At 42.2% G+C, this 107489-nt stretch overlaps 7 protein-coding genes across 10 annotated transcripts; 5 read left to right on the top strand and 2 right to left on the bottom strand.

The window, feature by feature from the left end:
* The first annotated feature begins 2051 nt into the window (after positions 1–2051).
* On the top strand, positions 2052–7155 carry cdk2 (cyclin dependent kinase 2). The gene is made up of 7 exons (XM_080846619.1): positions 2052–2193; positions 2858–2935; positions 3135–3255; positions 4700–4870; positions 5746–5847; positions 6184–6387; positions 6825–7155. Exons 1-7 carry the CDS (start codon positions 2078–2080, stop codon positions 6927–6929), a joined length of 897 nt encoding a protein of 298 aa, XP_080702745.1. The 5' UTR covers positions 2052–2077; the 3' UTR covers positions 6930–7155.
* A 1626-nt stretch (positions 7156–8781) lies between these two features.
* On the top strand, positions 8782–35865 carry sarnp (SAP domain containing ribonucleoprotein). Its single transcript, XM_080846504.1, has 11 exons — positions 8782–8841; positions 9510–9609; positions 9923–9966; positions 10092–10159; positions 11325–11376; positions 11580–11650; positions 12215–12252; positions 12368–12393; positions 13670–13738; positions 34368–34454; positions 35458–35865. Exons 1-11 carry the CDS (start codon positions 8809–8811, stop codon positions 35497–35499), a joined length of 630 nt encoding a protein of 209 aa, XP_080702630.1. The 5' UTR covers positions 8782–8808; the 3' UTR covers positions 35500–35865.
* Positions 35866–41578: 5713 nt separating this feature from the next.
* LOC308371642 (growth/differentiation factor 11-like) lies at positions 41579–60209 on the bottom strand (the record flags this gene model as incomplete). Its single annotated transcript, XM_080846620.1, has 3 exons — positions 41579–41959; positions 45370–45743; positions 59792–60209. The coding sequence occupies 3 exons, from the start codon at positions 60207–60209 to the stop codon at positions 41579–41581; spliced, it is 1173 nt and encodes a 390-aa protein (XP_080702746.1).
* Positions 60210–62387: 2178 nt separating this feature from the next.
* LOC308371517 (uncharacterized protein) lies at positions 62388–73935 on the top strand. The gene is made up of 6 exons (XM_080846457.1): positions 62388–62535; positions 63425–63505; positions 64226–64261; positions 64669–64830; positions 69278–69361; positions 72797–73935. The coding sequence occupies exons 1-6, from the start codon at positions 62437–62439 to the stop codon at positions 73502–73504; spliced, it is 1170 nt and encodes a 389-aa protein (XP_080702583.1). The 5' UTR covers positions 62388–62436; the 3' UTR covers positions 73505–73935.
* A 1738-nt stretch (positions 73936–75673) lies between these two features.
* On the bottom strand, positions 75674–82491 carry LOC308371807 (ras-related protein Rab-5B-like). Of its 3 annotated transcripts, none has more exons than XM_080846800.1 (6): positions 82409–82491; positions 81144–81501; positions 80292–80443; positions 79707–79829; positions 78924–79017; positions 75674–77953 (listed from the first exon to the last, which is right to left on the bottom strand). In XM_080846800.1, exons 2-6 carry the CDS (start codon positions 81301–81303, stop codon positions 77826–77828), a joined length of 657 nt encoding a protein of 218 aa, XP_080702926.1. In that variant the 5' UTR covers positions 81304–81501; positions 82409–82491; the 3' UTR covers positions 75674–77825. The 3 variants fall into 3 exon arrangements, with proteins under 3 accessions (XP_080702926.1, XP_080702925.1, XP_080702927.1); XM_080846799.1 differs by lacking the exon at positions 82409–82491 and adding an exon at positions 82050–82218; XM_080846801.1 differs by lacking the exons at positions 78924–79017; positions 82409–82491 and adding an exon at positions 82050–82218.
* Positions 82492–85675: 3184 nt separating this feature from the next.
* Positions 85676–92793, top strand: rae1 (ribonucleic acid export 1). 2 transcript variants are annotated; one of them, XM_080845496.1, is made up of 14 exons: positions 85676–85736; positions 86208–86316; positions 86412–86516; positions 86840–86932; positions 87491–87577; positions 87729–87815; positions 88489–88560; positions 89949–90056; positions 90597–90703; positions 90818–90893; positions 91184–91378; positions 91733–91818; positions 92190–92235; positions 92500–92793. In XM_080845496.1, the coding sequence occupies exons 2-13, from the start codon at positions 86227–86229 to the stop codon at positions 92218–92220; spliced, it is 1137 nt and encodes a 378-aa protein (XP_080701622.1). In that variant the 5' UTR covers positions 85676–85736; positions 86208–86226; the 3' UTR covers positions 92221–92235; positions 92500–92793. The 2 variants fall into 2 exon arrangements, with proteins under 2 accessions (XP_080701622.1, XP_080701623.1); XM_080845497.1 differs by lacking the exon at positions 92190–92235.
* Positions 92794–95267: 2474 nt separating this feature from the next.
* On the top strand, positions 95268–104287 carry LOC308371060 (RNA-binding protein 38-like). Its single transcript, XM_080845847.1, has 4 exons — positions 95268–95681; positions 97849–97972; positions 98676–98730; positions 103690–104287. Exons 1-4 carry the CDS (start codon positions 95469–95471, stop codon positions 104024–104026), a joined length of 729 nt encoding a protein of 242 aa, XP_080701973.1. The 5' UTR covers positions 95268–95468; the 3' UTR covers positions 104027–104287.
* The last annotated feature ends 3202 nt before the right edge of the window (positions 104288–107489 follow it).

Below are 107489 nucleotides of genomic sequence, written 5' to 3'. Positions count from 1 at the left end.
AGCACAATACCCATGTCATATTATGTCCATATTATATTTAACTTATAAAACAGTTGTATTATGTCATTATTTTGATTCAAATGAAAAGATCATTACGTTTTTTATGCAACATACAGTATGTACTTTGAACAATAGCTTCTTTGCCACACAACAATAAACAGATTATTTGATGTGCATCTGCTGCCTATGCTGATTGCTTGTTTAGGATCACGTTCACTTAAAATGTTTACCTAAAACCAAAGGTTTCCAAATACTGATTTGCAGAGGGAAATGGCATTCTGAACACACAGAAATCCAAAGAATGTGAAACTAATCAGGATCAACAGGAATTACTCTTGTGGCTCTCACTGGCAATGTTAAATTTGGCCTGCATGAATGATCAGACGCCATTCACCCCTTTTTAATCCATAAAAGTTGTCTTTATTCCTGAAGATGTTATTGGCATGTTTATTATTACCTTCCTACCAAAATATTATCGATCAATCCTGAAATTCCATTATGACTATATATAGGAAACATCTCCCTAATATAGGTAAGCGCTTTCCTGTGGATGTAATTCATGTAGATGTAATAATGACAGAAGGACTTAGGCCCAATCTCAATACTTCCCCTTACCCCTTATCTTCCACCTTACCCTTGAAATTGCGCATTCATATGAGAGCTAGTGGTGTCTCAATACCCAATTTGATCAAGATTAAGGGATAAGATTTATACCCCTTAAAATTAAGATGATCGGAGAGCTTACTTGCTCCTCCAAGGGCTATCCCAGAGCACACAGCGAAACCAGCTCGGGAATTTTCAAAAAAACATGCATGGCTGCTTGAAGCGAGGATATTATGCGAGGATTATATGTTTATAATGACTCGGTTTGATCTGAAATGTGCTACACGAACGATGCATAGTATTATAGGTCTTAACTGAAGCTTTCAAACGGTAGTTTTAGGTTACAATTAGCGCGTATACCACCACTCCATTGGCTTATATGGTAGCTTGCCAGCTAGATGCTACATACACTACATGTAAGTATTTTTGAAATACTAAAAATGACGACAGTCTTGTTTCGTGCTCTACACAGTTGTATACATATATATTTGCAACCATGGTCTTCATTGAAACTTTTTTTAAATCGCTAGTTTCATAGCTCATACAGTCACGCATGACGACGTACCCGAAACCGAGTGGCGTCTCATTTCATAGGGTAAGTTTTCAGCCCTGGGCCCTTACACTTGCAAGTGCTAGGGTTAAGACAAAGACAAAGCAAAAGGGGCAAGGGGAAGAATCGAGATTCGGCCTTAGTCTTTACACTGGTGAAGTAAATTATCTGATAATGATTAGGGGAACATGAGCTTCTTTTTCAAGAGTCACGTGACATCCACATTTTTGTTTGGTATGGCCACAAAACTGATTCCCCCCCCCCCCCCCCACACACACACACACAGACTGGCCTTTCAAGTTATTTTATTCTCTGCTACAGAACAACCAGGCACAAGAACAGCGTCTTCCCACGGGCCAACTCGACTTCAGAAACTGAAGAAATGGTCCCTTACCACGGGATTTGAATTTGTATTTGAAGGCGGGCAGTCTGGCTCCTACACTCACAGTTTGGGTAAAATAAATCTGAATGCCTGACTTTTTGGCGTTTCTGTCGTGTTGTGGCGGGACGGGACGGGGGAGGGGGTGGGAGTTCTCACACTGCCGTCCAATAAGACAACAGAGATCCACTTTGAGGGCGGTTGGGGCTGAGCTTTTATTTAAGGGGCGTGGTTAGTGAAACGCGGGAATTGGCGGGTTCGGACTTTTGTGTAGAGGAGCATAGCCTAGTAGGAGTGAATACATTAGCCATCTGGCTAGTATTCGTTTGTTGTGGCGTAACGTTAGTCCTCATGTGTTCCCGCTTCAGCTCGCTTCTGGCGGGACATTGTGCTGGTAGTATAGCGCAACAACGGGAGACTCTGGCATAATTTAGTTTCAACTGCTGTTGCAGTTAGCTTTAGCCTGGCAAGTTTTGCGTTGCTGATCAAACAGCGGGCGGAAGGGTGCTGGCCCGGAAAATAGCACAGTCTAATTTAAGTGTGACATGGAATCGTTTCAGAAAGTGGAAAAAATTGGAGAGGGCACGTACGGTGTGGTGTACAAGGCAAAAAACAAAATCACGGGAGAGACTGTTGCCCTCAAGAAAATCAGACTAGACACGTAAGTGATGGAGTCCTGTCAAAATATTGTTACGGTTGATGATACCTGTTGGTTGACTAAGTTGCAGCTAACTAGCAAAGTGCTCGAACAACAACAGATGTTCACGTAGCTGTCCTCGCTGGCTAGCATTTGGTCGGATTAGGCACAAAGCTAGAAGATAGCCAGCTAGCCAACTGTCAAGTGACTTGCTCTGTTGACCTACATGTTCACCAGGGCATCTACTTTCGATTTCTTCACCCACGTGCATTCCTTCTCCGAACAGACACCTAAACATTAGCCTTTGTTGTATACCGCCACTGAGATGAACGTTAACCAACCAACGTTGTATGGGAAGCACAGGCTCTATTAGCTTGCAAGCCTACGTGTCCACGTTAGCTATTAAGTTAGCTGCTTGGGCTGGCTGAAAAGCAGCAAACATCCTATTGTCTTCTGCAGACGTCGTGCTGGCATTACAGATTTGATTTAAATTAGATTGTATTTGATAAAAGCGTGACATAATGTACATCAAAACCTCAATTTTCTTTACTGATATACTGGTAACGTTATATTAGATAGGCACTGCCTGATCGTATTGACGTTGGTGTGAAGAGGAAACTTGTCCAGTCCTGTGGTTGTACTGGAGAAAATATGCTGATAAGTGCTGACGTTTTGCCCGTTGTTACAGAGAAACCGAGGGAGTCCCCAGCACAGCCATCCGTGAGATATCCCTTCTAAAAGAACTAAACCACACAAACATTGTCAAGTATGTACTCGTTATGGTTGTAGACTTTGATTAGATTTTGATCACTGATCAATATGTTGTGTTAAATCCCTCAGTAGTTCCTTTATAATTATCAACACATTTGATTACTTGACATTTATCTATAACTTAAACTTGATGTATTTCACTTCTCTGCCATGGATTTATAGTTTACCTAGTTTTACCCTTTCCCCCCCCCCAGGCTGCGAGATGTCATTCACACAGAAAATAAACTCTACCTGGTTTTTGAGTTCCTTCACCAGGACCTCAAGAAATTCATGGATTCCTCCTCAGTTACGGGAATATCTCTCCCTCTTGTCAAGGTGCAGGCACTTAAGGAATGTACCCTACACCAGTGGCTTCCAATCTAGGTTTTGGAATGCTTCCACAATATTTTGTTTCCATTTTTTTCGCCCTCCTCTACCTCCTTAATTGTGAATACACTTCATCAACAAAATATCTTATTTTTTCTATGTTCTTTTATCTGTTAATTTATAAAGCACTTTGAATCACCAATATCACTACATTGTGCTATATAAATGAGCTTGCCCGCCCTTACTACAAATAACTGATTCACTGAACTGTTATGCCGATAAATCTGAGTGAACATTGTCAGAGCTTTCAGTTGGCAGAGCTGCTTTAATTTTAAGTTGACACATACAGTCAAATAGGAAAGTTTTTGTTAATATGATGCCCACAACAGTAAGATGTTTGTTTGTTTTTGTCACCTTTCTCGCACAACTGTTAACTGTGTATGCAGTTTGCCTTTTCCTGTCCAGCTGTCAGTACTTTATGAAACTGACCACTTGGCATCAGGGCTCTATTTTAGCTGCTCAGTGGCATCATCTTGGGGTCCACTTGCCTACCAGTGGGGACTGCTTTCACAGTTCTGGATGAGGCAGGGCAACAAATTGATGTCTACAAACAGAAACCTTTCCTGTCTATACATTGGTTTTGTTTGTATCAGCAGGGGCTCTGGGTGTTCAGAAGCAACTCTCAGACAGTTTTTAGCAGTTTCTGTTATTTAAAATGTGAAATTCTCTACATCTAACCCAGATTTCAGTCCGATTTAAATAGGATATTGGACACATGTGTCTCCCCAGAACTAGATTCATTGTGTCCGACTTGAGTCCCACTGGACTCCGATGTAAACCCCTGGACACACGATTCGATTCCGCTAGTAATTGGACTGGGCGCGCATGTGTCTCTCGTATCTGATTCAAATTGGACAACAACAACTTTTGCACGTGCTTGAGATCGTGCCCACAGACATATAAATGCATCATATATAATGTATATGATATGATAAACACTGCTAGACGCTCAGTTCTTGTGCTCCCTCTCATTCACGTTGAAATACTGAAAGCGAAACTGAAACTTTGAAACTGGAACGCAACTGTTTGGGACAGAACGCTAATTCAGTGAACAAATATTTTCATATTACTTTCCACCAGTTGTTAGTCATGTAATCCATTCATATCGATGTGAATCAATCAATACTAATACAACTTTAACTGTGGTGTGTTTTTGTTTCATTTCACAACGTATTTACTGTATAATCAACGGTAGCAGATGTAAACATTCCGCATTTGATTTGAACTGACGCGGCCAAGATCTAGATTGGTCACTGCCATGTGCTTTGAGATAGAGCAGTTAACCCCCCATGGAGACCCCATGGAGAGAATTGGATGGGATCGGAGTGCTGCCATCATGTGCCCGCACTGAGTGATCTCTGACTCTTTATGTCTGTCTGTCATTTATTTGCAGAGCTACCTGTTCCAGCTTCTTCAGGGTCTGGCGTTCTGCCACTCCCATCGCGTGCTCCACAGAGACCTGAAACCTCAAAACCTGCTCATCAACGCCCAGGGAGAGATCAAACTGGCTGACTTCGGGCTGGCGAGGGCTTTTGGTGTGCCTGTCCGTACCTACACACATGAGGTGAGGTCATATAGATGATGGCACCAAAACGACTATAATGCAGCCTTTAAGGTACAGTGTGTAGTTTAAGTGGCATCTTTTGAATTGCAACCAGCCGGATAACCTTCCCTTCACAACAGCATGCTAGTATCTGCGGTGTCAGTCAGATGCCATACTGACGTGAAAAGCCAGTGTTTTGGATTGTTCTGAGCTACTGTGGAAACTTGCTGGTGCAATGTGGCGGACTCTGGAAGAGGGTCCGCTCCCTTTGTAGAAAAGAAAGGCTCACTCTAAGCTAATGAAAACATAACGATTCATAGTAACAGGTATGTTACACTAATGAGGACATAATTATGAATACTATATTCCATTCCTACTAATAGATGCCACTGAAAACTTCACATCCTTTAGTTCACTTGTGGGCTTTGACAACTTCAATAAACTGCCTTTACTGTTATGACAGTATGATGCACAATTCTTTTTACACAGACATGCAAAATACATACTTTTCTAAAGATGCATAAGAGACATTACATCTATCCAGTCTTGAGCATAATGCTTGGGAATAATGCTATTGCATGAAACTGTTCCCATTTTAAAGCAGTTCCAAAAGTTTTTAAAGTTATTTTCAAGTTGTTTTCTTGAAAAAAAATCTAGTGTGGGTAATTAGGTCTGTGGGAAAATGATGGTGGCAAAACATGCATCCTTTGCCCGGCGGCTGCTATGTTGTTTGAGGATCAGGGTAGGTGGCTAATTTAATGTGAAGTCAAAAGCACATTTCTGAGAATGCAGTTAAATAGAACAAAGTATTTTGAGGGATGTTGACGATTAGTATTTCTCAGACCGTATTTCTATTCTGAATGCCTTGTGTTTTTAAATATTTTGTATTACCTCAGGTGGTGACCCTGTGGTACAGAGCCCCTGAGATTCTCCTTGGCTGCAAATACTATTCTACAGCGGTGGACATCTGGAGTTTGGGCTGTATTTTTGCTGAAATGGTATGCTGTGGTGTTGATTTCTTGCACAGAACAGTTGAGCTATTGCTATTGTCATGCTATATCCTACTTTGTTCAAGTGCCCATTATTTGAGTAATTGTCAAATAATTTAATACTTTTCCAATGATGTTTTGAAAGAGGGAAAAATGAATTGATTGTCATCTCATCTTACATTTAAGTAGAAACTGTGCTTCATCATAAAATAGGCACATGCTAGCTTGCCAATTTGTTCTAAACTTTAAGTTACAGCCTAGCTGGTGTGCCCTGAACATTCGGGTCAAAAACTTGAGTGAAGTGTCTAATACATGACTGAAATGTGAATGTAACCCATTTCCCAGATTACCCGGAGAGCGCTGTTTCCAGGAGACTCTGAGATTGATCAGCTGTTCCGGATCTTCCGCACACTGGGCACCCCTGATGAGAATGTGTGGCCAGGGGTGACCTCCATGCCTGACTACAAGCCGTCCTTCCCAAAGTGGGCCAGGCAGGACCTCTCTAAAGTGGTCCCCCCCTTGGATGAAGATGGGAGGGACCTGTTGGGGGTGAGGGAATGCTCTTGACCATTTTTTGTATGTGTGTAGTTTTATGAAGGGCTTTTGTAAAAGGTCCCAGAAGCAGCGGGATGTATACTGCTTTATTTTTCAGTTTTTTACTGGATGAAACATCACTAAACAAGTGTTTAACTGTATCTTGGCTTCCAAGTAGATTACAAAATTCCTGGCATTATCATCTGCTAAACAATGTTGAGGCTAGTGACTGTTCACTGTACTTTCATTGAATACTATGGTGTCCATGAAAAGTTTAATAATGCCACAATTTATACTATAGTCACAAAACATAGTCATGTCTGATAGGCTGGCATGGGTACATTATAACAGGACACCCTACAAATGGATCCAGTCTGAACCTCATTCTCCTTTCTGTGTCTCTGTAGGTTAGCTTTGCTTAGCTTGTATTGATATTTCTTTCTTTTTTTCAGCAAATGTTAATCTATGATCCAAACAAAAGAGTTTCAGCCAAAAACGCACTCCTTCATCGATTCTTCCGTGATGTCTCCAAACCTATCCCTCCCTTGAGGATGTGAAGAAGAATAGGACCGAAAAAGGAGACGTGGACCAACTCAAACGCACAGGAATCCTTGGTGTTCCTCTGGGAGACCCTGTTGTTACTGCATCACTTTATGCACAGTGTGGGGTCATCTTTGCTTTTTAAGGGTTGAACAGGACCGTATGGGTGCCTTTCTCTTCTGTTAAGTGCAGGTGCCTTAAAATAAGATTGTTATTTCATCTTTTTTACACCGTGATGCCAGCGTTGCCATCTAATGTTAGGAAGGGGACACTCTTTGTGAACATACATTTATTGTTTTCTGGAAGGGGTTACGTGGATGTTGTGAAAATTGCATTCCATAATTGTGTGGCCTGATTTAGACAACACTATTTGTGGATTTGTATCATCTTGATTAGTGTTCAACTGTCCATTATTTATTTATTTTAGATGGGGTCTTGAAAAATGGGAAGTCTTTTGTTTCTCATTCTAGTTCACAAGATTTTGTAATTGTAGATTTTAATGTCAGTTTGACCAATTTTACCCATTTGATAATTATACATAAAATTGATACAGAGGGTTTTTTGTGTCTGATTTATTTTTTACACTGTCAACAATAGACTAGTCCTATTTGGGGCTGTACAAGAAGAGCCCAGCAAATCATTCTGATTGTGAGTCGTATCCAACTACCTCATGCCTCACTCAGAATTACAAAAACACAAATAAACTACATCACCACATTTGTAAAATGTACCATTCAAAGCCAATATAGGCTAACAGACGATATATACCCTCAAATCACACTTACAACTACAATCACACCTGTGAACATACAAATAGATTTTAAACAAGGTAACTTGTGTGTAACAGTGTACTCTAGTGTTAGCGTTTGGCTTATACTAAGCTACATAGTTCAGAAAAATAACAAATTCTCCCAAAAACAAACCAGAACTGTTCAACAGAAATACAGCAACAGTTGAAAAGGTTATGGCTGGTCATGCTAGCTGTCAGTCAAACAACTGGCTTCTTCTTGTGCCTGTGGTGGGTGCGTTTACTGAACTGTCAAGCTTGGCTTCTGGATCCTTTTGTCCTTATTTCTTTTGCTGCCCACAGACTTCTGTTGATGGTCGACTTTCAGACAGACTGAGAGGTGGAGGCGTGTTGGGTGTCTCCCTTAACCCATGTATTGGACTGTGCTTCTAAATTTGTGTTTACTAAATATGAAGGCCTTTTTTTACACAGCTCTTGTACTTATGTTTTTCTTTTCTTGCTTTGTTTAGCAGTACAAGCTGTAGGTATAGGTGGAACTGGACATTTCGGCTGCACTATCTCCGCCAGAATATAATGTATAGAATATGTTTAACTGAGATTTCCGTGGTTGTCCAAATTGGTAATCTTGCCTAAATTGTTTCTCAAAATAGTTTCTTGAATTGGTTTGATTAAGTTCTGCAGGCTTATATCTGTACAGTGGTGTTGTTATCAGTTCCCTGCCATCTTTGACATTCTTATATATTGAGACAAGTCATGACATAAAAATGTTACATTATAAGTTCGCATTACTAAAACAATGACATTAATGGTAAAGTGCTTACGTTGTGACGGTTGTGCAACGCACCAGAGCCTGTACTTATCTCTAATACAATATTGCTCCTGTATTTATACTTGTACTTTTCACATACAAGTTTACAAAAAATCAGGGGTGGTATTTTTTTGCGCAAACTACACAAAAAGTTTCACACAGGTTAACCCATATATGGTTTAACCGATCGTTGCATAGAATTACACTCCATGACATTAGGGGGCAACGGAACCAACACGGATCTTCTAAATAGTCTTGTATCTTTGAATCGATAGTAGAATCTTCTTAGTAAGGCCCTACGGTATTGGTCGAAAATTGTTCTTTCCTGCTACTATACAAAATGGCTGAAGTTGTTGAGCTCCAGAAACTGAAGGTGAGCAAATTATTCTAAATTGGAAACCAAGCATTTCAAACGGTTTGACGTGCGTTCTTGTATTGGTGTTAATAAGGGATTCAATTAGAAAAATGAATAGGAATTGTACTAATATCTTCTCTTTCATGCTGTTTTTTGTCAGTTTGCTATTCATCCAAGCTAGCTACAGCTAACAAGTCAACGTTAGCAAGGCAACTAGCTAAATCAGGCCACACTAACATATTTTGAATGGGCAGTTTAACACAGACTTTGTTGGTGTGTGCATACTATATGTCCTAGTTTTATATTAATAATTAGCAGTGTATTATTTAATCACAAAGGCCCCAGAGTCTGACTATATGCCTAGCTAGCCGCTATGCTAACCAACGTTGGCATGAAATGGTCAACGTTTGCCTTGGGCAGTTTAGTGGCCAAAATCCTGCTCTGCGTCAGTTCGCAAATCGTTTAACTCTAACCAAATGTGGTCCGTTGAGCTTTAGATTCTAAAATAATGGTTATATTCCACCCTGTTATCACACTACGTTCGCTCAGTCGCATTAAAGGGGACTTCGGCGACACTTCTGGTCATAACCGCGCATAGCTTTTTAAAGTGTTTGGAATTATAATAAATAAACGAGTCAATAATTCACGCTGTTGTATATTTACAGTTGTTGACCATTCTTTTGTAGTTGGCTGAACTCAAGCAGGAATGCTCTGCCCGAGGACTGGACACGAAGGGTAACAAAGGTGACCTGATAACCCGGTTACAGGCGTACCTTGAAGAGCATGGTATGGATGGAGTTGATTCTCTCGCATGTTCCTAAATCTGTGAATGCAATGCGAAGATATGACATTTCCAGTTAACTGGTTTGGTGACTGCATGGAACTTGACTAACATCTCTTTTGCCATGCATTTCAATGTTTATAGAAGTAGCTGTAGAATTAGTTCGTGTTCACGCATTTGTAGTGTTTGTTGGAATTGTTTGATCCGGTCCTGTTGGTTTTTGGATTTGTACTCCAAATTTCACAGATTAGTATTGTTCAATCAATCTAATGAGAATAACCTGTAACAAAACAAGTGTATGGAATATTTTCATTGCAGATGAGGAGGTTAATGAAGAGGAGGTTTTGGGTGATTTTGCAGAGGTAAGTTGTTTCTATCTGATGACCTAGTATAGACTATGCATATATGCCATGCCATAACCTGCCTTTGGTAGGCAATGGCTCCCTGTAAGAGTGTTGTGCTTTTACTTACCTGTTGATCACATTAGGAGAGCTTCTCCAAAGACGAGGCGTCCTCTCCCAAAGCAGATAAAACATCTGAAGAACCAGAGTCAGTGTAAGTATTGATCTCTCATCCTCACCCTGTTCTTTACTTTGGTCTTCATATATTGCTAATATAGGTGTATACTTCAGAACTTTAAACCTTATACTGTTGATATTTAGCAAACAGATCACACTACACAAAATGGAGTGTGTGGGGGGTATTTTCTTTTAATCCAGATCCATTGTTTGATCAAAGGCCTTGTTCACATTGGCAGCCCAAATCAGTTTTTTGGCTCATCCAGATTGATTTTTGAATGTGTGGACCTAAAGGAAATCCTACTGTTGGAGCTGGTTTGAAATGTGATTCCAATCGGATTTCTACAGATCCTTCTGACTTTGGCTGGTCAAATTAGATTTCAAAATGTCTTTTGCATCACTTGCAACATGACGCACAACAACATCGTCAAATCTAGAGTGACAGGAGTGCTGGAATTCACGCTGCTATTAGCTCAACACCAAATAGCGTAAACTGATTAGTTCATTACTTTGAGGAGTGTCAACATGACAACATGGAGATCAGACTGTGAACAGATGCCAGAATACATTCTCTGATGGCACTTTTGTGGATGCTTCTGTACAGGCAAATCTGGAACCTAGCGTTGTTGCTGACCCTTATGTCATCACCACAGCAACCCATGCGGATAGGTTTGCAATGTATGGACACAGAAATCCAATCTGATCACTTGCAAATAACGCTGTGGACAGTTGTCTCAAAAGATCTGATATGAGAAACAAATCCGGTTGCCTGCAGTGTGAACGTAACCTAAATGTATCCTCCATCAGTCACCATCAATGGTGCACTTCAAGTGACCTGACACTAGGGGGCAGGCCATGTGTGTCCAAAAATATGCTTGTGCCTCTCTTAGGGCTCAGATACACATACGCGTTTTTGTAAAAACGGGACGCGAGCAAATGCATTGATTCCTATGGTACGGCGCGTTTAAAGCGTGCGCTCCTTCTCCACCACGCGTTGCGTCTTTGAAGCGTTTTTTAGGTGCGCTTAAAAGTTGAAGTATTCTCAACTTTCCAGCGCAAGGCAGGGAAGCGCACCGCTTCTGTTTTGGCCGCCGCACTTTGCCAAGGCGTTACTGAAGCGTTTCTGCCTGAAAAAAGACGCGTATGTGTTTCTGAGCCCTTAGTGTGGTAGCTGAGATCTCTCTTCTTTTCCCCTCCTTTAGTACTGCAGAAAAGAAGGTGGTCAAAATCACTGCAGCTGAGTCTGGTGATGAGGTATGATTTGATTCTTGCTGCTTTGATCATCAAGTGCTTAAAAAGTTCAAAAAATGATCATGCAAAAAGTGTCTCCGACTGTAGAAAGTGTTTAAAACAATTCCAATTCCGGCTTATGTTTTAAGTTCACCAATTATTCTCAAATTTCAACTTTTTAACTTTATTAATGTTTATTTCTGCTCAAACTTATTTTCTTTACACAGAAGATGCAGAAGAGGGCAGAGCGATTCAACATCACAGCAGCAGCAGACAAGAAGGCTGCCCGTGCTGCCAGGTGAGTCCTATCCCTTAAAGTGGAGCTACACACAGTGACTTTAACTCAATCAGTGCCGTAGTTGTGTATTTGTTTAATCACACGATATCCACTCTGATGCATTATGTACATTTTACATTAGTTATCATTTAATTCATTATTAGAATCAGATTTTTCTTTGTCAAGTAAGTTTGCACGAACAAGGAATTTGACTTAAGTGGCTCTCAGTGTGCAGTGTACAACATAAACAGTGCAACGGTCTAAAAAGTGTAAAGTATATAAGGAGGAATGGCTATATACAGGAGCTGTGAATTGCAACACAACAATAGTGCAAAGAAGTGGAGAGTGCAAGAAGTGCAGGGATAAATATTAGGTGGTATGAGTATGAAGTTTATATAGTAAGGGTGGGATGTGTATTGTATTTGAGGATAATATAAATAAATATGTTTGCAGCAGTAATTGTACAGTGGTTTATTATATTGATCCAGGGTAATTGCACAGTATTGGATTATTAGTCTGTATCTCACTGATTTGCTTGACTTCATTGTCTGACATTTGATTTAATCATTTGATGGTTTGTGCTAGGTTTGGGGTGCCTGTCACAGCATCATCCGCTGCTGAAGGTGGGTAATAATCATGATTTGATTGGTGTTGGTCAATTATGTTTGCTCTGATATAGATCACCATAGTCGTTATAACTGCATTATCAATGTTTGTTTGTCTTTTTTGCTCTTAAAGGTGCCTCCATCAGTGCCAAAACCCCTGTAAGTACTTGTCTGTCTGTGTTTGCTAATTTGACACTTTTTCTTTTTAAAACAACTTTTCATCTATTTAAAAGAGGTCACTGGGATGAGTCATACACTTCAGGGGCAGATGTGTATCACAGAAGGGGTAAAGCAAAGCTTGTAAAACGAAGTGTAGGAGCAAGAATTTGCTTAACAAGAGGGAACTTGGTTGGTTAGCTGTCAGGAGTTGCTATGTCTTTAGAACAGCAAAGTTCTGCCAACAGCATCCCTTTTTCAGAAGTGGACAAAGTTTTATTGTACCCCCGAACCTTAGCTGACTGTTTGGACACCCCAGGTTTTTAAAGGGGTGGGTTAAATTTTGTTTAAAGATGTCTTTCAGAGCCACGTAGTCTGGGTTAGAATTGGTCAAGTGTCAGCCTTGTTGGTGGAACAGGCTGTATTTTTCTTTTGTTGCTCTCCTCTGGGAGGTATTACGTGTGGGTTCTCTCATATCGGCTCTCCCTGGTATCAATCCTTTCAAAATGGTATCAAAACCTAGAAGGGCCTTCAGAGGAAGTCTCCAACCACTCCCAGAACAATACACAGGCCCTGTGGAATAACCCCCCAACCTCAGTAACACTAACAGAGGAAGACTATGTCCTTGAAAATATTCTTTGTATCACTCCCTCTGCTTGTGTAACCTTCTTCAACTTCCGCTGGAAACTTGTCGCTGATGCTAATGCTTTCAGACACGTTTCCAGCGGAAAGACCTGCAGAGGGGGCTTGAAAAGGGATGCTTTAACCGTTTTACAGCTTCTCTGCCGCTTTGTGTCGTGCATATGCAAATTAGCTTAACTCTAGCTCTGTCAGAATTAATCCAGTGTCAATTATACAGACATAATCATATAAGCACACTAGACACTTTAAGTATTGTGTACAAGGCACAGTTTGCGAATAAATGAACTTTCCAATTAAGTCAAATTTCAGGACATTTAGTCCTGGGTAAACTAACCATGTTTCACATACATGGTAAACAAAACCCTTGTTTTGTTTTGTCAGAATAGTGCCTGGACCTTCTGTCATTTATTGCTGACTGCATTATTGACATGTCTTCCCAACAGCACAGTTGAGTGTAGAAAATGCGGGGCATTGGCACTGCAAACAAGCAAGCTAATGACCTTAAATTTCATGGTGTCACTTACTTTATAGTCTCTTTATGATTGCTGCCAAGTGGTGAGCAGTGAAAGATTGTGTTTATGTGGGTGTGGGTGGGGTTTGGCTGAATATAAATTCCCTTTCTCCTTTGACCCCCCAGGTCAGCGTGGAGGTCCTGAAAAAGAGAGCTGAACGCTTTGGGATGAACGTGTCCTCCATCTCCAAGAAGGTATTTATTTCTTTCATCAGTCAGTAAAAACAAACACCTGTCCTCCTTTTCTGTTGGATGACTGGAAACAAAATGACAACCAGGCTTTTAGCTAGGCATGCGTCTGTGCGTCTTTTGGACGCACTGTTCTAAAATAATAAGAAATTGGACGCAGTACTTTTAGGCAGACGCCCTACAGACGCCTTAAGTTTTTTTGTCCCTTTTTTCACTCAGTCAAACTTTTTTTAAACGTGTTCACAATAACTCTCAACATTGTTCAAACGTTAATGAGCGTAATCACGTTGTAACTCGTAAAACAACAGTTTACCGCTATTAGGGGTGGTGAGCCGCATGCAGCTCTTTGCCGGCTGACGTGTGGCTCGGCTCCAGCGCAAGTGCTCACTGACTTTTCTCTTGGTGTACAGAATTTTCATATAGTAAAATAAACATCTAAAATGCATATTTTGCACGAAATACAGACAAAAAGCTGTCCGATTTGAATGGGTTATTTATTCATGTATATTTTGTCATCACGCGATCTTGAGAGATGTCTTCAAGTAACGTTAATGTTCCAAACATGAAACATTCTAATGTGTGCACCCAGTCGCAGATAGTTACTAGCCAGACTTACTAGCAGTAGCTACTGAAAGAATGCCATGGATCCAGCAAAGCGTAAAGCTAAACGAAAATATGAAGATGAACACCGCATGTTCTTGCCTGAATGGAAGGAATTATTTGCGGAGCGAAATGGAAAACCCCTCTGCTTAATATGCCAACGTCACTGTCGCATTTTAAAGCCTCAAATTTGGAGCGCCTTCTCTCCACACACAATGCTAACATAGCCCAGGAGTTCCTAAAGACACAGAGCTGTGCAAGCACAAGGTACATACTTTGAATTGAAACGTCAGTCAGAGAAACAGACTCTGCTTTTTTTTTTTAAATGTACGAAGTACTCTGAAACGGTCACGTTGGCATCGTATCATTTGTCATGGAATATTAATCGAGCAAAAAGTCATAGTGAGGGAGTTTGAAAATTGAACAGAGGATGTCTGACATTAACTATAATAAGCACCTATCTCAGCAGATGTCTTCAATATGTTTATGTTTGTGCCATATTTTAAATCTACATTTGTTAATTTCTCTTCCTAAAACCCACTAGAGGACACTATTTAAGGTTATTTAAAAAAAAAAAGGAGGCAACTGCTGTGATTAGGCTCTTCTCCAGGCACAGTCTGTTTCTCTGCTTTGTTTTGATCACAGTCATTGCAGAGAAGGAGTCCTCACATAAATATGTGGAGGCAAAGGGTATAGCTGCTCCTTAGCTTTCTCTCCCAGGTCAGGGTGCTCCTGCTTCACACATATCCAAAACAAAATCTTAGCGGATGTCTTCAATATGTTTATGCCATACAATACATCTAAATTTGTTAATTTATCTTCCTTAAACCCACTAGAGGACACTATTTAAAAGGTTCTTTTCAAAAAATCTTATGGGGGACCATGCCCCCAGACCCCCCCTAGTTTTGCTGGGTCACTGGGGCTTCGCCCGTTAGGTTCAATTACAAAATGGACCCCCCCTTAAAAATTCCTAGCTAAAAGCCTGATGACAACCGTTATGGCCTATAGTTTTTTTGTGACAAGGTGTGGTGTTTAATTAAAATTGCAATGTGCTCATTTACAACGATTTGTTGGTTGGCTCAGACTGGCTTTAGGTTAGGCAAAGTATCTTAACCTTCAGAGTCACCGCAGAGAGGTTCAGGCACTTTTGTGGTTCTACCAAATAATCCTACTGTTAAAAGTGCTGAATGTAGTGGCAAACTGTTTTGGTCACTTGAGGTGATTCTCTAAGATCTTCGGTATGCTAGAAGCATGCAAGCCCTTATTCACTCCATTCATATGAAAAACTAAATGGCCATCTAACATTTATGACCCTGCCATTGTATCAAAAGGTATGGGAGGGTTAATGGCCTTGAACCATCCATATGCAGAGGGGGGCTATTACCCCCATCATAAAGGCTGAGATATTCTTCTACGACTGCGTTACCGTGTGGCCACACAGTCCGTTTCGACGGACTCGTGAACTTTATATTTTTTTGTCGGTTGGTGGGTGTCACAAAGCAATAATAATTTAAAAAAAAACTATGGCAGACGTATTTGTACAAACCCCGTTATTGTACCTGAAAAATACATCTGAGGCGATTTGCGAGGTGTCTGAGCCAGCCCTTTAATACTACCCAGAAGGAAAACAGCGACGGATGGATGGATGGATAGTTGCTCAATTTGGGAGGTGCACGTCAGGGCACGGAGAGGTGCTCGGAGAGGGTTTGCAACGACGTAAGGGGGTCTTGTGTGTCTATGTAAAAGGCCGATCATAAACTAGGCTTAACACAAAGCCTTTCACAAGGGTCTTTTTGGGAAAAACACAATTATTTTACAGAGATCTCCACACTATTTGCTGTATACACTATATCCGTACACATTAGGGCTGTCAAAATTGCTCAAAAATTACATTTGAATGTTCGTTTGGAAAAAAATCACGAATCGAACTATTCGAATATCTGGTTGGCTATTTTACCCAGTTGCCGTCAATACGTCAATAATGTGACAAAACCATGGTTCAAATTAGTGGAATATATATATATATATATATATATATATCAGGGATGGGCATTCGATTAAATTGTCTTAATCGATCGTCGGGAGAATTAACGCTCGATTTTTGATTCATCATTAAAAAAAATTATATCAAAAATGAACTATTTATAGGCTATAATAAAATGCAGTGAAAAAAGATAGAACACAGCGTGTTCCTCACTGAGATCTTTATTATAAGATTGACAACTCTTGTGGCAGTTAAACCGGATCCGTTTAATGGTTACACTTGAAGAATATGCGCTGCTGTACTCTTAAGCAGCGGCGCCGACAGCTAGAAGCCGGTGACGGTGCTCATAAACACAACTTACTCGGTTAGCCTACCTAACAATGAATTAGGCTAATTAACAAAGCTCCATTAAAACAACCAGTAACAGTATTATCGACAAGCAATTCAATTCACCGCTAAAGAGAATATTAATAGTTAAGCCCTAAACCTACAAGTCCAGGGGCCGTATTCACAAAGCTTTTTATCTTACCACTAAGAGTGCTCCTAACTCGCGCTAAAACATTTTACGTAGGAGTCATTTCTTAAAAGTGATTCACAACGCCTCTGAGACCTACTCATACTAAGGATAATACAAACTCCTAAGCTTAAGATAAAAGCACTGTTGCTATGGATGACGTCGATTCTCATGCACGAGTTTAGAAGGGGTGAGGACGGTGATTGGTTGTTGACAGGCTCTCTCATTAAAAACTCATTCCTGATGTCCCTCTAACAATCCCACTATATCAACTGAAAATAAGAGAATAACCTAGGCTTCAAATTAAGTCATATTAAATAGTTATGGACAGTGCAGTTAGCAGAATGCACACGCATGATGACAAGTTTGTGCATCCAACGGGAATGACACTTTGCACGTTAAGAGAAATAGAGCGATCAATATAAATATGGCAATTGCATGTAATCAAGGCAGTAATAATTAAAGCACCCAGCAAACTGTTAGGCTATTATATTTCCAGCCCTTGACCACTTCAAATATCAGCACACACGGCCCTTCAAGCCCTCCAATCTTAATTGATCAAAGCGAAACGAACGTAAAACGTAGCCTAAGCGAAAGCTTACTGGTCCCAGGACCAATAGCCACTGTCACCCCAGCGGCATCCAGCTGGTCAGTTCTCAAAAACCTGCTGCAGACCGCTCTCCGTTGAAATGCACGAGTCATCGGTACATCCAGGCCACGGTGGACGAAAACGTCCTCATCTTTTGATGGGGCAATTATTGTAATGTGTGTCCCGTCACTGGACATTCCTGCGATCGCCATGGAATTTACTTTGATCTTGTGTATAGGCGATTGTCCAAAGGCAACTGGATAAACTGTTGGATGATGTGGGGTCTACAGTGCGTTGATAGTTTGATGAATTAAACGGCTGACTGATGATTCCCAGTGTCGTCATTTGCGTTTTCCGCGAAGCCAAATAGGCTATCTTTATGTTTCCAAACATTTCACTTCGGAACACATCGTTGTTTAAAGGAGTCATTGCATCCCGCGCTAGTTCTACGACAATATTAATACCTTCACGGTTAAAGCAATGTCTTATCAATTCCAAGTCGGCTGCAGCCATCTTATTATTTTTTGTGAATAAGTCTTAGTGACTTAGGAGTCCTCATGAGAAGTTTTAAGCTGTCTTAGACTTAGGTGCTACTTTTAGGGATAAAATACTTTGTGAATTGCTCTTAGTGAAGAAAAAATAGGAGTCCTAAATTTAAGACTGACACGCCCATTATTTTTTGGAGTTTCTCCTAAATTCGCCACTTATGAGCTACTTTTAGCCCTAAGATTCTTTGTGATAACGGCCCCAGGTGCTTAGAATAACAGCTGATAGTAAACGTCAACTTTTAAGATGATTCTTGACCAGTGCCAATTTCAAGCTGTCATTCCCCGGTTTTCTAACCAGAAACAATAACCCTGGAACGTATTGAAAACTAGTAACTAACTGTTAAAGCACACGTTTTTAAAACAACCATTAAGCTAGCTTGGCTACCTTTTTGGAATCCTTCAAGCCAAGTTCGCCAGTAATCCTAGGTTAGGTAGGGATGCTAACTTAGCCACGGTAAGCTAAGTGATGGAGGCTGTAGCTATTTCCAACAGTGCTGATAAATATGGTGGGTTCCAAATGTTTAATACTTACTTAGTTGTGTACTGTCACTAACCATGGTCGGATATGCGTTGTTCAAGTGGTACATCATTTGAGTTGTGGCCGAGTTGTACTTATACACAGCTTCGCAGTGTTGTCAATGAACGAAGTCATTTTTTTTTTATCAAAATGGTCCCACGCTACACGCCGTGACCTTCATGTTTACTTTTGAAAGACACGGAAACTTGAAGGTAACTGAGTAGTTTTTTCAAACATTGCCCTTGTTTGGTAACATTTTAATTGCTGCCACATAGCGAAATCCATTGCATTCCTTCAAGACTCACACTACGCAACAGAACGTGCATTAGTTTTATCGATGAAAAAATAATGTCATCAACGAAATTCTTAATGATCAATTATGATTATGATTATGATGCACCGATATGGAAATTCTTGGCCGATACCGATGTTCAAAACAACAATCTAGCCGATACCGATATTTGTTTATTTTGTTTTTGTTGTTATTCATTCACCCTTTTGTGCCAGAAAAATTATGAAATCATTATCTTAAAAGCAATATGTTAAATTATGTCAGCCCTTTATCACTCTTATCTTTTAATGAGCACAAATTCAATCAGATTTATGAAACAATCTTTAGTTTAGTTTAACTAAACTTTATTTAATATAATATCACCAGGCATCAAGACATCATTTGAACTATAAACAGATGCTTGCAATGCAGCCTTACAAAACACAAGCATAAACCCTTAGGGAATGCCATATAAATTCAAGATTAAACGGAATATAATACAAATTTGTTAAATTAAATTACAGCCCAATACAAATATTTTGTTAAATAAATTAGGCTAACGTGCTAATGTTAGAAAGCTGGCTGGCTGACACCTCGCAAATCACATCAACCATTATTGCTGGTAACAATAACGGTGTTATTGGAAAGTACAGTGTCTGTAACTTTTGAAAAACCTAAGCAAGAAAACGCAGAAAAATGTACATTTACATACAAAAACACAGCCGTCAGCAGAGTTTGTTCCGCCATATTTGTTTACAATTTGCAGTGGCCGGAGGGAGCTGGCACATAGTCCTGCTCACCATTATTGGCACCCCTAGTGAATATGAGCAAACAGGGTATGAAAAAATATGTCTGTGCTGTTTACCCTCTTGGTGTTTCACTCAAAATATTGACAAAAATCTTACCTTTTCATTGAAGTTAAATTATTGTAAGAAAAATCCACGGTTGAGATTAATAAATATTTTTTCCCAAAAACATGTGTGCCACTATTATTGGCACCCCTAGAAAAATCTTATAATTGAAATCTAACTGAAGTATATTTCCAGTCATGTTTTACATTTTTAAGTTCACCTGTTTAATTATGAACTCTTAAGAGGTTAACCATGATTTCCTGTTCCACTGACGTACAAATATGAGGTGACACAGGCCAAATTCCATTAGTCATTCATCACAATGGGAAAGATCCAAGAACACAGTGACGATCTGCGATGAGTTGTTGAGCTGCACAAATCAAGAAATGGACACAAGAAAATATCGTACCAGTTGAAAATACCCATTTCCACTATCATGGAAATAATAAAGAAGTTTAAAGCGTCAGGTGATGTTAAGAATCAGCCTGAAAGACGACGTGTGTGTACATTGACCCCACACACCATGAGGAGGATGGTTCGACTTGCAAAATAATCTCCAAGGATCACAGCTGGAGAATTGCAGACATTAGTTGAGTCTTAGGCTCAGAAAGTCTCCAAAATTACCATCAGACGCCACCTACATCACCACAGGTTGTTTTGGAGGGTTGCCAGAAAAAAGCCTCTGCTGTCAATCAACAACAAACTAAAGTGCCTACAGTTTGCCAAATGGAAGTCAGACTTTCAATGGGACTGAGTTAAATGGTCAGATGAGACCAAAACAAAGCTTTTTGGCAAAACAACAAAGGTGGGTTTGGCCTAGACAGAAAGAAAGCCATACAGAAAAGCACCCCATACCCACTGTGAAGTATGGTGGCGGATCTTGATGTTGTGGGGCTGTTTTTCTTCCAAAGGCCCTGGACATCTTGTTAGGATACATGGTATCATGGACTCCATCTAATACCAGCAGATATTAAATGAAAACCTAACAGCCCCCTCTAGTAAGCTTAAAATGGGCCATGGTTGGACCTTCCAGCAGGACAATGATCCGAAGCATACCTCAAAATCAACACAAAAATGGTTCACCGACCGCAGAATAAAGGTTTTGCCATGGCCATCACAGTCCCCGACCTAAACCCCATAGAAAAGCTGTGGGATGAGCTGAAGCCGAGTCTACAAGCGTTGACCTCAGAATCTGAAGGATCTGGAGAATTACTGTGTGTAAGAATGGTGTCAGATCCCGTGCCATGTGTTCACCAACCTTATCACGCATTATAGGAGAAGACTCAGCTGTTATCTTGGCAAAGGGAGGCTGCACAAAAACATTTAATTAAGGGGTGCCAATAACTGTGGCACACATGTTTTGAAGAATAATATTTATTTAATGTAAAAAAATCTTTTTCTCTCAATTATTTTACCTCAATGAAAAGGTAAGATTTGTATTAATATTTTGAGTGGAAGACCAAGAGAATAAATAGCAGACATATTTTTTCATAGCTTGTTTGCTCATATTCACTAGGGCTGCCAATAATGGTGAGCAGGACTGTACATGAATGAATGCATTGATGACCTCACCTTGAAAAATGTTTTAAAATATTTGAAGGTGTCTTATAAACACGGAAGAGACAGAATAACGGATTTTGAACAGTCCTTAGTAATACAGCATTTTAAGAGTTTTTGAGCACACTCTGTATGTAAACATGAAGCACATGTAGTACCTGTTGCGCGAACATCGGCCAGTACCATCGGTGAAAGTCAAGTTTATTACCGATAGGCCGATAACATTAAAAGAGGCGAACATCGACCGATACCGATGTACGGCCGATGCATCGGTGCATCCCTAATATATATATATATATATATAACCTATTAACAGCCCAGTAACGTGTAGGCCTAATCATGAAAAGCCACAACTTTGTATCGCTTTCATTTCACCACCACACCTGCAAGCGCGAAAACTATAGTAATCTGAAGAAGACGCCAGCTTCTGAATGTTACAAGGTATGCTACTGGTAACCTTCCTTGCTTTGCTTACCATTTATCGAGTAGGCCTATTAAAATCGATAAAGAAAAAAATGCATGTCGCCTACGTCTTCCACCATGCCAGCGAAAGGGCCAGCACAACTACGCACCGTTCGGATTCATGAAAAAAAAGCTGTCTCGGACTTTGCCGAGAACATTGCGTTACAGCAGCTTTCACCAACCAGACTACTAGCTCCCCTGAGCTCTACTTCGGATGCTTATTGAATGGCATAGCCTGTGTAAGTCCAGCTCAGAACAGTTGTGAATAAGAAAGAATCAATGATGAACGTAGGCTATATGATTTTGTAATGTAGTGCAACCGTGGCTAAACTACTGTTATTCTCAATGAAAAAAAATATATTAGGCTATAAGAACGATCATCGCAAGCAGCACTGCTTCCCGGACATCTGCGGAGTGGGAAAGGGCTTTTCGAATGGGAGACAATTTAACTAAGATGGACAACTGCGCCTCACTGCCTTATTGTTTGCTAAGTGTGTCGCAGGATTTATTTTTTTCCCCCGCAGAAACCAAATAAATCGGTTTGGGGAATTCCAGATATAGCCTACTTGCACCTAACCCACCCTATGCAGTAATGAAATTGGCTTGCATGCTCAGTCCACAATGTGCCCTACACAGCTGGAGGAGAGCGGCTTGCTTGGTGTTATAAGTTATAGCCTAAAAAGATAGAGGCGCTTGTACCGCGGGAGTGTTTTTTCACATTCGAATATTCATTTTCACGTTCGAATTCGCGTTTTTGGATACTATTCGAATTCGAACTTCGAATATTCTTTGACAGCCCTAGTACACATGCAAGCATAAAGCTTGACACAAATTGCACTCCATAACTGTCCGAACGCATTCTACTATACGAGTAAGAATACAGTTAATAGAGCTCACATAGTTATTGTGTTGGTCTGCTTATGTGCTGCGAAAATTGGATTTGGGAGTTGAGACATAATTGATTGCCTTTTTCCTGGCATCACTGACTATGCCACAGACTTCAAAGGGTTAAGCCAGTGGTCCTTTGCATGTATTAGTGTTCAAGCTTTTCACAAACAAAAAATAGGGGCACGAAGTGTATTTCCCTAAATTGCATAAATTCTGACACGGTCACTTCAGCTCTCCAAAATTGCTTGCTTGTGCGTAATAAATCTCGCAGGTCGTGACGAGAGCTTGGGCACAGTCCAATATTGTGACTAATAAACCATAGCCTGACCACCCCCATACATTCCACCCTGAACACTATACCCCTCACCTGCCTTTCTCTGTTTTTATGATTATTTTGTCCTCCCTCTCTTCTGTCTCTCTTTTTTTTTTTTTTCTTCCCCCCCCTCTCCTCAACGGAAGCTGTGGTCAGTGGGGGGCAGATATAATAGCCCCTGGTTGGGGGCAAATGGCATTACGAGAGTGCAGCAAGAGAGGGGCAGCCCCTTTCACTGGAGGAGCCTTTGTGAGCTGTCGGAAGTGGCCTGCGCTCCGCTCTGAGGGGGGCAGGCAACAATGCCTGTTGTGTAATGTCAGCAGCCCGCTTTCCCTCCCAGCACCCTCAGCCCTCCCTCCTGTTCCCATCCCTCTCTCCCTCTCCCTCTCTCTTCATGTATCTATCTATCTATCTATCTATCTATCTATCTATCCACCCCTGCCCTCTTCTCCTTTACTTGTAGCTGCTCCTTAAAGGAAGTTGAGACAGAGCTTTTAAGGACATGCAAGTCCTCTACATCATACCGAGAACCCTCACGGGTTCACCGGAAAGCCTTGCACTTCTCCACCCAACACCCCTCCCCTTTCTACCGGTCACTGCCAGTGTACCTCTAAGTGCTGTAAAGCTCCCATCGGATTTCCTTTCACAGTTCTACTGTGAGGAAATAGCAGTCAACCTCCAGGCCCTCTTGTCCTTTTACGTCAAGGGATGTCACTTTTCGGTTACACATCGACACTGGTGTGGTGTCAATGAGTGCTCAGACGTAATGCAGATAGACATTTTGCAAGGAGAAAAGTCCATTCCCCTGGCAAGGTCTTATGTCCTATACACTACGTCAACGTTTGCATCACAGACAGTTCATTCAACTTTCCAAACTGTTTTCCACCAAAGGCTGTGAGATTTGTTTTGTATAAACCTTTAATTATATCTCATCTGCCAGACCAAATGCGTGTTTGTGTTGGTCTGTAGCAGCACTAGTTGACTGCTACACTCGTTACCAGATCTCAAAGATGAGCTTATCAATACAAATGTTTAGTCATTCATCCCTCGACACCACTTAAACCACCACTGCTTATATTCAAACCCTTGTTTCTACTGTAAAACGACAGGAAGATGAGCTCATTTTACATTATGCCTCCTTGTTGGTTTTCACACCAAAAATATGCACACACAAATACACACACACACTCTTGTACCCCTCCTCCGGGCCTATTTACCCTGGTGGATTATCGTGGTCAAAGCTAATAGGTGATGACAACAGGGAGAATGGCTCTGTCAACCACGGTAATTGTAGCAGAAGAAGAAACTGTCACTCTGGCCACCCACTCAAGGGGGACCCGGGGAGAGGGCACAGGCCAGAGAGATGAGCTCATACGCCTCGGCCACGAAAAGAAAAGATTTTGTCAAAGAAAGTCCTGCATCATTGTGGTGGGAGTTTACTGACGTAATTAGGATAATTAGCATCAAGGCAGATATGGGGCAATGATATATGGTGTGCATTACATTGCATACATTACATGTATTTGCAAACTTTTCCACAAAGTGATTTTTAACTTTGTTATTAATAGGGCCAGCAACATTTCATTTTGCGAGCACTTGAATAATAATAGTAGCTTTATACCTCTACCGTGTTACATGGTAGCCTAACCAGTGACGGGTTGTCATGTCTCTAGTCTAATTGTTAGCAGGCAGTTATAGGCCAGATACATCTCAGTACATTGATAATTATTTGTTCCTTGAAGTGAAAAAATAAATAAATGTAGTGTCAATTTAAGAACAACGTTATTATCGCACAAATGATGTTTTATCCGAGGTATTCTTTCAAAACTTAGGGCCAATCTCAATACTTCCCTTTACCCCTTATCTTCCCCCTTACCCTTGAAATTGCGCGTTCATGTGAGAGCTAGTGGTGTCTTAATACCCAATTTGATCAAGATTAAGGGATAAGATTGAGGGCTTTATATATACGTATACCACCACTCCATTGGCTTATATGGTAGCTTGCCAGCTAGATGCTACATACACTACATGTAAGTATTTTTGGCTTATAATAATTCATTTAAAAATGACCACAGTCTTGTTTCGTGCTCTACACAGTTGTATACATATATATTTGCAACCATGGTCTTCATTGAAACTTTTTTTTTTTAAATCGCTAGTTTCATAGCTCATACAGTCACGCACGACGTACCCGAAACCGAGTGCCGTCTCATTTCATAGGGGAAAGTTTTCAGCCCTTGGCCCTTACACTTGCCAGTGCTAGGGTTAAGACAAAGACAAAGCAAAAGGGGCAAGGGGAAGAATCGAGATTCGGCCTTAATCTAGAAGTAATTTTCTTAAACATGAAAGGTGGAGTTGGCAATACTGGAGAAAGATTATTGGTATTTGAACACCACTTGCTTCAGTGCTCCTTCAGATGCCTCAACAAGCAAACATGCTGCTATGAATTTCTGACTTGTGTAACTTTGCTAGCAAGCTGTCTACCTTTTGGGTAGTTACCTTGCTAACGTTAGAAAGCTGGCCCGAACACCTCACAAATCACTTTTTTTGGGGGGGTACAATAACAGGGTTTTTAGATTGTGTTGTGTTCATTTCTCAAACTTATAGAAATAATTGTGTGCTTTAAAAAGCCAAACAAATTACAATGTTCAAACAACCATCTACAAAGTTTGGTCCGCCATCTTTGTTTTCCTTTCTTTTATTTAATTTTTCATCTAGCACTCTTTGAATGTTTGCATTAACGTGATTTGATTAGCTAGCGTCTGCACTGGAATGTTTGCTGCTGGAAAAGTTTAACTTTTATCAATTTTCTACTGCAAGCAACACAAGTGAAGCAAAGGATTGACATGCAAGGACACAAACAGAGCTTTCAAAGTGCAATGGAGTAAAAACTACTGATTGGTTGTTAAGATTGTTTTTGCAAAACTACATTGACTGAATAGAGGATGAGGCTCTTTACCCTTGCCTGGTCATAGCGCTACTATGACAATTTGTGTTGTTGCGACCTCCTTTAGCTGTTTCTTGGCCATCCCATCATCTTGACAATGCGATTGTGTTGTGTAGTTCAGCGTGTTAGCATGTGCCAGATTTACCGTCTCTCTCTCTCTCTCTCTCTCTCTCTCTCTCTCTCTGTCCCCTCTTCCCTGTCCTGTGCACAAGCACGAACGCCTCCCGTTGCTAATTGGCTGCAATAGTGTTGTGTAGCTTGGTCAGTGTGACTGTTTGTTTCCCATTTACAGAGCCTGGGCTGTGTATGAACACCGGATCTTTTTTCAGTGCACACACAGCAGATGCACACTAGTGGACAGTGTGGAGAGAGTGACTGAATTTGACACACACAGTATTGTTTTAGAATGGCTTACTGTACCTTTTTAAGTCAATCAGATAAGATATATTAAGGGTGTTCCATGTTGCCACCCACATATTTCATATAATTTATGTATGTCTTGCTGCAGCCGTCTTACATTTTTACGTATGTCCTTTCCACCAACCTTTCTGTTCCGTTCTCTTGTCTCATTTGGCCAGCTGAGCTGCATTAAATGTGTAGGCCCCTCAAAGGCCTATCATTAATGGGTGAAAATGCACTCTTGCATTTGCCTGGCAAGAAGGGCAAATACTGAGAGTTTGAAAGGGAGAGGGGTAGTGCGTGAGTGAGGGAGAGAAAGAGGACCCCTGTGTTAAGATTTCCATGGAGCCCTCTGTTAAATGGTGAACCTCGTAAAGCACTTCAGCAGTCGATGATTTCTTCTCTCCTTTGACACAGGTTTTATTTGAGTACGGGAGGAGTTTGGCGTGGCTTTAACATGTGTGTGTGTGTGTGTGTGTGTGCACATACACACACACCAAAACTCTTCCTCACACACACACAAACTCTTGCTCACACACATTTGCCCCTCACTTGTCCAGCGTAGGCCTTAAGAATGGCAGTCTATTGTTTGAGAGTGAAAGGCTCTTGTTTCAGCTGTGTAACTAACTCAAGAGCTTCCTCCATACAAAGAGAGCTGCCAAGGATCCAACCGCCCCCACCCCCCAAATTGTTCTCGTTCGAGTGACCGGGGCCGATTAACTGTTCTAACCCCCCCACCTCATCTGCTTTCTGCCGTTACCTTGACTTTTTCGAAATTGTCATGGCAAATGTCTTTACACACAGCACAATAATGTGTTTATTTACCATGTAATGATCTGCCGCATTTGTAAATTCATGTAAGCTACAGGTGGTCGTCCCTAGCAACATATTTATTAGAGCTTTGTCAATTCAAAGATAGCGCTTTTGTCAATTCAAAGATTAAGTTTATGGACATTAGTTTAAGTATTTTACTTGTCATTTTGAGTTTTTAGTCTTATGAGATCAGTTGAAACCTGGCTATTTCTCATGGATCTTTGGAGCAGTAGTTATGTTAATAGCACAGTCCTTTAGGGAACCCTCAATAGACAGTTAACCTTTTGGTATATGCATTTTGCAGTTACAACATGGTCAACATAACCTGACCCTTCCTATTTCTTAGTTTTAGCGCTTAAGATGCTGCTGGTGCTGATAAAGTAGCGGAAGGAAATCTGTAGATTGAGTTCATGGAGTGCTGGTCGGTCACCAGGTTCAGTTTGAGACTTGCGCTTTGCTCATGACGCGGAATGAAAGCCACTTACCACCACTTAATTGCACCCCTGCTCTTTGCCCTGTGTCATTCGCTACCATAGATGCACTCTTCTTCTCTCCCTCTCATGCCTTCTCTGTTCTCTTATGCTTTCTTCGTTGCATGAGGTCATCGTTTCAGCTTTCTGCCAACTAACCTACTTTGGAGAACCCAGTGAAATGCAGCTTGCCTTACAAGACTTAGCACTGTATTTAGTCTTCTGTTGTGTGTTATTTTTTCTGTCTTTTTTTCCCATCCAATTTATTACGTAAGCTTTTAAATGTTATTAAAGTTGGTAAGGACCCTGCTCATTATTGGATTACAATAACCAGTTGTTGACCTGTTTCTACCAGTGCATCCCTCTTTCTCCTGTATGTTTCCATTTGCTGGAAGGGCGCAGGCTTTTGGAAGAAAATGAACCACCCTTTAATTATTATTCATTCATAGTTTATGTGGCGCTTTAAGGAAGTGAAAATGTTGTTTTGTATATTTTGTCTCTTTATGAACTTAAGCAGAAAGGGTAAATTACTCAAAGCAGTGTCTGGCAGGAAAGATGCACTTTTGTGCAGATTGAAACCCATTTTTGGACTGACATGATATTTTAGTAAATTGTAAGGTCATCCTGCTCATGAATATTCTGAAATGATTACTCATTTCATGCCAGAGTTATGTATTAAGACCTTGGACATATTCAAGCATTTTGAGGTATTGGCTTGAGAATTTTTTTCATTCCAAATGTCATTGGATCAGAGGGGGGGCCCTGGTGCACTTGTTTGTTTTTTTTTAGGCTATAAGACTAAGGAGAGTATGGCCTTTCAGTCTTAATCTTGCAAGGTCTGCTTCTGCTGTGAAATATTTTCTGGAAATCAGTTGCCTTCCTTGGTAACTTCTACCAAGCAGGTCAGAAGTATATTGGGAGTGGATTATGTGATGTCTTGATAGACACAGATATCTTGCCTGACTTTATCATCTCTTCTCTTCACCTTTTTCCCTTCTTGGCAAGTTCAGGTTGGAGTAGAAAAGGTTATATACACTGCACCCAACCCCCCCCCCACACACACACACACACACACACAAAATAAAGGGCTCAAGATATTATGTAATTATAGTTGCGAAAGCCAAGTCAGAGGTATGTGGTTTTTGCCGATTCAGGGTTGTGGGATAGATTTGCAACCAGTGAGTGCACAGAACCCCACCACCCTTTACCTCCCCAAACCTCATTTCCTCGTTCAGGGGGAAACCCTGGGGGGCAGGGGCGTATTTAGGGGGGGGGGGGGGGGGGGTCAGATGCCTAATGAGGGGGCCCCAAGGATGGAACGGAGAGTTGGACCAATCTGACCCTCCTGTGGACCTGACAGCATCTGGGGAGCCTGGCCGGCCTGATGTGATTGTTCAAATGACTCATTAAGAGAGTGGCAGTGGACAGAACCCTTCTGGCAGCTGCTGCAGCAAAGGAGAAAGGAGGTGAGGGATTGTGGCTTGGAGGAGGCGATGGGAGAGCGAGAGAGACAATGAGGTGAAGGTGGAGGGAGGCGGGGGTAGGGCTAGGACAGGAAGAACTGATAGGACTGACCTGGAGAAATTGATTGTGATTGGTGGACAAAACTATTTAGAATGGATGTCATGTACAGTTCAAGGAATCTGAGAGTTATAAGGAGTATTTTTTTTTAGGTGATGGGGGAGAGAAAATTAGGCTTGATTTACTGAGTATGATGAACTGTCCTAACCTACTCCGGCCAAAAAACTTCTGCCCCCAAACTTGGACCCGTATTCACAAAGCATTTTATCTTGCCACTAAGTACTCCTACATCCCACTAATAATGACTAGAGGTACTAGAAGGTTTTTTTCTAAATCTATTCACAAAACTACTATTGGCGACTTTATATCATCCCCTATAATCACAATATTCCTGAGGCAGTATCTTTTCAGTTATTCGGCATTTACATTCAAAAACACACTAATGTGGGACGATATAAACTGCTGTTTTCAGTTTGTTTGGGATTTGGTCTGGGTGAGTAAATTGGTGCTTCAGAAAGAAAGGTTAACACGAGCATGTGTATGATCACTTGAGAGCTGCTAGCTCTTCTCGCTCTCAGTTTTGACACTATAGTGCAGGCATCTTGGAACTTTTAGTTCAGCGATCACTTTGTTTACTTATATCGAGAATGGTAATCTGCACTGTGTCTAAAAATAAGGTTTCTATGCCATCTAGAAAAACTGGGCACAGATTTAGGCAGTGTTTTGAGTACATGTATTCTATAGTATAATGTCCTCTAGCTCCAATACTGGTTGATTACTTGGCAGCATTTGCATAAGGCAATCTGCAAAAGCAAAAGAAAGCACTGTCTAATTATAAATGAACACTGCCCTTTTAATCTGGCAATTCATACACACATAATGTATCTGACTTAAATTCTGTGCTTTGGCTGAAAAGGATTTGAGGTAGTTTTTTTTTTATGTTTCATTTTGTATTATCTACATTAGTGAACAAACGCAAGAATTGTTAAACTGCACGAGATGCACATCCTATAATCCTGCATTGTTCTTTGGTAACATTTTAGTCTGTGAATATCTGTCAAGGCATGTGGGAGGAGAGGTCTCCATTGGGAAATGTGAACTCTGTCCTGTATGTCCGCTAGGTAAGAGAACTAGAAGGAGAACTGGGCTGGTTTAACAGGCAGCACAGAATGAGCGTCCAGGCAGTTGATTTTCCTGACAGTTTACCCTTTGGCCTCTTGGGTAGACTAGTTGGAAGGAGGTGACGAGTGATCGCGGCCTAAGAGTTTGTGCTGATGGCCTTCCTGCAAAGCTGTGGAAGAGAAATGGGGGTTGGACGCCTGGCATGTTTGTGTTTGTCTTTGGACTTGGGAATTGATGAAGGTAAAGATGCCGGCGATTTGATGGGGGCAATTTCATGGTGACAGGCCCCTGACCAGCCCATGAATCAGAAGGCTTTGGCCATAGGGTGGCCAGAGGAAGAGGTGAAAGAAGGCGGGTGCTGGGCCCAGCGTAGATCCTGACACCCCACGTGAGCGGCCAGGGCTGCAGGGGGTCAAGTGTGACACATCATTATAACAATGTTGATTTAGTGGGGGCCGCAGCGCAACAGACCCCTTCCCCAGGGGCCCAAGGGGGGTGTGGATGTGCGGGGCAGTGGACAAGAGAAGGGGGCCCACCACTCATCGTGGCTGATGCAATCCGTCGACAGCTTGCAAATCAGCCCCTCACCCTTCTTAAATCTGGAGACCTTCCCCCTCTCTCCTCGCACCCACCAGAGAAAAGAACTATCGGATGTCTTCTTTTTTTTATTATTATAATTTCTTTAATATAAGCATGTCTCAACATTTGGGCCTAGTATTGTAGGTGTGTTGGTTTTCATTGGTCATCTCAGCTGTGTCTTGGGTAGACAACCGAAGCGGAACGCTGCTTCTTTTGTACGTTTGAACGTTTGTTTTCTTTCCCCTCCCTTCCCTCCGCACTCCCTCTCCTTCCATCCTTTTTAGAATGTCCATGACCCCTCACCTTTGAACCCAGGGGTTGGATTTGTTCTCTGTAATGTCGAGATTAGTTTTGACAATCTGCAGTTGTATTTGGAGGTCAGGTGAGCACTTCTCAGTTTGACAGGGGCCTGGCTGTGTCAGAGCTTTGGGCAACAAGAGATGTCAAATGAAATGTATTATAATCCATGTATTAAATATATATTTTTTTAAGATTAGTTCCTGAGGGGTAAAAACAAATGGGTAAAAACACATTTTTAATTATATATTTTTTGGTTATTGTTTTTTCGTTGAAGACGAGCCCCTCTTTTCTGTGGCCAAGATCGGTGGGATTTCAGCCCAAACTTGAGGCTCGTCCTCCTGCAGTGACCTTGCCACTTGAGTGTGGGGGATGGGGGTAGCTAGAGTGTGGATGGAGATGAATAGATGAGTAAGACTGACATGCATGCAGCAGGGAACTGAGATGTATGATTCAGTGCTGAAATGACCTCGGAAACCACTGCCACCCTCGCTTCAGCAGTCCCACTGTGATTGCGTTCGCCTTGTTATGAATCATCTGAGATTTTAGTCAAACATTCAGGTGATGCATAATGCAGGTTTTGAATATTGGCCTGATTACATTGAAAGTCAGATTTGATCTAAATCGCCCCATAGCTACTTGGAGTTGGTCAATATGTGTGATGCAACTTGTCTTTCATTTCTATCCCCTGTATCATTCATTCTTTGTCTCCTTATCCCCCCCCCCCCCCCTTTACTGAGCCCAGCCCCTCTGTCCCCCACTCCACCCCTCTCAGCAGCTCATTCACCAGAGTAGCCCTGAGCCACCTGGACCCGGTCGCCAGTCGGCCACCCCACTGATCTCCATATTAAGCCACCACTCAATTTACCTTGCAGCTCCTACCCAGGGCCAGCGACTGCACTCTCTCCCCTAGCATGGCATTGGCCTTCACCTTCTCCTCCACCACATCTCCCTCCACCCCTCCTTGCCCATCTCCTTCCTGATTTAAATTTGAACGGGGGTGTCACTGATGGGGCTTGCCCTGATGTCATGATTCTGATTGTTGTCCTCATCCCCCTTTTCCCCTGCCCCACCGCTACACAGCCTGCACCCAACAAAAGACAATCAAATACCCCCCCCCCCCCCGAATTGAAGGCAAGTAGTGAACTAATTTAATCTCTCTGAATGCCAGTGTCCAGAGCTGGTCATTTGTCAATTTCAATACATGGTTTAAAGAACATTCTCTTCAGTCATCTTGCTCATTACTGAGAAGAATTTTATTGTTTTTCACTTACGGTTCCTCTTCACTTTCTGTCTCTCTCTCTCATATATGCATACACACACACTTTCGCACTCTCTCTCTCTCTCTCTCATATATGCATACACACACACTTTCTCAGTCATTCAGAGTGAGGTATGGTGGCCATCTGTCCTCCTTCTTTACACAATAAAGGTCTCTTCATGACATGTCACATAATTACAGATCCCTGAGCAAATCTGATGGCAGCTCTGCTGTTAGTGGGGAGCATTCATCAACTATGTCTGCCACCGGACAAACAGAAGTAAACACATGTTTACACGAATGTACAACATTTGTCATTAACGTTGACATGGTTAAGAACAGAGGATGAACTTGATTTCAATTCAAATGGCTTTATTGGCATGAATGTACGATACACTGTTGCCAAAGCACTAATAATAATAACAATAGTAAAAATAAGAATTGGTAATAAGATTTCTTGATTTTGGGTTTCTGATTGTTCTGCTTTGGCTTAAAGTACAAATAAGGCAGCTGGGGGCAGCTCTGTGAAATGTAACAGATGTGTCGTAAGGCCTTAACTTTTGGCAGTGGGCGCTGGGGAAACTTGTAGAAACCACTGAAAAATCTCCTGCTCTACTATTTTGGCCAGGCCTTGTGCATTTCTACTCATTAGCTTGAAGAATAACTGTCACTAATTCAAACTGCTCTAGAATGGCTTGGTGAATAGAGGAGGGGAGAGGCCTTGGAGTCTCAGTGAGGCCCTGCATTTGGCCCAATATTGTTCTAGGAGGCCAAAAGAAAACACAACGAGAAGAGAGAGAGCGGGAGAAGTGCAGAGGGGAGGGGGAAAAGGGAAGAAGGGGGTAGAGTGTGCAGGGGGGGGGGGGGGGGTGAGGGTGGGAAAGCGAGGGGAGAAAAAAACTTGCTGCTGTTACTGAGTGAAATGAACTTGATGATCTCGACGGATGAAAATGAGATTGGCCAGCACTGTATCAACAGTGTCCCCATCCCAGAGCCCATGAGAGGAAGGTCACCCTTGACCACCACCCCCCTACCCCCACCCCCGCTGAGCCCCCAATGCTGGCCTTGTGAACCACGGGAGACCTGTGGAGCTTTTCAGTCATGACACAACACTCCCTTAAAGAAACGCAGCCTATTTTATATATGCCACACTGTAAAATGGCCTCTGTTTCCAAACAATCGACACTCTGGTTGAACATTTCCATTATAGGGGGAGCAAAGGGAGGAGGAAGGCAGAATTTGGCAGTTTGTTTGTGTGTGTGTGTTATATAAGGGACCGTATGCAGGACTTATGCTGAAAGGCCACCCTGTATTCGTTTAAAAAAGTTTTGCCATTTAGTTTTGCATGGTATGGACTCGTCATGCCGCGATCTGAATGTCATGATATATCTGGTTGGTGTTAACCCTATACTGTTGTGAGTTTGTTGCCATGAACAAGCAATGATGAAACACGTCATAAAATGCCATAAAGGACCACCCTACAAAATAATGCCGGTGCACAATAACAATGACTGATCATCTGCTTTTATCTGCCACCAGACCAAATGAGTTGTTTTTTTCTGTTTAAGAATTAAATATCCCATGTTATCAACCATCCCTCTTTCAAACACATCTCTTTTGAAGTGTGTGTGTGCAGCTAGCCACCTTGGGATGCTGGTGCTTGCAAAAGTAGGAATTTGGGTAAATCCACAGATGCAAGGTGGGTTGGGTTGGGGTTGTGGTGATGTTGCTCGTCCTCTTCCAGCCTCAACCAGAACTGTGGTGTGGGAGCGCAGGGATGGAGAGGACCTCAGGGGGTTCTGTTGTTGGAGGCTTGACCAGTGACCTGGAATTTGTTGGTTTGTTTTCGTTGCCGATGCCTTGCCAGAACTCAGTGTGTGTAAAAGCGCTTTCACCATGTCCTCTTGTAACCTTCAACCAAAAATCATCGCAGCAGCATGTCTCCCTTCTCCGAGCCATAACCCTCCAGTGTATTGTCCAATCAAACTGCATTTGAGATCTTGATAAGACCGTGAAAACAACAGAACATAAAAAAATTACCAGAAATTTAGGGTTAGGTAATAATTAGTAATGGAATATTAACTTATGGCTAGGTGGTTGTTCATTTTCCCCTTTTCATCTGTGTTGCACAGGTTGAGGAAGATGAGAAGCTGAAGAAGAGGAAGGAGCGATTTGGAGCCCAGACAAGTGGCGATGCGGCCGGTGGCGAGGACGCAGAGGTAGGCCAAGGGGTTCAGCTCCTGTCCTGCTGTTCACCATGCACCAGTCCAGCTAACTGGGCACCAATTAGGGGCTGCTGGTTCAGCAATCCAAGATGGAATGTTCAGAGGAGGGCAGGAGAGGGGAGGGGAGGGTTGGAACCTTTTGGAAGCTGCCATTAGAAGGTTTGAGGACTTGACTGAATGAAGTAATGAATGTTTGAGGACAACGCCCACTGGTGGCGTTTGACGCGCGTCAAGACATGCTTCTAGTTCTTTTGAACGGGGTAACGCCCACTTCTGACACACGTCAGCTTCAGAGTTTAGAACAAGATTCTATTTCTTTAGCATCAGGTTCAGAGAAATGGCTTGGTGTTCAATTAAATCCATGTATTTTGACTGTATTCAAGAGTTTGAGACAACTTTTATGGCACTGTGGGTTTAAAGCTGTTGCTACTAGAAAACAAACATTACCCAGGATATATAGCAAATAATATTGTACATTTCAATTGCACTGAAGCCCTGTGTTTCCATCTTGTTTTCACCATTTTGACCGGATCACTGTTAATGGGTACAATCTGTGACTGAGAATGTTGCCACCTGGGGTGTTGGCTTTTAGAATAAGAATGTTTGAGGACTTAACTAAATTAAGTAACAAATAGGAAGGATATATTTTTGACCTTTTTCCTTTTAAGACTGGGGCCAGCCCTTGGCTATAACTCCAACTTCAGCACCAATGTAAAGCCTCTGTCTTCATTTTCCATTAGGAGTTGTAATGTCGGGGACATTTGTTAAAAAAAGCAAAGCCATTTCCATGTTTTTACATTTCTAGGCCATACCCTGATCCAGCCCCAGAACTAAGAGTCAAAGGCTTTTCGGTAGACACCAGGGTTTTACCCCATAGTAGTTTAAGGATTGTTCTTCAGGTGATTGGTAAAAGTCACGGTTAAGTTGATGTAATTTATGGGTGAAGAAGTACAGTCTTGGATTGATGTAAATATGGTGCTGTTTTTGTACTTTTCAGGCCAAGAAAAGGAAGCGGGCTGAGCGATTTGGAAATGTATGAAGTTTCACTGAACTTTTTTAACTTTATAAAAAGTTCTTTTATTTTTGTATTTTTTTAAGTATCGCTAGTCATTTCTCAATTATTGGCAATGCGTTCAGTGTGTTAGTTCTGTGCATTGTTTTGTAAATTAAAAATTAAACTTAAACTCTGTATGTTGTGTGCTTATTCCATCAAGTCTTTTGTTTTTGATGTAACAGTGATTTGTGTTTCCAATAAACTTAATGAACTATAGGTATATATGCCAGAGTATTGCAATTTATAAATTGTTTTCAAATGTAAGTAACATCTTAATTCATTTGTCTCTGTTTCAAAAAATTAATGACTTCAGTGACCCATTTTCATGAATAAATTTTGATACATTTTTCAAATAAACCCAGTAGCCTTTTTCCATATTCTAGCCAGAAGCTAGCATGTTATGATGTTCATATTAATATTATATGTGTGTATATTCATTTTATATGTGTGTATAAGCTTAACACTGCTTGTCCATTTCAGGGCAAGGACTTTAATGAGTCTGAACAGATTGAGGACCGAAAGGCTGCTCTCGAGGGGGGGGTGTTGTGTCTTCCTGCAAGGATTATGTATAGCTGCAGGCAAGGGAAAGGGTCCTGTGGCAGGCGTAGGTATTTGTCCCCCAGGCCTTGGTGAGCGTGCTCCTGCAGAGCCCAGGGTGTTGGCCCAGCATGTAATGCCATAGTGGTGCTTTTTAAAAAGCCAACCAACCCCCCTCTGCCTTCCTCTGGGAACCAGGTGGTACCGTGTTCATTGTGAAGGCCTCACCCAGCTTGGTGACAGCTGTCAGTCCGCAGAGGCTACTTAACTAATTGCTCTTGCAGGTGTGACTGAGAATCCCGTTTTTTTTCTATTGCAGGTTATTTAACCTCTTAGTGCAGGTGTGGTTACAGGTTTGGAACCCACAAAACATTGACAAATGTCAAATAAGGGGGAAAAAAAATTAAAAGCAAATTTGTGATCAAACGTTCAATCGAAACAATGCCCTCAGCACCAGATCTAGTACTTTAAATACCTGCATTACAGGGTCAGCTTGTAATCGTGACACTTTAAACACTGCAGCAGCCTAAAACCTTGTCTTCCCAAAAGGAGGGGACCTCCAAATTTCCATTAGTTGCAGCTAGGGTGATGAAAGCCAATATTATCCAGTTCAGGCCTCATTGCTCGGGATGAGCCAAGGAATTGCATCACTTTTTTTCTCAGTTAATGTTGTGCCCACACTTTTTTCAAATGATGGCGGCAAATAAAGAAACCGTTTATCTAGATGGCTTTTTTTCATGGTTAACTTCAAGCACATTTTTGGATCAATGATTTTGCTTACATGGTACTTGCAAATAATGAAAGGGAAGAATTTTATCCTCGTCTGAAATTGCTCCCACTAAGATCATCTGCATGTCCAAGGCGTCTCTGATTGCCGCTAATGAATGGGGCGTTAAAGTGTGCAGTGCTACTGGAGGGTGAAACTTTATCCAAGTCCAGAAAAGAAACGCCTCTCCATTTGATATGTGTCAGGTCACTGAGCCACACGCAAAGGTGTTGCTGCTGCGTTCCCCGGCCAGATCGATAGCGCACACTCCACACCCCCGACCCTCTTAGCCACTCTTTATGACTATTGCAGCAATTATAAATGGCGACTCCCCTTCCAGCCCCCAACTCTGGCATTTTATGTCTGTCCTGCATCAATGCTGTGTTTTTGTCATTGTAATGCTTAATACTAAGGTTGCCCTGGGTTCATGTGCTGCTCTTTTGTCAGTCATTTTGCACAGTTGAAGTGACTTGTGTGCATTATAAATGAGTATGATTTGACCATACTTATGACTGTATAAGTGAGACACAGTGGGAGGACAACAGACTTCGCTTGTTTAGAAGACCTTTGTCAATTATGTTCATCATTAATGCTTAAATGATTCCAGTACAGCACAACGGAAATCATTTTTCTTCCAAAAGCTAGTTAAAGGGTTTATGCAGCTTCTCCAGTGAGCTCCAGGTTCAGCTAGAGAATAAAGTGTGATGGTGTTGATTTGAGTGCTCCGAAAGGGGCTGAGTTCTGTGCATGACAATGGTCATTTAATTGGGTTGAGGGCCAGTGTGTGTTGTGGGGTTTATGTCATCGCTGGCATCAGTGTTCCTGGCCTCCATGTTGGGTGGTCCCTCCTCTTTTCCATTGGTGAGGAGCCATGTCTGCAGACTCATTTGTCCCCAATCGATTCCCCAAATTAGGTTGTTGGGAGGCCCTGCTCTCAGGTGACATGCTAATTGGGTCATGCATCACCCCATACGTGATCTCAACAATGGCCACTCATCACTAGAGCTTTCACATGAGCCTGTTCCTCCCTTCCACCAATTAGCCTCCACAATTAATCCATTTCCTGCCATAACTCATTCAGTGTACTAGGATGACACTAACATTTCTCCTTAATTGTCCTCAGATATAGAAGATTGGAGCATAAACCTAACTTTCTAGGAATTTTCTGGAAATGTTGTTAATGTTTTCTTCTTAGTGTGCGTATTTTAAAGTTTGTCTTTCTCGAAACACAAAAAAGTAATTCAGGCACACATCAGAGAAAGGAGGCCATGCATTGCATAGGCTAAATAAATGATTTATTGTACAAAAGAGAACAAAAGGACAACAAAGAGAGAGATAATGAACAGTTATTCATATACACAGCCATCAAACTACAAAGTAGGAATGAATTTTATCTACACAACATGACATAAAGCAGAAGAAAAGAAAGGGTAAAAAAAATTGGAAGCGGAGGACTTGTCCAAAATACCATGAAAGAGCATTGGGGTGTTGTACTGTTTTAACACTTCATCTCTTACGCATCCATGGAAACACCCTAAGGATGCATGTAACAGTAACCTTTCCAGTTACAGCGGCAGTAACCTTTCCATGACTGGCCAATGCTATGGTGTGGACACCAGTACGTCTTCTGTTTGCATGTCTATCAGGCTCTCCAGCAGAGCCGTTGGTCATCATCACCCATATACTTAGTGACAACTGTTTTGTGGCATGGTCTCAGAATATTTCGGTGAGGTAGATTTAACATTGAAATGTGTTTATTGTGAATTTTATATGCACTATTGGATTGGTTGAATAAGTCCCCTACTTGAAACTTTAGTTTTTTTTTATTTCATTTTTTTTTGTGTTCTACAGGTTGGGTTAAGTAAACTCTCATACATTACTGTACACAACTCATCATTCACGGCTTTGGCAAGCAGACAATAACCTGTATTCATCTTCCGAGATTCACACAGTCAAAAACACATACAATGCAAAAAGCAGAATAACAATCTGTCCATCAACACAAGTCCCTCCAACTCAGGAGGGCCTGTAAATATCCTGCCGTGATCTACTTCTATATTCCAGTTCAAATGACTTGCTGGTGAAAGCAATGTCTCCGTACAGAGTTGTGAGATGCTCGGCTGGAGAGGGCTAGACAATGGCCTCCGCTTCTGGAGATGGGGTTTGGAAAAGCATCATGGTAAAGAACCTTTTTTTTAACAGACCCACTAGTTTCCACACAATGTATAGCCATATGTTTGGACAGTATTTTTTTTCTTTTTTTCTCTTGATTTTTATACTCCATGTACAAGCTCTTGTGCTCGATAAGGTAAAATACAAACAGAGAAAACAAACATTACAACTCCTCTCAGCATTCACTTCCCATAGTGCAAAATTTATTGTTGGTAAGGTAGAGTGCCAAGAAAGGATCTTTCCCCTTTTTTAAATTATACACATATATTATTTATATATAATGTCAGAAGGCTCTTCCTTTATCCAACGGCATAGTGCTTTCGTTTCCAACAAAGGGACATCTTCTTCGCTTTGACATCTGGTGGGGACAAGACAGACTTCAAGCTTTCTATTCTACTTTTCTTTTTTTTTTTCTTTTTGATTTTCGTTCAAGCACTTCCATAGTTCACGGTACCATAAAGCATTGAAATGGGAATAAGGGAAGGGTACATTTGTATATATATAATACATTATGGTATTATATATATTTGTGTGTGTATATATATATTTATATAAACTGAAAAAAGAAAATGTCAAAACCGAAAAAAAACTGTTACTATCGGAGATGATTACGTTGTGTTATCTACATTGCTGAGTGTCTCTCCAGTCACAAGCAGTGGTTTGTCTGGCTCCTTAATGTCTTGGTTAGTCTTTCCTTCACAAGCAGTGGCTTGTCTGACTCCCTTAATGTCTTGGTTAGTCTTTCCTTCCAGTTTTTCATTCTCATCGTGTAAGTCCTCTTGACAGAGGAGCCATCTAACACAAAACTATTGTGTCATTTATACTCTTGGTTCTCATTCTTCACCAACAATGAGACTCTGACTGAAAGGAAAACCAATAGATGTGACTGTGACTATAGGCTGTGTGTTGGGTATAACATGTGTAAGTATTGGATGGCGGAAGGGTATTCCTTATTACATGTCCATTGCAAGTCTGTCATAACTCATTGAGCGATGGATGGTTTTCAAAGCTATTTCAGTTTAACAGCAACATCTTTAATTCCCATGGAAAGACAAAATGTTTGGGTGGATGAGCTTTGCTCTGTCTGGTTGGTTTTCCCTCCATGATGTGGTGCTGTGTTCAACATGCAGATGCTTCTCAGTTTTACATCTTTTAGTCATTTTTCAAAGCTTTGAGTTGACATGTACACCAAAGCTGTAATAGTCCTGCTATGTCCTGCTATGCATTCAAGGACTTTTGAAAATGTGGTAAAATGCAGTAAAACATTAATACTGACAGACAGTCACTTCAATTCAGTTTGCATGTGGGAAATTTGTCGTACTTGTTTTTTATCTTACATCTCAATTAAGACCTAGAATATTGAAAACTTTTCCTCCCACTAGAAAACCAAGAGAAAAAAAACTTTCAGCCAGTTCTAGGACTAACATACTAGGTTACTGGATGTATGATATATATGTAGTTAAAGTCACTGTTTCTTTCCCTAATGCAGCACAATTAAGTGTGGGTACGTGTACGCCATGGGTACCTCAGCTGTTGTGGCAGCAAAGAGAGAAAAAGAAAGAAAGAAAGAAAGCACTGGCAAGGCCTTTCCTGCTCACTTATACAGGCAGTGAAATAAACCTTCTTTTCTTCTCCCGTTTCTTTTTGTCTTTTACAAGATTACGAGTAAAAGAAGATCAAAGTGTCCGTGAAAGGGTTCTTGAACCCTTGGGAATGTCACACTTGGGTGCTACCTGCCTCTGGAGAGAAGGAAGGGGGATGGTTGAAAGTCTTTTAAGCACTTTATGTTTTTCTGTACCTATGTGATGGTACAATGGACGAGATGAGAGTTTTTGGCCTCAGATGAATCACTGATATAGGCATATGCAAGTCATCTATGATTTGTGAGGATGGAGGTGCCTGAGTTGCAGATACTACCTGATGTGTCTGAATGCAAAGTTACAGAAAGGTGGCAGAAATGTGACAAGTGAACCTGGACATCTGATGTACACGCCTTATGGAGCTTCCCTAGATCATGTGAATCTTTAGCAAATGTGTCAATAGATATTGAACTTGAGGGACAAACCTTTTTGAAATGGGAAGGGAGCAACCACAAAGCTAACAAACACCTAAAAGAAAGGACCAAATAATATAATATTATATAATTTCCCTTGAGTCTTCACTCTGGACAATAAAAACAACAGTTGAAAACTCTTGTATAAATCTCTCACAGCCAGTCAATGTCCATTCATTCCCTCTATACCTTTCTGCTGAAAGCTGCACTAAAGCAAGAGGCTAAGTGAACAAAAGAACGTTCCCTTGTCTTTTTCGTTGTTTGCTTGTGTACTTTTCTCCAAGGTGTGAGGAAAGCAAGCACATACAGAGAGAAGTAGGTGCAGATATCCAAGAGGAATTATGAAGGATGAAGGGGAAATGGTTTGGTGTCTTGGGAAGAGCTTAAGTCAGTCTGCTGGTTAGGGCTGGGGTGGTTAAACAGACGCAGGAATGTGTACATGTGTAAGAATGAGTGTACGTGTAGCCTTCTTCTTTTCCCCACCCACCACCCCTGCGTCCTAACTCCCCCACCCCCCAACAAAGTGTAATATCTGCCTAGGAGCAGCCGCAGCGGTCTACGACCATGCCAGGAATCTTGCCATGGATAATCTGCTGTTTGTCGTTGAAGTAGAGCATGTTGATGGGAGACATCTTGGTCGGGGTGCAACAGGGCCCGGCGGAGCCTCGAGGGTTTGCATGCTGGACCAGGTGGGTGTGTGGGTACTTCTGCATGAACATGTACTCGCACTGGCCCGAGCAGTAGTTAGCCTTGTAGCGCTTGGGGGCGATGATCCAGTCCCAGCCGAAGGCCTCGAAGTCCACTGTGAGGGGGTAGCGGCAGCAGCGGGACTCAGTGGAGTGCTCATCGCAGTCCAGGCCCAGGTTCCGCCTCGAGCGTTTGGTCGTCTCAAGAACCTTCACCTCCAGAAACGGCTGCTGAAGTCAGGGGGTGGGAAGGAAGGGAGGGGTTGGTGGAGGGAGGGGAGGGGAGGGGAGGAGAGAGGGAAAGAAAAAGGAAAGGAGATAAAAATAAGGTGAAGAGAGGTGCCATGGTCATGGATAGCAAGTTTTCCTTGAAAAATTCTATAGTCTGTGTACCATGAGCGCTTTCAACTGTGCCAACGATTAGGCAGGCCATCTGCTAAGAACTGGTTAGTCTTTACAGATTCAAATGGTAAAAAGACCACACATTTTTTACCTATTCTTGTTCCTATCTCTGGCCAGGTGTTTCCCAGAGCTTTCTTGGCTACATGTTTAATATGGATCGGGATAGTCTGGCAAGTAAGCCCCATTCCCTGTCAAATACTAATTAAGACTAAGGGATCTGAATGACTATGCCTTTCAACTTGCTGAGGTTGGGTAACAATGTTAACGCCAAGTAGAGTGGGAACATGCATTGGTTACAGAAGGAAGTACATGTAAGTTCCTTCACTTCCAGATAAGGACAGGCATATGTCTGAGCTGATTAACCTGATTGAGATTAATCAAATGAATTAATATACTTGAAAATACAGCAAAAACCTTTTGACCTATCTCTACTTGTTAAACATAAACTGTATACAACTCTCCATACAAAGCTATCCAGTTCTTATTGGTGCCTCATAACAGCTCTGCAACAAAAGAAAGAGACTTCCTGCAGTTCTACTTTTTTAACTAAACACAGGTCTGGAAAGAATCACAAATGGACGTTAGGGGGTATGTTCACTCTATCAACCCCACTGAACCCCTAACCTCTAGGTTTAGTCATTCTAACCTTGACCTCTAAGTACCTTACGTTTCGGTAGTGTCCACAAATCCTTATGTTGTGGTTATTTTTTTTTCTGGACGCACAAAAGCACTGATCTGTTCTTGTGGTGAAGCAGCTGGATCTGCGTGCTAGCGTGCTAAAGCTCTCCTGCAGGGGAAACTAACTGAAAGGCCAGGGAGGTCAGATCCTGTCAGTTGGGCTCCGCTCTCTTTGTTGGATGGAAAAAAAGAAGGGAAAACCCAGAGGACCAGGGGGGAGTTAGATTCTTTCTTTGCTGTTTTTGGTTTGTTTTTGTACTCTGTCTAAAGACCCTCTGATCTCTCTCTCTCTCCCTCTCTCCCCCCTCCCACCTCTGCCTCTCGTCTTTGAAGAACACAGAGAGAGAGCGGCAGTGTTCTAGAAAGGACAGGGGCTGTTTCTAAGTCTGGCAGGAATGACTGCACCATTTCAGTGGTGGTAACATTTTAACCTGAAGTATCCCTGAACCTAACACAGAGGATAACAGAGGTAATTAGGTCATCTCTAGCCATCGATTTCACATCATCATAGATAGATGGTCTGTCCAAACAACCACATCCTCCGAATCTGAAGCAACAGCCAAAACATCGGCTCAAAGTTTTTATAAAATATGCTTTGCAAAACTGTCTGTATGCTATGATTTTAGGGCATACCTTGGAGTACAGAGGTTAAGACCTATCTAGCTATCCACAAAGATCAGCACATCTTTTAATTTTTGGAAAGGTCAACAGGTTCACTAATTTTAACTGTGCTACAAAAGGCTTTCATAGTTTAGAAAATAATTTTGAGTAATGTTAGATGCTGAGTATGATTTCAGGTTTAGACTTCTTCTCTACAACTACACTTAAAGCTACAGTAGAACATTTATTTTAGAAGGATTTTCTTTTTAAATATATATTTTTGGGCTTTAATTGATAGTTCAGCAAAGAGTGGGGCAGGAAATGAGAGCGAGAAGATGTGGGGAGTGGACAGGCGAAATGACATCAGGCCAGATTCGAACCTGTGTCCTCCATGGGCATCAACCCTGAATGTGGTCGGGGCTACCTATAACAGCTTGCACTGATAAACAAAGCAAGTAGAACAGGCTTTAACCAAAAAGAGGTAGAATGATGTAAGAGGTCAAACCAGAGTCAACATCATTATGGCTTTTCAACGATGATAATAATAATAATACATTTTATTTCTATAGTACCTTTTAGAGCCCAAAGTGCTTTACAGAATGAATACAGAATAGACAAGTATTGAGAAGCTGAGAACAGACTGTTCTGGGAAGCTGTGCTGTGCTGTTAGAAGTCACCGTGGCCAAGCATCGTGTAGAGTAGATTTGGAAGGTCATGTTTGTACCTCAGTGTATGGACACCAGTTTCTATAGCCCGCCGGATGACAAGGGTGCTACCAGAGCACGATGAATATAGGCTAGCGTCTCTGGTGGAGTATCCCCACTGCCCAGCAGATGTGGAAAATCGTTTCTGAGAGTGACAATGGTGGAGGAGAACCGCAAAAGTTCAAGGGCTGTGTACCGTAAGGCCTCCATGGTTCACAAACACAAACTCTGTGAAGCACAGTCGGATATGTGGGTTACGGGAATTACGCATACACAGCCACCCAACATGCCTCCTCCTCTAAGTCTGGCTGACAGTCGACCAACCACTCAGCCACAGAAGTCTGTGGGCAGCAAAGAAGATAAGGACGAAGGGGTCCCGAAGGCAAGCTTCACAGTTCAGTGAAAGCACCCACCACAAGGACAGGCAGCCAGGCAGTTGTTGGTTTTGTAGTTGGTGGTGAAGCAGTTAGTATAACAAGTTAGTATAACAGTTAGTATAACAAACAAGACATTATAGCAAGTTCTTCAACCAAGTGCAGCCCCAAGAGGTGAGGAGGTAACAATGGCAACAGCTGAGGGAGTTGAAAGGCCTGAAAAGTGACGCCATGGCTGCTGTATTTCTGTTGGACAGGTTTATTTAGTTTTTTGGGGGGGGATTTGTTATTTTCCTTAACTATGTTGCCACCGTAGCTAGCTACTAATGTAGTGACCTTAAGTGTTAGCCCAACGCTAACATTAGTTAAACTGTAGGTGTTTAATTGTACCTTGTATGTCTGCATTGTAGTTGTGAGCAAATCTTGTTTGGTGGTATTTATCTTATGTTATCACTTTGGGTGGGACTTTCATACATTTGGTGATTTTGCTTACTGTGTGTTTTGTAGTTGTGAGAATGAGCCATGAGTTAGTTGGATAAAGTTAGCGACAATGATTGGTTGCCCTCTTCTCCCCAATGCTCTCTCATTGGGTCTCGTCCTCCAGCAGTAGTCAGGCAGTGTGCGTTTATGTGTTTTGAAGGAAGGGGCTGGGATTATTTACCTAAATGTATTTACTTTTTAGTTAGTTTCCTCAATCGTTGCCCTTCCTCACTTTATTGTAAACTAAACTGTGTATTGTCTATATCCTGTTCTATGAAACTGGACCATTTATAGTCAAGAAAGAGGTCTACATCTACATGTGTCTTCCTCCAACTGTGCAAGTCCCAATCACTTGTTCTACTTTTTGTCACGCTTTCATGTCAGCAGGTCTAAGGGTCCTTACCAGTCCCTCCTCGCCAGGTCTGAGTGACGTCACGGCTAGGTCATTCCCGCTCTCATCAAAGGCGTTGATGTCGATGCCCCAGTTGGTATGTGGCTGTTTGAACCAGTTCTGAAGCACATGCTTGAAATCGATGCTCTGCCAGTGACCGGAGCGGGAGTTGAGCTCGATCTTGAGCGAGCGGATGCGGATGTGGCGGCTGCCCTGCTCGGTGATGGGCTTCAGGCGCAGGATCTGCAGGTAGACCGTGGAGGTCTGCTGCAGGGGACGCAGGTACACCCAAAGCTGAGCCTTCAGCACCTTGGTGAACATCAGCTTGGGGCTGAACTTGAAGAAGCAGCAGCTGGGTTTGCCATCCACCTGCACCAGGGGTTCGGCTACATGTGGGAGAGAAGGAGAGAGAAAAGAGAGAAAAAGATGCTGGAGGTCAATTATGTGAATTGAGTAAGATATCATCTTAGAACAAAGAGCCTGAGTGCTGGATTGAGGTTTTCCTTGTTTTATTTTTTTATACTACTATTACAATACTATTTACCTATGTAATATCATAGTGTGTGACGTGAAGACATTACAAGAGGGAGACTGCATTTTGAGGTCTGTTATCTACAGCTGTCAAATTATCATATTGTACAGATGACATTGATAAAAACACACTATATAGTCAACAAAATATGTGCAAATGTCAGAAAGTGGGATGAAAGACAGATTTAATAGTAAGTAGTAATAATAACCTGCCCTCATTATTTTGTTAGCAAATCAATTCACTAAAGTACTTATGAGAGTAGAGATCACAGTACATATAATATAACATAATGCAAAATAGTATAGTGAGGTAAAAGGAGAAATCATTTTCCATTTTATATTTAAATTTCAAAAACAGAAAGACAAAAATGTTGACATTGACATATCTATGTTGCAAATGATGTGATGCTGTAGGTAATCTAGATCATGCTCAAACAAAACACACACAAGTATTCACTGCCATTGTTCAATATAGAGCAGAACCTGCCATTCTTAACATAAACCATGTGAAGCTGTCAATCATTGCTAAATCGGAGGTTGCTTAGGCAACCTGCAAAGTCTTCCTGGGTCAAAAGGTCATTTTGGCACCTAGGCCTAGTTAAGAAATGGGGTGAAGGGTCAAAAGCGTCAGCCTTTGACATCCCTCGGGGTGCTGTTGGGGTGGGGGGGTCAATCCTAATAGCCAAATTGAGTTTGAAGGTCAAGGTCGGCCCCTTGGCAATGTTAATATGTTTCTTCATGACTGTCCTTTCACCAAAACCACACCAAAACAAGGGACCTATGTGATGTTTGTATGGTGTTCCGAAAACTAGCACACTTCAAATTTGTTTTTGTTTTTAATTAATTCTCCAGCAGCCAATCGAAAATTGTTTACAGGCTGGCTTCGAAAGACTGGGAGAGGAAGACTTTTTTTTTTTTTTTTTTTTGGAGAAGGAGGAGGACTCTGTATTGTATCCTAGTGTTGTAATCAAATTACCAGCTATTGACATGAATTCAATGAGGTAAAGATAGAATATCCATTATTCAACTTCATTGGAAACTTGAATGGAAGCCAACCCTGTAAGAGCTGAGGTCCTTTAGCCTTGCTTCAGTCATTAGTGAGTGTAAATTACACACTGTCTCACGCTGCAAAGACAATATGGCAATGTTCCTCTCTGTGGGTTGCTGAGGTCATAGTAATTAATGTGAGTGTTGTTGTTGTTGTGTTTATCTGCCTGGGCCCAGTGCAGAGGAGTTGGCCCGTATCTCAGAGTTCCGGATTCACTTGCGAACATGTGCGAGATTGTTTTTATTTTGGATTTGCTGGTTGCTTGTGCTTTGTGCTACACACTGCTGACAACTTAAGTTGCACTTTTAAAAAACACTTCGTATTGAATTTCCTGGTTACCTTGTACTGGCATTCTGTGAAGACAAATGGAGAATGTGCAGATTTTATTTAAAAAAATGGAAAATTAACGATCAGGGTTCACTGAACGTTATTTATAGTTATGTGCATTAAACCAGCCTGCATAAATTCCGACATAATGCGTAGGCTTACAACAAATAATTACTTTACTCAAATGAAATGCCACACTCAGTAAAAACTACATGCCATATGGTTCTATACCTTGTTAAATTTTCCTCTCTGAACATATAAAAGAGCCTTTTCAGGCTCAAGTTTTACAGCAATATAAGTCCACTGGACATATTACCCAGAAATGAAATCCAGCACCTCTCTGTCCATCGAGTATAGTAACCTCACTTAAAATATGACTTCATATCCTTGACGCGTTTCTGTATAACAAGCACCTCTCTGAATGGGTATTAGCCTAGAGCTCCCTCTCCTGTTGCAATGACACAGCCTGAGTGGGTATGCCTGTGTTCCATCCTTAAGAACTGACTGGAGCTCAGATTTCTAACTTTCTTCTGAGGGAGTCTAATCCTTCTGGTTGGTCCAATAGTTCGCTGGACAAGCTCACACATTATACTGTCTTCGTCTAAAGGGCATATTACTACGTTTGTTTACAGTCAAGGCAAAACCGTGAATAGTTAGGAAATTAGGAAATGTTTAGTTTTGTTTCGTGCATGGTGTCCACATGCGTGGACAGTTCATTAAACTTCATTTTGTTTCGCATTATCATAGTAATATTCTCCAAACCACATAGGGGCAGTGACAGTAGACTCAGAGCAATATAATAACAATATGTATAATCTTGTATTTGGAATGTTAACTGTGTAATGACATCATTAAGTCAAGATGGCTGACGGTGCTGAACATGTGCTGAATACTCCAGGCATATCTGTTAAAAACTTCTACCCAAGAAGGCCAAATCAGTCCCAAAAAAACATTAGCATGTAGAGGAAAGTGTGTTGAACAAATCTGTGTTAAAAAAAATGAAATTTGATGTAAAATATAGTTTGTACACCCTAAAATCCAACTGTCCACGTATGTGGACGTCATGCATCAGAGGTATCAGATGGTATTAAATCCCATTATAAAATTATTATAATTAAAAAAAAAAAAAAAAAATGTATTTGAATTTCAAGTTTAGGTTCATTTTGAGTAAGAAAATCAATAACAAAAAAATCTAGACCATTTTTTTCATAATTCATGCATGAAAGGGTTAAAAGCCTATTTGATACCCCCAAGTTCAACTGAGTACAAGATAAGATACTCTCTATTCAGACTGGGTCTCTAAGAATAAAATCATTGTAGATTATCCACAAAAATAGTGATCATCTGAGCTAAATTGAACACAGCAATAAATGCATCAAAACTGTAACAAAGTGCGGACATCACAATCATGACACAGGATCTGGATCTTCCTTAGTCCAATAAGGAGTCTCTCTTAAGCAATTGTTTCAAACAACATCCTTTTCCCTACTCAAGATTTATGTTTCTCAAGTGGTCTTTCTTATTAAATTGAGCAAAAACATTGGCTGTCAGGGGCTGTGACAACTCTTGGTATTAATTCTGTCAGCATGGCAAGAACGACTTGAACCAGAAGTGTGCCAAGGGGCTCTACAAGCAAGTATATGAGTGTGCTTGTATTCACCAGTGTCATACCTCAAGCTAGGACCCTCCCTTAAGGCCAATTTATAGCATGGCCATACTAGGTCAACAGATTTTTTTGGTCGAAAATGAAAACCAGCCCTGAGTGAGAACATTAAAAAGCAATCTCCCACGAGAGGAACACATATACCTTGTAATCCATAAAGATTTCATTCACAGGCAAAAAAATCATATAAGGGTTTTCCAACCAGCTCTGATTTAAACCTTTTGAGTGGGGTTTTTATTGCTCAATTTAGGAGAGCATTTAAAAAGTTGTTAACCAAACTCCTAATGGCATTAGTGCAACAGTTTAACTATTCATAGCACAGTGGAACAGGGATTATATTATTCACTTTTTTTTCTTTCTTTTTAATATAACAGCATACAGCTTTAGTTATGGAACAGAGACATATTATTAATGTGAGCACATGAGCACCTTTTAAAATCTTATGTAACAAAAACAACCAACCATACCCTGGTGTATAAGACTGGGGGTGGGGGGTGGCAGTAAGCCCACAGAACGTGCGGCCAGCAGCACACTAGAGGGGTTGGCGGGCTGTCACCTGCTCACGCTTATGGCAGGGCAAGGTGAATACAGATGAATTTAATGGGATAAGGGGGGTATTAGAGGAGCCGTTCCTAACCCTGTGGCCCGTGGGTGTGTGTTTGTGTGTACATAATGGAAACAGACAGACAGTATGTGTCAGTGTGAGTTCTTTTTTAGGACAGTGTAAGACTGTGTTCCTGTGCACATTTTGTGTGAGTGAATGAGTATGTATCTGCATGAGCATGGAAGACGATATATGTGTGTGTGTGTGTGTGTGTGTGTGTGTGTGTGTGTGTGTGTGTGTGTGTGTGTGTGTGTGTGTGTGTGTGTGTGTGTAAGTTCGCTCTGGCCTCTGTCATATCCACTTAATCCTTCCCTCTGACAGCATCACTAAATCAATTTGTTTGCATTTGGTGGGACATGCATAACAGGGCTGGTCTGTGGCAGCAAATCTGACACAGACCATCGTCAACCCCACCCCACTCTTCTCTCCCTCCTGATCCCCCACGGTCACCCTCTGGACATGCTTTGATAGTGGTTAAGAAATAGCATCCATTACTGTTTTTTTTTCAGCAGTCCATAAAATTGATTTGAATGACTCTCCAAATACAGTGTGTGTAATGTGATACTGTGTTGTTGCATGTTGTCTATAAGAGGAGACAGTAAAAGTTGTCATGACGAGGTGAAACAGCAAGCTGTCATTGGTCATGTGTGGCTGTCGGTGTATGCTTTTGTCTCCGTTGTTTTTTGTGACAAGAACAGCCCAGAGAGCCGATTCTTATTTAGGGAAATAAATCACAATTAGGAGAGATAGGGAGAAAAATGAAAGAAAAAGAAAGAAACAAAGGAAAAAGAACAACATCCCATAAAAGAAAAAAACGGTCATCTATTGTTAATGTCCGAAAACAAAAATGCCATGATGGCCATGGTGAAAAAAAAGAAAAAAAGGGGAATTCCATTTGCATATATATCTATATTTTCTTTGCTTAATGGGAAATGCAAATGTGGCATTTTGAGGGAGGTGTGTGTTGGAGAGTGCCATGGCTGAATGAATGTGACTCTGGGGTATCCCCGAGCACCTCGGCAAATTAATCATTGTGACACGTTCACGACCCCTCTAATAAGACAGGGGGCCGCACGACGCTACCCCCCGCCACCCCCACCCCCACCCTCCACTGGCCAGGCCCTGGCCTCCCCTCTCCCTCTTTGTTTCCCCCCTTGTCCCAGGGGTTTGAGAGAGGGGTGTGGGGGTGGGGGAGAGGCCTGTGGTCGGAGAGGGAGAGGGGCCGCGAGTGTGAAGTTAGAGCCCTCATTCAGGACCCTCCCCAGGGACACTGCCAGGCACAAGACTCCTATTAGGGGTTCAGGGAGGAAGCCCCCCCCAGGAGCAACAAAAGACTCCCACCAGATACCCCCCCTTCTCTCACCACATACACACACACACACACACTCTTAAATGTACCCCTCTCTCACTACCCCCCCCCCCCCCCCCCCCATCACTCTCACACACGCACAATCACACACACGCACAATCACACACACACACACACACACACACACACACACACACACATACGCATACACACATTGTGCACACACACAAGACACACATGTTTGCACAGAGACACTAAGGGCCTCAGACTGACGCACAGTCCGAGGACAGGTGGCTTATAATAATACAAAAGCCTCCACAGAGAGGCTGAGAGACGGAGAGAGACGTGCTCCAGGCCCACGGCAGAGCCCGGCCATGGAAACAGTCACAGTTCACAGAAAAGAGAGCCACACAGCAGCAGGGGACTACACCGTGTGTTTGGAGGGCAAATTCAGGATTTCACTCAAGAGCAATGGAAAAACTCCGCTCTCGACAGAGGAATGCTCACACAACTTTAGTGCAGATTCTGTGAGGCCCTTATTTTGTTTTCCGTTCGACAAATAAATCTTTAATGTGCCTCAATGGAAAACATTTTAAATGGAGATTTAAGATTTAACCCTCTCTCTCTCTCTACACACAAAGATAGATATATAAATATATATCCATATACATAACCTGATGCTGTATCATTACTTATGCACAGATCTTTGCATCTTTGCATCTCTCCACTTTGAAAAATATTTAAAGTTTTTTGAAAGGGTAAATTACATGGCATATGCATGATAGCCCAGCACATGGCCCATTGCTAGCCTCATGGACTATTGAATTCATCCTACCCAGGCATACATAATTCATGAAATGTATTAATTGATATTCATGTTTGCTGTCATTAAGTATATCTGCATTGTGAGAGATGGAAAATGAGATGACTGACAATGAGTGAGGTTCCATCCCCTGACCCATGACCTCTTCAGTCTCTCTCTCCTTCATTTTCTTTTTTTATTTGTCTCTTTCTCTCACTATTTATTCTGCTCATACTGCCCTGTGTCCAGCCTTCCTGTGCATGACTCCATTCTCAGTTAACTTAACAGACAACATACAGCCCACAAAATCTGGTCAAGATACATTTCAACATGAAGAATGTGTTGAGGTACATCCCAGAGGAAACATCTGTATCCTTGAACTTATTCCCACAGGGAATCAAAAACTCCACGCCATTGGCGCAGATGATTTCCGCATTTCTTTCAATCAGTCTGATTCAAGCTTTATCTCAGCAGCACTCCGTATATCACCAGCCGCTGAACTTGGCCATTGTCCCAAAGTGCATTTGGACACACGGAGGAATCCATAATGAACTTCACATCCTGCGTTGCTCTTTCTCGCAGCACACTGAATGCTAAATGGAGAGTGGAGGGGTGGGTGAAGGGTGTGAAGGGGTGCATATCTCCCATGTTCTCCCTCCCTCCATATGAAGCCATTCTCCGAACACTTAAGACCCTTATTAAATTTTCATGCCAATATTCATCAACTTGCCTCCCCTCCACTCCCACCTCCTGCCTAAACCCAGCATCTCCCTTCAGCTTTCCAGTATATCCGAACTCTTAATGGCTGCCCCGGCAAACGCTCAGAGCACCATTTCCTTTGATTAAGGCCTATAATTTATGATTGATGAGATTTTTTTCTTTCACTAAGCAACGTTCCTGAGTCCTTCTGCGTCAGCAAAGCCAGGCCCTTCCTCTGACTAGGCAGCAATAACACTCTTGGTGATTTGGTTTTATCGTCTCTCAACCCCCCCCCCCACCCCCAACTCCCAAGAACATCTTATAACCCCCATGCCAACCCTACCTCGTTACGATGTAGAGCTTAATTAGTCACGGGCGTGGAGTAATTATTTCCTTTATTAGCGAGAGGTAACATCTGTTTCTGGTCTTTAACATGAAGCCTATAAAGGCACTCAATGATAAAACCCCATGATCCCAGTCCCTTTAGGAGGGCCCAGGGCAGCTTGTTGCTCCATGAGGACTCACTGAGGCAGTGAAGTGCTCTGTGAATAAAAGTGAACTGTTCCTCCTTCTACCCCCTTCCCCTCCTCATCTTCTCCAGCATCTCAATCAAACAGCACCATTCCAACTTCCAACTTATTTTTGACTTTTTCCATAAACACTCTCCAGCTCCTGCTTGACCTTGCATTCTATGTTCACACTGTTCTTTGATGCCTCCTCCAAAGCTTCCCCAGGACAAATACTGTCTAGACACTTACTTTGTACTTTCCTTCTCCTCCAGAGGTATGTGTTGCATCGTTGGGCCATACTGTGTCCAATCAGTAAATGAAATGCACCTATTCCATGTTCCAAATACACAGTCTTCTCAAGGAAGCCATTTTACTCACTCACTCACTCCATCCTCATTTCTAGCTCTCAATCAGTCACTGCTATTACAGCCAGAAACAAGTTTGATCCTACCTGTTCTTGACTGTAGTTCAGTAATACAGTCAAGTCAATAAAGTCATAAAGCAAGCAACAAGCAACACATGCTCTAATTATTTTTTATCTTCAACAAAGCTTAAATAAGGCTGACCTGTGTTCTTGAAACTGCATTCAGCAAAAACCGATCCATTGTCCATCCAGCTCTGGTTGAAACCACATTCTTTAAATATCCTCTGCTTTTATTTCATTCTAACAAAATCTGTCCTACTATTTCCTTTAGTTAAAAAAATGCTGTGTGAAATGGCTGATTTTACAAAATGACAAAAAAAGAAGAAATTCTTTACCACATACACCTTACCAGTCCAAATATGACAAAATATCCCCAAAAGGTATTCTATTATGGCTGCCCACCAGCACATCCTCCTACTCCTGAGTCATGTGCTGCCAAGCAGGAACACAGTGACCAAACCGGTCTCAGTAAGTACAGGATGCTTTCCCAACATCCGCATCTGCAGAAATGAATTCATAACACGAATTTCCAAATTTAACTCAATACTCAACAATGTTGATGCTGGATATGCGTGTGTGTGCGTGTGTGTGCGTGAGTGTGTGTGTGCGTGCGTGCGTGCGTGCGTGTATGTGTGTGTGTGTGTGTGTGTGTGTGTGTGTGTGTGTGTGGCTGTGTGTGTGTGTGTGTGTGTGTGTGTGTGTGTGTGTGTGTGTGTGTGTGTGTGTGTGTGTGTGTGCGTGCGTGTGTGTGTGCGCATGTGTGTGTGCGCATGTGCACATGTTTTTGTGTGTGTCTGTGTGTGCTGAAAATTGAAAAAGGATGAGCATGGTTTTTGATAATTGTAGGGAATGTGTCCATATGGACACACTTCCCACTGCAAGAGTTTTTGGTGTCTAAAGGTGTGCATGCTTGCTTGTGTGCGTGTGAGAGAGAGAGAGAAAGGGGGGTATCTCTTCAGGGCTACCCTGGGAGAGCTCCGCTCTGGTGGAGGGGGTAAGGCAGCCAAGGACCGTGGGAAGAGGGCCGAGAGGGAGGAGAGAGTGAGATTCCAGAGGGGTCTGGTGAAATTTCGCCTGGGGTATTAATGGACTTTGGTCCCTTTGAAAGTTTATTAGCCATAAAATTGACAGCATGTTGTGCTTTTTCTACAACCCTGCAGTTTTCTTTTGTTTTTATTTCTTTTTTAACAAACCAGCACTGACCTGGCATCCAAACAGTCTTTACCACAGTTCTCTGCCCTTTCCTCTTCCGCCTCCTCCACTCTCTTTCCTTCTCTCCTTAATTGTCACTCTCTCCTCTCTCCCTCTCTACTGCCCCTCTCTCCTTCTTCCTCTTTCCCGCACATGTGTACGAATGAGAGCAGCTCGGATGCAGGTGTTACCATCAAACGTCAGCCTGCCTTTGGATTGAATAAATATATAAAAACCTCACATAGTAATCGACTTCCCGCAAACAGTGCCCTGTGGTCAGGGGGATAGTCCGGCTTTTGCAGTCCTGTCTTTTTAGCGCTCTCTCTCTTAATGTTTATGGTTCCTGCACCTTCAGGAAATGACCCTTTTATAGGGTCAACACTATAAAAGACTTGTGTTTTTTTTTAGGTGGGAGTGGTTGGTAGATGGGTGTGTGTAAAGGGGGGAGGCAGCGCTGTTTAATCTACTACCGGTTCTCTTTTTCTGCCAAAGAAAGAGAGCCGATGAGGTTAATTGGCTCCTCGTCCAATATATCACATTGCTGTGAACTCTGTGACCCTTTTTGTCAATAGGGGGATTTTTTTTCTCCACTGTGTGTGTGTGTGTGTGAGTGAGTCTGTGTTCAGTTATACAGGGGTTGGAGAGTGCAACACCCCTTTTCAGAACTTGCTCTGTTCACAATGAATCAGATGAGTCATTGAAGTGAAGACCACCAGTCTCTGACAGTACTTAATGTACTTGTGAGGATAAGACAGAATAGGCTGGACTTCCTTGTGAGCAGAAAGCAGAGAGTATGCCTTGAAACCTCTGTTTTGCAATCGAAGATGCTGAGACAACGATTGATGGAATGGAACGTATCCTCTTTTTAGCTGAAATTTGGTCATACTGCAATTTTGAAAGCTTTGACACACTGAAGCCAGGATAGCACTGCCTAAACATTTTATCAGAGCTGAAATCCATACGCAAAATATATGCACACATCGATACAGTATAGTATGAAACTGACAGTAGAGATTGCAACCTTTATATCGCACAATACACTCACACATTTCATAAAGTCACAAAAGTGATTTGGTAGGTGAGCTACTCACAGTTTTGATAATATAAAACACACTTGAATTGAATGAGTGCGTGTGTGAATTTCCGTGTCCAAATTGCAAAGCTATGGACCAATTACTGAAACAAGACAGAGTGGACCACAAAGAGGGGGTGACAAATGACAAACGTTTTCAAATACACACGCTCAGGGTTGTTAGAGAGGAGGCACTGATAAGGAGGGAGGAAGGCCCCTCCGACAGGTGACAAATGAGGGCCTGAAGGGGTCAGATCCCTTCTGTGGCCCTATGCTGACGAACTCTCTCTCTCTCTCTCCCTCTTTCTGGCCCACACACATACATACACACACCACAACATGCACACACACACACACACACACACACACACACAGATACACACCCACATGCACCAACATGCACTCTGCAAACTCCTCACGTCATATGCCACTGACAAAGGCAAAAACTCGCACACACATACAAATACACAAAACAGCCTTCTTTTGCCATTATCTTTCCATGTTAACATTCATACACTTCGTGTCAAACAGTTCTCTTTTCCTTAAAGATGGGGTCACCAGACCTTAAACCTTGCATAAGCGAAGATGTTAGGTAACAAAGTGCATACTGCCCCTGTTTGTGGGGTTAGCCTAGACAGCTTGAATGACTTATATAATGGAGCTTTTGGCACTGCCGTGCATCGCTGGTATAAAACAGCAGAACTCCTTGAGAGGAGGTGAACGAGGGCATTAGCCCTGAACATGAAAGAGGCGTAAATTCACCAACTGTAACACACATACAGTGAAAGGCAGAGCCGCAATGCGATTCTGATCAAGCCACTCCCCTCCGATAGCACCCATTAATTAGTGATCAGGACGCATGAACTCCCTGAACCTTCCTCTGCTACTGCAACTATTAGACAGGCAGTGCTTCTGCACTAAGGAGAAGATTAAAACATTTTTTTTCTCTCTTTTTTTCTTGAGGTTTCACAGTGGTCCGGTTTGCACGTTCTGCTGCAAGCCCCCTTGGCGGCATCAAAGCCAGCACGGAGGGAGGCGCATGTGGAGCCCCATTCAGGCAGCGAAAGGGGAATACTGTTTGAAGTTTCGCTCTGTGTTTCTCAGAAATGGAGAGGCAGCAATCTCTGCTCCTGTGGGATCCATAACGACGCCACAGGCGAGAGCGATGCAGTCCTTCTCTCAGTGTGAAAACCGGGGAGGGGGGGCAGAGAGAGAGAGAGAGAGAGACTGAAAAAAAAGAAAACAGAAGGAGAGAACAAGAGTATGGTAAGAAAAGAAGAGAGGCATGGAAAAGAAGAGAAAACGAGGAGGACTAAAGAGGGTGCAAAAGAAAGAGAATGCAACAAAAAATTGGAGCGAAAGATAGAGGGGAATAAATGGAATGTCTCTCTGAGATTGAAAGGTTCACTCACTTTGGGATTTTCACTAAGTAGAAGAACTACCATTGAACACTGCAAATGTGCATGTGCACCTCATATAAGTCTTCACACACACTTAAACATGCACACCCCATCATGTGCACTAAATATAACCTATCATTTGAAAAAGAATACTAACTGTTCTGATGAATAACACATACAGTGTGTCACAGGGTTTAATGAGTTCCTCACAGCATCATTTGTCATGTAACGCACACACACACACACACACACACACACACAGAGAGAGAGCGAAGCAGGGAGGGAGGAAGGGAGGGAAAGTCATACACAAAACTGCTGCTCTGTAATCTTATCATGCACCATTCCCCTAGAGACAAGAGAGGGGAACACGCTCAGAAAATGATGATGCAAAATCTGCTCGGGTGGGGGGCGGATGGGGTGGGGGTGAATCTTTTCATCCATTAATGGGCAGGAACAGCTGAATTCTGTTTAGCCCACAGGAGACCAATCCAGCCTGGGTAGTCAGAGACACAGGTTGAACGTGTCCATAGACATGTAGCACCTCAAGCACAACCAACAAAACCATATAGTTCCAGAACACCGCAGCTGTGTGGCTCATGAACATGAGATACTGTGCTGCATGGAAAAAAAGGAAAGAGGGTCTCCCCATGGACGTAGGGCAAAAGAACTGCTATGTAGTGAAAACGCTTGGACAGCTGGACATGCTAACACAGAGCAGAACACAGGCCACTCCAGGAACATGCTGACCTTGCACATATGAGAGGGGACAGAGAGGAGGGGAAGACGGAGTATAAAAAAGGGGGTCACGTCTGCAGCTGTCGGTATCTACATCCCAAGTAATAAGCCAGAATCTGTGCTCCTTGCACAACACACATACACACACACCTCTGCTGAGTACAGTGGATATGTTCATGCAAACTTCATAAAATCCATCATCTCCCAGATACTTGACCAGTAGCATCAATAGCATTTTAATCATTCTTATCAAATGGTTTAGTTCTCTCTCATTCTCTAGCATGCACACACACACACAGTCTACTCACTACCCTATAATGAGTTCTCTTCCACGGTATAGTGCATTTTACCATGCACGCATGGTAAGATTATGTACAAACAATACGTCTCACGATTAACTTTAAAGAAGTGAAAACAACCACTGTCACTAATTACATATGGCCTGATACATATTCTCTTAAATTTCACTCACTGCTACCAGCTGCTGGTTAGAAACTAAGTACATGTTGTATAATTGTGATTCTAACATTTATAAGAGTTTGACTCGAACGATAAACTCGCCACAGATGATTCCCTTTTTTTTCTGAACCACAAGACCGGTCGTAATTAAGCAGTGCCTGATATGCCATGACACTGCTGAAGTGGCGGTTAAACCGGTGGTGTGCATTGTGTGTCTGAGAATAGGGACGACGTGGGTTGTGTGACAATCGTCGAATAAGGTTATTTAAGGGGACACAGCCCTATCTTTGTTCGCTTCTGGTCAAAAAACGGATTATTTGCTGGGCTTTTCGTTCGCCTTGTGTGGAATACATTATGTGTGTAAATGTTGTTGAACCCTGGCGATTCTTAGCGGAAAGGTCACACACTCCCCTCGACCCCAACTGTTCCTCAGGCTTTGTGTCCTGGGTGAAAAAAACGAGCTGTGCCTATAAACTTCGCATTTAAAAAGGCAAGTGCGGCCGTGAGGGACTGCTGCAAGAGGGAAACAATAGCAGCTTTTTGGACACACTTTTTCTCACTGCGCAGAACAGCAGGGGAACCGATTGGAGTCCGTTCATAAAGAACGGGTCGAACACAGCTGCTGAGGCCTCAGTGACGTTTAACAAAAATCTTAGCGCTTTGGCACTGCGTTAATTTGGTAACACACGAAAACATTTAACTTTTTATTGCGCGTTGCTACCGTTTATGTTGTAGACCAAAAACATGTAATTGTTGTGATAAGGGTGTTCAGGTCTAAGCACCTTTTTGCATGGGAAATGTGGGAGATTGTCACAGTTTCCAAGTGCATCTGGCAAGTGCTGGGCAACATTATCATTATTGATTTAGGCACTCCAAACGGTCATTGGCTGCGCATTTGAAGCGCTGTCAAGCGAGCACTGAAAATACAAACCACTTAAATGAAAGAAAATCTAAATCGCGGATTATAAAAGCACCATCATTCACAAATATATTTGGGCCACTCGGTTTCTCTTACTGGGAAATAGTCTGTTTTGTACCTAGAACCTTTAGAAACATTTCCCCCACATTATTGCTCAGTAGATTCGACTGCTTTGTAGCAACACGAGTGCAAGAACTTCCAAGAGCGCAAAAAACTGAAGAGAGAAATTGCGTATCAAGTGTAGGCAACTAGCCTATGCCAAGTTACAGCGAGCCCAAGTTTAACGATGCCTCGATATTAAGACCATCAATATTTAAGTTTGGCCCTGTCACGAATAGAGAACATGTCTAAGTAGCAGTAGTAGGAGTGATAATGATAATAATAATTCTACTTTCTTAAACGCTGTCTTACTTTATTGATTTATCAAATTCACACTTAATCTATTAGATTATCTTGACTACCGTGGCTAACAGCTGGCACTAGGCTAAGGGGATCCCAAAATAATATGATGTGAGAGATGACGGCACAGGCAGTTGCGCTACGGTTGCCCTCGTTCTGGTAAAAACCGACTGGATGCTGTTTAACGACACTTTTCCAAATTATTTTGCAAATTCAACACACTCAGTAATGGCACGGTTGCCTATATTTTGGTCAAGCTAATCACAACATGATAACTTTATGCTGCGTATTTGCTAGCTGCGCTTGTCACCAACAGTAGTCTAACTCTAGTAACGCTACTCACGCTCCGATGCCATTGTGATAACTGACTCCGTTGTGGCATGATACTCATCAGCCTCCATAAACTCGTCCTGTGAAGAAGCGTCCCCTTGGAAGTCGTGATGGTCCAGGAGCTGCTGCAGCGGGGGTGCCTTGGGCAAGAGCTGGTTGACCACCTCGCGGCTGATGTTTGGTGCATGTTTCAGCCGGAGCTTGCTAAGGATCTGGGACTTGATGGTCTCAAGCCTGAGCACCTTGCTCTGTTCCCGCCACACGCACGCGGAGCACTCGCGAACGTCTGCGTCCTCCACCTCGATAAGCGAAACACCAGCATCCGTGGGCATCTCGCTTACCGGTGGGAGAAAGAGGCTGGGCTCGTTACTGCCGGACAGTCCCAAGGAAATGATCACCATGAGACACAGCAAAAAGTTATACCTTGCCATGATGATGATAGTTAAAAACAGTTTTCCTTCTGTATCTTCTTGAATAATATTGTTGGTCCTTGTTATTCCTACGTCCCAAAGAAGACGTGCAATGAAGTGCAACTAGTTCAACGGTGGCAAAATTATTTCAACCGGTGCATGAGAGCCATAATAATTGGAAATGGTCAATGAGTCCAAAATGATGCCCTCGATGTTTGATCTGAGAGTTAGGTTAGGCTATCAGCTTAATGTCTGCATTTCCTTTAATTAAATTGGGTGGTAAGTTGACCTATTCTGTCACTCTTTAGTCCACGCTGTTGAATGATCTGTCATTGAAAGTGTGCAAGTGCGTTTGGAAAGCCCCCCTTTATATATGTCGGCTGCCCAGTGTCGTAATCCGTCTCTATTGGCTAAGATTACAACAAAAGGCTTTTAGGTTTGTCACTAAGTCAAGAGAGGGAGCGAGTGAGTAAGGGAAAGAGAGAGAGAGAGTAAGGCTGCTATCTGAAAATACAAATCTTTACATTGTCATTACTAATCAATTTTTTTGCATACTTGAATGATAGCATAACACTCTTTAATGGCATTGCAGCTGTCTCGATTATGTACAGAATATCTTTCAAATTTACACACAATTTTGATCACAAGTGACAAATTGGGTTAATATTGCTCTTCTTACAGGTTTTGTGCTATAAGTTCGGAACAACACACCTGTTATGTGTGATGGACAAGTTACTTAACTTAACAAAAAAACTTGAGGACTTTGCTTGGCTGAGAACTCTTGCTCATAGTGCATGTATTCCAGTCATTCACCTAACCTTTATTCTCAAATTAAAATTATATGAGTAGGATACGACTTGGGCAAAAGGATCTCAACCAAGAGCAAACATCTTTAAATGAACATCTTTGTTGCTATGGCACAAATAAAAACACATTTTTTTTTATCTCAACATGCATCTACCTCTATTAACAAATTGCATGAATCTTAAAGGAAGGTTATTTAATAAAGACCAACTGAACTGTTTTTCGTGGCCAACTTTAACTGTTTGGTTTAAACTACAGAGCCTACATCACAACATGTCCATTTTGAAAGCACCTAATCAATACCCCCCACCCACCACCACCACCAAACACACACACACACACACACACACACACACACACACACACACACACACACACACACACACACAAACACACACACACACACACACACACACACACACACACTAGTATAACTATATTAGTTAAACATTTATCATTTATAAAGTTATTTCTGTGCCTTTTCATGTAGTCTATATGTCAAACTTTTAAAACTTGCAACCTATTTAAAACCTCATTATGATTTAGGCTAGCCCAAATAGGGTACATATGTTTAGGGAGCATGTATTTAAAACGTCTAATTTTAAGACGTAGTGCTACTTTGTACTATATGTTATTTGCAATGTAGTTACTTCGTTACAACCCAACCCGAAGTATGTTACATTGATCTTACGTTAGTTCCACGGCTCATTCGCTTGAGTCTTCAAGGGAACTCCAAATATAGCCTGTTACCCCCACCTGGTGGCTGTAGGCTATAGACCTACATCACAGCAGGTAGGCCTACTTGGGGGAAATGTTTCATGAGAATAATTCGCGCACATCTTGTCAAAACAAGTGTTTTCCCCCCCAATGCATCTTGTATCTTGAAGCATAGTTTAGATATTGCAGGAGAAATAAACCTTTTGCGAATGGGTCAAACCCTCTGTGCTTTCTGTCTTGAGGTAGCATAGCCAATCTCTCTTTGAAACTGTTCTCTTGTTTTGTTGCCTTATTGCCAGGTATTCACTCTGCGTGCTGCAGTTCTTGGTGAAAAGCTTAGATGATGTCTAATTAAACCTATGATGGTTTGGGACAGAACTGACGTAAGTCTATGTTGATATGTTTAATTATATAGACTACATGTAACGGTCCTCTTAGCCATTCATTTGTTTAGTATCGACTCTTAATTTTCTGTCAAATTCATACCACGGCCACGCTGCCAACACCCAAACGGGGGCAAACGGGTGATAGTGTTTGCAATAACGAAGTGTAGGATCCACCCACGCAGGGCCCTCATCACGCCCCACCCACCATCTCTCTTCATACAGAGTACAGCCAGCCACCGTGGCCAAACAAGATATTAGCACACAGAGAGCGCACTGGTATCGCATACGACTTCGATTAGCCTACGTGAACTGAACGTGTTGACCATCCGAAATACTAAACAATGCACTGCGGGAGTTTGGAAAGAATGGGGACACCACGAAAAAGAACTCTTTCGCGAGGAATGAGTGAGGATGAATCTTTACGACACATAATTAAGGAGGTAAAAGTGCGCCAGAAATCCTTTCACTGCCATGGTGGCGGCTAGGCGCTTTTTGTTTTACCAAAGGCTCTGAATACGACTATTCGATTACATTAACATTCTGAAAATGTAGAAGGCCTATTGCCTAATTGTTCTTGTCTTGTCCCCGAGGGTATATAATCTTCTGTTAAGATGATTACTGTAGACGGTGCTCTGTTTATACATATCGTGTCGTGATTTTCGTTGCTCCCAAGTTGAGCCGCTTGTTTGAGCAATGAGGCAATGATATCACTATCAACCCACTTATTCTTTGCTCAAGTAATGAATTACTTTTGTTCTGGTGAAGGCTACAGTTTTGTAAAGAGAAGTCCTGTTTATTCGTTCGCTCTCACGACGACAATGTTGCAATATTCCTCACCTACACTGTAACACAATGTTGCAATAAAGGTTTGAGGCATATGATGCTTTGTTTCCGCCTTAGTCTTGGAACAACTGAACACTATTTCCAACGTTTAGTTTCGTGTGGGGTGTTTTTGGTCATAATTCAGTGTTTTTAATGATGCCTCTAGCCCCCCGGAAACAGTTGTAAGGTACACAACGTAGTCTGATTTGCAGGAGCCAAACATAGCATGGACGCGAATTTCCTCTCCCAGTCCAGTTTGATGTCCAGTATGTTGACTCTGTTCCCAGCCGGCTGACGTATACCGTAACCTGAGACATAATGATGATTAGAATTCATATTTCCTTTGCTCTGAAACAAGACTACAGCTTAGAAACCACACCAATCCGTTAGCAACTTTACACATTGGCAACCTCATTCTGGCCAACTTAAAGTCACTGTGTGTATTTGGGTAAGCATGTTATGAATGTTTTTTTTAACCGGTGAGTGCTTTTTTTCTCATTTCTCTAGGCTGAGGAGACCACCAAACGATTGACCCATAGTGAAAGCAGATACGGATCACTGAAAAGGGGAGAGAGAGGTTTGAGCCAGGTTAGACAACCAGCCTACCCCTTCTTGAAATGAGCCTTTACCATACATAATATTACTTTGAGTGGTCCTTGATGCCCTCTGTGTTGTTTGTATTGTCCTTGCCTGGATGCATGTGGTACTACAAATGCACTTGCAACAGAAGTTCTACCCTTTTGTTCACTTGAGGTAATTTGCACACTGGAGTGAAGGGATTCAGCTAGGTGTCATATTTGGTCATAAATTAAATCACATTGAATGTAATGCAAACTATTGATTAGTGGTTGTTGTGGTGGTAATCCTCTAAATGTGCACTGAATCTGTTTAAAGACTAATATGATATACAGTCTCGTTGGGCTAATTGAGATGATGAAGAGTTGGCATTGAAATGTGATGGTGAAATGAATCACATCCAACAGCATTCTCACTTAATAAGTAAGAATTGTAAAGTCATGTACTTAATTAATGTAGCTACTAATGTATTATTGTACTTACTTAAGTTGTTTGTTATGTATTTTTAAATACACTATTAAGGGCAAATGTTTGCATTTGATTTTGTGGGAGACAACATTTCTGTAATTTTATTTTTGTTTCATTTAACAACCTCAACGGTGAATGAATGCCAGATTATTTATAACCATTGAACCTGAATGTTGTTCTTAAAGGTGTCTGTTAAGTGCTATGTATGTCTGTGCTGTGTTTGTATCTACTGTAGTACCTGAACTTCTTGTATTTTCTTGACAGAATGAAGATGATTCACTTGCAAGCATCCCTGATATGGTAATTGCTGTACTGATCTGAAATTATTCATATTGTATTACCTTGCTTACATCGCTCTTGCTGCATTTGAGATAATTGTGACTGGGACTTTTATCAGTTAAGAGCCTAGCTCTGAACGTGTTCTGGATTGGAAATTTTGTGAACACATTATGTAATTACTTTTACAGCCTCAACATGTGCTTGCTCTGGGTTAGATAACTCGGCAATCTTAATGTACTCCTTTCTTTAGTGTTCGTATTTGTACAAGCATAAACTGGTCCATACCCACCATTATAGTATCACTTTCCTAAGAATTCTGCACCAAATGTCCTCAATATGACTTACTAATGTCGTACTGTCCTTGCTTTATTAGCTTTGTGGTGAAAATCACTGCACTGTGTTCTCTCTCTTTCTCTCCCTGTGTGTAGGTAGAACTCCAGGCAAATTACGACAGCATGCTGCTGGAGCTGCGTGATCTGGAGGTTCGGCAGGCTGCTTTCCGGTTCCAGGTGGACCTGCTCCAGGACAGTTTGGAGGGGGCAGAGGAGATGCTCGCCGAAGCCCAGAGGGAAGCTCAAGACAACAGCATGGTATGACATCACTGTAACCCATGACCTGTGTAGGGTGTCTTGCCATAGCTTCCAGTAAATGTGGAACTAGATATTGCATTGCAGTGTAGCTAAGAGCCACTGAGATAATCTGACATTGATGGCGTTTGTAAAGTAATTGTTATAGGCAGCCACTGGGTTTGAATGCTCTCTAATTCAGCTAAGTAGATTTGTGTGATGTACCAGCAAAATTGCCATACAATTGATGAGGGCCTAGTTTCCCGAACGCTAAAAAGGACTTGAAATCGGTCGTAAGAGGGATCCTTGCAGAGCGGTTTCCCGACGCCGCACTTACGGCTACGATGAGTCTACGATGTCGCCAAAATCCACGTAGGCCGTTAAGATACGTCGTTATCGGGAAACGTGGCCGAGATGAGTGAGATTTCCACATTAACTGCATAAGCAATTCTAATCGGTTACTATCTGTCATGCCTGGTTTGGCCGTGCTGGGTGTGCCGCATTAAAACCCTGTTATAGTATGACTGGGCTGTCCTCTCCCTCCGATCCACAGGGGGAGCCGTCTTGTCTGGCATATGTGGCTAGATGGCAGATGATTGGCGGGACAGTATAAAAAGACTTCCTGATGTGAGCTTGGGGGCGGCCTCTTTCTCAGACTGACTCTTTTGCACAGGTCTGCCAGACTTTTCCCCGGAGCTTACGCTTTTGGCCTTCTACCACTACACATACACTATACTGATCTGCACGACATTGAACTTTACTTTCTCTTGCCTCTCATTCACTGACTTTTGTAAGTATTTTCATTTAATCAGTTAATAAATTATCTTTTGCTTTAAACCTTTACTCTGTGTGGTCTCCCCATTTTATGTTACCTCCACATCGAGCCATGTGGTCCTAACATATGGGGGCTCGTCCAGCCAATTGATCCTGAAAAAAAAAAGAAGTCCATGAGTGGACCTTTTGGGTATGTTTGTTTGGGATGTTCCACATTTGAATTAAGGGTTAACGATTTGTTTTGGCCGCCGTGGAGTAAGGCTGAATTGACTGTTGTCGGGATAGCTGGTTCTCCAGCGGTATTGGTGGGTGAATTGTTTTTCACTAATCCCCAGCTCTCTGGCTCAGTCAGAAGATAGGTTAGTTAGTCGGTTAGGGAAAATGTTTTGTTGTTGTCCAGTTGCATGAGTTGCACCATTGTAGGTTTGTTTGTTTGGTTGTAAAGTTGACCTGAGTGGACTAATAGTGGTGCGGTTAAATTGTTGATCGTTGTTTGGCGGCCTTTGTGTAATTGTAGAATGAATACGCTTGACGAATTTTTGTCTGATCCGTCGGAGGCTTTGTTTTTGGTGTTGACAAAGGATCAATTGATTAAGGTGGCGGAGCACTATTCGATTGAAGTGACTTTGCCGACTTCAGCTGGGAAGAAACAGCTGGCGGGTTTTGTTCATGAGCTGTTGATAGATATGAGAGTGCTGTCAGCTGCGAAGCCGCGGGGGCGTGTCGATCAGGAGGCATCGGGGGTTGAAGATGTTTCCCAGGCTAGGTCGAGGGAATTGTCATTTGATCAACAAATGCAGATGATGAAACTGCAACATGAACATGAATTGCAAAAGAAAGTGATGGATGCTCAAGAGAGAGAAAAAGATCGTTGTTTGGAGGTAGAAAAGATCAAAAACTTTGATAGAGAGCGCGATGTTGAGCGTACCAGGCTGCAGCTGGCAGCGGAAGGAAAGCTCGTTAGACCTTCTACGCAAACTGGCCTGGCTGGCATGGTTAAATTCATTCCAAAATTCGATGAGCGCGAGCCTGATGTATTTTTTTCGCTGTTTGAACAGGTTGCGGATGATTTGAACTGGAGCGATGAGGAAAAGACACTATTATTGCAAACCGTTTTAGTTGGTCGTGCGCAAAAGGCATTTGTGGCTTTACCTTCTGCAGAAAGAAAAGTGTATAAATGTGTTAAAGATGCTGTGTTAAGAGCGTACAAATTAATACCTGAAGCCTATAGACAGCGTTTTCGCTCTTTGAAACAGGCAGATAGACAAACCCATGCTGAACTTGCAAGAGACCTCACCAGTAGTTTCACTCGCTGGTTGACTGCTGAGGGTGTTAGTTCATTTGATGCTTTGCGCGACCTTATGATTTTAGAACAGTTTAGGAATACTTTGTCGGATAAAATTGCCACTTATATCCACGAACATCAAGTATCAACGGCAGCAGAGGCCGCTGTTCTTGCTGATGGTTATGCTCTGACACATAAGTATTCGGTTCGGGAGTGCACTCCGCGTTATGACATGAATTGGAGGGAGCGTCGCCCTAGCCTTTCTAATGCGGGTCCTCCTTGGAGGTATGATCCGGTTACACCAGTTACTAGAAACTATTCCCGAGAGTTGAATGCAGATACAACATGTAATTACTGCACTGAGCCAGGTCACTGGAAGTCAAATTGTCCGATTTTGATGGAGCTTAATAAGATGAAAGGTGACGTGTGCAAAGTGGGCCTCTGCTCATCTTCAATTCGTGTTGTACGTTCAAGGTTGACTCCGTTCACTAGAGAGAAAACTTTGGTTCGTGAAAAATGTACACAGGTCATCGATAGAGATTTGGGAAGCATGAAGGATGACAAAAACGAGGAAACATCTGTGTCCGAAGTTGTGAAGTATGCTCCGTTTGTCACCGAGGGGTTTGTCTCGCTGGCCGGAGACTCTCGTCGAATTCTGATTAAGATCCTGCGCGATACTGGCGCATCGGAAAGTTTCATTTGCAAATCTGTATTGCCTTTCTCCTCCGATTCAGATACGGGGAGTTGTGTATTCATTCAGGGAATTGGCCTGCAGTCATTTCGAGTGCCGTTGCACAAAATTCAGTTGTTTTCTGGTTTTGTGAATGGTGAAGTAACCATTGCAGTGTGTCCATCTCTGCCAATAGATGGAATTGATCTGATCGTGGGGAATAATTTAGGTCGTGATTGTGTTTTTCCAGATCAGGTATCATGTCCATCTGTAGTTAAGACTAAGGCCTATCTAAGAAAACGTCGGCTCGGGTGTTTATTCCACAGTTTCAAGAACCTTTGTCTCGTCGTGACATTGTTGTGGCTCAGAAAAACGACCAGAGTGTTCAGAAATATTTTGCCTTGTCTGGAGAGGACAGGAATTTGGATTCTGGGCACTTTGTGCTGGAAGGTTTGTTGTTTAGAAGGTGGTCACCGACTGCTGATACTGAGGTGGCAGATCAGGTCATGCAGGTTGGGATGCCTACAATCTTTTTGCGAAGTAGCACTGAAAACGGCTAAAAAGAAATCAAAGAGTTTAAATAATAATAATAAAAAAGGGCCTTTGGATGCTCCAACATGTCAATGCTGGTGGTGGGTTGCACCCTGTGTTTTTTTTTCCGACCACAACCCCCTCATTATCTTTTTGTCACTCTTTCTACAGCTGTATGGACAGTCTTCTAGGCACATAAAGGGGTCTGGGAACGAAATGGCTAATTCTTTTTTGCTGGCTCTTGATGAGTGTTAGGGGTGTCTGTTTTTTCCTCCTGTCTCAGGTCTTTCTATTCCTTAAATTGCTATCCTGGCGCCAGGATCTGCTGGGTGGGAGGATTAAGAGGCTGTGGGTGAGAATGGTCATTTCTGCTGGTGGTTGGTTACTTGGTTTAGTCACTATTGAATGTTTTCTTTGGGTGAAGTTTCTTTTGGTGTTTTTGGAATTGATGAGTCTTTTACAGAGTCCCATAGATGGGTCTCTGTCTTATGGGGGGAGTGATGTCATGCCTGGCTTGGTCGTGCTGGGTGTGCCGCATTAAAACCCTGTTATAGTATGACTAGGCTGTCCTGTCCCTCCGATCCACAGGGGGAGCCGTCTTGTCTGGCATATGTGGCTAGATGGCAGATGATTGGCGGGACAGTATAAAAAGACTTCCTGATGTGAGCTTGGTGGCGGCCTCTTTCTCAGACTGACTCTTTTGCACAGGTCTGCCAGACTTTTCCCCGGAGCTTACGCTTTTGGCCTTCTACCACTACACATACACTATACTGATCTGCACGACATTGAACTTTACTTTCTCTTGCCTCTCATTCACTGACTTTTGTAAGTATTTGAATTGAATCAGTTAATAAATTATCTTTTGCTTTAAACCTTTACTCTGTGTGGTCTCCCCATTTTATGTTACCTCCACATCGAGCCATGTGGTCCTAACATATCTAAGGATGTGGCACTTAACTGTGTGTGCACATTAAAGACTTACTGCTTTGTATACATGACAGTAATATTAGGTCACTATAGCTTCTGTGAACTCTTTTCTATTTTGATGGTAATAGATTTGTACAGAGGCCAGTCTAATGGACCTCCCATGGCCTTGACATCAATGCTCATTCCTTACTCCATTGCATTCTCTCTATTTTCTCTCTTTCTTTCTTTCTTCCTCTCTCTGTCTCACACCATCACTCACTCGCTTCCACTCTCTTCATTCGCAGGAGCTGGAGCGAGAGAGGGAGGCGAGACGGAAGTTGGAGGACATGGTCAGCTCATTAAGGCAGGAGGTTGAGCGGCTGAAAGAGGTAAGAAGGAGGAGTGTGTGTGTGTGTGTGTGTGTGTGTGTGTGTGAAGGGAGGGATGGAAGCTGGGGGAGGGGTGTACTTACATAATCATGTGGATGCTGAGGCACTGCTTCCTGGTTGCGGACTGTCAACAGTTTAAATGACTTGTTTCTGCATGCCTGGCTGGTTGCGTAACACTGTGTTTTGGGGCTGGCAGCAGTGGGCCAAGACAAGGGAGGGTGCTGGATTATTTTCTGGGTTTTCAGAGAAGCTAAAACGGGCACAGTCTTGCAAAAATAACTGGTCTCTCTCCAGCTTACATTCATGTATAGGAGGCATTCTTTGTTTTTTGTATGTGAAAATTGTGACTGAGGAGGTTGTTATGGATGAATGCCTGTGCTGTAAGGTAGAAGTGCTGTGCTGGAAAGATGGAGAGAGAGAGGAAGAGAAAGAGAGTGAGTTGTATTTAGCTAAAAATAAAAGTGCTGTACACTAAAGGTCAATTTGTTTCACTACACATTGGAGTTCTTATTTTCAGTTATTACATCAGAGAGGGCAGGGGCCTCCGTACTTCCACCCTTTGTATATGTTACCAGTTCAACACAAGGCCATATTTGGAAATGGTCCTCCTAGTCTAATCAGTTTGTTCTAAATGGTCTGGTCAGTTTACAACTCTTTTACCTGAATTATGAGTTTACTAATATGTAAATACATTGTCGTGTATGCATGCACCAACGCCACAGCCTATGGAGCTGTGGTCAAGTTCCAGATATTTTCAAAATATCCATACGATCAAAATGTGCCAAAGGGATTTAAAATCCAGCATAGTAGTTTTATATCTATTTGTTTTTGCAAGACTGTACTGTAAACCAGAAAGTTAGTTCACTCAGTAGTGGAACCAGCTCACTGAGGCTTGCTATAGTTCAACCAAACTACATCAAATATCTGTTGACCTGCCCAAGGCCTGAGTCAGATGCATTTCTTTGTTTTGTTGAACTGGTTGGCTGCTGCCCACTTCTGCAAAGCCTGAGTGGAGCTCGGTGGTTCCTGTGCCAAATCAGGAAACGCAGCTTTAAACCAAAAGTTGCTTGATATCCTGCCTAGATCTGTGCTCTGACCTGTTGTACATCTGGCTGTCCAAGAGACGTTTAAACTGGGAACTGAACTGTAGTTGCAAAACGTATAAAAAATATTTCCCCTTCTAACATTACCTTAATAGGAAAATTACCCTAGTTTTGATCACATTTTCTCATTCCCCCAGAACCCCACTTCAGTAGTTTGTATAAATGAGCCCAGCAAAATGGTCAGGTTTTTAGGCTGACTAACTAGGCTGTTGAGCACATACCTAGCTAGAGGAAAACCAGTGAGTGCAAAGCTTTAACAGAGTGGAGGATTGTACCAGGATAGCATATCAGCTGGGGAGAAACTATGTCGGCCTGCGTTGTTATGAAAATGAGAAGGGAAATGACTCAGCAAGTAGATAACACTGAGTGAGTGCCCTTGTGGGTGTTTGTGTTTGCATTATATAAATTGGTTTATTCATTGTTTGTAGTGGGTTGACCTGACAACACTGTACAGCAGTAGACTTAGGTTTTAAGACCATATGCTGGGAAAACCCAAAGAAATCTCAACACAACTCAAGATAACCGCAAATAACTGATGCAGTGAGTTAGTGATTGCAGGCATTTCAGTAATTTAGCAAGCCTATTCTCAACATGTTACAAAGCAGAGATTGCACTAATCCCACATCATCAGCAGGAACTTGTTCTTGTTTGTGAGATTTCATACACGACTCGTATGCCAGTCGTATGTGTAATTCAGAAAGGCCGAAATGATTAGCTTTGTGTGGCCACCATCGTTCGAAGCAAGTATTCTTATTGTCATTGAACATTTCGTACCCATTTGGTGGAAATCTTTATGTGGAATATGGTACTCTGATAAAGGATGGTTCAAAATGCATTCGGAAATTGAACCTTTATCCCTCTATCACACACACCAGGCCAGAGCTGAACTTTAAATATTTAATGGAATTGCATTATTTATTGCACTTACCATACATATAGTGAAATTGTATTATTATTGAAACAGTTGTCCTTTCTTTCTCTATGTCATGCTCTGGCGATGTGTTTAGTCCACATAATAGTATCAGTTCTGCCATATTGGTTTGTTCATCACTGAACGTTTTCTTCTTAACAGCTGACTCAAGTCATCTTCAGTGGTGCACATGTCTACAAGGGCTTCAGGGCGCAACGCTGATGAACAGGTTTAAATGTTCACAAAATGTTGCCAAACAAGAAACGAGGCAATGATCTGACAAACGCTTAAAATGTCTGTCTTCAACTCTTAACTTGAACCATCTACTTACTACTTTCACCTATCACAATGTTATTTACGTTGACAGTACATCATTCTACAACATATATGTCACGTTTCATTATCATAAATACAGTTGGAAGTTGGAAGGAAAGTGTTGCATTCCTAACATAACAGTGAAAGCTAGGGTCAGGCAAGTCAGGTCTTGCACCTGCATTTGTAAATGTGACTACTTGTGCTGTCAAACGATTAAAATATTTAATCGCGATTAATCGCATTTTTGTCATAGTTAACTCAAAATGAATCGCGATTAAACGCAAATGTATTAATCGCAAATTTGTATCTATTCTTAATGTCCCTTCAATCATTTTTTTGTAATGCTCTTATCAACATGGAAATGTGGATTGGCTTGCTTTATGCAATGTTTTATTTTATTGAAAAACAACATTGTCAAACCGGGCGGTACAAAATAAAATTATAAAATGCACATTTCAGATAAACAAGGACTCAGCCTATAGTGCAGTTAAACCATGGCTTAATATTTTCTTTTTTTCAAGTTTGCTGTGAACATAGAAGTCAGGCCTCTTATTTCAAAAACAATGAACCGTAACAGTAAGGTGACCAATAAAAGTTAAGCCTATTACTTCTGTGCTTTCAGCCAGCTGCCTGTTGACATTTTCAGACAACAGTGAAGCTCGCTTTTTTTGCACAACACAACTTTAAACTTTCTATTCAGAAGCTTTTTATCATCCATTTCGCCGTATCGCGCTCACCATTCACTCAAACGTAGCGTTAGCCTACTACACAGTTTGGGAGAGCAAAAAGAACGTTAATCTAAAAAAAGAAAAAATATATCTATATTTATTTATTTATTTTTTACAACGCGTTAATCGCTCGATAAAATAATTAACGGCGTTAAAATGGGCTTGCGTTAACGCCGTTAATAACGCGTAACTGACAGCACTAGTGACTACACCTATGACTGGTGTTGTCTTGCAGCAAATTTATAGCCAGCAAGATCACACAATTTGCTGGTTTAGATATTGGGTCAGTCTCATAAGAAGTTGCTATTGGAGTACAGGATTACACAGCCTAGATAGATAGTGAGCTGACGTGTCTTATGTTGTTCTTCATTGCCCACAGGAGAGAAACAGCATCCCAGTGGTCCCTGTCTACCCTCTGGTTAGAGACACCACACAGGAGACTGCAACTGAGGAGAGCAGAGACACACAAACAACACCACCTCTTAACAAGACTCAGCCAGAGGAGGCCAGACAAGAGGCACCTTTCACTCTAGTGCGATTAGACAGCACGCCTGTCACTCAAACTCAACAACCCGGCACTACAGAAGGGCAAGCAGACAGCCCGAATGGAGGGCTGCTGTCGTTCTTCAAGAAGGGAAAAGGGGACCAGCCTCAAGAGAGTCGTGCTGGTCCTGCCTGGCTTCAGAATGCCCCCCAGGGGACATCGGTGGATCAGGATACTGCCCACGTCGGGAGCGCTCAGGAGGAAAACAGCGATAGCCCCCTGGCCAAACTCACCAGGATGGTAAAGAGCTTTGGTCAGACGCCATCGCTGGACCTGGCTGACCAGCCTGTGCAGGAGGGAGTGTTTCGAGGCCCCAAGCATGTTGGGGATGACCCGGAGGACAACGACGAGAGCAGCGGCTACGAGGACGCACAGTCAGACCTACAGGAGCAGGAGAGCCTCCCGGGTGCCTCCACACCAGACGGATCTCCAGATGGAGGTTTCCTTGAGGAAGAGATGGGAGATGAGGAAGGTGGGGATACAGCAGCCAAGACCGGGGAGCCAGGGAGCCCCAAACCAAACGACTCTTGTGTTCTGTCTTAATTTCAGGACTCTTTCCACTGTCTACTGATCTGAGATTCCTGTTTATCAAGCATAGATAAGTCTTAGAAGATATTACTCAGGCCTGTGAGCACTGGTTATGTATGCTGGAACAGAAGGGCAGCACAGCGGAAGTTCTTATAAAAGCAGCACGTATGAAATGTTCTACTCTTGCACAATTCCAGCCTCCAGATCAGTTTCCGTCTTGCTACTTTTGACTTTGCCTGTGGTGAAACAGTGCTGAGAATCCGTAATCATTGCTTCAACTCTCAGCCACCAGTGGATCGCCCTCAATGATTAACAGCTGACTTTGGAACACTACTGCTTCTCCTCTTGTCTGCCTCAGAAAGGTATGAGTCAACACTCTGCCCTGCCCTGCCCTGCCCTGCGCGTCATCAGAAAAAATTGAATTTTCTGAGCTGATTTCAGGCTGTTCTTTGGCTGTATCCTTTTTGGCACAGTGTGCACACTACTCCCCTCCCGTACAGTCGGTTTCTGTTTCTGGCCATGGCTCTCATGACTTTGTAGTTCCAGGTTTATCTTTAAATCATGAAAAGCCTGCTGTTTATGTCTACACAGATAATAGCAATGTCAGTGTACATAATAGTAATAATAGTGTTTGTATGTTAAGCATCGGGGTAATGTGAAGGGCATGACATGATTTAGATTTCATCACCTAGATATGTTAGATTTTGTTTGCTATATTTGTGCTTTTATCAAAGATATCTGCTGATTTAAAGAAAGGGAATACATAAGACAGAGTTACAGTACCTTTGGGTTTTTGGATACAGAGTTATTAGGGACCAGAAAAAGGGAAACAGTGCCTTTCAACAAAAACATTTCAGACTAAAAAATTACTTTTAAAATGAGGAATATTTAATATCAAAGCATGATAGACCTTAACCTTCATGGGAAAATGGAAAGTAAGTGTTTTCTGACTTAGCTATGACAAATCAATGAAAAGAACATTCCAGTTGCTTTGTTTTGTTTTAAACATGATTAGTCATGACTGCATGACAGGCTAATCAGACATGCCCTTGAACTGTTGTTTGCTTAAGAGCTGCCGTACCTGCTTGGGAGAGACTTCACTTTGTTTTGTTTTTTAAATATAGACATTGCAGGACAATGTCTCTATTGAACTATTAACCCTTTAGAATGAAGTCATTTCTGTTACGTTTCACCATTTTTGTTAAGTGTTTTTAATTGATATCTTCTAGACAAATATTCAATTGTTTAAATTGCTAGGCCTCCCTACTACTCACATTCATTTCAATGTTCAAGATGTTATTTGTTCTTTTGTTACAGTGTCTTACAAGTAACTGTGTCTTACCTACAGTCTGCTGTCTTGAAACGTTTTTGTTAGTCTAGTTTAATTTGAGCTGATAAATGTAAACATATGCCATTTATGTGGTACTGCAAGCACCTTCCAGTTTCACTTTCTGATCTTCTTCAATTATTTGTTAAATAAGTTCGTATTAAGCATCTAGATAAGTTGCAACACCTCTGGTTAATACCAGCTGTGCATATTCAGCTGTGAATCTCCCTTCATGGTAAGTTGACTCAGCACCTTGAATCTTGTTAGCGAAAAGCTGTGTAGAATATGTATATTTCTTTTCTTCTGTATAATTTGAGGAAGACTGGTAAGGGGCATGCTAAATTAGCTTTATGCGGTTAGTCATGTGGTTTTGCACTCACTGACAGAATTTGTTGCACAACATAAGATGCTGTATGATATAAGGGGTTTTAGATTACAAACCAACTTGAGGGCAAAAACATGAACACATTTTCATCCACAGGATGTGTTCTCTTTAAACGATGTATTTTGTACACTTTCAATGGATTTACTGTCGGCATGTGGGTGTGCAAATGATTAAAAAAAATCAATCTACAGACTGAATTATTCTTATATGCGGTATTTCATGTTGCGCTGTATCTAAATAACACACTTTGTTATCTTGCAGATGCCTTGTTTTCAAATGGCATGCCATTATTTGCATGCATTTGTACACCCATTCCTTATCTGTCCAAGTGGTGTGCTGAATTTGTTTAGAGCAGGGAGCAGAATGAGTGAACATGTTGGCTACTTGTTGCTGTTAACGACTACATAATGTACAACTGAAGAAGCTTAAAAACACACACAAAGAGGTAATAAGAAAGGCAATTTATTTATAAACGTAAAGGCAGTATGATTTGTTTAAAATAAATCTGTACTTAATTACATTTAAATACATAGGAACCTTGCAAGCGTATAAACTAACTTGATTGTCCATATCCTTGCAGTGTGAGAGAAGGTATTTCTTTGAAGCATGAGTGATTCATTGGTTTCCAACAAGAAAGGTATATGATATATTTTATATCGAACAAAAAGAAGCTAGTTTATTATTTCTTGATACATGATTATATCTGTACAGATGCATTACAACTACCAAAATATTGACTTTAAGAATGAAAAAGGCAAATATTATTGCCTAAATGGACAATGGTGAATATGCAATTATATGCATAAATACATGTATTGTTCCAAAACAGTAGGAAAAAGATAAATATAAGGCAACAATAAAATTCATCTATGTAGAAGATGACAGGAATGGTGATGCAATCTAGTCAATCATTTAAGACATAATGAAACCATAATTTTTGTGCAAACATGCATTGATAGGCGTAACATCGAAGCTTCAGAATTCTTGCTACACAGTAAGTATTTTGGGTTGTACCAGAAGCAAAACATCAGACAGTTTGTTGCTGTTGACCATTCATAGTCTTATCAAGTTGCCTGATACAATCCACTGAGATATATGTGGGGTTGCTGGCAAGGTGGCAAGGTGGCCAGCTAGCGGTCACCTAAAAGACTCATGGCTAGCTGTTGTGTCACCAAACAGCAATGTCTTAATGCACTGGTACCTACTCCTCCAGAAGATCTACTCTACTGCAGTATTAGTTGCAAACTAAATCCTACATAACCGGATAAAGGACTTGGTTAATTGAATCAGGTTTAACATAATAGGTCTAAACCTCATCTCTGCAGGGGGGCAGTCTGGGTGGCAACGCTGGTTGATGGCAGAGATCATGTACATTTTGTGCCCACGGGTTGTTCATTGAAGTGCTACCACTAATCCCTTTATGGTATCCATGCCCCTTTGACCCCCTGGCCTCCTGTGCTATGGCATGTCGTCTTGGCACGACCACCTAGCATTGTCACGCAGAAGCTTATCTGTCGAACAGAAGTTGGCACTGATGGTCTTTGGCTCCTGCTCAACTAGAGAGAAACTCCACATGTTTTGGGGAAAATTTGCCTTTTAAGGTTTCTTATGTGACTATGTGTGCTTCTGTTGCTCCTATCCCCTTCCCTTCCCTTCCCTTCTCTTCCCTTCCCTTCCCTTATATAGGCCATTTGATTCCTACTTCTACCTCCCAACAGCTCCCATACCTAATAAAGTGATTGCTTAACCTAGTCTGTCATTCTGGCTAAACTAAAGAGGTATCTGGCATTATATTAGGAGGTGTCTATGTGTTCTATGGAGTGCCAATCACGAACGGCATTTCCTGTAATGGCCCCAATTCAAAACGACTCTTGAGTCTTATCAATTTCTCCTACCCAACTGTTTCCGGTAGCCAAGTCTTATATGGCCTCAAAAAATGCCAGAACACCTCCTGTCGCAGCCTTGAGTTTAACATAGCGTTGCCATGAAATGATATTGGAATATATGTACAAGTATATGAGCACAACATTGGCCTGATACCCGCTGGTGCATCCCTAGCTTTCTGTGTTTGATAAGACAGTTAAAAACATACTGTGACCAAGAGAAGGAAAATAGCCATAATTACCATATGGTGTGTATAACGTGAAAAGTCTCACACTAAGGTGTAATCATCTCAGGACAAAAATACATGGACAATCTACAATATGCATCCTCTACTCCTCTGACATAATTATATCAGAGGTATAGGAGTTTATATGTGGAGTCGAGTCATGTTATCCTACATTGGACCACTAGAATGATGCCTGTGCTTACACTGAAGTTATGATAAAATAGAATAGATATGAGTCAATGGACTGAACTCGAAACTTCGGTGACCCGTTTTCTTTATAAGCGGTGTTGAGGTGAAGAACAAGAACTTCATTGTACTGGAGTATGAATGTCAAATAACTGTTTTTAGTTTGGGACTCGTTTTCTACATCTGTTTGCCACCCTTCCTCTTCTCTTATCACCCCATCCTCATTTTTGTCTTCCCTTACATTGAGCTGTCACTTTCTGTGCTCAATTCCCGTCCTCCCACCCTACCTGTTTCCTCCCTCACTCCTTCCTTCCTTTCCCCATCCTCTTTAGTTCCCACAGCAGTGGGTCCTGTTGGTCTGAGTGGGCTGGTTGAGGTCCACTCCTCCTCGGCCCGCACGGCCTGCTGCTGTGGCTCCTGGCCCGGCCTGAGGTTCGCTCTTTGGCAGCTTCTTGGCTGAGAAAGAATAACAATAGAGTTTAGGTAACATGACAAATACCAACCAGGATTGCTTAAATTACCTGCTGGAATAACCTTGATTGCTGGATGGAAAATGACACTCCAGTTTTTGGTATTTTTGTGATAAACTATGTCTTGTATCAGTTAACCTAAGCTTTAAATTGTTATGATTAATTCCAGAATGAACCTCAACCATGTCCCCAGTCTTTCCTTAAAGCCATTAATTCCAAGAACTTTCTAGTGCCTTATTTTGTTGTTATGTGCGCATTAAGCAAACAGACTGCAATGCAATAATATTCTTATATTCTCTGGAGCTACAACACAGACAACAGCCAAACCTGATATTTATTATCTCTGTTTTTTCCTTTTGTGTGTAGATGTAGGCTACAGAAATATCTGAAGAAATGTTGGAGGAGGAAGTACACTGACTGCTATGTTTGTAACTTTATGCCCAGCTTTTCAACTATTCAGAAGTCAGATTAAGAACACAAACACAGCACGCTATAGTCCCTCCAGGATTTTGCGATCTTGCAGTTTCGCAAATTCACACAAATTCCCTGCAAAAACCCCCCTACAAAGTTGTGGAATTTCTGCATTATTTGCCATTGATTTAATTTAACATAAAATCGCTGCAATTGTTAACTGCAGTTAAAGAAAATTTGACAATTCAGTTACTTTTGGCCACAACAATCGATACAAACCGTTGCATGTGTGGAGGGACTATTTAACTGAACAAACAACAACATGTTGCTGCTCGTGACAATTATTATCATCCAAAAGTGAGCAGTGCAACACTGTTTGTGTTCATGCGGTAGATAACTAAGACTCCAATTCCATAGCGGTGCCATTATATTGCAACATGGACTTCACTCTCGGACACTGTCCCCTAGTGTCTGCACAGAGTCAGTGCAACCAGGGAGAGGGCCACAGCTATGTCTCAATGAGGCTTTGGGGGAACATCACATACCTATGGCCATGAAGAGATCATTGACGTTCATTGCAGTCTTGGCAGAGGTCTCCATAAATAGCAGGCTGTTATCATCTGCATAGGCCTGTGCCTCCTGTCACAGGAAGTCACACAGCTGCAATGACTCATAAGGGTAATGTACAGGGAGGCTTGAGGCTTGTGCAAGGAACTTTTTTTTCATACAATTCTTTTTTAGATAATGAATAACACTTTCCAGACCATTTCCAAACGGACAAAAAATAACCTGAGCCTTTATCTTATCCCAATCCCATCCAGACTGTATGTCTAATCTGAAAGGGAGCATTAGTCATTACTGTAAAACGTCTCGTTTGAGCACTTTTGTTGTTTTCTTGAATCACCAAGAGGTATGAGTTAGCTGCTACTAAGCCTTATATCAATGTCAACTGTGCTGTTTTTGGTGTTTGTAAGGATTGTGACTTTTTGCCAGTTAGAATGCTAGTTTTCAACCAAAACTCTACCAAATAAAGACTCTGCTGCTGCTACAAATACTGTAATGTATTTGAAGTATGCAGCTTCTTCCAACAATAGAAATATGTTATAGATGTATCCACAAAACTATCCCCATCACAGCCAAAACCTCAACAATACAGCCAACATAGACATTTCCTCTTCAGACCTCAGTGTGACAGTAAAGTGGAAGATTTGTTGTGCTGGATCATCATGGCTCATTTAGCATGGTAGTTTAAAATCCTATTGATATCAGCATGAAGAGCGCACATAAATACAGGAGTGGTTCATTTATCTGCAAAGTGCCTTTTGTACCTCATACTCCACGGTTCTGTTGGCCGATAGGTCGGCCTTATTTCCAGCCAGGGCAATCACGATGTTGGGACTTGCTTGCCTCTGCAGTTCGCTAACCCAGGTCTTGGCCCGTCCAAATGTATCCTGCACAGGAAGCCATACCAAAGATTTACAACTACTAAGACGCAGAACTCCTGGGGTAATGTACACATTTACTCCAAGCTTTATCCTGAGGTATAAAGTAATTAAATGAACAACAAATGTTGAATTATAAAATTCTGCTTTCCTGATTATGCTGGCAGGGCAAAATAGATATCAATCAAGCTGAAACTACAGAGGAAGGCCTAGACAGATGTGTGTCATTTTGGAATTGTGTGAGCACATGTGTTACCATTGTAATTACTAATGCCTGTGTTAAAAGTGCTCAAATGTGTAGATGCATGAGGTTAAGCACCAGTTGTACATGCACCAGGTTTGCGTGTCAGGTGTTCTACAGTAGTGATGATAATATAGCAGTATTGTATGTAAACAGCCTCCTAAAGGAATTGTACTTTGAGGCTCATGAGTTTTCTGAAGTTGAGGGGCTTGTGTGTGAATGTTTCTTACTGTGTTGGTCATATCGTACATCACAATGGCCGCCTGAGCTCCTCTATAATACATCGGTGCCAGGCTGTGGTATCTCTCCTGTCCTGCTGTGTCCCAGATCTCAAACTTCACTGTGGTGTCATCCAAACACACTGTCTGTGTCAGGAAAGCAGCTAAACAGAGAGATCGACAGAAAGAGAGAGAGAATGAGAGAGAGGGAGTTACTGAGTAACACTCAAAGATGTATTGGTAGCTACAGATTACAGTTGTTGCTTTCTAGAACATTTCAGGTCATTACATTTGATTTATTTTTGAACATTCAGTGAGTCCACTGGGAACACAGTGTTTAGTTTTGACAGGTCCACAGTAACTGCTGTCCGCCTGGAGCTTCTGAATAAAAACCCAATTGTTATGTGATTTGCATGCCCCACTTCATCTCATTTTTAGCTAAATGACTGACACCAATTCAAAAGAGCTAGAGGCTGAAGTTCATGTTCAGCAAATGAGTGCAGCTGAGTACACCTCAAAAAAGAACTGTTGCTATTATTCTACAGCTCAGAGCTTCCAGCATTGTGCCCCTTCCAGCATTGCTGATTTGCTTTCCTCTACAGTGACGCCGCCACCAATAACAACTGAAAGCGCATAACTGTGTTGTTGACCAAGATTGTGAATGGTCATCAGATTAATTTGCAGTTAATATTTGTCAGGTTGAGTGTCAGAGTGTACAGTGGGCAAGTCAGAAAGAGTGAAGTGAATTATAGCATTTTGATCTTTAGCTATGGACTGAGTGAACTTTTGTACATTTATAGGGACTGACAGGTGAAGTCAGATTACTTGCATGAAAGGCTGCATGGTGTGAAGAATGATCCATACCTCCGATGGTGCTCTCCTGAAACTCCTGGAACTGACCCTTCACAAAGCGCAGGACCAGGCTGGATTTTCCAACTGCAGACTCCCCAAGCAGCACCAGCTTAAACTGGCAGACCTTGTTGGCTAGAGACTGGCCGTTTGGCCGAACAGGACGTGCTGCCATGGTGGCTATGGGGTAAAAGGGTGGGGGATGGGAGTTTGATGTTGGAAAGGAGGGGGGGGGGGGGTAAGAGAGGGAGGGAGAAGAAGTGCAGTGGCAGCTGGGGACGAGAGGACGGGTGGAGGGGAGGAGGGGCGTGAGGGTTACAGGGGTCCCTACTCAAAGACAATGAGTTCCGTCTGCCAGATGAAAAATGGAAATCTACAAGACAATAAAACAGGACAAAAAAAAGACAACAGATGTATGCCACGATCCAAACACTTCAATCATAATGGCAACCTGTCACCATCACTGGAGGGAATAGCTGATTAATCAGATCTGGGTGCTCTGATGTAACCCTTGGCAAAACTATTTCTTTCAGTTCCTCTGGGACAACCAGCAGGAAGCTACATTTGGAGAACTAAGCTATACCCAAATAATTCTGTAAAAAAATGATTATCCACCATTTCATGCAGTCTACACAGGTTCGTCAGTGAGATATCACACTTAAACTCAACGAAGATGTATTGACAAAAGTGTGTACAACTACTGCTCTCTCTCTATCTCTCAAATGTTTAGCCTGGCTGTCTAAAGCTGTCTAATACAGTGGACACAAGGCAGAGGTATTCGTGTATGTCCAGAACATAGACTTTTGGAAGGTAAAAAATAACAACAATGTTGCAATTTACGTAGCAACAGATCACCGGGTGTGTAGTTATGAAGCATAGAAGGCGATTGCATTGGCCCTAATGCAAGGTTTTGAGGCTCACCGTCTCACTGTCAAGTATCAACGTCGCAAACTTCACCTTTGCGCCGGGAAAAATTTACCTCAATAGACTCTCTGTTCCGACCACTCAAAAATCATAACAGAAGCCTTAACTCGACCTCTCCCAAGGTCTTACAAATGCAGAACATGTTTATTTACCACCCCTTCCCCCATTTCTACAGTCCACCCTTGACACCCAAGGAGTCCGGGCCCCACCCCCTTCGCCCGAGCCTCGAAGAAATCTCAAAGCATCGGGTTTCCCGAACAGCGCCCCAGTATGGTCGGTCCGCAATTCTTTCCTCCTAGCCACCGCTACTGGCATTGTAGGAGCACCCACTGGGCTATACTGAAAGTATCACATACCTAACACCACGCGTTTCTTTCTTTTAGCCGCTTTACCCGCTGGACAACGCTATTGCGTTGACTTGTCTAGAAGACCCACTGTCTTGGGCGGTGACTGATGGACAATTATTTGACCCAATGGGAAGTGGATACTTCCTCTCATGAATTCTTGGCAAATCGTGAGTGAGGGGGAGGTATCAGTGCAACCTACCGTGTCGGAGTCTTATAGCATACTCTAGGCCACATCTTCTATATATTTTATTTTCATAATTTTGATGATCCATTCGATTCTTAGGTTAAACCAAGGGAACAGGGAAATGTTCCTCTAACTTTATGTAAAAATAGTATATGTGTTTGATGGACTTTGCTTTTCTGTATCCTGATCACCGGAATCACTTTTGTATTTGCTTTCACTGCACCTATAATTCCACTTTTTTAATATGGATTACCCAAGCTTGGAATGTTCTCTCATGTAGCCATAGATGTTGTAATTTTCGACTGCTTCACCAATCATGACTACATTTGTCTTTTGCTTGACTATCATCATGGGCTGCCTCACAGTCTGCACCTTAAGTTTTATCCATAGGATCTATAATTCTGTGGAGCTGGTGTTAAAGGCACAGTCTGCGATTCTACTCCAGTTAAATTTCAGCTAATTGCTCCTCACAGTCCTTTAGCTGTCCATGCTTGTGTGTGCACTCTGTCGATACACAGTTTGGGCTCTGCAAATAGGAAACAAAGTCGATTGCAGCCAATCAGCACATTGCTTTAGGAGCACGGAACGGAGGGATAAGTCGATTGTTAAGATCCGATATAGCCTGACGATGTCATACTCATAATTCTAGTCAGAATATGAGTCTGATGCTGAGCCATTGGGCTGTGATTATGGGGCGTATTTCAACGAACCAGGAAAAAAAATGCCTCTTCGCTCAATTGGATACCTACAACTAATCAGAGCAACATGACCATCTGATACATTTAAACTTTTACCGGATCCCGTAAGAAGGACGGCAAAAACAGATTTTCGATCGACAAATGCCTTGATCGCGTTTCTCTGTTCCTCTTTCAAAATGAATGCGCTGTCAAAATCTGTGAGATATGCCTGCTCACGTACATATTAGCAGCAAGGCTATAGATAGCTACTATTTGTTTCAATGGGTTTTTTGTCTAAGCGTTAGCAATAACCTATCAATAATGGTCTAGAGCGCTTCAGTTAAGACCTACAATCCTCGGCAACATTCGTGTTGCACATACACAACTAACCAAGTCAATGTAGACATAAAAAAGTCGTGTAGATAGCTTAAAGCATATAAAATATGTCCCACTAAGCTCCCGAGACGGCGCCATCTTTGTTCGATGTATAATCTATCTATCTAATCAACTCAAGCGTTCGTTGGTCATTTGTCCATCAACGTATAAAGCCCGCCCTTACAATTTGATTGGTCTGATCACTTTTCCGAGAACTTGAATCTCTTCCAACTAGCTCAAGTCCAGACTGAATCTCCCAGACCAAAAATGTTGTGGGCGGAGTTCAGGCTGGTATCCAGGCTAGATCAGATATGCACTGTGCCTTTAATTACTTCTACAGTGCGACTGTCATTAGTCTGGTGATTCCACCGCTCAACCCCACCCCCAATATTTCTCTGTCCTGGACATCCTCAATAGGGATTCATTGGGGTTCATTCACTGGTTTAATGGAATTAGCTGACAAATTTTAAATCTAATTGAAAGGGATTGGATCAACCAGGCCCTGCAGGTTGATCAGACAGAGGTTTAGAAAAACCTTTTACAGTGCAGTTTTATAAGAATTTCCAAACAGTACTTCAGTAGGCTACCTATCGACCACTTCACCAACATTCCAGTGTTTAATCTACTGAGTTCTCTCTTTCTCTGTTACTCTTACGGTTCATTACATTAAACTACATGATGTATTTTAGTTTGACATATTTTAGAAAGCATACATTCTAAAAAATGCTGGGTTGTTTTCTGTAAACCAGACGCTGGTTCAGTGGTTGATAACAGTGCCTCCTCCTCACCTCCACCAGATGTCACATTATCTACCCACCGGCTTGGTCACTTTAAATTAACTGTTTCATTATTCGAGCTGTAACAAGTTTAAAAAACAGTCGTTACTCTTCCAACCATCCTTCCCAGCAGGTTTGTATCTATACTTTTAACCTTTTTTGGGTTCTTTTTAACCTAGGATTTTTTAGAGTGTACCTTACTGTTGGCATGTTATCCCAAAGGCTCCTGAAAGGTTCACAGATTCTTAGCTTTTAACCAATCAGAATTTCAAAGGCAGGATCTGAGTCTTCAGAATGTCAGTAGGCTATAATGTGTCGTTTCTCAATGTCTAGTTTGTGCTACTTTGATTATGTAGTAAAGCATATGATAATTTTGTTTAATGGACTGGAGTGAACCCTTGGGAACCCTAAATGAGACCTGTTAGACTTTCTGCCATGCCTTGATATTTTTGTATATTTCACCTAACTAAAAACATTGATGCAAAAGTGGAATATATGATTATACTGTCACTGTATTCTAAAAGACCTCAGCAATAATAACATGAGATAATTCATTTTTTTATTGAAATCAAATGTAAACAAACCATTACAAAAAAAACCTACTTTCAAAGGTAAAAAAGAAGTGGAATATCTTATGACAAGGGGATTGTGCAGGTGATGGATTGTATGAATAATATCAATCCCACCAGAATTTCCTGAAACTGCAATTTGGGTTGTGATTTTCTGCTATTATCACAATAATACAACACAGTTGTGGAATTTCTACATTATTTGTGATTGCTTTCATTATCAAAATGTTATTGTCATTCACAGCAATTCTAAACACAATTTTTGAGAATTCCAACAGCAAATTCCTGTAACAATCCCAACCAACACTTGCAAAGACCCGGTGGGATCACAATTATTAGAAATTTCCACAGGAAATTGAACAGTTTGAGAATTCCCACAGCAAATCCACTAATTTTTGGCATAGCAATCTCAACTGACCTTTACAAGAATCTGGTAGGAAATGTTTCCCCCCTCTATGGCAAGTATTCCTAAATATATTCACAGCACGAGATAACCAAGACATTTTTTTTTGGTTTTATATCACTAAATTATTGGTGATATACTAAACAGATGTCATATTTATAAAAGATGAAGGGGGTGCTTGTTGTCATTGCTGGAGATTGGATTAAAGGTAAAATCATGCCTTTGACCAAAACGGCTTACCACACGACAAAAAGTAGATGATGTTATCAACCTGCGACGGCATTAGCTGTTCAGCTCATGGCTGTGCGACGTTTTCATGTCCGTTTCGAGTGTATGGCTTAAATCTATTTTAGGTTAGTGATATATTTATACGTCTATATTTATACATTTATGCGTGATTAAACATTAAGCAGAAGGAAAATATGTTTGATATATTTATATTATGAGCCAAACATTGGACCGGTACTGTCTAACTTAGCTGTCTAGCATCGTGGGGTTGGAGGTTGCACACCGGTGGTAGAGATTACCGCCTTTAGTGGCGGTAGTTGTATTCTGTAGCTATATCATTTTTGTAATAATACAGAGAGCTTCGGTATGCGGCCATATTTAGAAATGTTGACTTCTAGAAAATGTTGTATGCATGATATGCAGCTCTGGCTGTTCTCTTTAGCAACATTCCCTGACTAGCTTGCAGTGTTGTTAGCTTGCCAGCTAGTTAGCATATGCATGTTCCAGTACCATACCGGGTCGCTATGTAGTTTGTCTTTTGCCATCTTTGTTTAACCATGAATATAAACTAAGATGTGTATCCGTGCTCTATGCAGAAACCTTGCACAGCCTACCATGAGTTTATTTGGGACAAATGCCGGTTTTGGCACCGGAGGAACGAGTGTGTTTGGGAGTACCACGACAGACACACATAATCCAATGAAGGTAAATTACGCATAACCCTAGCCAGATAGTTTTCAGTCGAACCTTAATTTAGTAACTGACTGAATGTCATGCTCTCCATGGCATTATATCTACAGGATGTAGAGGTGACGTCTCCGCCTGATGACAGCATAAGCTGTCTGGCCTTCAGCCCCCCTACTCTTCCCGGAAACTTTCTTATTGGAGGCTCTTGGGCCAACGATGTAAGTGTATGATAACACCCTTCCGTCTTTTGTTTTGTAGTTGAACAGACTCTTTGTCCGTAGTCATATATTTATTAACTGATTTAACTGCTGGATAATTTATTGTAGACAATGTTGTTCTATGCATTGTCTGCCATCTGCTTTGGGTCAGCCCATAATTGAATAAGGTCCTTAAAGGAAACTACTATTATTATTTTTTATAAGTCTTTGCGAATACAGAAATGCATCTTGATCCTCTTTTTAGATTGGTGGATGCACACATAAGATAATATGTCCATGTTTCTCATAAACCGTGTCAATTTTTCCTTTTATCTCTTGCTCAGGTGCGATGTTGGGAAGTGCAGGACAATGGTCAAACTGTGCCTAAAGCCCAGCAGATGCACACAGGCCCGGTGCTGGATGTGTGTTGGAGCGACGTATGTGATTTATCTTCTTCACTGTGGGGTACCTCACACTACAAGCTATTTACTATATCAGAAAATTACTATTTGAATTTGATTCTAGCAGCAAGAGGTAGCCAATGACGGGTAATCAGCAGAGAAGTGACATGTTTCCTCTTGTTGATTGCCAATGTTGTCTGACAAAAATAAAAATAACAAATGCATTGATAAGATTTTTCTTCCAACATAAACTTGGGAAGTAATCACACAAGACCCAACACAATTTTAGCAACTGTTGAATATTGGTCATGGCTTTAGTGAGTCTGAATGCATTTCAATGCGAATTGCGACCTAAATTCAAAGGAAATGTGAAATTATTTGAACTAATTGTTACTTACTTGCTGTCTGACAATCTGACATTTCACAAATTGTTGTATGTAACCAATGTATTTGTAAATTACTAGGTTAAGTCAGCATTACAGGTGTTCTCCTGTACACCAAAAGACACATGCCCTAAGTTGGGAATCACTCCTCTGTGTGATAAAACAGCAGAATGTGTCAGCTCTGCTTATGCCTTGTTTAATTGTACAACAGGATGGGAGTAAAGTCTTCACTGCCTCATGTGACAAAACAGCCAAGATGTGGGATCTGAACAGCAACCAGGCAATGCAGATAGCACAAGTAAGGCAGCACATATTTGATCAATACTCGTGGCCTAACTTCTGTGAGGTGCTGATTTTTTTGTTTTTTTCATCCGACTTCCTTTCTGACATTCTTTTTTTTACTGATGCATCATAAAATTCTTTCAAAATCAAATGTATTCTTGTTCTAGCATGATGGTCCAATTAAATCAATCCACTGGATAAAGGCCCCGAACTATAGCTGTATTATGACTGCCAGTTGGGACAAAACACTGAAGGTAAGACATGGGATGTTTTTTACTGAAATAACTCAAACCCTGCCATGAAGTGCCTTGGCTGTGTCAATAGGCAATAAGGATTAAGTGTGTGTAACTCTTTGGTAAAACAATAGGTGCTCAAAATTATTGACAAAATTATTGCCAACAAACTATTTGCTGTAGTTGAGGCCAGGACAGTTTTACCTTAAACATAATGTAATCATCAGTGTGTGTGTACTGCCGTCTACGACATCTATGACCTCAAACCAAAATACTATTTTGAACTGTTGAAATTCCAATGCTGAGGAAATGTATAACTTTATGGTCTTCAGGCCTATTATAATGACATAAAATGGCTTTATTGTAATGGTAATTGAACATAAATCAAATAATATTTTAACTTTCTGAACAAACTGGATTATTTTTTTAATTGACCTTGTATGTCCTTGTCTATACTGCTGCGTTCTTATTTATTTGTAAAAAACATTGATATTCTCAATATTTTGAGTTTTTTGCTGTGAAGAAGTTATATTGAGCATTCAAGATTTCTCAGCTGTATGGTAGAATTACTTTTTTTAGAAAATCGTTTCTAGGAAGTCTAATCTCCCTCTGTGTGTGTGTGCGTGTGTGTGTCTCTCTCTCTTCTTTCCCTCCCCTCATGCTCCTCTATCCCTTTTTCTTATCATGTTGCCAGTTCTGGGACACACGCTCTCCAAACCCTATGATGTCACTGCAGATGCCAGAACGTGCCTACTGTGCTGACGTGGTAAGGGATAAAACTCAGTTCTCCACTCAAACACCCTCTTTTCACAGATAATCAGTTGTCCATATTCTAGTCATTTGTCAGTCTCACTTCAATCCATCCTAGGCGGAGGTAGGACTCAAGTATTTTTTTACCTGAGCCCTCGGTTATCCTTTATGGGTCCAAATTTTACTAGAAACAAAAATGGCTTAATACACGAAGCGGCTGTACAATGTAATCCTACAGGGCAAGCATCTGCTTGAAAGCAAACTGCTTGTTTTCACCCCTGACAGGCTCGTAATTAGGGATGAGAATTGATAAGATTTTAACAATTCCATTCTGATTGCTGCTTATGGATTTGATTCCTTATCTTCCTTATCTTCTTTTTGGGCAAGCAAAAAAAAAGAGTACAGTAACAAGTTTATTTACATTAATTTTCTTTTATATAATATTCTCTGAATAGATGAAGCACAGCCTATACAGTATGTATATACATTTACATGTTTTAAATAACCTAAAACAAACCTAAGGATAGGTCAACAAACTCTCAAAATGGGGTCCAGAGACCCATAGCCTAGGGATCCTTTTCCTTGATGGGGTGCCAGGGGGTCCCAACAAAGTAAACAATTATTTGTTTTGACTTTCATTCCAACCATAAGTAACAGAGTGTATGACTGATTTGGTAATAGGTTTTATACAATTTTTGTAATAAAACTTCTAAACTCAAAAATCTCAGATTAGGGAGCCTGGAAAATTCTCTTATCAAATAGGGATCCTCCCTGGTCTAGTTTAGGGGTCCTTGATATACAAAAGTCTGAGAACCGCTGTGCTAAATAATATTTGAACAGGCCAATTACAGGGCTGTTTTAGAAAAAGAGTGTATTCACCTTGAACTAAAAATAAAACTTACATAAGCAAGTTGTGAAAGCTGGTTAACACAATGAAACAAATGGCACTAACACAATATACTGTTAAAGTTTACCTTTGATATTAACAGATTAAGCGCTAACGTTAGCCACGCTGCTGTTTCTTGGTGGAGATTCATTAACGTTATCGTCACTCCGGATCACACAAAAACAAGAACCGGTTCTCAATTCCCATCCCTACTCGTAATGTTACCATAAGTGTTTGACAACATGGATACAATCCCTACAGAGATAGACTTTTGTCTATTTACCTTACTAACTGTAAAGACACTGTTGAGAAATGAATGTGTCTACAATTGTTAGTTCTTCCAGACCGGGGTGGAGGAAGAGAAAATTAAACTAATGACCGATTTCCATCGTTTTTGTTATGACCCAAAAAGATAGGGAAATGGGGCCAGGGTTAAAAAATACAGGAGTTCTCCTAAGTTGTTCGTATTAGTTAATGTAGTATGTATTGACAATGTACTGGACTCTCCTCTTTCTCAGGTGTATCCCATGGCAGTGATTGCCACGGCAGAGAGAGGTCTGCTTGTGTACCAGCTGGAGAATCAGCCATCAGAGTTCCGTAGAATAGATTCACCTCTGAAGCACCAGGTGAGCTTTGTGTTCTTTTCATTTCTATCAGTATGGCTTTGGTTTATCTTGTTAGTAGCTGGGTTTCCATCCAACCATCAAATGTGGATTTTGACCATTCGGATAGGAAATTCTGAGTGAAAAACGCTTGAAATTCTATAAGAATTGTATTCTCTGGAAAGGGACTGTATTAACTCCTGAATGCATTAGGTATACTACGACTAAGGTTGATGGAAACATGTTTATTCATATTTGTTGCAATTATATTCTGTGTTTCTAAAGTTGCCCTAACAACCTGAAGTTTTGAACCCTCAACTCTTCTCTTTATTGAGACCCTTTGGCGGAATTTTCACGAAGGTGCTTAAAATATGCGAATGAGTTGCATGAAAACCCAGCTACAGTTTAGCCTTGATAGGCGATGTGAATTAAAAGTGATTTGAACTAAATTGGCTTTTGTCCTGCTTCCATTGTTAAATTGGTTGCCACATGCATTGCTTTATTAATGTCTTAAAATGTCAAAAAATGCTGGTTAATTCTCTGATTCACAACCTTTCTCTGCAGCATCGTTGTGTGGCCATCTTCAAGGACAAGCAAAACAAACCCACTGGCTTTGCGCTCGGCAGCATCGAGGGCAGAGTGGCCATTCACTACATTAATCCTCCAAATCCGTGAGTGTCCATTAGTGTTTTTAAAGGTTTAGTCACATATGGTTTTCTTCAAAAAAGACACATCAGAGGACTGGTGTTAAGGAGTATGTTTTTGTGTGCTGGCCTGTATTCTAGAGCCAAGGACAACTTCACCTTCAAGTGCCATAGGTCCAATGGAACCAACACCGCCACTCCCCAGGATATCTATGCTGTAAGTCTAGCTCTTCAGTACAGTGAAGACATACATTTAATCAGTGTGTGTGTGTTCAATGCTTGATAGGCATTTTAGTCTTTTTTGGCTGGAAGGCCTTTTTTCAGGTAACTGGAAAGTGTAATGGCTAGTTCCACTGCAGAAGCCTTGAGAGCAGAGGTTCTGACACTGCTTTTAGCATGGCTCATGAGTGTTTGCCACAGCCTTTGAACCCAGTGACATGTAGACTGTACGTCTTAGTTATGGATCTGTTCCTCCGCCATGGTCATGTGCCTGTTGTTTTTGACCAGGTGAATGCCATTGCTTTCCACCCGGTCCATGGCACCTTGGCAACTGTGGGCTCAGATGGCCGCTTCAGCTTCTGGGACAAGGATGCCCGCACCAAGCTGAAGACCTCCGAACAGCTGGACCAGCCAATCACAGCCTGCTGCTTCAACAACAATGGAAATATCTGTGCCTACTCCTCCAGTTATGATTGGTCAAAGGTGGGACGGGTTCTCAGATGTACTATGCTATCATTCAAACTTCAAGTTTCAAGCCTCTGCTTTGGTTGCTACTGTAATGATCTTCTGTTGGTCTAACTCTCATTGTGGCTGTTCTTGAGGCGAAGTTTTATTGTTGCCCAGAATGTAGAGCAACATCATGACATTCAGGACATATGTGGCATAGCTTGAAGGTATTCTGAGGAATATGGGAAGCTGTTCACCAATAAGAGAGTAGATGTTAGCCTTTTAGCAAGGTTGACGTAATTTAAGGTGGAGCCTTCCATTCAATTAGTGACTTCTGGCTCAATGTAAGTGTGTTTTTGATTTTAAACCTGTCCTGTGTATGTTACCCAGGGCCATGAGTACTACAACCCCCAGAAGAAGAACTACATCTTCCTGCGGAACGCTGCCGAGGAGCTGAAGCCACGGAACAAGAAATGGTGAGAGCCGGACAGTGGTGGCGTCCGTTACCCTGGTATCACCAAACAGGGCTACCATCCTTCATTTGCACCGACTGCACTCAGTGCCATGGTGACACATGGCCAGGGCTCGTCTACCCCACAACCCCATGTTGCGTTGCATGCAGGCCGTGGCGGGGATATCGGCAATATGGGCCGTTTTTAATTCATTTTTTGCTTCTATTTATTTGCTTTAACTATTTATTAAGTTAATAATATGCTGATTCAAAGAACAGCTGGATTCAGAATCCAAAGAAAGTGCTGTGGCATTAAGCATGGCGAGTAGGGCCTCCTGATGAGATCAGAGCCAACATACGCTTCCAGTAGTAACTTTCAACTTTCACCCATTCTAGTGCTGATGGAATCTCAAGCATTCCTACTTAAAACAAAGAATATCAGGTATTTTACAGTGACTTAAAGTCAGTTTAAAAAGAAATGCATTTATATTTTTGTAGAGAATTTTTGTGTGTAAATACAGCTGAATGCCGCTGAAATTAACAAAAGTAGATTATTGAGAATCTATTGCAGATAAATATTAAATGTCATGCAGAGTGTCTCTTTCGTTTGCTTGTGGGAGAGGTGGGAAGAGGCGAACAAATAAACCTCCTTTAAAACTCAATGCAGAATGTTTGAATGACTGACTCCTCCCCTCCCTGTCTTTAGATTCTTCACGTGCCGAGTCCCATCTCTGTTGGGGAAAATTGGAGGAGCGGCTTTAGTGTGTATATACAGGAGAGAACCCTCTTTTGGCTTACACCTGGACCAATGGCGAGGCTATGCTTACTGTGTACGGACCAATCAGAAGGGGCCAACCTGCCCTTGTGTGATGACAGCTTTGTGACCTCGGGTCATATGAGGGTAGCCGTTCTTTGTTGCTCATCATAACTGTTGATGGTAAAATCTTTTTTTTATATTCATGTCTGCAGTTATTTTTTATATGGCTCCTCAGAGAATACAGTGGTTTCTTTGTTTGTTTCACCTTTGCTTTACTGTCATTGCATGGTGTAGCTCGATCTTGAAATGTAAAGTCAATAAATAATTCTGTGCAGGATTCAACGGATTTTTACATAATGTTGTCTTTGTCCAGAACAACCTGGTGCAAGTCGCGATTACTTCATTGAGCAGAACACAAATAACTAACTGACATCCTATCCTTAAATAGGTGATGTCTTTGCTCATTGACGGTGATGGCCAACACAAAATGCAAGCGAGGAAGAATTATTCAATCGAGTGCGTTCCCCAAGAGCGTCGTTGAACAATTAGCTACAATACTTAAATGATAGTCTCTATATAATTTTGGACACCGTCTCCATGGTTACCACGGTGGTTGCTCAGCGACACTTTCTAGAAATGCATTCCAGATAAATCCTCTTCACATATCACTGTTGTTACAGCAGCCGTCCACTAGGGGGAGTGCTTGTGCTTTGTCTTGGCTGGTGCCAGTCGTGATTACTTCATTGAGCAGAACACAAATAACTAACTGACATATCCTTAAATAGGTGATGTCTTTGCTTTAGAATTATTGCTCATTGACGGTGATGGCCAACACAAAACATAAGCGAGGAAGATTTTTTCAATCGAGTGCGTTCCCCAAGAGCGTCGTTGAACAATTAGCTACAATACTTAAATGATAGTCTATATAATTTTCGACACCGTCTCCATGGTTACCACGGTGGTTGCTCAGCGACACTTTCTGGAAATGCATTCCAGATAAATCCTCTTTACATCACTGTCGTTACAGCAGCCGTCCACTAGGGAGAGTGCTTGTGCTTTGTCTCGGATGCACCTCAATAGAACACAATAGTCAAGTCTGTCTGTCTCAAGCTAAGGTTAAGGATCAAAGCTAGGTCCATGAATCACACAGGTGAGGCTGGTGGAAGTGCGAACATGGGGATTTGATCAAAAGAATACGAATTAGAAGCAGGAGGTGAGCAACAAAGAGTACACGTGAGAACATGGGAGTCCTTACAGCAGAAGAGGTGTGAAAGGGGGCACTTTATTGTGGTCATTAGGATGTCGCCTCACTGTCAGATATGGCTCCAGCCACTTAGCAGACGCCTTCAAAGACAGAGAAGGCATCCACGCTGACAGACAAGACTGCCTGTGTGTGGGGGGTCAGCAGCTTTAGCTTTAGATCCCCCCCCATATCAACAAATAAAAGATGTGAGCACTACTACGTCTGCCTACAACACCTCCATATACTAGGAAATCCCAGATCACCTCTGTGCCAAGAGGGGTTATTTGCCTGGGCTGCCCACAAGAAAATGTATTTAATGGCAGCACAAGTGATGTATGACAGTTTATTCAGTTGTTTGCCCTGTCATGTTCTTTGATTACTTCATGTGATTCGCTTACATACTTGTCTAACTTTTTATTAGGTCCACTAGAGAAGCTGTTTAACAATTATTTTAGGAACCAGGCTCATATGACCAAACTTACTAGGGGAAATCCTTACACAGAGATCTGAACACAGCATGTGTGACCTATTGAGTTCCCCACCCATTTTGCATTGTAACAGTTTATATTTAAATAATGTGTATGTCTGAAAGTTTATGTATTGAAATATACGTGGTTTTCATCGCAGTCCACAGAAGTTGACATTCACCAGACTGAATTATTATGCAAGTTGCATAACGTAAGCGATATGATAAGGTATCATTCCCCCATGTACTAAATTTGCGCTAGGCCTACACACCAACTTTGCGTACAGTCAGAGCAAATATGCACATGATCCCAATAGCCTATGCCACCAATACTCATGTCGGACAACGGTAAGACTAGATTTACGATGTCTTCTGTGTTAAATAAGCCAAGCTTAGGTGGTTAGAGGTATAAAATATGAGTATTTTGTGCTGTTGTGTTGCCAAGAAGATATGGTTAACTAGGCGATAAGGAAGTGGTAACGCGTATGCGAAAGAGGCATTGTTTGAGTTGGGTTTAAAACTAGTTACCAATGTTGTTTGCTGTCATCAACAAACGCAATAAATGATTACAAACACTAAAGGTCGGCTCCATCCTACATAGCCAATTCCACGTGTTTTTTTGTGTGCACATTATTCTTTTGTATGTGGTTATTATCCTAAACCTACTAAAGTGTGACAATACCTTGAATTAAACGTGGTTTTATGAATTCCCGAACAAACAAGCTATTCAGACCATAGTGCTGTCCTCATGTTGATAGCTTATTGGTGTTGGGCGCGCTTTCCAGAGTAGTCTACAGTCTAGTTCCTTTGTTTGATTAAGGACAAAAGCAGGTGCAAAAGATTTGGGGAGGAGACTTGGGAGGGAACACGTCGAGGTGGTCGAAGTTATTGACACGATCTGTGGTAATAGGCCAAAATGATGCGAAGGCGTGGTTTCCCAGAGCTGGTATATAAAGACCCGGAACTAAGAAGTCGGTAGTTTCTCAATAGAAAGTGGTCTCCCGTGGACTTGACCGGTCCTTTACAGTAGGCATGTGCCGTTTGGGATAAAGACTAGAAGGACATAAGACTGGAGCTGAGACGCAGGGACAATCGAAGTGTTGCCAGTAATTTATTGAAGTTGCGCAGCGCGAGTTGCTGTGTTCAGCCTCGCTAACTGTTAACAGTTGGTAACCCAGTCTTCCCAGTTTTGTCAGTTACACGGGACAAATGCTTCTGCATCCATTTGTGAACGGCGCGCATGAAGTTATGCATCAAACCACAATTCAGAAAGACACTACCTTCACGAAGATCTTTGTTGGTGGTTTGCCTTACCACACCAACGATGCCTCCCTCAGAAAGTATTTCGAGGCTTACGGCGACATTGATGAGGCTGTGGTGATAACGGACCGGCAGACTGGCAAATCCAGAGGATACGGCTTTGTAAGTATTTGGCATTGACTTTTCCCTTCACTTGACTAGGGAATGAGTGTGGGAATGTTCATGCGCCAAGGCTTCACTCTACATGCTGTCGTTTGCTTTGGAACTTTAAATACCATTTTATCTGCTGCTGACAACCATTGTCTACCCTATCACAACAACACATGTAAATAACGGACATTATGTCGCTGAAAAGATGAGGCTGGGTTGGTGGTCACAATAAAATCTCGGGATTTAAAAACATTCAGCGTGTGTGTGTGTGTGTGTGTGTGTGTGTGTGTATGTATGTATGTGTTTAATGTGTATAGGTGTTTGCGATTGCATTTTAACCCAACTGTTGGTAAGACATGCTGACCTTATATCACAAATGTTTTATCCTCTGTCCCAGGACCAAGATCCACCTCTTGTGAAAATTTCAGAAAGATCCGCCCAGTAGTTTCTAAGAAATCTTGTCCACAGACAGACGGACAAATAAATAAATGAACGGACCCGATCGCATAACCTCCTTGCTGGAGGTAATAATTAGGTTGAATGAGTCTGGCACACGCGTCCAAAGAGCTGCAGAGCATGTCTGTAAAAGAAGCGTTGTCCTTGAGGTAGCCCTCAACAGAAAATGCACTGTCCATTCTTTCTTTCTCTACCCACTGACAGTATTTAATGTGCAGCGCTAAATTACTAGTTGTACGAGTTGAGCGATAAGCAGATTGTATAACTTAACATATGCTCCCCCCACCACCTACCCACTCTTGTTTGGGGGGGGGGAGACTCACTGCACACATGCTGGAAGAGCTCCCGAGTTGCAGAGGGTCATGCTTGCATGAATTGTGGGCTTTCCTTGCTTTTTATGGTGATATTTCAATCGGGGGAGGGGGTGATGGCAAAGGATAAGAGCACGCAGCCCTTAAAGTGGTGTTTATGCAGTCATAACCGTCGTGGAAGTACGTATTATTTCTTTCCCCAAAGATGGACTGTCTCGCATGCATGAGCAGAGGTCCAAAGGTCCCCCTTTCAGAACAGACCCGGTCTCCGGTTTCTCATCAGCTCCCTTCCCCCATCCATCACCTGAAGCCACCGTGGAGAGAACCTCATGGATTTACAAAAGCTCATCCTTCAAACCCCCCCCATAAAGTTCTCAGATTATTTAGAGATTAAAAATGGCAAAACTGTCTTATCAGCAATCCTAAACATAAGGCATAAGATGCATTGGAAACCCAGTCAGTTCTTTCTCTAAGTATTTTTGGTTTATAGTAGGCTACAGTCCTTTTTATTTAAATTAAAAACTAAATGAAGTCAACCCACACATAGATAGGGGTCCAAGGTAATTATGCAAATATTTTTGAAGCAGTGTGAGAGAGCCTTTCATAGTAGCACCAAAGCAACAGAAGCCAAAGAAGGGATGGAAAAGAAATGCTCTCGCGGAAAGTGTGTGTGTGTGTGTGTGTGTGTGTGTGTGTGTGTGTGTGTGTGTGTGTGTGACCAAGCCATGAGACAATCTGTGTGGTGCTGACACTCAACAGATAGAGGAACAGCCCTAGTTCCGCCACTAACGGCTAACCCAGTTCACCTTCTGGTGTTTCAGGTCTAACAGGCTCGGGGATATGTGGGCGCGTGTGTCTGAGAATGTGGTGGTCCTTCTGATCAAGCTGCAGAGAACGCATAGATCACAGAACCTAGTAACAAGGAAGCCTGTTCCTGTTAGACTGGGTCTCCTTTCCTGTTCTTCTATGAATCAGAGAAAACTCACAAAGAGCGTTGGCTTGAAATAGGCCTACTTGTAGGACAAAATAATCCAGATATGCAGGGCACATGGACATGCTTCCTATGGACACGCATGTTTTCACAACACCAGTCAGAATCTAGGTCAATCAATCAATCTAGGTCAACAGTCACTCTCTAAGAATTGTTGTATGTCAAAACGACTAATAAATTACATAAATGATGTTCTTCAATTATATGTATGACCAACCAAACTGCAACTTTGGAAATGTGGAAAGGCAACCATGACTGGGGATTCCTTGGGATTTTTAATTTTTTTTTAATTGGGGGGGTGTTATGGGTTCAAAACAGGACATTCAACTTCAGTTGATTCTCCAAGCATTAATTTAAAGGGATTTGTCCATTAAAGCGGAGTGGATGTTGTCTCACCAAACGCACTGTTGTTTGCCCCTAGGTGACCATGACTGACAGGGGGGCGGCAGAGCGCGCCTGCAAAGATCCCAACCCCATCATTGATGGGAGAAAGGCCAATGTTAATCTCGCCTACCTCGGCGCCAAGCCCCGCAGTATGCAGACAGGTAAATAAAAGACCAGCACCACAGACCATAACGGTCCCATTTAAAATAACACTCGCATAACAATAACACTCACATTAACAATAACACAGCCAATCATGGATACAGCAGAAGGTCTCACACGCTCAGCCCTAGACTTTACTCATATTTCTGTCTTTCTTTATTCTCTAAGTCTCCCTCACCACCATCCCCCACCCCCTCACTTTTAGGATTTGTATATTTACAACCACTTTCACACTCTTTGTACACACAGAGGCGATAGTATCCAGACCTCCTCGCGTAAAGATCTTTGCGTTTATACACAGACCCCCCCCCCCCCCAGCTGTCTAACGTCGTCACCACCATTGCTATGCATCATTCTCATGGCAGTGCCCTATAGCTATCAACTTGTCAGCAGTACTCTCTAAGAACCTTTTTTTTATTGAAACCACTTAAATAGCTCACAAGTTCCTCTGGTCATATGGCAGTGGTATCCTGTGGGCCACTGCTTATTGAGTGAAATGCTGTGGGTTGCTTATCAAGTCAAATGTACTTTAGCATATGGCTACACATTATCCCTTACATATGGTTTTATGCTTTTAAAGCTTTTGGGAATGTGTTTGGAGGTACAAACTTGTATTTCTTCACACCATGTAACACACCATCTTGTAAGACTGTATATGAACTGCTTCCCTTGTCTTTGTTTTTGTTTTTTCGTATCCTTCAGGCATCTCTATTGGTGTACAGCAAGTTCACCCTGCACTGCTCCAGAGACAGTATGGGTAAGTCAATGCTGAAATTTCACTCTGAATATAAAAGCCTTAATGTCTTCATTCTTAACCCCAGCTGCCTGTCTTTGGGATGCTGTTATTACAGTACCACACACACACAATCACATCGTCACACTTATGATATTCTGTTCAGAAAAGCAGGCCAAACTTTGGTCACATCCGTTGTGACATATATGTGTGTTCCTCTTTGTGGACTGTGACGACTCGCCTCAACACACACAACAGTGGTCTTTCCTCTGGCTAGTTTTCCATCATCTGCTCTCTTATGAGCTGGGTGTTTGGGTGTATGTGTTGATGTGCTCATGTGTTGATGTGCTCACATCACATACATACGGTATCTGTAAAGAAAATCAAGTCCTGGGTGCAAGCTCCTGTATTATTTTAATGATCCCTACTCTGTCTCTGTGACATGGCTGAAGCAGAGGCACGAGGATTGCAGCAGCTGTAAATGTTTTGCTCTGCTCTGATGGAGGTCAGAGATTCACTCCTTCACTGAAGCCTGCGTAGGGTGTTGGGCTGCAATGCAGCACTGGAACTCTGACCTCCAGCTGAGGCCGCACAAAGGACAGAGCTCTCCCTGAGTCTGTGCGCTTGAAGAGGTGCTTGAAGTCCCCAGTGTTTCTGCATGGCGACCGATGATGACTCGGCTGTCCTTAAACTTAACCCACATTATTGCCACAGGGCGAGACGTTTCAGACACCGTTGGTTTATTCACCATGGCAACAGACTGTGGCTCTTATTCATGTTGGTGAGGTTGAGTTCACCCGAGGAGGGGAAAGCTAGTTGGGGCCAGGGGGATGTACTTTTAAACCAAGCCTCACTTGTAAGATCATATCTGCTCTGCTCCATGACCGGAGGTCCCCCATTAAGCACAGAACAGGTTGCCATGTTGACAAGGTGGAGCGGTGTGTGTGTCGTGTGTGTCGTGTGTGTGTGGCGTCTGTGTGCCTTTGGCATCTGTGTGTCTTTGGCATTTGTGTCTGACAGGTGCTAGCTCTTATTCCCTCAATTACACCCTTCATACAAGTTTAAGCCCAGTACCCCTCCCCCCAAACATACACACTCACTCACTGAGAACACCTGTCTGCCTCCCTTGGGGGCTATTGTCAGAGAGAGCTCAGGGACTTTTACATATGGTGTGGTGTTCTGTGCTGCCCATGGCTATGTGGAGATATTGTGGGGGGCGCTGCTGATCCTCACGCACGACCCTGGGCTGCCTCGGTGGCAGGTTTGACGCCCGCGTGTGACTGGGCTCAGCGGCACAGCCACAGGGAGCAGGGTGCCACGGATCAGGCATGTTGAGCCTTAAAGTTGTGCTGTTGCTTCTAGAACTGTAAAGTGTATGTGTGAGGGAGGGAGGGAGGGAGCGAGCGAGAAACGTTCACATTCAGCTTCCTAGCTGTTTCCAAAACTATCCCTTTTATACAACTTTCACTTGCCTTCGTATTTTATTCTTCTTTGTAGTGAGCCAGAGTTCTGTCTTTTCATTCTTTTTTTTTTCTTTTTTGCTTTTGTGGGATCAGATCTGGTGGCATTGTCAGGGAGTGATTAGACAGAGGTATTGAAAGTTGACACCTTGGTGAGACTGGCGGGGTGTTCACGGGTGGGGAGCAGAAGGGGGTTGGTGGGGGAAGGGAGATCAGAAGTGGAGCTCCCTGCTCCTCTGGACTAATTGGGTGTAAACTAGCACTACCTTTGTCAGTGTACCATGTTTTAGTATGTGAAAACTACAGACCCCCACCCCCCCCCAAACACATTCTCCTTTTGCGATAATAAACTTAATTACCACCAATTTAATTGTGTGTTCTTGCTGCCTCTAGACTAAATTAGACATGGCAAAAAGGAGCTTGTCTTTGAGGGCTAAATGGTGCGTGAGTGAGTAGAGGTGGTAGACATGGAGAGAGGGAGAGAAAGAGTGTTCGGTGGAGAGAGATATGGGTTGTTAGGGTGGTGGTGTGATGTATGTGCTAGATGCCTTTTTTTCCGTCATTCTGTCTCTTGGTCCAATTGGCATGCCTGGCACCCGTTGGCCGTCGGCAAAAAGTCACACGACCTTGTGACCTTTGTGCTGTCTCTTTCTCTGCCTCTCTCTCTCTGTCTCTCTCTCTCTGTCTTTCTCTGCCTCTCTCTCTCTGCCTCTCTCTCTCTCTGTCTCTCTCTCTCTGTCTTTATCTGCCTCTCTCTCTCTGCCTCTCTCTGTCTCTCTCTCTCTGCCTCTCTCTCTCTCTCTCTCTGACTTGTGCTGCTTGAGTGTCTGTTTTTGGATCAGTGCTATTGGCCTGAGGAGAATTTGGGAGGGAGATGACTTCAAGGCTTACAATGCCAGTGCTAAGACTTGTTCTGATAGCCTAAATATATTTTTCTACAAAGCATCTTCAAGACCTGCTGTTCACCCACAGCCTTTAAAAAAAATATATATGTATATATTTATTTTCAGTTTGCTACACTAGGCAAGCTTGGGTGCGATTCACTCAAACACACTCAACTGTTTGGGGTTTCCTAGAAGACAAAGTTTAGCAACAGTGTTGCCATTTTTAAACTCCACCTGCCCACTGTGGTTTATTATTAGGCATGTTGAGGTGATGTCTGTGAAAGGTCCGCTGCAGCAAGAATGCATGGCTGAAGATCATCCTCAAGAGTTGACTGCCATGGGGTGTGTAAGTGTGTGTGTGTGGGGGGGGGCGCAAACGTGAACCTTTCAGGCGGTCTCTGTGTGTGTCAGAGGCATCTCTACTGCTGGATCTGTCGGGTGGGAGGATTTCAGGAGCCTGAGCCTTGTTTCTGAATTCCCGTCTTATTCGAGCTTCCCACTTCCTCTTGTTTTCCATGCCATGTCCTCGCAGTAGATCACAGAACCTCACCGGAAAACTCCACAACTGCCACAACCCTCCTCCAAGGGACACGAGTGGTTTGCTCTCAGCACAGCGTGGCCTTCCTCTGGGATGAACTGCTCTGTCCACTGCCCACTAACTGGGACTGTGTGCTCCATAGCTAGGAGAGTGAGTGTGTGAGCTAGGGAGAGCGAGACTTGTGTTTGCTCAGTGTGTGTGTGTGTGTGTGTGTGTGTGTGTGTGTGTGTGTGCGCACTAGCAAGAGCGTGTGTAAATGTGAAAGAGCGTACACAAAAACGTCCTTGACCGCTGTGCCAGCCATGCCTGGACGGCTGTGAGCTTAAACAAAGCTGTTACTGCCTTCATTTTCCCCCCACAAGCCAAAGGACTAAGAAGAGCTTGTGTGGGCGCCTCAGACCACAAAGCCTGTCTCTTTATTGTGTGTGTGTGTGTGTGTGTGTGTGTGTATGTGTGTGTGTCTGCGTGCATGTGTGTGTGTGTGTGTGTGTGTGTGTGTGTGTGTGTGTGTATGTTAATGTATTATTTTCCTATGTTATCTGATACCCCATTGATACTGACTATCCAACCTCCATGTCTGTGCTAACCACCACTGTCCACCATCCATTTCCTCCTGGTTTCCTCCATGTACTCCCAGCTGAAGGATTGAACCCAAGCTGGGGGATAGAGAAGACACTGAAGGCCCAGGCTGCTTCTGGGCCTTGTTTGGAGGTCCCCGCCCCAACATTGGAGGGGTGCGGCTGTGACTGCCCCCATCCCTTCACCTCCCCTTCAAAGGTGCCAGTGATGGCTTGAGAGTGCAGTGCAGTGTGCTTTTGACAAACTCGAGTGCCTTATCGTGTGTGTGTGTGTGTGTGTGTGTGTGTGTGTGTGTGTGTGTGTGTGTGTGTGTGTGTGTGTGTGTGCTGTTGAAATATTGTGGCCATGATTTTAAGAGCCTGCCGTCTCGTGTGCAACTGGCATGGTTTTTGGTTTGCAGTGGGGTGTGTGGTGGTGTTTAAAGTTTGGCCATAGGGATGGGGTGGGGATGGGATTTTGTGTGTGTGTGTTTGTGTGCGCTCAAGGAGGGGGCCAAATGACAGTGAATGTCTCGCACGACTCTCACACAACTTTTCCTGTGTCAAAGTGTGCTGTGACTTTTTACTGTTTCATCTCGTCTCGCCTCGCCTGCTGCTCACCACAGCTGCCAGACTCGACTGTACCATCCCCTGAGGACAGCGGGAGGTCATCTTTTGTTACTTCAAATAATGATCATCTTCATAATAATAATAATAATTATTAAGGTAATTTATTTTCCCTGGAAGACAAAAAATGACTGGGTTATTTGTCTTCCTCCTAAGTACAATGGCATTAGCTGACACTGTTGGAATTTGTACACTGTTAGAGATTTTCTTTTCTAAAAAAAAAAAAAAAAAAAAAAAAAACATTAAAACATTGTTCCACCAGCCTCTTCCTTTGTGGCAAAGGCTATGGTCATTGTTTTGTGTGGGTTTTCTTTTTGTGTGTGTGTGTAAGTTGGTGTCTTTTAAAATGGACTTTTTAAAACTGTTTTCACCCTACCAACCCCTAAGTTGTTCAGGGTAGGGAGAGGGTTGAGGACATCATTAATTCCCCCCCCCCCAATAAGCTCCCCTGACCACAAAGAAAAAGACCACAGCCGCCACGGTTAAGTCAACAGTAAACTATGGCAGCTGAAGGTGACTAGCTTTAAGTGTGTGTGTGTGTGTGTGTGTGTTTTGTACACATTCTACTTATCCAGTGAGTGGCAGCTGTTAAAACACTTGCTGGTGTCTGGAGAAGAGCTGCCAGTACCGGCTGTCTCCCTCCTCCACTCCCCAGCCTTAACAGGACCTGTCTGTTTTTCACCACCCTCTGCTTCAGTCTCCCCCTCCCCACTGCGTTCTGCTGCTCTGGTGATGGGTGGGTGGCGTGGTGTCTGGCTTGCATCTCGCTGTTGAATCTGCAGGCTCAGAGAAGCATCCGAGAGAGACTCTGCCATATCTGTGTCTTGTTCTTGTCCCCTGTGAGGAATGCATCTGTGCTGTGTTGGGAGTTTAACACCCTTGTGGTTCTGTTTGTGTGTCTCTCCCCTCTCTGGCAGACTGGCCCAGCACTATGTGTACCCTCAGGCCTACATGCAGCCCAACCTCGTGCTCCCCTCCCAGGTGGCATCCACCATGAGCCCCCAGTATCTGGACTACAGCGCGGCCTACGCCCAGTACGCCGCAGCGGCCGCCTACGAGCAGTACCCTTACTCTGCTTCGCCGGGCTTTGTGGGGTACACCTATGCCACCAGCCCCACCTCCTCGGCCCCCACTGCCGCAGCCCCCACCCCCGGCACACTCCACCAGAGCCTGCCGGCCGCAGCCTCCCAGGCTCCCCCCACCTTCATCCAGTATGCCCCCCAGCAACACGTGCAGCCAGACCGCATGCAGTGAGTGCCGGACCACAACCCCACACACTGCCCCACAGGGAGGTGGGAGAGATGGAGAGGGTTGTCTCCGGGGCGCTGGGCTGTGTTGTAGCGTGGACGTTTGCACTGTAACATCAGGATGGAGCTCGGGAGAGGGGAGATGGTTACCATAGGCCAAAGCACCACATTGTCTTTTTCAGAAGGGCTTCTAAAAAAAAAAAAAAAAAAAAAAAACCTCACTCATTTTTTTTTCATTGCTATAATTATTATTATTATTATTAGTATGTTGTTGTTATTCGAATTATCATTATTGTCAAGGTAATCTTTATTGTATTAATGTCTATATATGTTAAGTATCAAATGTCAAAATTTCAATTTATTTTTTATGTCATTTTCAATCAATGTGAACCTCACATTCGTGTTGTTGGATAAGAATGGAGGCAGGGTTGGCTGTCTGTGGTGCAGCTGAGCTCCAGCGAGGATCCTCAGACTCGCGTGACACTCCCCGTCCCTGCAAAGTCGTGGCCATGTCAGCTGCTGGATAGAGGGTGTTAGACACAAAAGGAGAGAAAGAAGGATAGAGAGGGAAAGGGAGAAAGAACAGGTGTTGGGTGTGCTGAAAAGTTGCACCTCAAGCCCTCACCCACTGTACAAGAGTGAGGCGCTGCTCTCCGTACACCCACGTGGATACTGTTTGGACAAAACAAGAACACTCTTCATTTTCTTTCTCCACAAACGGCCCGCCCTCTCTCTCTCTCTCTTCCCCCGTCCTGCTTGTTCTTGGTCTCTCTCTCTTCCCACCCTTTGGAGATTTTACTGAGGGCAACAAAACTATATGGAGACTTCTAGAATAAGAACTTGATGTTGAGTATACAGACACCAGACTGACTACCTTTTTTAACATAAAGCGGCCTTAAAAATGAAACTTTTTCCTTCCTTTTTTAAATGCTTATTTTAAACAAGGTTACTCCTTTTCTCACTAACCTAATATTTATGTTAGAACACACTCGTCCCCTCTGTCTCTTTTTTATGTATTCTGAGTGGATGTAGATGATCTCAGTACGATCTGAACACAGGGAATACGGGTGAAGGCTCAGGAGCATTTGGGATTAACATGTAAAGGTAGCTGACACTGAGATGCCTATGTGTTTTGTAAAACTGTTAATCCAAAATGATTGAACTTTTTTTTTTCTTGAAAAGGACGTTCAATGTCAAGTTGCCACATGTACATTTGCAGTATTTATGTTTATTTAAGGAAAAACCTGTGGATTGTGTTTCTTTTTTTTTAAATAATCTAGGCTTCTCAGCAGGTGCATAGACTGCAGTAAATGTTGCCTCCATTAAAGGCATGAGTGTGTATCCAGATCAATGGACCCCCCCCCCCCCCCCCTCCTTCTCACATCCTTTTCAAGTTTAAAATATTTTTTTTTCAAATTCTGTTGCACCTTTTGTACACTTGCTTTTTCTTGAGTCTACTGATTTGCATGTATGCCCAAGCAGGAGGTGGCCATTTGGAAAGTCCAATGGTTCACATGCATCTATACAGAAGAACGTGTTTGTAGCGTACATGTCAGCATCTGCGAATAAGCCATACCAAGAGAGTCTTGGAAATAAAGAATTTCTGTATAATTAACACTACTGGTGAGTTTCTTTTAAAATTTTAGTTTTCATTAGTTTATTGGTTGGATCTTTTGGTTTATGAAGCATTTGGTTTGGCGTTATAAAACAGTTATTGATCAACTTAAAATGACCTGTAAACCATATTTTACTGAAATACTTTATTATTGGACTGTAATCAACACAACACCACAGGTTTCAAGCTGAAGCCGAAACTCAAGTGTGGCCCACTGGTCTATCAGTTGGCCTGTGCAAACAGCAAGGAGAAGGTTGTTGTCATCTCAGGGCCCTCTAACACACCCACAAACAGAATACAGATCTGCAGTTATTAAATGTAGCACTTTCCAACAAATATAGTAATTACATTTGCAGGACGTTTGTGGGAAGGTAAACAAATATATTTAATCAAATGTAATAAATCACTAATATAGTTATTTTCTACCTGTTATTATGTCAGTTTTAAAATTATGTTGTCGAAAATCTTTGCCATCTAAAACAATTTCCTCAAAATATAATCCTTAGAATTAATGTATTAATTGTTATTAATGTTTAGATGTGTGTATTATGTCCAGATTATAGATAGGAGCCTAGCAGTAAAGTTCAGAGGTCACCTTGTGTTAACTCATCACTACATGATAACATTCTGCAGTTTAGCCAGCATGGACTAAATATCAGAATTCATTGTGTGTCTTATAATCATACAGCAAGTTTCCTCTGACATGAGTTGGCATTGCGTCTTCGCCAGCTATTGGGAATTCAGAAACCATTGGGACTTTTTGGCTTTAACGTGATTGGACAGTTTAGCCTGAACAGCACTGTATAGGTGGGCATTAAGAAATTCTTAGATTAGAACAGCCTGTTCCTGTCACTCACACCTCCACGATGTGTAAACAGAGCCCTTTGTATCAATCTGATTTTATTTGTCCAAACACCTTTGCCTTCAACTGTAACCACAAATGTTAGTGGCATCTCTGATCCCATCCAACTGTCTGGTTTGAAATTAAATCTTAAACAGTGATATAGAACTGCTAGTAAATCTGCATAAAACAGAGGTTGTAGTGTAGGCCCTCCCCTATCATATACGGTCAAATAGATCCTATAGAACTAAAAACGTTTGAACCTTTCCAAACAAATTGATGAAAAAAAAGCTAAGCTAGTAGGATGACTGGTTAATTTGATATAAGGTTAATCCTATGGAGTATTTTTGTAAGAGGTGTTTCAATTTGAAAAAGTTCAGTTTAAACAATGTAACATTTCCCATAAAACACTGATGCACCACCTCACAGATGCACTCCTCTCAATGTAGTGAGACAATATCTATAGTTATAGGGGCTATTGTAAACTACACCCAAACCCTCAAATCCAGTGAGGAGGATGTCATGCACACACACACACACACACACGTGTGCACACACATTCACGCACAAAAGGAATAGATGCTTTCTCAATTTCGCCTTGGCTTCTAGGAGATTTCATTATATGGTGATGGTTTTTGGCATCATACTCTTACATCTAATATAATTAATAGGTAGTATGTGGGAAATGAGTTCTTACATTTGTAGTAGGCAACAGTTATAACGTTTGTGGGTGCAGCAGCCCCTTCTAAAATCCAGCAGTAAACTCTGGTGAATAAGTTCATTTCATGCTTGCATATTTGCATAGCGTTCACTGTTATCTGGATAGCGTATGTGTGCTGTCTGATGTGTGGCTGGGGTCAGGGCAATGAGGCCCTGTGGTTATCAGGCTACGACAGTACCACCTGCCAGGGGCACGGGGTGTGACCCAATCCAAAGCTGCATGCACAGTTGCTGGGTAGAGGAAGGTTGTGGGGTGGGGAGGGGCTGGGCCAGTTGCTGTGTGTTTGCGTGTGT

Source organism: Sprattus sprattus, assembly GCF_963457725.1.
Source record: "Sprattus sprattus genome assembly, chromosome: 10".
Lineage (NCBI taxonomy): Eukaryota > Metazoa > Chordata > Actinopteri > Clupeiformes > Clupeidae > Sprattus > Sprattus sprattus.
This window is presented reverse-complemented; position numbering and strand designations above follow the sequence as displayed.

What these genes read in the sequence shown, in the direction of transcription:
- cdk2 (XM_080846619.1), top strand. Translation starts at nt 2,078, where the DNA reads ATGGAATCGTTTCAGAAAGTGGAAAAAATTGGAGAGGGCACGTACGGT. An exon ending in GCTGTATTTTTGCTGAAATG is followed by an intron (nt 5,848 to 6,183) that starts GTATGCTGTGGT and finishes CCCATTTCCCAG; the next exon opens with ATTACCCGGAGAGCGCTGTT. An exon ending in ATGGGAGGGACCTGTTGGGG is followed by an intron (nt 6,388 to 6,824) that starts GTGAGGGAATGC and finishes TCTTTTTTTCAG; the next exon opens with CAAATGTTAATCTATGATCC.
- sarnp (XM_080846504.1), top strand. Translation starts at nt 8,809, where the DNA reads ATGGCTGAAGTTGTTGAGCTCCAGAAACTGAAG. An exon ending in TTTTGGGTGATTTTGCAGAG is followed by an intron (nt 9,967 to 10,091) that starts GTAAGTTGTTTC and finishes TGATCACATTAG; the next exon opens with GAGAGCTTCTCCAAAGACGA. An exon ending in CAGCTGAGTCTGGTGATGAG is followed by an intron (nt 11,377 to 11,579) that starts GTATGATTTGAT and finishes TTCTTTACACAG; the next exon opens with AAGATGCAGAAGAGGGCAGA.
- LOC308371517 (XM_080846457.1), top strand. Translation starts at nt 62,437, where the DNA reads ATGCACTGCGGGAGTTTGGAAAGAATGGGGACACCACGAAAAAGAACT. An exon ending in AAGCTCAAGACAACAGCATG is followed by an intron (nt 64,831 to 69,277) that starts GTATGACATCAC and finishes CTTCATTCGCAG; the next exon opens with GAGCTGGAGCGAGAGAGGGA. An exon ending in AGGTTGAGCGGCTGAAAGAG is followed by an intron (nt 69,362 to 72,796) that starts GTAAGAAGGAGG and finishes CATTGCCCACAG; the next exon opens with GAGAGAAACAGCATCCCAGT.
- LOC308371807 (XM_080846800.1), bottom strand. Translation starts at nt 81,303, where the DNA reads ATGGCAGCACGTCCTGTTCGGCCAAACGGCCAGTCTCTAGCCAACAAG. An exon ending in TGTACGATATGACCAACACA is followed by an intron (nt 79,830 to 80,291) that starts GTAAGAAACATT and finishes CTTCCTGTGCAG; the next exon opens with GATACATTTGGACGGGCCAA. An exon ending in TGATCTCTTCATGGCCATAG is followed by an intron (nt 77,954 to 78,923) that starts GTATGTGATGTT and finishes ATTCTTTCTCAG; the next exon opens with CCAAGAAGCTGCCAAAGAGC.
- rae1 (XM_080845496.1), top strand. Translation starts at nt 86,227, where the DNA reads ATGAGTTTATTTGGGACAAATGCCGGTTTTGGCACCGGAGGAACGAGT. An exon ending in CCAGTTATGATTGGTCAAAG is followed by an intron (nt 91,379 to 91,732) that starts GTGGGACGGGTT and finishes TATGTTACCCAG; the next exon opens with GGCCATGAGTACTACAACCC. An exon ending in AAGCCACGGAACAAGAAATG is followed by an intron (nt 91,819 to 92,189) that starts GTGAGAGCCGGA and finishes CACCCATTCTAG; the next exon opens with TGCTGATGGAATCTCAAGCA.
- LOC308371060 (XM_080845847.1), top strand. Translation starts at nt 95,469, where the DNA reads ATGCTTCTGCATCCATTTGTGAACGGCGCGCATGAAGTTATGCATCAA. An exon ending in AATCCAGAGGATACGGCTTT is followed by an intron (nt 95,682 to 97,848) that starts GTAAGTATTTGG and finishes GTTTGCCCCTAG; the next exon opens with GTGACCATGACTGACAGGGG. An exon ending in CTGCTCCAGAGACAGTATGG is followed by an intron (nt 98,731 to 103,689) that starts GTAAGTCAATGC and finishes CCTCTCTGGCAG; the next exon opens with ACTGGCCCAGCACTATGTGT.